This window comes from Epinephelus lanceolatus, chromosome 1, assembly GCF_041903045.1.
Source record: "Epinephelus lanceolatus isolate andai-2023 chromosome 1, ASM4190304v1, whole genome shotgun sequence".
NCBI lineage: Eukaryota > Metazoa > Chordata > Actinopteri > Perciformes > Serranidae > Epinephelus > Epinephelus lanceolatus.
Genome location: NC_135734.1, coordinates 21381858 through 21499141, shown reverse-complemented (window position 1 = coordinate 21499141; position 117284 = coordinate 21381858). Strand labels below are relative to the sequence as shown.

Here is a 117284-nt window from a genome sequence, read left to right as displayed (position 1 = left end):
AAAGGCCAAATCCCCCTAGAGGGACACACAGCACTCCAAGCCGTCTAAAGGGAGCTGAAACATGTGAAAATCAAGAGCTGTGGAAAGCATTTTGTGACAACCTACCAGAAGGCCTTTTTTTTCCGATGAGGAATAAGTAATGCTAGAAATAACTCGGCATGGCCCGTGTTACTCCTCGCCATTACCCGGCACGGCTGTGAAATTACCCCAATGTGTCTCATGAGCGGCGTGGCGATGAAAAGGCAAAATGTCAACACCTAGTTTTCCCCGCAAATATTTAAGAAAACTGTGACCGAAGGAGAAGTCCTCAGAGAGAGGCAAAAAAAACACAGAGAGGGGGGGGGAATTAGCCGAAACATTCATGTAACATTTTCCCTGATGCTTCATCTTAATTACCGCCGTGCAAGCCATGCAAATCCGATTGGCCGTTTATGCCAGGAAATTCATAACCACAGTGCGATATTAATTACTCCGGTAGGATTCGTGCTATATTTGATATGCACGAGGCATCGCGGCCATTACCAGCCTTGTGTTTCAGCCTCAGCCCTGCGTGTCAGCGGTAATCAAATCTAAACGTTGACAACAACACATTCACCAATCAATATAGGATGGGAGGGATCCTTTGATGCTGGAATTTTAATCTCTTTTCTCTCATGTGTGCGTCTTAATCTGTGTCAATATCCTGTTAGCATCTCTCACACGCAACTCTATTAATTTCTCTCCGACGTTGCTCATTGGATTTCCTCATTTAAAGCACGTCTTTTATGTTCCATTGTTCGTAAAGCCATTAGATTAAGTGGAGTCAAATGCAATTACAGCTCATGGTTGTTCAGTGGGAGCAAGTATCTGCTGTATTTGAGGGAGGAATGGAGACAGAAGATGTGTATGCTTCACTGGGATTACCACATACTTTTCCCAGTGCTCACAAAGCGAGATCCTGGGAGTGAGATGAATGGGAAGACTGTGAAAACAGAATGAGGCAGTAAAGAGAGAAAACAGACGGTGGAATGAAAGAGGGATGGCAGACAGAGAGAGGTAAGTGGCCTTTAACTTCATCAATGGAGCAACACTGACCTCTGCTGGCACCTTTCTTGTCAGTGTTTGTTTCACACTTAAACTCCCCACCGGTGGCTTTAAAATTGCTTTCTTAAATCATCCAGCCATGTGAGTGAGAGGGAACATAGATCAAACACGCTGAGGAGTAGAAATAATAAGAAAAAAACACAAAGCACTGTGCCAATTACTGGCTCAGGTTCTACATTGCTCTTATAAAAATGTAATCCATCACCCGCTCCAATGAGGGCCACCCACAATGAAGTCCACAGTTTAACGCCCCGCCGCCACAGCCACAGGAAAAGGTCACCGGGGGAGAGGTAACGGCGCGCTCCTGTTAATAATGTGGCTACAGTGCACACCTTTTAGTGAACTCGGAAACGAGAGAAACAGAGAGAGCAGCGCAGGAGATGACAGGCAGGGTTTCACTCTCATCCACGTCCATAAAAACCATTCATCTTTCCCTTCAGGACCCCCTGGCACGACTCCATTCTCCTCCAAAGGCTTCAGTTGATTTTCAGACGGGCACCGAAGATGCCACCTCACGCTGGTAGCAGTTGGAGCGTGTTGGGGAGGAGAGAGGGGTTGCCCCCAGGGGTCCTCGAGGCCCCAGACGCGCTCATTAACATGTCCAGCTATGTAGGGGTGCCAGGGACAACAAAGAGCAGGAACAAGAGGTGCCAAAAAAGTGAAGGAAGACACACTGATGTAAAAGCATGTGCAGGCCCCCTTTTACTTTCATGCTGAATATATGACTCACATGAATGCTTACATGTAACAAATCCACAAGAACATGATTATGCACACACACACACACACTCACACACACTTTCTGTCTGCCACTCTGTCTCATTTGACTATCCACATACTGTCTGTTTGTTTCACACACAAAAAAAGATCCAGCTCATGAGCAAACAGCTATCAGAGACCTTTACAAAACTACACACCTTCTGCGCGTCTGTGTGTGTGTGTGTGTGTGTGTTCCTGTCTCACAGTCATCCTCTGCCTCGGCTAATGATGTACTGGCATGCACGATGTAGCTGCGTAGCCATTCACAGGGCTGGCATGAGTTAATGGCCCTGGCACCCCACGCCCACGGTAAAGTGATACATCCAACTGGCTTAGTGGCGCGCGCACTGTCAGGACTGAACAGATGCCACTCATTTCCGTTGGCCAAAGTGACCCAGCAATCAGCTGGCTAAACACCTAAAAATCTCAGCAAGCCAGTAATGAGAAGAATGAATGCTCTACTGGGTGACAGCGCAGTGTGGAGCCTCGCCACGGTGGCCGCATTTCTCTCCCCTACTTTCTGTTCGTCCTTTTTCTGCTCTTGCCAGTTTTAGGGCTGATCCTTTCTTAGCTGATATTTCGCTGACCCTCACTCCGTCTCTGACCTCCTTCTCTTTTCTCATTTCCACTTTCTCATTCTGCCATTCTCTTTGTCTCGTTTTCTATCACACAAAACACTCAGTGGGTTTTTTCCTATTCTGCAATCCTCTCGCTGGGCAGCACTGGTGTGTGCGTGTACATGCCTGCCTCTGTGCATATGTGTGTGTTTGTGAGGCTGCTTGCTGATGCACTCTATGACATATTGAGGTAATAAAAAGCTCCTCTGCAGGGACGGCTGTGGCCCACTAATTAAACACCTCCTATGCGACCTTATTGCGGGCGCCGGTTGCCATAGAATCCGACAACATCTTCTGGGCCCTGCGTCAAACTGCATCTCCCATCTCTGAATCATAGGAAGGGGGGAAAAGGGAGAGGAAAGGAAGGATTGCAAGGTCATTACCTCAGAAAAACCAATTACTGTACATTGTACGTGAAATAATGTGCTCACAGAGGATGGAGGGACTGACTTACAAGGCTTGTTTGGACAGCTCTGAAAAAAACATTTCGTCTCACCATTTTAGGAACAATGTGCTCATCATGTGCCCACACACATGTCATAACATTCACATGGTCATGTTGCAGTTCTTTCCTTCATCTCATGAGCAGACAAAAAGACTACCTGCTTAACTTTTATGCTGCTTAAAGTACATTCTCTAACAGTGTGCTTCAATAATGAGAGTACATTTACCTTACACACAGTGTGTAGAAATATGCATCTCTAATATGGAAACAGGTTTGCCACAGACGAAAACTGTTTCCACAAGCCTTGGAGCAACCTTGTAATAAGCAGGAGAAGCACCATGTCACTGTCGTGCAAGTCCCAAGTCCTAAACTTTGAGTTACGAGTCCTAAACAAGTCATAATGTGCTCCTTTCCAAACATAATGCCATTTTAACAACAGAGTAATATATGAAATTAACAAAAGATCAGAATACTTTTTAAAAATTGAATTTAGTTGTTGTTCCTTTGTCTGCAATTTTCGACCTGCACGCGTTGCATTCTGCACTTATTTTTGTTTTACTGATAGTTTTTATACACAAACAAAATTATCTTGTGTATCATGGTTTCAAACTGGCGCTGTGTAACCTAACATTAACTTGTCATGGTTCTCTCCTGTAACTTGACAGGATGCTGACGGATCAGTTCAAACAAGGTGGATCTGGGGAATTAAGTGTCGACATGCTGCTGAACAAATAGCATTCATGTTAGTTGATTATGAACCGATTCATGACACACAGATAACACACTTTTTATCTTTGGGTGTGGGGTAAAGTCTCAAGTATTTTTTTTTTTTTTTTTTAAGATATTTTTTGGGGCATTTTGCTTTTGATGAGCAGGGCGGGTGGGCGTGGGGGTGGGCATGCAGCAGGGGGCCACAGGCTGGATTAACTAAGCCACTGATGCCCCAGGTCTCAAGTAATTTTAAGTCAAAAGGCTCAAGTCACGGATCACAAATTTGTGACTCGAGTTTCAAGTCCAAGTCATGTGACCGGAGTCCACACCTCTGGTAACAGGTGTCTTATGCTGGTGAAAGCAGCAGCTCACTGAGAGCTCTCTGCTAATCAGACTATTACATGATGACGAAAGAAAAAAAGTAAAGAAAAAAGCATCAGAAGAGAAATCAATCACGATTGGAGCGCTGACTTCACCCAGTAATAAACAACCCTACAAAGATTTACCAAGCCTTTTCTCATGTCGGGTTTTCCCCCTGAACGTACACAGAATCAAAGAAATCACAGCTCCAGGGGGGGAAATGTTACGTTGCAAATGTATACTGTTGCAAAATATATATGAGCAGCACAGCATGTTCTGGTTTGTACCCAACTGGGACCTTTCTGTGTCAAGGGCTTCCCATGTTTTTCTTTTCCACACGATCTAGACATGTGCCTGAGGTGAGCTTGAGATTTGAATGTGTTTTACTTATGTTAGCCATGCAGGGTGTTTCCCTTCTCTACATATAAAGTCAGAAGAGCTGCACTGAAGAACAAGTTGCTCAAAGTTGTTCAAGGACAAAACTCCGGATGATTTTGACCCCTATATAAAGGAACACAGTCAAAAATCTGAATATTATTTTCTCAAATGCTGGCTGGCATGCACAGGGTTAATCTGTACTGCTATACAAAAACCCAAGAAAACAAGAATGTGTGCAGCAAGGACTGAACGTTGTCCATATCGTTCTATAATTGCAAGCGTGGGTGTGAGCATTGTTCTCTATAAGCGTTAAGGTAGCAAATAAATGTAAAGGCAACACAGACTGAGGATCTGTATCTGTGTGTGTGTGTGTGTGTGTGTGTGTGTTAGGGGGTCAGGCCTGCTGAATGAAAGTGTCCTCTGATTTGGTCCGTTGTGGGGCGGGGGTCAGCGCGACAGACGACTCAGCACCTGTCACCGGCTGAGTCCCACTCATCAGTCACCGGCTCCATATGCTGCCCATTAAAATGAGACATGTGGGCACTCGGCTGGCAGAGTCCACACACCTAGTGACCCTCGCCACATCTGTTGACAAAGCCTTAAACACATGCAGCACAGAGAAGGGGGAAAGGACAGCCGACAGGGGAAGGAAAGCAAAATGAATGAGAATGACTTTTCTGGACACTAAAGTAAACTGGCCCTGAGTCGCTGGGTCTAAAGGCCTTTGCATAATGCATTTTTTTGTTTTTTTGTTTTTTTTTAAATCTGTCATCTGATGAAAATCGCTACATACAAAAACCTTGCACGCTGAGTCAGATGAGTTTTATTGTTCTATTCATTGCAAAAATTGCATGACGAGTCAAAATTCAAAGACAGATTCTCTCCTTTGCTTCTCTCCTCTGGAGGAGGTGAAATAATAGATCTACTGTTCAGCTGTTACGTAAGTTCCACTTTCCTGTAAGCATCATCATTGCTATTGTCCATTTCTGGGCAAACTGTCTTCACTTTGTCCAGAAGATTTCAAGGACGTTGTTTCCATATATATACACTTCTTTTTCTTGCTGCCCCTCCGTCCACATCTGCTCTGCTCCTCTCTTATTGCAGATGTATGTGTTCAGCACATACGCCACATTTACCTCACTGCTTCATGGTCAAAGTACTCTCTAGGAAAGAGTACTCAAAGAAAATCGAACCTGTTCCAAAAGAAAATTTGATGACATTTGAAAGTTTTGGAGTGTTTAAACATGATTGACACAATGTATTTATATTCAACATGTCATGTCAAAAAATATGGATTTGGTGTGCAAAGGCCATAATCCTCATCACTCAGTCACCACATGCTGCAATGCAAAACCTTAATAATCAGCAGAAATTTACACTAACACAATTATTGTAAGATTATTGTTCATCAGTTTGCTGTGAAGATAGAAAAGTATTATTTCATTTATGAAGTTGGGATTGGCATTTATTTGCCTTGCTAGCAGTACTTTACACTTGCATGGTCAGAAAAAATAGGCTTAGCATTTCCTAAAACAGCTGGGCATCGTAGTTTTTAGCCAACATCGTTAAACAGCAATAACTGTGTCATTTTTGAGGGACTCTTAATTAATGCCATAATTAATACACATTGGTATTTCTGGCAGCAAAATGATGTATGTGGTATCAACTTGACTGTTTTTAACGTTTTTGAAAACAGGGGAAGTCTATGGCACAGAGGCTTTAAAAAGACTTTGGCTACACAGACAGTACTTGTTAATACCAGTAACAAAACTTCAAAACAGAAAATCCACTTTATTCTTTCAAAGATACTTGTCTGAGATTTCTGCCACCACCCAATTAAATGCAGATGAGTGGAATATTGATCATGGTTCTCACAGCATTTAAACATATTTAAAGATGTCACAGACAGCTGTTTGTTTTCCCAGAAACTGTGTTCAACTCCTCGTAATTCACAGACCTGCATGTAAACAATCGGACTGCTTTATCGTTACCGTAACCGCTTATCCTGTTGGGAGTGGTGGGGGGCTGGAGCCTATCCCAGCTGACACTGGGTGAGAGGCAGGGTTCACCCTGGACAGGTCACCAGACTATCGCAGGGCTGACACATAGAGACAGACAACCATTCACACTCACATTCACACCTACGGACAATTTACAGTCACCAATTAACCTGCATGTCTTTGGACTGTGGGAGGAAGCTGGAGTACCTGGAGAAAACCCACGCTGACATGAGGAAAACATGCAAACTCCACACGAAAGGGTTCCCCAAATCTGGGTTCGAACCAGGAACTCTCTTGCTGTGAGGTGACAATGCTAACCACTGCACCAACGTACCTATACAGTTATCAACAATACTGTATTTTATTGGTCTGGTGTGTCAGATTTAGTGACATCTTGCTGTGAGGTTGCAATTTGCAACCAACTGAAAGTTTCCGGTGTGACACAAAAAGGTGAATGGCCCTATCTAGAGCCAGTGTTTGGTTTGTCCATTCTGGGCTACTGTAGAAACAACATGGCAAACTACATAAAAGAAGTCCCATTCTGTATGTAGGCCTAGATATTCACGTCTTAATCTAAGGCAACAAAAATACAATGATTCTTAGCATCAAGTGATTATAAAGGAATGAAAACCTGGTTATGAATGTTATATTATATATTCCATCTCTGGCAATATATCCCCCTAAATCCTACACACTGGACCTATAAGATGCTAACACTGCTGTATGCAACACAAGACACTTCATCCACCACACAATCCCAGTTCCTCAAGTGCAAATTTTTGCATACAGTATGATTTTTTTCTTCTTAAGTGCAACTTTTGTGTCTTTGCCCTTTATTTGTGACTACTTTCTGTCTCAGTACATTAACTATAATTACTATTTATATTGGTGCACAGTGTTAAATACCATGTATTTTAGTTTTTCATGCTTTATTTTTATGTAATAGATATAATGTATATTGTAATGTGTGTTTTTTAAGTGTCCTCATGCAACTGTTCCTGTACTGCTGCTGTGACACTTGAATTCCCCTGTGTGTCACTGATAATGTTTATCTTATCTTACTTTCCACAGAGGAAAAAGCCTGGTGATGACATGTTACAGAGTAATGGTGACATTGTCGCGAGAAATACAAGTCCCTGGGCAAAAACCCCCAAAACCGTCTGTGTGGCTTGATACTGCCAAGGGGAGTTAGGAAAGTATGTTATTGTAATTTGAGTGAGTCTACCCTTTAAATGCTCTGTTCAAGACAACAACATTAATTCTCAGTTGTAGGGTATAAAAGATGCATGTAAGCAGTTTAACCCAAATTAGACCTTTACTGGAGAATGGCCAGTAGCCGGAGTGAGGCCATGCATATAAGTGCAGCCTGAGAGAGAGAAAGAGAGACATGAAATGAGGGAGCGTGAGTTCAAAGGGGAGGAGAATTCAGTCTCTGTACCGAAGATGCTGTTAAAATTTGATGTAGGTGTGTGCGCATGCATGTGCATTTTGTTGCAAGTCGGTGTGCATGTGTGCATGTGTGATTGTAAGCTTAATATGCCTGTGTTTGTGTATGTGTGTAAATGCAGGGTAGTGTGCAAGCGCACTTGAGTGACTGTAAAAGAAATGCAGAGGGCATTCTCTTCAAACGGATGGTATTCAAAGAGCAGGGAGTTTCAAAAGGAGACAGCACTGAGGGCAGTCGGGTTTGAACTGTGTTTGTGCAAAGCAGTCTGAGTTTAAAAAAAGAAGAAGAAAAAAAGGAATTCCTGAAGTGCATTCGCCGAGTTTTCTTGGAGGAGGACAGAATATTAGGAGAAATAAAGAGAAAGTGGTGGAGCCAGACAGACAGGGAGAAAGGGAGTTTACTAACCGACCAGAGTCGTGGACTGGAAGGCAAGAGGAAGAAAGTCAGGCAGAGAAAGAAAAAGAGAAAGCGCAGGACACATAGAGGGAGAACATTGGCCCGGGGCGCTGCTACGTGCTGTGCCTCCTTTCTCCCCTTTCTTCAGGAGACTCAGAGAGGAGGAAAGAAAAAAGAGAGGAGACGAGAAAGAACAAAAACCCACTTTCCATCCGTACCTATGGGAGTGCTGGAGCCGGCGGTGCCCCATATAGCTGGACCGATCTGACCTCGGCACCGCTGGAGTGATGGCTAGTGAATTACCATGTCAGTGGCCCAGTGCCCCTTCATGCCGGCTCCCTCACACACACATAATAAACACACTCCATCACCCGTTCGGCCCAACCACACCGCCCAAAGAGAGCATATTAATTATAGATGTACGTTAAATTACTTTCATTACCTCCCCTGCTCAGTGGACGGGACAGAGACAGGGATGATGGATGGAAAGGGGTTTGCTATACCTCCCCAAGTAGTAAACGCCCCCTCTTTTATTTTCTCTAACCCTTTTCCCGCCCTTTTATTCTTTATTTTGCACCAACTCCTCCACATTTTAGGCTTCTCTTTCACTGTTTGCCTATCAGACAAGTGACTGTGTTTCTCGCTGTGACAAGGACTAGATAGTGGGGGGAGAGTGGGTAGTGGGTGGAGTTGTAGGGGTGCAAAGCTGTTCCCTAAAACAAACCCTTTATATCTGAGGCTGACGGAGGAATACTCCACTGATGACCTGTGAATCAGGCTTCAACTGCACATATGACTCTACAGCAGAGAAAAAAATTGCACCACAGATGTGCCAAAGTAGGTTTTAGGTTATTTAGAAATAGTGCCCCCATTATGTAGTTTGTCCACCAGAGAGCACTGAGAAGTTATTTTTTCAAATGTATACTGTCACACTTACATTTTTGGTCATTCACCAGTCCAACCTGACAACACTGCAGAGGAGGAATGTACCTAGACCCTAGCGTTTCCACCACTAACAGTACCCTTAAATGTGAGCAGGGTTGTTGTCACTCACTCCTCCGTCCAGCACTCACTGTATTTCCTCATCACTGGTGACAAAGATGGAAGTCTGCACCTTGGTTATCGTCCACAGAACGAGGCTGCACACCACATTTTCGTAACAAAACAGAACAGGCTGCAGTGGGAGTATCTCTCAATGGGGATATTTGAAATAGCAGGCTTTGTGCATTTAGTCCTTCTCAGGCAAGCTCAGGGGTTTAGTGTTGTGGGAGCCCACAGGAACAACGCTCTGCGATGCTTTTTTTTCCCTCCAAGTGCGGATTAGAATATATGCAGTTCACCTGATGATCCACTCATTACTGCAAGTGTATGTCATGCAAGACATACACTTGATGGAATGGTCACAGTTGTCAAAGTTAAAATTTAAGGTGTGCTGATGGATACATGTCGTCAACTCATTACAAGTTCACGTACCACCTTAAAATGTGCCGGCAGTCGGCCCAGTGAATTAAGTTATTTTTTTCTCCGTCTGCATGCAGCTGCTGCGAGAGGCAGCAAAATTATCTTTTCATTTTATATACTTTTCTAATATAACTCTCCACGGTATGAACAGTGGTTACATGAGCCTCAAAAGCAGCCACAGCTCAGCCCTGAGCAGAGTGACTGTCTGCTATTGACCAATCAACAGACTGCAGTGTTCACAGCTCCAAGTTTTAGTACCAGATCTGTGTGCTAGGTACCCCAACAGAGGGGAGACCAAAAATGGGGACAGTACGTAACGGTTCCATTGGTACCATCCACAACTTTTTGCAGTGGAAACAGAATAAAAGCGTACCAAACTGAACTGAACCGTACTGCTCAGTGGAAACAGGGCTTATTTGTCACATGATATATGAGCTTTACAGTAAGAGGATTTTGTAACCTTTGGACAAAGCCAAGGTAACTGTTTCTCTCTGTTTCCAGTCTTTCTGCTAAGCTATGGTCATAAACTGTTGCCTTAAAACAAACCATTTACAAAAGATGTTGTAAATGGTTTGTGTTAAGAGAACATTACCCTGAAAACCTGTGAGTGAGGCTACAACTAAGCATGCAAAGCAACATAAGCCATACACAGTTCAGAATGAATGAAGGCTGTGTGATGAGCAGCTGAATCACCTTTGTTGTTGAAGTCTAGACTCTGTCTTGTAAATTAAACGTATTATTTGTGGAAAACAAATATCATGTTGTGCGTTGGAACATGACATTTCACATGGCGCTTGATGAAACATACTAAGCCCCGTTTGATGAACTTTTGCTTGGATGTTAATACCGACACTCCGATGGGAATCGCACGACAGCGGACATGTACAAGTTCTAATGAAGACGTGGCAAATGTGGAAATAACACATCTCCGGTGTTATCTAGCATTATCCCTCAGTGTATTCCCTCAGCAAATAACAAGGCATCACATCTGTACTTCAAACCTAAAGGCCACTGTTGGATGCTCAGTGAGTGTGTGTGTGTGTGTGTGTGTGTTCTGTAAGTTTGATCTCACTCTGGCGAGGGAAGCATTACATCGGTAGCCTGTGCTTGCTCAACACCCTGGGCCTATCTAATCTCTGCTGCTCTGAAACATCCCATTCAATTTCTTGTGCTGATAGATGCCAGTGCTCTTTGAGCCCTCTGGGAGCACATTCTTTCCTTCCTGCTTGTCTCCGACTCTTCGCTTGTGTAAGACCACTCTAGATTCATCAGGTCAGCCACCTATTGTAAACAACTGAGATCTGATTCATACAGATCCAAAGGTCAGGAGAAGGGCTGATAATCAACATCCAGACGCCAGGCTCTTGTCCACACTCGCTGCACTTACGGAGGCAGATGCTGATGAACACGAGATGTTTGGTGCACACAGGCGGGATCTTTTCATGAAGAGTGATACCCAATTACAAGCACGCACTCCCAAGTTGGCTATTAGTTTAACAAGAGCTGACAGTTAGCTGAGAGCTGTCAATTAAGAGTTATCACACGGTGACACGTTCTAATTGTGATCCTCAGTAAACGAAGACTTCACTCCTAAAAACAATCATTTGTCTATCAATTACTCAGCCCGTGTGAAATCTGTGAAGAAAACTTTGATCCTCTCACATGCCTCCATGGTGAACAAAGAGTCATAAGTTAAGGGGTCTGTGTTCAACAGCAGCAAAACTATATCAAATATCTGTTTACGAACTCTCATACAACTCATGCAGTATAATCCAAGTCTCATTTACCCTGTCATCTTACTATTTAAAACACTTTAAAAAAACAAGTATCTCCCGCTCATGCATTACCTTGAAATCCTGCCTCCCAGCTCATTAATTGGCCAGTCCTGCTTTCACTCTATGCCTCTTGCTTCCATGGGGAAATGTGGTCCAGTTTGATGCCAATTGACCTTTCGCTGTCCTGCCCCAGGACGCAGACTGGCCAATCATAATGTAGCATCAGGCTGGTTCAGTTCAGTTCGACACCAACACAGCTGTGCTCCATTGACTCTAATGCAATCGTTTCAGATTTCCTTCATTTTCAGGCTGGTTTTGTGGATTTGGAGCTAAATGTTGTGCCTGGGGCACGTCGTGTATGAATGATACTCATTACCTGGGGAGGTTGGAAAAAGATATACGTTTCTTCCCTGTTCCAAAACCAAAATCAAATCCTGAAAAGTGTAGGATTAGCTAGCTAGCTACTGAAGATTTGGCCTACTGAATGTTTACACATGAAAGACCATCCCTGCTGTACAGGAACCAGTGAAGGGAAGCGGGGAAACTTTGCTGATATTAAACCAGCTGTGTGTCATCGCAGTGTGCGCAGATGAACGTTGTTTGACTTCCCTCGGAGATCCCTGCCTGTCCGGCAGCAGAGGTCTGGGTGCTGGCACACACTGCGATGCCACATAGCGGGTTCAATATCAGCAAAGTTTCCCTTTATATTCATTGTCTTCTGTGGCGATCAGCAGTGATGCGGTGATTCACCTTTATACTGTGATCTGTAGCCTGTAGTTCGGCTTTAGCTTCTAACTATCTTTGTCTTTTTAACCTGTTGTTGCTGCTGAGTCAGTTTGTTGGTCTGTGGACAGATTTTGTCAGTGCAACAGCATCAAAACAGTGCAAGATGCAGTCACTGAAGTTTACAGATGTGTAGCTAAGAGCACAATGAAAGCTGAGTTCAAAGATTGGTGTGGTCATGCAAGAGGGCCTAAGTTGGGGACGCCCCTGGCCCACATTCATTTTAAGTGGCTGATCACTGTATTGCAGTTGGAGTAATCCTATCACAAGATGATCTCTAGTTTGATATATTTTTGCTGCTGTTAAATGCGCCCCCCCTCCGCCTTCAGTTCATCAAGAACATTCTCAATTTTCGGATTCTTCATTTACAGTGGGGGCGTGCAAGAAAGATAAAGTTTCCCACATGAATTACACATAACACGGAGTGAGTAATTGATATACAAATGATCATTTTGAGGGAGGGGGAGTATGAGTAAGAAACTCGATTACGGCTTCTCTTCCCATTTATGAACTCACTTTTTTTAAATTTGCAGACATGGATGCCACTTAGTGTGTTCGAGCTATATTGCAATTAAATTTAATTTTGTTGCAATGCCAGCACTCGTCCCACTGAGGTGTCTTTAGGAAGGCACTGAAACTCAAACTGCAAGGGCTGTGAGCACCCAAAGGAAGGAGAATTTCTCTGCTGGGGATGCTCATATTAATCTCATGTGACTTGTTGACAGCATGAGCGTATAACCTTGCAGCAGCTATTAAATTACTACACAATAAGGCAGAATATCAAACTACCCTAAGGCATAGTATTCATAATTCTTGAATCTTTTTTTTGCTCCTCAGTATTTTTCAACCAGCATCACCTAGTCACCTGACCAACAACGGTCCCCTCTGGAGACCCAGAAGTCATTTTTTTACCATCAAGCATGGAGGACAACAGTCATGAAGTTCAGAGAGAACACGCACTGTAGGGGGGGCGGGCTGTAGAGGAGGGTCAGCAGGCCAGAGGGGAACAGGAGGTGAGAGGAAATATAATAATGATAAACAGATTTCCGGTCACAGCGCCCATCGCCTCGTCTCTGGGGTACCTTTCCACCTTGTCATGTCCAAAGACCTTGCCTAATACTCAGCAAAGGGACAGGAGATAGCACCGATGTGTGTGTATGTGTGTTTGCGCGTGCATTTCTAATTTATTGGCCCACTGATTTGCTGATGTGTGTGGGGCTGCATGCAGCTCGGAGCGCTAGCCTGGAACATCCGGGCCTTGCTTCATTAGGTGCTCACGCCCTTAAGCTGCTGACATTTCCAAACTTGTTCCCCAGTCTTCTAATTGTCGTGAAAAATTGGACACGGCCACCAACATTGAGAAGCTGCGTGGTAGATCTTGATTTGACGGCTTTTCTCTTGTGTCTGAGTGTCATTTACCTCTGTGCTTGGATCTGGAATGCAAAAACTCTACAATAAGTGATGAAGGAAAAAAGACTGGACTATTTGTTGTCCTCATTTGCTGAAAAGACAAGACATAACAAATAGTTGTGACTTTACTGGTGCAAACCAAATTTCTGATATATGATGAAACCCTACCAGAATAAAAACAAATGAAACACAGAGTCAAATGAATGAAGATTTTATGAAATGAATGCAGTGTATCGATGGTACATTGTACAACACAAGTGCAAACAAGATGTCAGAAGTTGAAATGCAGCTTTAATAATCAAACTAGTAAACTACATCTTTCATTGAATTCTCTGGAATACAGAATCCAAAAAGCTGCCATCACCTTAAAATATAACCCTACAATATGTACATGTGGGATTATTTTTCATTTTTGCCACTCAGTCCAATAAACACATCCACTCACATGCACAAATACACACAGCATCAAATCAATTAACAGTGCATGCAAATCCATTCTCACCAAAATTACAAATGTCACTGCTAGATGTCAACATAAAATTATTACATTACTGTGGAACACACATCACGGTTTATAATGTGTTTCAGCATAAAAGCTCAAATTAAATAAATACTACCAATTTAAAAAGACAGTATTTGCTTTAGAGAATAATAAAAGTCAATATCACACTTCAGTAAAAGGTTTTGTTTCAGTAAAAGCATCCAGTTACACTTTTAATACTTCCATGTCCTTTGCTGGCAGCTACTAGTCTGGGAACCAGGGGGCATTCAGCCCTGACGAAATGTAGCTTATCTAAACAGAAACACTGATGCGCTGAACACCCTGTTGTGTATACTGTGTTACACAAGCATCAATGCCTTTTAAATTGGACAGAGTTTATATACACATTGGGTAACACCTCTACACACCAAGCAAACGAGGGAAGACGTAACTCAAAGCCCATTACACACAGTTTCACACCATTATGACGAACATGTTGTTCAACCCAGAAACCGTGACGTTGCACACTTTTTTCCGATTGAACTGAGACACATCTGCAAACAGTTGTTTTATTTGCTCTGGCAGATGCATCTGGTCGATGGCAAAAGCATGACCCGCCCTACTCTGCCTTACACTGCGTCTGATTGGCTTACCCTTATATTCTAACCCTAACTATTACCAATCTACTTTGCATGCCTAAACCTAACCAACGCAACCAATGAAGGCAAAGAGTACTGGCCAATCAGGGAGAGCAGGAGGAGTCATGCCTTTCACATTCTAGAAAAAAAAAAACCAAACAGATTTCCAGCCGACCTGGCCCACTTCAGACCAATCACAGCCGTTTATACATGACTGACAGCTTGCAGGGCCTTTGGGCTTACAGCAAAATATGTGATTATCTCATTTTTGGCTCGCACACCCTTATGCCGGGGACACGACAGCAACCATAAACCTTGCTTGGACAAGAGGAGCACTGTTTTGTTTTTATTGGCACATTTGCAGCCGTATTGATGCTACACCACCATCGTGTGTTTACGTTAGCCCTACATCACATTCTGTTGCTGAATGGTTTGAGGTCTATCCAATTGCATCCAGAGGCATTTTGGTCTACAGCTGTTGCAAGTAAAAAAAACAAAAAAAAAAACAGGACTAAGTGGTTCCAGAATAATTATACAGTATTTGATGTGTAAAACAAATTGACAGTTTTATGATGTAAACACTGCAGGTGAAAAAATCTCCCGAGGTTACGCACATTACAATAAGAACAATGAAAATCTTCATATACAGATGACTGTGCGATGAGTAGTCACAGTGTTTGTTCATGATCACGTGAGAGAAAAAAGTTAAGTTACTGCAAATATTTGCTCTCATATATTGAGGCGGTATGAATTTCAGCACACAGTGACTTGTGAATTCTGTACATTCACAGTAAAATTTAACTTATCTTTACATCTACTAAAAGAATTGGTTCAAAATTTGGCTAAAACAGTCAGGGTGCCCCAATAATAAATCCCACTGTCTGGTGATTGTCTGACTTTTCCTCAGTAGTATCACCATGCAGTTGACATTTTTGGTTGGATTGGCAATCAATCCAATTACTGAATTGATCGCCATGAAATTTAGTACAGACATCAGGAGAAATTGTATAACTTTGGTGAACACCATAATCAGAAATTTAAAAATGTATTTGCTGAAAAAATACTTGTAAAACTAATGGCATAGCCATAAGTCTTGGCAGTACTTTGCATTTAGTCCTAATTAGCTAATGTTAGCATGAAAACACACTACACCAAAGACGGGAAGCATGGTAAACATTATACCTGCTGAGCATTAGCATGTTTATAGCATCTTCATTGTGTAAATGTTAGCATGCTGACATTTAGCTTAAAGCACTGCCAGGCCCAAATACAGCCGTATGGAGCCCCTAGCATGACTTTAAGCTGTTGGTTTTGTTGCTTGGTAAATTTGACTTAAACAGTTAATCATATATGATTTTTGTTCAACAGAATGAAGGTTTTTACATTTGGTTTAGGGGGAGAAAGTTGGTGTATCGAAACAAAATGCGACAAAGTGAAATGGAAACAGACTTTGTGATTAAGTCATGGCATGGCACACATAGAGCATGGGACTTATCTGTCATTTAAACTTAAGGAGGCTGTAACCTTCCTCAAATGAATCCATGAAACAAACAAATGCCCTATTTCCATCATACTTTCTACATTGTTTCCACCATTTGAGATGTGACTGGCGCTCCTTTCATTGTGTCACCCAGGTGCAGCTGCTTCTCCTGTAGTGATTTAACAGCACCTTACTGAAGTTTCATTTAATTCACATTCCTCAGGCATGGATCTTTCTAGACTCCGTTCGCTTTAACTTCTGGCTCAGTTCGTCCAATTGCTGCCTCAGGGATCTGTTTCATCTCTGAGACACTCACCTGGTTCTGGTCCTGGTTCTCTTTGGTTTTTTGGTTCGGCTCTCCGTCCTTTGCCACCTTCTCTTTTTCCATCAAGTGGGAGTTGAAGATGTTCATGAAAAAGAGAAAGAGTCCGCCAGTTGTGATCACTGCGCCACACATGAAGAAAAGGTACTTGTAGTCACCAAAGATGTCCACCAGTAAGCCTGTGTGGAGAAAGGCGAAAGGGTGCAAAGAAATTATATTTCAAACAAAGTGAGTGTCAGTTGTACCCATTTTATGCCACCCTATGTCTAAACAAAAACACACTTGGAAATGTTGTACACCATGACAAGCAAAACACAATCTATGTCACTGAATACTATCTTTATTCGACCACTTTACAAGTTTGAAGGTGAAGAGCAAGACCAAACTCAGATTTGGCTTCTGTGTGTGCGCGTGAGGGAGTGAGACTGAGAGCGGGCCAATTTGAGAAGAGCCATGTCGGAAATGACAGAGGGCCATTACACCCTTCCTGGCTCTCCCTGCATCTCTGGGAAGGCAATTTGGACGGCTGCTACCAAAACGAATCAGAAGAGAGGGCCATTCTCAGAGCCATAAATATCGAGCCCAAGTCTGCAGAAAAGTGACAAATGTAGTTTAGATCAGATTTAAGCCTCCAGGTTTTAGCCACACACCGACCCCCCCCCCCGCCTCCAGACACGGATCGATGGGCAAGAGTTGCTCTTTCTCTGTCTCAGCATGTATGACGGTCTGTCTATCTGTCCATCTCACTATATTACTATCCCTCCTTTATACCACTTTAGAGCCTTACTGATGCAGTGGAAGAGTGATTCAATAGGTACAACATTTTTGGAAGAAATACAATATCTGAATCACTGTCAGAAGGAATATGTTTTCTCAGTGGCCCTTACAGACACCAAACAAACCTTTAACAAACTGAGTAAAGGGAAGTCATTTGTTTGTTCTCTTTTCCTTAGCATCATCCAGTAACAAAAAATACATACTTTGTAAAAATGGTTTGACCATTAGCTCATTATCACATTATCACCAAGCTCAGGAGTGTTTCTGACGACCCAGTTTATATTTTACTCCAACCTTTAATGACTGGCAGATTCCAATATTTCACAGCAACATTGGGACCAAGTCACTGTTTGGCAAGTCACAAGTAAGTCTTTGAACTAAAGTCCCAGGTCAAGTCTCAAGTCCTAAACTTTGAGTTCAGGAGAGTCTTAAACAAGTCGTAATGCACTCTTTACCAAATGTAATGTCATTTTAACAACAGAGAAATAAAATGTTAAATTTACATTTAAAAAACAAAAACAAATGCTTTGTTGTTTTATTAAAACAAGTTTGATAAGACAAGTGCCCCTGAATTTAATTAAAAAAGTAATGCTGACAGTGCACTTTTAAAGCGTATAGCACTATTAACTAGTACCACGACATAATGAATTGTCCGTGTCTGTCCTCTCTTGTATTTATATCTTCTTCTACATTTTCGGTAATGACTAAGGGGGAAATCTGGACACTGTGGCTGGACAAGTTGGGGTCCACTGGTCTAAAGGAAATAAGAAGATTAACATAAATATTTGTTGATTATGGAAATGAATCAATTGTGGCACACTTTTTAAATGACATACTTTTAAGCCTGTGGGCTTAGGGGAAGGTATCAGGTACCCTCAAGTCAAAAGGCTCAAGTCAAAATGAAGTCAAGAGTCATTGGTGTTAAAGTCCAAGACAAGTTGCAAGTCTTTTTCAATTTTGTCAAGTCTAAAATGATCAAATTTGCGACTACAGCCTGACTCGAGTCCAACTTATTTGACTTGAGTCCACCACTTTGCTTAACAGAGAGGCGAATTCATTGCAAAGCAAATTACAGTATCTTATCAAAAGAGCATTGTCCTTGGCAGGTCCCTTTAAGTGCACCATTATCATCTTTACAACAGTGATGCTAACATTTGTGTGTGTGCATGTACTGCATGTACTTCCTTACTACACTAGGAGGGGTCACTTTGTATTTGGATCTCGATGCAGTTCTGTATCATCTGATTGATAGCACTCATCTGGTGCGCGTACGACAATGACCATCACCCTCATTACGACAGCCCTTGATTGGCTGAGCGGTAATTAAGTCCATCTGGCATAGTCACCTCTTTCTTTTTTAATGTATTCACAGCTTAATTATGGCCCAGGTACAGGACTTCAATGAGAGTTTGAACTGAGCGTCATTAAACACCCACAGCAAAAGGCTAATTACACCCACTTACCTCACTTCCTCCTAATTGGATTGACCCGGAGGTTTGGGGGAGCAGTAACAAGCGCACTAGTTAGGGGAGACATAACGATTGTGCCCTCTGGAGGAGAATGGTAGACGTGCAGGGAGGCACTTATTTACACTATTAAATGAGCGCCTCAGAACAGGGTCGCACCAGACAAACTGGGGGGCCTATAAATTTTCACCTCATTAAAACTCAGGTTGGAGGCAAAAGAAGCATTTGTCAGCTGGCCGATATGTACAGCTGATAGAGTCGTGTGCAGCTACAGTACTGTGCGTCCTCAGTGTGTTTATGTAGGACACTAAACAGGCCTCTTTCAGTGAACTTGAAAGCTGACCTATTGATCAGTGCACATGCTGAGCACTAAATAAAAGCTTTGGTCATTTTGATAGTTTGTTTATTCCATGTCTGGCAGTTTTAAAGGCACATCAGTTAACAATACCAGCATTATGACTGAGAAAGTATCTCTGTGTGCATGTAGTTCATGTAATGGTTGACAAAATGGGCTAAAACTCACATGGACCATAGTAACAGTTATACTAAAAGACAGCAAACAAGGACATCTTCCAGCATGTTGGAGTATAACTTAGAAGGTCAATTTCTTAATTAGTGTGACTGCAGCAAACTTTAAATCTTACTGCAGGACACATTTGACTGCTCGGCATTGTCAGATTTTTATAAGAATCCTTGATTAGTGCAATCAACTTTAAAGGTCCAGTGTGTACGATGTAGAGCCATCTAGCGGTGATGTTGCAGAAATGTTGCCAACACAAAAACACAAATGGCCCTATAGAGCCAGTGCATGGATTGTCTGTTTGGGGCTACTGTAGAACAACATGGTGGACTCCTTGGAAGTCCTTGGAGTGTACAGCTCACTCCATAATTTCTGCCAGTTGATGCTCCAAATCCCACACAATTTAACGCAATTTGGAAGTCATTTTTGTGTGTGTGATTTCCAAATAGAAGGTGTAAAGAGTATGTTGTTACAGTATGTTGTACAGAAGCCCACTGAGACATAGTTGTGAGTTTGGGCTACATGAATAACTTGAGTCAGGCTGGGATTAACAGTTATTTCAGGGTACATCAATCTGACAGGTTTTTTGAAGTCTATAAAATGAAACTGTCCATCACATTTTCCCCGAACGCAAGCTGATTCTTCAAATGTCTTGTTTTGTCCGACAAAATGTCCAATCGTATTCAGTTTACAATGACATAAAGCAGAGAAAGGCAGCAAATTCTCACAATTGAGGAGCTGGAACTCTGTGGAATATTTGGCAGTTTTACTTTAAAAATGATTTTTCTTAGGATGATTCACTAATCAACTAATCGTTACAGCTCTAAACTTGACCATCAACTTATTGTGCCAAACCTTTATTAACAAATCAAAGTGCTGTTGCTTGATGATTACATTTCACTTTGACATGTGAAAAATCATTTAGGCTGTAAAACAATAACTGCAGAGCCATCTGGCTCCTAACTTTAGAGAATGCGATGACTCTGTGGGTGTGGTACTTCTACTTTTTCTGCAGTTTGTTACACAATGTGTATCCAGTGCAGCAAACATTTTTATTATTTCACAACAAAGTCGCTACTTCAGCAGAAAGCATTAAAACATTTACATGCTAGAAGAAGTGATTTCCTACCTGCCACTCTGGCAGCTTAACAGACTCTGATAACCACAAATCAAAGTGCTTTTGTTCTGTTGATGACAAATTGTCGCCAAAAACAATTTTCTCCAATGGCTCCTTTTTCAGAGGCAGTCATTAGGTTCTATGCTTCTGTTTTTACTGAATCAAGTGAAGAATGTTTTACAGTGGGGTTTTTCAAAAGTGCACTAATCTAGAAAATGGCAGGGAAGCAGAGGGAGTAAACAATATCCTTCTGATTACACAGTTATTTAGACCATGAAGGCAGCCCCCCAACACTTCAATCTAAAGCCCTATCAGAGACAGAAGAATGCTGGAGATAAAAGTCATCAGCTGAAAAAGGATGTTTTTTTTGTATTTGATGGGCTGGTAAGTAAAAATAGCTCGTAGGTTGATGCTGAGCAATTCAAGTATGTACAGTAAGTCTGACCCATTATGTAAATCCACACTAACAACATGTATTAAATGGAGTGACTCAATGATGAATGAATGAAAGTCTTATTCATATAGATTAAGATTTAATGAGAGAAGTCTGTGACAGCCAATGATCTCATCAAAGTAGGGTGATCTGTAGTGCACACTCATTTTAAGATCCATGGTTCATGGTCAAAAACATGAAATACTCCCATAATAGGGTTTTTTTTTTCAGAGGGGCATAGGGCTAGAGCTTTGCCTCTTATGGTGTGTTCATGCTGAATGCAAAGTGAATTTTTTGCATGGCTGGGATCACATATACAAAGCCAATGCAAAGCCGCAAACAAAAGCATATTTGCAGCAGGTGACACAAATGACAGCCAAACATGGGACACTGGCTCGACGCGTCAGGTAAGCAGAGCAGGGCGGTGGTTCTTTACCGTGTGGTTGCTGTCAGCTTCACTGTGTTCGTACTGAGTTTTGCCAAGTTATAATGCCTTTGGTTATAGAGGGTTTGGAAGCAGATAGGCTATATTAACTGGTTCTGAATGAATTAACTGGATCGTTTTACCAACAGGATGCACTGATTTATTTAATGAAATGTAAAAACACTGACAAGGCTGCTCTGTTGCTTCGCATTTTCTCTGTGCAATGAGGTATTCATTTCATCTTTTTTTTTTTTTAACAGATTGTACTGTATTTGTATTTTTTACACAGTTGGTTTAATTTTTACCTGTTGGATGGATTGGAGTTGCGCGCAGAGAAAAAAACAAAACAAGCAGCCGCGTAAAAGAAGAGAACAGCCTTGCAATGCCCGATGTCCAGCTTCTGGAGTCAATGTTGCAGCTTGATTATAATGGACGTGCTCTGCTGGGGGCATGCTGCAGCAAATGTGTTGCGCTGCATTCATGTCCCATGTATTGCAGCCATGACCTCAAGATGCTAAATTCACCAATGTGTGTATCCATCATAGTTCAAAATTTTCAACTTCCATGAGAAATTTGCACCATGCTGTATCAGGAAAGTCTATCAGCTTTGAGTTCTAGTTGAGATTCTCCTCCCGATACGGAGAATCAGAAAAGGTTAGGACAAACGATGTCACCATCTGTAGGCACCCAAATCTCTACCACTCAACATCAGTACTGTGCAGAGACAGAAAAAAAGGGAGAGGGCTCAGAGATTAGTGAGCGAGGCCATAGAACTAGTTCCTCATTTGGAAACTGCTATAAGTAATTTAAGATGGTCTTTTACTGTGGAGAGTAAACAATAAAAGGAGTAAGAAGAAATGCACTAATGTGATAGTATAAAAGATAACAAAGAGTGTTGCCATCTTGGTTCATGTTGTTTCAGAGCCAAGAGCCTCCATGTTCCTGTGTTCACATCACTTGATTCCAGCTATCAAGTGTACTTTACTGCAAAATAACTTAGCAGTTAGTTAGCACAACCGTTAGCACAGTTGCTAAGTGCGAATATTCACCAGTGGAAAATAGTCCAAAAACACTCAAGTATTTGGCATGAAAATTCACTTCTCGTTCAGTGTGATCACACCATTAGTCTGCCCTCCCAACATAATTTGGCTTTGATTGGATCACATGCATGAACACACACACACACACACACACACACACACACACACACACAGAGGGAACATTTGAGACAGTATATGTAATTTTCAATATCCTATATCCAATATTGATCAGTAAATATAAAGGAAGCATGCAAACCTGAGCTGTTAAGCTTTGAGTTGCACATTTTCCAACATTTGTATGGAGGCCAAAGCTTACAGTAGACTTCATAAAAGCCTGAGCAATGACTACAGCTTCTTAACAGTGGTAAACAACCATGACCAATTGCTACTTTTTTGTGCATCCTGAAACAGCCCCACTTACTCAGTGATAATCCTGCTCTGTCTTACAGTAATGACACCGTAGCAGGCAGCTGAGCTCTACTGCAACACAATGCACAGCCCATGACTAAGACGGAGATAAACACTCAGAGGGATAAAGAAAGAATTCCTCTTTGCTGTAATTCACTGTGTTGCCATATTTACAAACGAGCTTGCACTAAACTGGCTATTTATTTCTGCTGTAGCAGTGAAGTTTTTTTTTCAAGTGTGTGTTTGTATATACAACATGTGTGCATTATTCACTTTCTCTTGGTCCTTCAGTTGCTCAAAGGATCAGTGTACGACAATCTAGAGTGAGCTGAAAGTAAACACTTGTGCCTGGCTGATCAGATTCAACAATCAAGACAAACACGGACAAGTGTTTTTCCGAGAGGCTTTGTTTTCTTTCAGTGAGTCAGACTGATCCTATCATGTGTGTAAATGGGATAGTTTGTGGAGAGTGTGTACAGTTACCTGCAGCAGGTGGTCCCAGTAGCATGGGGAAGCACTCAATGATGGTGACCAGTCCAACAGCACTGGGGAAGCGTTCATTTCCCATCAGGTCCATTAGACATTCAAATATCATGGCGAAGACCATGCCGAAACCAATGCCAAAAAATACTGCATAGACCACCAGGAAGGCGTAGCTCTTGATGAGTGGGCACAGTAAGTGCCATGTGCCGTTAAAAACCATGGCAAAGCCAAAGAAGTACTGGATTCTGGACCTGATCCATGTGGTGTTGGCTATTAGGCCGGTGCCAGGCCGAACAACCATGTCCACTAAGCCCATAATAGAGAGCAGATAGGCTGCGGAGTACTCCTCCACGCCTATGCTAACAGCATATGCTGGCAAAAACACAATGGGCGCATAGGCACCAAAGATGAACAGCACATTCCCAATGAGGTAAATGACGAAGCTTCTATCCCTGAAGAAGGTCAAATCCAAGAACTTCTTAGCATTGTTCATACAGCTTTCTTTTAGCTTGGTTTTGCGTTTGTTTGGCTGTTCCTCCACTTTCTTCTCTGGTGTACAAGGGGGTGTCTCAGGAGGTGCATTAACAGGCCTCATCAGGGCCCCAGCAACACAACAATTGAGCATCAAAGCCCCGAGGATAAGAAGACTTCCTCTCCAACCGTAATGTTGCTGTAAAAATTGGTTGACCGGGGCCATCAGACACAGAAACACTGGACTCCCAGCCATGGCTATTCCGTTCGCTATAGGGCGCCTGGCCAGAAAATACTTGCTGATGATGGTGAGAGATGCGTTGAGGTTTAAGGAGAGTCCACAGCCTGCATGCAGATAGATTGAAGAAGTCACATCTCAAAAATCCTCAGTAAGAAAACCCTCTTGAACCTAAACTCCAAAGGGTACATGCTAAATTAAATCAAGACTGATTCTGCTTGGTGCTCATTAAGGTTTCATCTCATTTCACTTCTGCTGGCTAAAATCTCATTACAGAATGCTGGAATTATTTCAGAAATAATTTCTCCATTTAAGTAGAAATAAATTGGAGAGCCTAGGTAATACATTCACTCCCTTGCTTTTCAAATCCCCCCACCCCCACCAAAAAAATTCAATTTAATAGCACCTTATTTTCCATGAAGATGAAGAGCTACAGGTGCCATGATGAAGCTCAAGAAAAAAGTTTTTTTGTGTGTGTGTGTGTGTGTGTGTGTGTCCCCAAACAGAGAATTTATAAAAATTAAGATTCATAGAAAAAGTGTATTTCGGCAATCTTGATTTTACAATATTTTTACATTTACATTTAACACAGAAACACATTGTTTTGTAATGTTAAAAAATAACAACACTTAACAAAGCATGTGTCATTAATTCATCATATCATCGTTACTGTAGTGGTTACATGACAAGTTACTAATCTTATTAGATTTCTGAGGGTCTCAATGATCACAATCTAAGAAAATATTTGGTCAATCAAACATCAGGCATCAAAAAAGGGCATCTTATTGTGTATTTGGTAGATGATTTCTTAATTAGGAGGACAGGGAGGTTTACTGAAAACAAATTAAATGTGTGAAATGGATGAAATGCTAGAAATAAAATGTGAAAACTAATTTACAGAATTAGCTTCTGACTGATTGTGTCATTTGGTTTAATTTACTCTTGTTTAGGAAAACTCAACTGTTTCTCAACATTATCACTATGTCTTTACTGGTAGGTGGATTATCAGTACAGTGTAAAGTCCATCAGCCAATCGGGGCCCCCAGAGTACACTCTATTTAACTGTCACCTGCCTGTTTTACTATTTTGTGCTGCTTCATCACAATCCTTTACTCCTCTGACATCTGTCCCAGTGAGGCATGACAAGACATGCAATCCACCCCCTCTAGACAGGTTCCCTATCCAAAAGATCATGATCTCCTACCAGTGGGGCTGGGTATTGTAAAAAAAAAAAAATTACACTACCAGTACCCTTCAAGTGATACTGATACCAGGAGAGATACCTAAAATGTAAATGGAGTGGCATGTTGTTAAGCCATACTTTCAAACATTTCGGTGCAATTTCGGCACACTGTACTGCCAACTCGCTCCTGGAGTGAGAGCTCCCTGCCAGGGACTGTTGTGAGAGTTTGACCAGCCGTGCACACAGTGACAGGGCTAACTGTTAGCATCACATGGCAAACAGGTGTAACTACAGTCGAGCTGGTTTGTTGGGACTGTTTTAACAGCTCAGGGTTGAATGTCAGCTGCTGCTACTGTGTTAGCTTGTGCTAACAAAGCAGATGATCAACCAACTGTTCGCCTAAAGTAAAGCGGCAGAGACAGCTGTAACAGAAAGTTTGCTGAGCCGATGGGGAGACAAGACGGTCCGGGATCAGACCCCCTGCGAGAAAAGGATCCAATGCAGGTATCTTTTGACTGAAGACATTTTGATACGACTTGGTACTGGGTTATTTTGGTCGATATCACCAGCACACTTTTCAGGCCAGACAAACCGCCACCTGGGATTTGAACCCAGACCTTCTATGGTAACAAACAACTCTCAGATAAACCGCATGGAAGGGCTTTACAGAGAGATGACCTATCCCTGCACTCACGCATCACTTTACACTGCTCATCTGAAAAGTTTTTTACAATCTTTAATTGCTACTGTCACGATTACAACTGTTTTGCTCTATGCAGCCTACAGCTTGACCAATTCATTATTTCAATGTCCTTTCTTGTCACACAATCAAAAAAAACATCAAATATGCTGACCTCTATGCCGTATATGAATCCACAACTGCTTTTCTGCAACCTTGTCCAATGACAATACAGCTGACCTGGATTGTTCATGCCTATTTCAAAATGACAGCCCCTCCTAAAAAAGTGCAGATGGATTGCAAACAAAGACAATCAATTAAATCTAAAATCTCTGCTAGGAGCGAGGATAAGTACTTACTAAAAGCCTCTCACTGAGTGTGGGGTGTTTTTCAACTTAATGGTTATGTTTTTTCCTATGTGTGTGTATTTGTGTATGCATGTGTGTAGCGTACGTCTGCATGTTAGGTGCGCCAGGGCACAGGGGAGCAGAGCAGGGCACACTCATGCCCCTGGGCACACACATGGCCCAGCCACTTGCTGGGCCTATTAATCCTTCACAGCAGTCCTTGGCAGGGTAATGAGCCTCGCAGGGTGGCAGGGAGCCCCCATGTGACGATCATGATCGGAGCCTACGGGAGAGTACAGAGGGCCACGGAAGACCACGCTCTCTGGGATCAGGGATGGTTCTATCTTAATTACCGTCCTGGTCCTGGTCCCGTTGGTGCTCTAACTGCACCCCAGGAGCTGGGGCAGAAGCCCTGGGCCCTGACAATCAGCACAGCAGCATAGTCAAGGGAAGCAGATCTGGCAACCCTGAGATTCTGAAAGGATATGAAAAGATGCACACTATCGCTACCACAGAGGGTCTGAACCAGGGCTGATAGGAATGGTAAGCAAAGTAGTAAACACGCCTGGGATCCATATCATGGAAGTAGTTGGCTCATCCTCTTGGTTGCAAACACAGGGGTACCTTGTCTTAGTTTTGGGCAGTGATTAACTAATTGTCAATGGATTCTCAAGGCTATTATGCAAGTCATAAAATCTACCAACCTGGCTAAAGCTTTTCAGGCTGCAGTTTAACAAGATATTGTAAAAAAAGAAATCCAAGCAGTGTACCTCCAATGACACCAATGAAAAGGTAGAGGTAAACGATGGAGTTCCCAAAAGAAGCAACTGACAAAGAGACCCCACACATCAGTCCACCCAGTATGACTACTGGCCGGCTTCCAAAGCGCTTGACCAACACACTGCTCACTGGTCCTGCAAAGACAAAGAGAGACAGAGAAAGCGGTTCAGAATGAGCTTGTTACATCTAACAATATACAGTTAGTAATTAACTCACCTAATGGTAGTATCAAGCGTTAACACAGCAGCACCAGTTCTGACTCTAGGTCTAAACCAAGGGCAAAAGGACATCACAGCAGATGATGGAACACCTCCACACTTTTGCATCCACTGCGACGCAACTTGGCGACTCATTATAGCCTCCCTATATGATGTAAAATGCTACACTCAGTAATCAATCAGCAATTAAACAGCCTTTTATATGCTGTCAGTCTTCGCTTCATTCATAACCTTGCCTAAAAGAGTGACATTGCACCAACAGTCCTTCTGCAGCAAATCATAATGAAAACTTCTTTCTTCTTCCTGCTATACAGACCAGTCGTTTGAATATAGATTTATTTTACTCAATTCATAAAGAAAAATGGGGAGGGCAACAATCAAACTAATATATGGGCTGTCATGATTATTGAAAACATTAACATGCAGCAGCTTTTCAAGGCAGTGGTGGGAAGTGTGTCTGTGTGGATGGGGATAATTGAAAACAGCCCAGCGAGCTGTAAGAGGATTACATGTTTGGCAAACACCTACTGTCTTCAAGAGCATGTTTTCCGTGGCTGATGATTAATTTCTCAGTGCATGAGGAAACAGATTTATACTAAGAGGGAGAGTATGTTGTCTCAAACCCAATCTGTGTGAACAAAAATATGTTCTGAATTTTCTTCAAAAGTGGATATGTTTGTATATATAAAATTGTTACAACCAACTGTGAAGGGTTTACATGACCATATTCTTTATATTATACGTGAATTTCTAGATGTAGATATAATTACTCATAAAAGCATAGTTCTGGTTTAAAATGTTTCAACACAGTGTTTACGCTTCCAAATCAATATAAATCAATGCATGGACTTTTAAGGATTTAGCATCAAGCCAGCAGGCTGCAGTTTGTCAGATAAAAAGCAGGACATATTCAGAGCTAAGAGAAACGTTTAAGACCACATTAAACACAGTTTTGACCACCAACAACAGAACATAACATCTTAAATGTATTTTGCATGCTTTGCTTTTTCCTCATGCCTTTTTATATGTTGATGCTACTGCAGAGCATTAATACACTAAAGTTTGTCAGCATGTCACACTGCCTATACACTGGTAATCGAATGTCATCAGGCTCCACTACAACCAAGCGGTATTAATTCACAAATACACTAGGGGTGGGAATCATCAGAGGATCCACAATATGATATCACAATACTTAAGTCATGATACAGTATTATTGTGATTTTTTTTGTGATTTGGAGTATTGCGATAAAATATTTATTACTTTATTTCAACTATAAATTATGTCCCCAAAGGAAAACTTTGTCAACATCTGTTTTATCTAATAAAATTAAGTTTTCAATCTGTTCATCTCACTTCAGCCTTTTTTTTCCCTCTTTGTTTTTTGCAGTAGCAAAGTGTATCTAGTGGACTGATAAAGCAATCGATTATATTTCTCTAGTAAGCTACCAAAACTTTAATTGAATTTGTAATATTAGTCATTTATATATTTTAAAAATTGATACTTGGCACTGTGTGCTGATACAATATTGCCATACTATGCTGTATTGATGTTTTACCCCACCCCTAAAATATGATGTAATTCCAAGTTACAGGGCTGCATTTATTAATTTTCATTATTAATTAATCTGCTCATTATTTTCTCAATTAATAATTTTGGTGTACAATTTTTTTTGTAATCAACAGTCCAAAACCCAAAGAAATGCAGTTTACTGTAACAGTTTAAAGAAACACAGTAAACCCTCCCAATTTAGAGGTTGTGACCAGGAAATGTCTGACACATTTGCTTAGAGAAAAAGTGGAGATGACACACTAAACATCTGACTGCAGTTTGTGTGTTTTTTACTTTAGGTAAGATGTGGAACTGCAAGCAAACTTGGAGTTGTTGCGGCCGGCTAGTCGTAGCTGTCGTTCAACTCCATGGGGACAAGTCTTACCACAATATTTGGTCTCATTGGCTCAAAAGCATTGGCAATTGAGTTTGAGGATCTTTATTTCTCAAGAAAACTCTCAGACTGTATCAGCACTTGACTAGTCTGAAGAACAGTGTTGTACTCAGCACTCGTAGTAAACAACCATTCTTGTTACCACACCAATAAGCTTGCTGAAAGATGGCTGCCTACTGGCACAAAAGTAAAATGAGATCTAGTTTTCTAGCTAATCTAGGTGATGTTCAAGTTTGATTGCAGTGTCATAGCTTGCCTAACGTAAAAACCAAACAAACCACAATCATATTGTTCAATGTATCATCTCCACTTTGAACTCAGCTAATCAATTCATCAGCTAATTCACATTAAAGAGAGGGTTGAGAGGAAGATAAAGACAAGTTGCCAAGCTGCTGGGAGATCCCTCACTGACAGAGCTAATGTCCCTTCACAACTAAGATCTGAAAATTCACTTAAAAATGTCTCTGTGTGTCCTTGTGTCATTAACTCTAAATACCAATCTTGCTTTCCTGCTTCACGGTGAGCTGGAGAGAACTGTCCTCCACTGTACCTGCTGTACTACTTTAACTACAGTACATGAAATAAAAATATCCCTCCCGCTGTTTATACAGTTAACCAGGTGCCTGCGGGGGTCAAAGATAGATCATCTCTCTCACTGTAGCTGTGTCACAATAGGGCATCTCCCGCACCACCACCATTTCTACTTCCATTACAACTTCATCATTCGGACTCCTTGAGTCAGAGGTTCTCTGAAAAGGCTGTCATGTCTCTCCCATGGGGCTCCGGTGTCAGACCCAAGTGTGCTGAACCATCCTCTGATATATTCCCCCTGTCTCTCTCCTCCACTGGGTGACATTGCTGAGGCCTTGCCAAGGACAATATGATAAAACCCTGTGCCTGAGCCACAGTGGAGGGGAATATTTCACCAGTTAGGCCTCTCTAAGTTGAATGCAGGTGAGTCACAAACCCGTTTGTCCTGTAACCTTGAAAGCTGCTGCTGATATATTCACACAAAGCCTCAACAAGACTTTTATTTTGTCATATTTAGTGTCATCTAATGAGTCCACTGTGGAGAAGTCATTGTAGATTTCTCAGATTGTTGCCAGTTGTGAAAGCTGTGATGTGGCATGTGTATCCTGTGTGACATGGGCCCAGGTGGAACTTTTCTGTTAGGCTACCGACACATCTCAAAAAGCTTGTATTGTCCTAACATTGCTATGGAAATTGTTGCAAAAATGTAGCCACTGAACCATCGATAGTATGTTCTATTTAGTATTTTGCATTTTGTTTTGTTAGATAATTAAAGGTCTACTGCTACTATTTATTTTACTAATCTACCAATTTTTCTCTGTGATTAAAACAATAAATGGGCTCAGACGTGACCCATGAGAGGCAGGCTGTACCATTGATCCAACAACTCAGACCTTCCCATGTTTTCATGCATATTTGGTATCTGTCAACCAGTCGTCATAGATCCAATACGAGCTGGAGGACAAACAAAAGCACAGAGGACACCAACATGAACAAATAAAGATGAGGTAGTGTGAGGTAAGCAGTAGAAACACTGCCAATCCCATTACAAAGTAATCTACCAGGAATGTTGTTTATACGTATTTGACTGGCCGACACAGCACCTTTCCGCCTGTCACTGCATTTATTCAGTTTCAGCAAAAGTTGAGCCAGGTACAGTTCTTTTGCCAAACCCTCTGGGTTGGCACCCCAGGCAGTTCTAATGCACTGTATGTACGTGTACCTATGAAATAGTGCTGCATGATTTGAGAAAAATGAGCGATTGCGATTTGAGAGGACAATATCACGATTTGCGATTGCGATTACAATATAATAAAAAAAATGGTATCATTAGTCTTGTTGCTTGATTCAGTGTTTCCCCTACATTATATTAGGGGGGCACTGACCTGACCCGACATAGTTATTGTTATGAACAGCGTGTAAATGACCATCAGCAGACTGAGCACAGTCAAACACGCTGCTCACACAGCAGCGCAGCACGGCACTCTATCTACAGCGCAACGACCCTGTGTTGCGTTCAGGCGCTGTCACGTAAATGACAAATTCCAGCACGCCATAGCACAACACAGCAGCATGTCAAGTGGGCTGAAACCGAGCAAAATTGCTCAATTTTTCATTTGTTATATAGTTTATTATGGAGTCCGTGATTTCCCAGTGACACTTACAAATGTTTGCATAACTGTGCTTGGATGTTGTTTTATGAGGCTCTGGTGTCTTTCAGTTGTCTCTTTGTCTTTAACGTTACACGGCTCGGCTTTCTCTCGCATACATTCTTCCTACTTTTCTCTGTGCTGTCCCAAGTGCTGATATAGATTGGTCGCGTTGCCGCGGGACATGGCGACTTTAACTTTTAAACTTTTATACAGCACGTCTTTCTGTTCAATGTCGCCGTACCTGAATCCAAAGTATCGCCATGTAATAGAAGTTGCATTTTTTTTTTTCGGCGCCAACTCAGCCTGTTCTTGGTCGTGCTCATGCTCTTCTTCAGCATCTATGTTGGTCACTGCTGCACACCGGGTGGTCACATGACCATACGTGCTGCACACACCAGGATAGCTTGTGGGCGTAATGTCAACAAACTCCACACACTACAGGAGAGGTAGTCACGTTCACAGGCGCACACGTTAACATTTACTTACATTAAATCGCAAATCGCAGCCTTTTATGTGGTTATGTAATCGCACAGCCTGACATTGTGATTGCGATTAGATTAATCGTGCAGCACTACTATGAAGATTGATGCAACATTATTCTTATACCCACGTAGTCATGAGCAAGAAATGTGAGTATATCCCATGAAATCGGAAGGCTGCAATGACTGATGGGAGTAAAGAAGGAGGTGGTAAATGAGCGAAAGTCTGTGTAAGGCGGCAGGTTGGGATGGTGAATGGGTCAAACAAGACAGGACTTTCCCCCAGGAGACTGCTGTTCAAAACTGTAGAAAGCCAAGTGATTCCTTCATCAACATGTTTCTTTTCGTAAACCTAATCTACATAACTTAACTTACCTAAACCTAACCTTCATAACTTAACATGAAGTACATAACTTCATTAATTGGGCGCTGATTTGTTAGATATCATATGAATCCTTGTAAGTGGGTTTTCGCAAGATATCATCAAACTGTGCATCAACAGAGGAGTCCCATCCAAATGAATGAAGAGACTGCATTTTTTTTGTATGTCATATGAGGTCACAATCCTTATCAGGTCACAAGGAGATCTTACCTTTAGTTAACACTCATTTGTTAGATATGATCAATATATCATTATTAACAGGCTATATACCACAGTCTTTTAAGGTAGCTGTGATTAAACCTCTACTAAAAAAGCCCACCCTGGATCCAGAGGTGTTAGCCAACTATAGACCAATATCTAATCTTCCCTTTCTGACAAAGATCCTTGAGAAAGTAGTTGCAGACCAGCTGTGTGATTTTCTCCATGATAATAATTTATTTGAGGAATTTCAGTCAGGATTTAGAGTGCATCATAGCACTGAGACAGCACTAGTTAAAATTACAAATGACCTTCTGATTGCTTCAGACAAAGGACTCGTCTCTGTACTTGTTTTATTAGATCTTAGTGCGGGGTTTGACACTATTGACCATCAAGTTCTACTGCAGAGATTGGATCACTTAATTGGCCTAAAAGGTTCTGGACTAAGCTGGTTTAAATCTTATTTATCTGATCATTTTCAGTTTGTTGACGTTCGTAATGAATCATCCTTACGTACTAAGTTTGTTTTGGAGTTCCGCAAGGTTCTGTGCTCGGACCAATCCTATTTACTCTATATATGCTTCCTTTAGGTAACATCATTAGAAATCACTCTATAAATTTCCATTGTTATGCGGATGATACACAGTTGTATTTATCTATGAAGCCAGAAGAAAGTAATCAATTAACTAAACTCCATAACTGCCTTAAAGACATAAAAACCTGGATGAGCACCAATTTCCTGATGTTAAATTCAGACAAAACTGAAGTTATTGTTCTTGGCCCCAAACAACTCAGAGACTCTTTATCTGATGACACAGTTTCTCTAGATGGCATTGCTCTGGCCTCTAGCACTACTGTAAGAAACCTCTGAGTAACATTTGATCAAGATTTGTCTTTTAATTCTCATTTAAAACAAACCTCATGGACTGCATTTTTTCATCTGCGTAATATTGCGAAAATTAGGCCTATCCTGACCCGAAAAGATGCAGAAAAATTGGTCCATGCTTTTGTTACCTCAAGGCTGGATTACTGTAACTCTCTATTATCAGGTAGCTCTAGTAAGTCCTTAAAAACTCTCCAGCTAATTCAGAATGCAGCAGCACGTGTACTAACAGGAACTAAGAAACAAGATCATATTTCTCCTGTTTTAGCTTCTCTGCACTGGCTCCCTGTAAAATCCAGAATTGAATTTAAAATCCTGCTGTTAACTTATAAAGCTCTAAATGGTCAAGCTCCGTCATATCTTAGAGAGCTCATAGTGCCTTATTATCCCACCAGAACACTGTGCTCTGAGAACACAGGGTTACTCGTGGTCCCTAAAGTCCAAGACTAGACTTAAGACTTTCCTCTTTGATAAAGCTTATAGTTAGGGCTGGCTCAGGCTTGTCCTGTACCAGCCCCTAGCTAGGCTGACCTAGGCCTAGTCTGCCGGAGGACCCCCCTATAATACACCAGGCACCCTCTCTCTCTCTCGTATCCTATTACTGTATCTTGCTAACTTGGCCACTCTGGATGTCACTAACTCGGCTTCTTCTCCGGAGCCTTTGTGCTCCACTGTCTCTCAGATTAACTCATATCGCAGCGGTGCCTGGATAGCGTGACTTGTGTGGTTGTGCTGCTGCCGTGGTCCTGCCAGATGCCTCCTGCTGCTGCTGCCATCAATAGTCATTAGTCATACTTCTACTGTTATTATACATATATGATTATTGTCACACATGTATACTGCCAGATATTAATATAAACTTTCAACATATTGTACCACAATAGCCAGAACTATAACTATAACAGTATTACTTTCATTAATATGGTTGTAAGCTACTGTTCTCTCTCTCTCTCTCTCTCTCTCTCTCTCTCTCTCTCTCTCTCTCTCTCTCTCTCTCTCTCTCTCTCTCTCTCTCTCTCTCTCTCTCTCTCTCTCTCTCTCTCTCTCTCTCTCTCTCTCTCTCTCTCTCTCTCTCTCTCTCTCTCTCTCTCTCTCTCTCTCTCTCTCTCACACATACGGATTACTGTTAATTTACTATGCTGATCTGTTCTGTACGACATCTATTGCATGTCTGTCCCTGGAAGAGGGATCCCTCCTCAGTTGCTCTTCCTGAGGTTTCTACCATTTTTTTTCCCCTGTTGAAGGGTTTTTTTTGGGGGGGGGGGTTTGTCCTTATCCGCTGTGAGGGTCCAAAGGACAGAGGGATGTTGTATGCTGTAAAGCCCTGTGAGGCAAATTGTGATTTGTGATATTGGGCTTTATAAATAAAATTTATTGATTGATTGATTGATTGACAAGATCATTCACAGGATTTGAAAGGAGACAAAGACAAAAGAAAACATGTCTACTACCCAATATTATGAATGACCTTTCTAAAACCTTACATTTTGTCTTATGAAGACAGTTAAGAGTTTCAGCTCTTGATAAGAAACTATCAAACAACTGTTTGGCTTAACTACTGACAGCTCATAGAAATTTTCAGACTGTGATGAAAGCCTATGAGTACTAACAGGCAGTGCTTGGCTAAGAAGGGTCAAAAGCCAAAAAACTTGAGAACCATTTTGCAATAAGTAGTTCCTGGATACTGACAACTGTGACAGTGCCACTACTGGCCTGAGTGTAGTTGCTCACAGTGAGCAGTCAGTAGTGGTGTAACTGTATGAAAGGGAGAGCTTCTTCTGGCATCAAGCCATGTCGGCAAATCTTAGACCCTTTCACATCAAAGTACTTACATACATTCTGCTTGAACCTACTGTATATGTTGAACCTGAATGTTGAAAAGGAAAAGGAGAACTACTCGTAAATGACTCAGTGTAAACGTTTTCAGTGTAAACAGTTAAATATAAGTCACATGAGTAACACATGCTAACATCATTCCTCTTATTAAGCTGCTTAACACTATTTCTGTGTGTGCAGTGACTCATGTGAAGTCAGTTTATCAATTATCTATCTGGCCCAAATGACCCTACAGCACAACAGTTGTGCTCTTTGTAAAGAAGAATGTCTGCGGTCAGCTGGCCATTAGCTTTAATCTTTGTGGTGTGTTCAAGTGCAACTTTCAAGAGAAGATGTGAGATGATTTCAGGGGTGTTTGATCAGCGGACCATTATCAGTGCTAGTTCTTGGAGGTGAACTCGTCGTATAAGAGCCCTAAGGGAACACAACACAATACTATACAAAAACACCAGAAGAAAAAAATATCTCAGCCCGGTCAACCTGCAGGTTATTATTTGCAGACCAATATAAAGGCTTTCTTTCGTTATGTAAAAGGTATTGATTCAGAGGTGTTGGCTACAGAACCTGTGATGGCTTGAAGGTTTATGACACACTCAAACTAAATTCCATACATCTGCACAGCTGCAACTCTGGATTTGAAATTATTACATTTATGGTACCCAGGTGGTTTACTGATATAGCATAAACTGTATCTGCTGATATTAGCAGATCACAGGTGCATATATAAGCATATATGTATGCCGACAAGTGACAAGAAATTGCAGTAAAGCAATGCCAAAGATATGTTTGGGGTAGCTTAAAAACACAGGCACAATTACATAGTTTGTCCACCAGAGATAACTGTGTTTTGTAATGTGCCCCTCAGTACACGTCTTGGTTGCAGTTTTTAAATAAATATAACTTGCACGTATATGTCGTCTACATTCATATTACTTTTTGGTAATGTTTTTCATCTTTTCTCTCACTGAACTAAAAGTCATCACATTTTCACAAACTGCATAAACTCTACTAAGAGAACAACTCTCCGTATAGATGTGCAGTATCAACCTTTAATATAATCACAAAAAAGACAACAGCATTATTTTCTATTACGTACCCTGACTGCATTGATCAACAATGGAAGACGCCATAGTACACATCCTCCACACCACCCTATCCCATCTGGATGAGAAAGGGAGTTATGTGAGATTGCTGATACTGCTTTCAGTTCAGCATTTATCGCCAGTTTCCTCCAGGCTCGTCTCCAAGCTCACGGAGCAGGGATTAAACACCTCACTGTGTTTATGTGGATCCGTGACTTCCTGACAGGCAGATCCCAGGTGGTGAGGCCAGACGAGCACACCTTCCACCTCCATCCTTAACACTGAAGCTCTATTCACACAGAGATCGCACTAAAGGGCCACAACATGGTACCTAATAATGCCTTTGCATGTTTATACAGAACCAAACAACTGTGGCATCATGCTGCCCCATTATGTGATGTTACACAACAGCATCGGCCTCTAGTGTGACAAATAACATTTGCACTGGCAGTGCTTTATAAACAATAACAATGGCATTAACATGACAATAACAATAATTTAGGACCCCTGTTATATGGTGGTTGATCTCGCCCTCTGCTTGGAGGGTAAGGACCTCACAGACCTCATTGTTTTCCCAATTTGCGTACATTTTTGGCCACTGTTCTTCTTTGAGTTGGCTGCTAACTGCTATCAGTTGCGTTTTAAATGTCCCAGCAGTGGAGCTAACACATAACACATCATCAAAATGTCATCTCCACGGTTCCATCCTACCGACTGTCCCTTTTATACAGATGTCATTTCAGCGCTAACTCCTGATACACAGAGCGATCTGACAGGGAACATCACTGCCTGATACAAAAACTGGACCAAACAGGACTGCAAAGAGAGGTTTGTTCAGCTTAACATATTATAGGTGCTGCTCTAATCTGCCTAAAGGATATTTACACCAGGTGCTACATGACGAAGGCAAAGACAGTCATTAAGGATCCCAAACAACAGCCTTTTCTCCTTGTTAAGGTCACGAAGAAGGCAGCAGACACACTGGGCCAGCACTGAGAGGCTCAGGAAGAGCTTCTATCCTCAGGCCAGTAGGATCCTAAATGAGGACACTGCCTAGGACTGAAAGATTTGGTGCTAATAAGGTCACAAGGAACCCTACAGATAATAGTGATTATTTTTCCATATGGGCGGCCCAATGTAACAAATACAGATCAATCAACTCACCGCCTGCATACATGACAGCTAGCATGATAGAGGATATCCATGCAATTTCACTGTAGCTGGCCCCTAAATCCTCCTGGATGTCATTGAAGAAAATGGAGAGGACTTTGGATGTGGAGTATGCAAATCCAATGGAAATGTGGGCCCCAAAGACCACCACCCAGCCCCAACCGCCGTCCAGTGGTTTGTAGCCCAACTCATCTGCTGGACGGGACATGTTCCTGTTGAGAGAGTGGAAAAACACACGACATTGTATCATCAAAACAACAAAATACATGTTCTAACTTAAAAACAGAGTTGACTTATTTTTGCATATTACAGCTGCAGCTGTAACTTTTACAAAAAATAACTGCTATATTTGCTTAAAGTGTCAACATACTCACACAGCACTAAATGACATAGATAATCTGTAGGAAAAAAATCCTCTGTCGACGCCTTATAGCTCTTCTAATGACATTACCACACATGAACAAAAACATCCAATCAGAGCCGAGACCTCTCTAACACAGCTGTCAGTCATGTCAATCACTTCTCGTGAACTATGGTCAAACTGTCAAACTAGGCGGCACTGATCAAATATGAATCAAGATTTTGTTAATGCATGGTCTATTTCTGGCCTCAAATGTTTTTCAGCAACATATTTTAGTGTACAGTTTAGCTGTAAAATGAGAAAGTTGGTCCAGCTGGGGGGTGATGCTCGGTACTTTCTTGTTTTGCTGCTAAACTGTACACTAATATATGTTTCTGAAAACACTTGAGGCAGTAAACATGCAATGTAGTGACTGAATTCTAATACATATTTGATCAGTGCTGCTTAGTTTGGAAGTTTGATGCACAGGAAGAGTGACTGACGTGACTGACAGCTGTGTAAGAGACTCCTCGGCTCTGACTGGTTGTTTTCCATGAGTATGAATGCCATTACAAGCAATGGGAACAGGAGCAGGAAATTTTTTCCCCCCACAAATTATCTGTCTCATGTACTTCTTTCAAAATACAGTGATATTAACAGTAAATAATTTCACAAAAGTTACCAACTGCATCTTTAAAAAAGCTAAATTATGTACCATAGACCAGTGGTTCTCAAATGGTGTGCCGTGATGCAAATCCAGGTGTGCTGTGGGATTTTGTGACAGCCACACATTATCATTTAACTGGGCCTATACAAAAAGTTATGAATGAATTTTTAATTGGCTGTATCAGTATGTTGTACGCACCCATTTCCAAATGAAGAGGCAAACTCTACCTAAAAAAATTTAATTTAATTTAACTAAATTTAAAAAAAACCTTCACAGGAACTTATTTGTCGCTGGTTGCGAGGGGAATTCTTCGTGTGTGACACATCACATTATCTTACACTATTTCCCTTATAAACGGATGAGTCATTGGTGCTTTAATGTAATTTTTAAAAGTTTAAAATGAATCCTTGAATAAATATTTCATGAGGAATACTTGGTTGTCAATTGTTATTTGATATTAGTATAGAAACCTTTAATTTTGGCGTGCCCTTTGGTGTGCCTTGGGCATATAAAAATGAAAACCACAGCCATAGACAGTCATATCTAAATCCAGAAGTGACTGTTCCAACTGTACTTTCTCTGAACTTGTGCCAATAAATGAGGTGCCAAATCTTCAAATAAAGGTCTGAATGTATCACTTCCAAATTAACTAGTAGGTATTTTAACACAATGACACAATAATGCTACCAAACAGGTAAATTAAAGTGAGGTTGAGAAAGGTTTGTTTAACGTTACAGAGAGTAGTTACGGTTGTAAACACAGGAGAAGACTGTAACTGACCCAGCAATAACTTCAATATGATGAGATGAAGATAACTACAGATAAATGTAGTTATGCGTAGATTCACAATGCTGATATAAGTGGAGCATATGTTTTATAAACGCGGTAAAAACAAGTGAAGTTTCGGTTACTGGTGAAGTAGTGAGCCAGGCGGGAAACTTTAGCATCACTTCCTAAATATGTCTCCATTCACAAGTTACACTGCCACAAATAACTCCAGCGACAGACGCGTAAAGTTACCTCTGTTTGACTGTATCCTCACCGGCTTTGTCCCAAACTAGTCCACAGCTGTTACATGCGTCCAAGTCAGACAGAAAAGTTAACGTTTTCAATCAAAGAACAACTCGTCGTTTATTCCTCCTCCTCCTCCCTCAGTGTGCCGGGAGGAGACACTCTACACGTGGGCAACCACGGAAATCAATGACGCAACATCACTGCTGTATAAACCTTTACGTTTCATTGCATTGAAGACAGATAAGCGTGGACACATCACATAAAGTCAGAGTATACTTTACCTCTCACCGAGCGCCTCCGCAGCCCGGTTGTCTCTCTCTACAGAGACTGATCAAAGTTTGAGCCAGCTGCTTTGTTTGACGTGTGATCACGTGTCACACTCACACAGATGGCCTTGGGGTTTCCTTGCAGTTTTGACTAGTTTCAGTAGCAACAGGGCCGCTCCCACTCTCTGTCCTTTACGGGCAAACTGAGCTCAGGCCTCTTAAAGTGCACCAAAAGGCGGACCAAAGGAAAAGGGACCCAGTTTTGTGTTCACAATGTTAGTTCATATGAAAGATGACTCAGTTCTCTTTCTGGTTACACTATAGCCTATATACAGTACAGGCCAAAAGTTTGGACACACCTTCTCATTCAATGCGTTTTCTTTATTTTCATTACTATTTACATTGTAGATCCTCACTGAAGGCATCAAAACTATGAATGAACACATGTGGAGTTATGTACTTAACAAAAAAAGGTGAAATAACTGAAAACATGTTTTATATTCTAGTTTCTTCAAAATAGCCACCCTTTGCTCTGATTACTGCTTTGCACACTCTTGGCATTCTCTCCATGAGCTTCAAGAGGTAGTCACCTGAAATGGTTTCCACTTCACAGGTGTGCCTTATCAGGGTTAATTAGTGGAATTTCTTGCTTTATCAATGGGGTTGGGACCATCAGTTGTGTTGTGCAGAAGTCAGGTTAATACACAGCCGACAGCCCTATTGGACAACTGTTAAAATTCATATTATGGCAAGAACCAATCAGCTAACTAAAGAAAAACGAGTGGCCATCATTACTTTAAGAAATGAAGGTCAGTCAGTCCGGAAAATTGCGACAACTTTAAATGTGTCCCCAAGTGGAGTCGCAAAAACCATCAAGCGCTACAACGAAACTGGCACACATGAGGACCGACCCAGGAAAGGAAGACCAAGAGTCACCTCTGCTTCTGAGGATAAGTTCATCCGAGTCACCAGCCTCAGAAATCGCAAGTTAACAGCAGCTCAGATCAGAGACCAGATGAATGCCACACAGAGTTCTAGCAGCAGACCCATCTCTAGAACAACTGTTAAGAGGAGACTGCGCCAATCAGGCCTTCATGGTCAAATAGCTGCTAGGAAACCACTGCTAAGGAGAGGCAACAAGCAGAAGAGATTTGTTTGGGCCAAGAAACACAAGGAATGGACATTAGACCAGTGGAAATCTGTGCTTTGGTCTGATGAGTCCAAATTTGAGATCTTTGGTTCCAACCGCCGTGTCTTTGTGAGACGCAGAAAAGGTGAACGGATGGATTCCACATGCCTGGTTCCCACTGTGAAGCATGGAGGAGGAGGTGTGATGGTGTGGGGGTGTTTTGCTGGTGACACTGTTGGGGATTTATTCAAAATTGAAGGCACACTGAACCAGCATGGCTACCACAGCATCCTGCAGCGACATGCCATCCCATCCGGTTTGCGTTTAGTTGGACGATCATTTATTTTTCAACAGGACAATGACCCCAAACACACCTCCAGGCTGTGTAAGGGCTATTTGACCAAGAAGGAGAGTGATGGAGTGCTGCGGCAGATGACCTGGCCTCCACAGTCACCGGACCTGAACCCAATCCAGATGGTTTGGGGTGAGCTGGACCGCAGAGTGAAGGCAAAGGGGCCAACAAGTGCTAAACACCTCTGGGAACTCCTTCAAGACTGTTGGAAAACCATTTCAGGTGACTACCTCTTGAAGCTCATGGAGAGAATGCCAAGAGTGTGCAAAGCAGTAATCAGAGCAAAGGGTGGCTATTTTGAAGAAACTAGAATATACAACATGTTTTCAGTTATTTCACCTTTTTTTGTTAAGTACATAACTCCACATGTGTTCATTCATAGTTTTGATGCCTTCAGTGAGAATCTACAATGTAAATAGTCATGAAAATAAAGAAAACGCATTGAATGAGAAGGTGTGTCCAAACTTTTGGCCTGTACTGTATATACTGATGTAGTTTTGTTTTTACTTTGCCGTGGCTCTGCGGAATGATTATGAAGCCCCACAGATGAACTTAAAATTGGAGGGAAACCATAGTGTTTCTGTGTGCTGTAGATTGTTTGATGTATTCTACATTCCACATTTGGAGACGTGCATCTTCCATGGACCAAACTACTCATCCTGCATCCTTGCAAGCATTACAGGCCTACATGGTTTCATTGTTTTTTTCTGGCGTCCCAGTGCAATAGCATGTGATCCAGACAGCTCAATACAACAGCCAAGAGCAAAGCGAACCAGGAGGCACAGGTTAAGTGTACCGCACCACATACTTGAAGCAAACCAAACTCAGTAAGAGATCTGACTTCTCTTGGAGTGTTCACATATGCGCAAACAATGCTGAGTCACCACTCTGAGTTTATTTAAGCCCCGTTTCCACCAAGCAGTATGGTACGGTTCAGTTCAGTTCGGTATGCTTTTTTTCTGTTTCCACTGTGAAAAGTTGTGGATGGTACCAATGGAACCATTCTGTACTGTTACCATTTTTGGACTCCCCTCTGTTGGGGTACCTAGCACACAGATCTGGTACTAAAAGGTGGAGCTGTGAACACTGCAGTCTGTTGATTGATCGATACAGACGGTCACTCTGCTCAGGGCTGAGCTGTGGCTGGTTTTGAGGCTCATGTAACCACTGTTTATACCCTGGAGAGTTTTACATATATCAGTAAACTATAACTATAAACTCAAAGGATGTTTTGCTGCCTCTTGCAGCAGCCGGAGTCGGAGGAAAAAAATTAATCCACTGGGCCGACCACCGGCGACTTTTAAGGTGGAACATTAATTTGTAATGTTACTCAATGCTGATGACATGATCAGTCAACACACCTTAAATATTCCATATGACAACTTTGACCATTACTTTAGTTTTTATAAGACATACACTTTTAGTAATGAATAGATCTTCAAGTGTTTATATTAATTTTGGCTCACTCCCATGGACTACGGCAACACTAAACCCCTGAGCTTGCCTGATAAGGACTAAATGCACAAACCCTCTGTTTTTCAATAGAGACTCACTACAGCCTGTTCTATTTTGTTCTGAAAATGTCAGCGTGCAGCCTCTTTCTGTGGACGATAAATGAGGTGCAGACTTCCATCTGTGTCACCAGTTTAGAGGGCTGAAAAGGACCAAGTGTGAAAACACCCTCTGTCACACCATCCCACACAGCTGTTGTCAGTTCACAGCTGGTTTGTTTTCACCGAATACATGTCTACCTGTGACTGTGTTAAAAAAAAAAAGCATACATGTTAACAGTGTAGAATAAATGAAGACATTTTACTTTTAATAGTTTTATTTTCAAATTATGTGCAATGTGAATTTCACAGTTGAGCTCAACCACCACTATAACCCAAAACCCAAAACAGACAACCCAGCGAAAGAAAAGCATGAACACGATGGAATAGCACCCATAGATGATGCATGTAAATAACCAGAATGAGCTTAGTCATCGCAGCCCAAGGCCACCAACTCTTGAACACAGAGAGCAGATTTTTTTTTTTTAGCTTGTTGTATTACATGACTGGTGTATGAAATGTGACGTAACAATGTAGTTACTTGATCTGTAATGCTTAGTTTCGGTGAGATGTTACAAAGAAATACCACTGTACTACTGAGGGGAAGAAAAAAGAAAATCAAAATGTAGCACTCGTGCGGGTAATCATTTTTTTTCTCAACAGAGCAGGATTACTCTACCATAACTAAATAGGTAATTACATAAAGAAAAAAAACAGCCACTGGAGACAACAAAAAGAAAATCACATCTATTTTTTTTCAAGTTATAAAAGAAACTGAAGATACGTTTAAAAAACTGTGCAAGTACAGCAAACCTATAGTACAGTATATTACACATAACAAAAACATTTAAATACAGTACTGTGTATCAGTAGAAATCCTGAGAGTTCTCCGTTCCTGGTTCTCAAATGGCCGTCTGTAGACATGTGGATGAAGCTCGAACCTCTCACACTCGATGAGGGCTGTTTTGAGGGCATTGTTCAAGCCAGGTCAATTACAAATCAGCTCCAAGTCAGTCAACAGTGGATCTTCTCTTAGAGAAGTTGCATCATATCCTCAAGTCCTTACTGAGCGTGACTCTTCTGGTATGAATTTCCATGTAAATCTCTTAGATGATTGCTATGTGGTTACTAAAACCTTTTTTTTAATAGAGGGGTATTCTTTGTTAAGATAAAATACAAGAGAAATGTGTAGTGCAAAGATGACACAGGAACCTGCATGAGGAAACTGACGGCACTGAAAATGTCACACTTTCACAGGGAACGCCACTCAGTGGTGGTATTAATTCTTCTATACAAGATTGTCAAAAAAAAAAGAAAGAAAGAAAAAAAAAAAGAAAAAGCAGCACCAACAATTTGTGTCCTCTGTGTGATGGCGTGTAAGACAGATTCATGGCTGTTTGATGAGTTAGCACACAACCCAAGCAACCCTCACATGTTCATAAAAGTCTGCTTGTTCGGCGAGGGTGCTTCGTAAAGTTTGCAGTTAAGGACTGCTGAAGTGGAGAGTGATTCAGTGCAACGCTGAGTAAGACTTTTTCAGATATTCTTCATCACGAGGAAGAGTTTTTGATTCCGATGCCCCTTTATCAAGCCACAGGCACATTGGCATCCCAAATGATCTGCACTAAATTACGCATCACTTCAAGCCTGCACCCATGCGACAGCCACACAATCATTGAAACTACTGCGATTTTCACGAGCAGAGACAAGCACAAAACAATTAATGCACTTTTACTAAGGTAATATAACGGAATATAGCCTAATCACAGTTCCATGACTTATTGCTACCACAAGATTCTTTTCAATGTCCAGATCAACTATAACAAGACCTCAAATGCTTTTTTTTTGGCATTTAAGAGGAAGGCTCTTCCAACCTTTTTTCCAAATGATTAGAATCCGATGTCGAAAAACAACCTCAACAGAGCTCAATGCTTTACTGAGCTTTTCACACAGTTGCTTAATCAACACTATGGCCTGAAATGTCCCTTTACTCCTAATCAAACACATCTGAAGTTTCTGAGGTAAGCCTGTTAGTTGGTCTGAACGTTCCACTTAGTGTTGCCACAAATTTGACTCCGTCCTTATTTCTCCAATGTGGAGAGTGAGTATTCTAACATTTCACTTAAGTTGTCTTCCGCATGTGACACAAAATGGATGCCAACTCAAAAAAAGTGGGAGGTATGAGCCCCCCATGCAACTGGAATCTCAAACAAAACTTAAAAATAGCTCGGAAGCCACACATAGTGTATTGTTTGACACACTGACGCACGTGAAGGAAGAGGGGGCCTTAAAAATATCATACAAGCTTCAAAAACACTAAAGTAATGTAAATCACAAGCACACTTCAAATTAAAACTCATCTATAAAACAAGAGACTTGAGAACAGAATAGAAAAAAAAACAAAACAACAACAACACACACACATAAACCTCAGAGCCAGCAACCTACTAATGAGCTATGGTACTCATCTTACCCGTATGAATATATAGTTTATATAGTTATTTATATATATATATAGATTCTAACTTTACGCTGACACGTAGCATCCATAACTCCAGAGGGCACTTTTATCTTGCCAATACCCCCATTCGCATGCTTATCATTTGTAAAAATCCTTACCTATATGTATCTAAAACAAAAATAGAACAACATGTCTCAACAACAAGCAAAAAATAGGATAATTGCACTTATGATTCATTGTACTGTTTTGTTAAACAAGCATCAGTGTGGGTAGTTGGTGCTGTCTGGAAAAAAAATACTGCAATCTTTAAAAGCACCCCCATTTTGATCATGTTAAACCAAAGTTTGAACGACTTAAGACTAAACCAAAGATGGTCCTTGTGGTGCAAACCCAAGGTAACACCAGGCACAAGGCAGGCAGGACCACACTACTCCCTCTGCCTCATTGATTGGGTTCACAAAACCAGCTACCTCAAAGCACTTTCTGTAGACATTGTGGGTAAAGTTTGGCCACCACACATTCAAAATGGCGACCCAAATCCCAGAGGCGGTCAGGTGTCTCATAGACTTTGGTCCATACGTCTGCCTCGTCGTCGTACTGGTAAAGGGAGTTCTTACGGCTGGTGCGAAACACGTGCTCCTCCACCATGACCTGTGTGGCTCGTACAAACAGGTGCAGCTTGCCTTGCAGCAGCATGGCCTTTATATACGGGCTTGTGGCTTGGTCGAAGGGCAGATCTCTCTTACGGCTCCACGTGTTCTTCTCGATGTCGTAGACCTCCACGGTGAAGGTGCGCTGGTGGTTCCTACAGATGCCTGCAATGTAGTAGATGCAGTTCTTATGCAAGGCAGCCAGACCCTGACTCCGAGGGACACTCATCGGGGCAAGATGACTCCAATAGTCCTTCCGAGGATCGAAGCAGAAGAAATATTCACCTGCAGAAAACAAAAGAAATGACATTTAGAGCTGCGGTCAACTGCTTAAACATATTGTGCAATATATTTGTTATAGAAATGTCAAATACCTTATGTAATTTCAGAATATTCTGAATTAATGAGAAATATGACATTATCACAATTATTTTTAGTCTACCGTATATTGTATACTATAGTTTCACATTAGCAGCATTAACCCACCTTGAAGGACATAGATGCGGTCCCTGTACTCCACTGCGCTGTGAAACTCCATGGCCACTGGCATAGGACTGACTGCTGTCCAACAGTTGTCCCTGGCATCATAGCACTCTACTGACTTTAATGCGTTACGCCCATCACCTTCATATACTCGGCCTCCCAGTGCATAAAGCTTCCCACAGCAGTGCACAAGCCTGCAGCCTATCCTCGCTCTTAGTAGAGGTGCACGCGGAAGCCACCGGTTACCTGCGTGTTCGTACTGCCAGAAGTCACTCTCTGCTCGATGGTCTATGGACACTTCACTGTTGCTTGGTCTGTAACCTCCAGCAATGTAGATGTCATTCTCGGAGGACACCAAGATACCGACCTCCCGGAGATCGTTGGGTGGTTTGCAGAGCTTGAACACCCTTCCTGTGGCCGTGTCCAGGCAAGGCACCGTCTGCTTCTTCCCTGAGTGTTTGTGAGCGGCGTCAAAGCAGATGACCATCTCAGAAGCAGTCATACCCAGGCGCTGTGGGCAACCATTGGTGCCAGTGAGCCGGGCTTTGGCCTCAGCAGGGTCCTTAGACAGGGATAGGGCACAAGCGAAGGGGGCAGGTATCCGACTGAGGAAGGCCTCATCCAGCAAGGGCAGACGGATGCATTGGGAAAAAACCTCAGCTAGGTGGGCCTCACGGCCAGACAGATCATGCTCCAGCCAGCGCACAATGCTCTCATACACATGCTCTTCTTTCTCTACGTTGAGGTCATCATTGTTCAAAATGCTCACCAACTGGTCCTTGGTCATCTGGAGGAACTCTTGCTCCCATGATACACATAAGAACTACCACAAAGACATAAAATGTTTCAGTTTTTAGCAGCCAAACACACTGGTCACAAAGAGAGCACCGAGACCAGAACAAAGTAAAGTCTTTGAAAGAAACTGAATGTTAAGTATTAAATCTTATCATCACATAATTAAATCACAACACAAATAACTATTAAACAAATCCTGTGCTCATGTTAAACTGACCTTCTTGCGGATGTAGTCCTGTGAGCGTTCCCTCAGCTCCTGATGTCCATAGGCATCAGCAAACATGAAGACCCCGATACAGTTCTGGGGGTCAAGTCTGCTGATCATGAACTGAGCACACTGGTCCTGCAGGGCAGGAATCTGAAAAATGCTGGCTGCAGTGAACAGGGCCTGGACATTTGACTCCGAGAGCGTGACCCTGGATGTGTAGGCATAGTCTAGGACGAGGTGCATGGACTCAGATTCCACCCCAACAATTCTGACCTCGCGCTGGCTGCTCTCTGTAAGGCCACTGGTGAACATGGACCTGCGGGTGACAGTGGAGAAAACACAATTCTAATCAATTCTCACATGACGACTGTATTATGATTCAAATATATTAAAACTTGACAAGAAAATTTGATCTTGGTGAAGCTGACTTGAGAGACAAGTAATGTTTTACAGGCACTTAACTTGGAACACACAATCAATTATACACATCCAACATATCCCACCTAAAATACGGGCTGATTGCTGCAAGGACATTTCTGTGACACGAGAAAGTCTTGCCGTGGTCCACTTCTACGACGATGTCTGTGAGCTGTGCTTCATCGTACAAGGCTTTGAGCTGCTGAAGGATGTTACAGGCATGAACAGCATCTACCCCGTTGTAGTTGTTGCTCGGCGGTGTCCCATTTTGTACTTGTAACAGCTTCCCTACCTCTGTGCAACACAGTACAAAGAGAGAGAAAAACATCACCATGACAGCAGCTTTAGAAAGGAGGGGGACGTCACACAAAACACTGAGAGACTTGATCAGATACCTATAAAAAAAGAGGTTATTAGAGAGGGTCCTAAAATTCTAACAGGTAAACAGTGATTCCTGTTAATATTTTCAGACCCTTGATTCAGTCACTTTTATATAGTTGTGCAGTCTAATGAAAAAAGAAAAATAAATATAGATTGATGCACTGCAACACCTGCACTGCTTTATAGATTTTAACAGAATACAAGATGAGACAAACAGCAGCGTCTAAGATGATGCACAGGTGACTATTTGAAATACTGAAAGCTACGCCATGCCAAAATAAAAACCAAAATGCTATATATGTTTGTCCGACAGTTTTTTTTGTAAATTAATACTGCAAGGGTTACCGAGATAGTGTGTTTTTTTAACAGAGAAAGGTACAATAAATATTCTGGTCTCAAAATCATTGCTCATTTAGGTATTATGATTAAGAGTGTGCATGTGCCAGGAGCATATTTGGCCCAACTATATTAATAACTATGGAACTACAAAAATGTATCCTCTCCTTTACTGTTTTTTCTACATCTGATTGGCTCTAACTCTGGCCCAAAGTTGATCATATTCTCACTGACCGACTCAACTCACAGATAACATATGGGCCTATGGACTCCTAGATTCAGTTCCCCTTTACTAGTGTCTGCAAAGTAAACATGTTCCTTATCAAACATATAATGGCAAGTTACACAAGTGTCAGCCCATCATCGTGCCTCCTGTGGTGTTTCACTATCGTCTTATATCCTCAACTGCTTAGAAACAAAAACTTTTTCAACAAATACCTCGTGTTTTACGACGCTAAGTACTTGACAGGACAAAGGCTCGCGATGAGTGAATAGAAAACTACACTCGCCAGGTGGTAGCTAGCTCGCTAACATATATCATTGCCCGGTCCCTGCAGTTAACTGTGTGGGTGGCTAACTGGACTTTAAGGCAGCTGGACGAACACAAATAATTTAATAGTTTACAATGGTTCGTCTGACTGTTTAGTAACCACGAAAAAGCAAAGCTCGCGGTTACGTTAGCTAGTTGACAAGCAAGCTTAACTTTTAGCAGGCAGCTAAGCACTAAGCTAATGTTAGCAAGCTTTCTTTGACACAACATTGCAAGATATAAAGGGCGATAAAAACTCAAACGCTCCCCACGTTTCAATATTAGAGAAACAAAACAGTATTTGTCGCAATATCCAGTACACTACTAGTGATAGCAGTTAATAAAACCACCACTTGCCTAGTCTTTATCTCGTGTCATAAACAAGTGTTTACACAATCAGCTGTAGCAAGCTAACCGGCCGAAAGTTAGCCCGACAGCTAACATTAGCCGCATAGCGAGGCTAACGATAACCAACACTTTTGAGGAGTCGTTTAGAGCCTGACCCCTTTTAACGACACTGCAACATGTCACGGCTCTTTCTACTACTCTGTAAGACTGCACTCCACGAACATTTAAACACACGAATAATAACTTTAAAAGGCGTTATTTAGGTCTGATTACCACACAAAACAATGAAGATTTTTGCTAACCTCCACTGGCAGCCATTCTCTCCAGTCTATCTCGGGGCAGACCGAGAAACGTCAGTGAGGGCACAGCGGGGCCCCGGAAACAAGGATCAACCAATCACAAGAGGATCACGGATCGCTCAGCCAATCACGTTGCTTTCATCTGAAAAAGGAAAAAAAAGTTGATAGCCCTATGAGCAAATTATACACAGCAACGGAATTACAGGCTACACTGAATATGATCAGGCAAAGAAAGTCAAAGCAGCCCATCTAAACAGGTGGATACAGAGTACAGCACAAAGCAGAGGAGCAGTCTGAGTGAAGCAGTGTCCAGCTGGTTGCTATCATAAACATGTAGCAGCTCTTACTATGCAAGACGAATCCATTTTCTTTGCATTGTCCTTATGTTACAGGAGAAAATGTAAATCAAAACATCAGAGTATGAGTTAAAAACGATAAAGTGAGCAACAAACTAAAATCACACAGTCTTTCTGTAAGAATTTTGTTATATAGTGAGGTCATTGACCTCTGGGACAGAAATAACCCATTTGCACTTTAAAAAAGAAGTATGCATTCAAGCAACAGATTCTTGTAATAGAAGGCTTATTGACAGTAATCTTTTTTGTGCAAAGAATAATATCTTATTAGTTAATTAGTTGTTTGAATGGAATAGAATAGAAGATGTTTATTGTCCACTTTTTTTGCATGCAAAAGGAAAATAAGAAAAGATAATTCCCTCACACTGTCCTGTAACTTGCTATAAACGTCCTATAAACTTTATTGTGCACACAACATTTTGTTTCTTAGACCTTCATCAGGTTAAGTAAAAGAACAAAGAACATTTCAAAACATATATTTACAAAATTTATATCACCTCCTCAACTGAGGCCAATCAGAATCAAAATCAGAAATACTTTATTGAGCTCTGAGGGCAAATTATGATTAGTTACAGTTGCTGTGATGTAAAGAATAGAGAATTATAAGTAGTAAGAATAAGAGTATGAAATAAGAGTAGTAAATATAAAGCAATAAAATAAAATACAAATTAAATGTGCATAAAAATAAAATGTGTATTATGCTACAGTGTTCAACACTAGTGCTTAAGATAAAACAATTAAAATATTAAAATAAAATATATATAATCACTGTGCTGAGGCTCTATGTGTGAAAATTGAACTACAATTTGTATATCAGTAGAATAAAACAACAATAGATAGAATTAGAGTTAACGTAAGAAATATGTAGCATTATGTGTATTGTATGTCAAATTTATATATACATTCAAGAGGTGAAAAATATTGCTCAGTTAAATAATTACACAGAATATTACGGCATTTGAATTATTGCCCCAATAGATAACTATGAATTATAAATGCAGTTGGTGAAAAAGTCCAAATGCCAGTCTACCATGAGCTGTCATCGTTATCAGTCCCACAGTCATGTGTATTTAGCCCATTAGAGCTTGTTGAGAATGTCTTTGTCTGCATAATGTTAACTTGTCCGTATTGTGAGATTCAGTGTTTTTTCTATATCAATATTTTTCCGATATCTATGTATAATTTTTTTCTAAGAAATATTTTACTATGGTATTTCCACTATATTCTTTTTTTTATTTTTTTATTATCTTTTTATTGTGTTTAAAGTCAACATATACAGAGTGTTATACTTTGTACACTTTTTTAACAATTGAAACAGTACAAATTGGACAAACAGAAAAAGAAAGTAAAAGAATTAAAAATAGAGGTAAAGTAAAATAAATAAATAAAAGGGGGGCGTGTAGCATAGAAAAAACATGGGGGTTACATTACAAATGATGTTCCATTATAACCTGAAGTCTGATCTATGTGGGCTAATGAAATCAATCCATCCTTTCCAGCATTTTTCAAATTGGTCCATCTTGAGTCTTGGAGCGAATGTTCGTTTTTCCATGACGTAAATTTCATGCATCACATTGAACCAGTCTACTAGTGTGGGTGCTCTTTGATTTAGCCATTTATTTGTGATCGCTTTTTTACTGGCGACCAGCATTATGTTGAACATATATAATTTTGAGAAACCTAAAAGTTGGTGTGACTTTTTACCCAAATACATAACTTGAAAACAAAAATCAATGTCACATCTTAATACATTTATCATACTGTCTCTAATTTCAATCCAATATTGATGAATCACAGTGCATTCCCAAAACACATGGAAGTGATTTGCTCTGTCTGTCCCACAGCCTCTCCAGCATGTTGTCTGCCTCCCCCAGGGTGCTTGAGTGCAGGTGTTAAAAAATATCTGACCCTGTTTTTCCAATTAAACTCTCTCCATGACAAAGAGTTAGTTGATTTCCATTGCATGTCATTTAAATTTTCCCACTCCTCTAGTGATAGTACAAAGTTTCCTTCGTTTTCCTATCTTTCTTTTATGTAAGATGTACTGGTCCCACCTAATTCCTGAAGGCCTTTATATAATTTGGAAACAGTCCCTGCACCTAGGTCTACTCTGTATGCAGCAATAAAGATTCTTTACAGCCCTGCTCCAGATGTAGATTTTCCCAGATCATCTTTGTTAATTATTCTTTCTGTATGGTATCTTAACTGCAAATATCTAAAGAGGTCCTGGTTGATTATTCCATATTGATCCTTCAAGTTTTTTTCAAAGAGGTCCAAATAAATGTTGATCCCTCGCTGCTGCCACAACTTAAAAGTTGCATCCAGTCTGCTCGGAGTGAACCACTATATTCTTAGTTATGGCTGTTTGGTCTTTGTGCTGTGACCGTCTGCCTCCCATTTGGACGTGTGCATGTAGGGTGGCCAATATTTACCATTAGCCTGACTTTAATGATGACATGTTAGACATGTTTCTGCATAGAATGTTTTTAGATGATATTATTCAATGTGTATATTGATGCAGTTGTTGCCCATTGTTATCACAACTGATGGTGGGTGGTGCCTCAGGCTAGATACACACAGACTGTGAGACTGATTATGATGACAGCTCATGGTCTCTGATTGGCCTCACCTGAGCAGGCATTACCTATATATGTTTAGAATGTATGCATGTATAGGTCCTGTTTGTGCATGTGTGTGTCTTTCAGACCTGTGTGTAATTGACAAGCAAGAGTGAAAACATTGAATTTCCCCTCAGGGGATTAATAAAGTGAATAAACTTAACTTAAACTTAAAAATGTGCTTTATTCTTTTATCTAACCTGATGAACGTCTAAGGACCCAAACACTGTGTACTTAATAAAGTTAATTGCAAGTGATAGGACAGGAGTACAGAATCATTTTTTTTTCCACCTATGGACAATTTCCTCATACTCACCTGTCTACAAGTTTTTGAAAGTGTCCAAATTCTAATTCTTGCATGCAAAAGGCAGCAATGTCTTTGGATCACATGGTTTGGGTTGGGTTTTTTTTAAAAAAAGATGCATTAAATCACACCCAGATAGGACACAGGAAAAGACATTTACAGAAAAGACAACACACAATAGAAGCCTCAGTAAAAGGAGCAATGAGGACTAATTAGATTACCACATCTTTAAATCACCTGTGATAAATAACATTATATAAGCAATACTTCTAATAAACATCTCTTTGTTTGCAAATGACATGCATCATAGAGGACTCCAATTCTATTCCCAAAGACCATAATCGAGTTGTGAATTGTGGCACCACTACCATGCAATGTATATGATCTTGCTTAGGTTTTAAAGGTCAACAAGAACCTTAAAGGGGAACTATTTCCATAGTCGTAGTCCTGCATGTTATTCCTATGGTCTAAGACAGTCCCAAAATATGAGTAAACATGAAAGACTCTCCCGTGTACAAAAACTAGAGTGCTTAATCTCAAATTTCTGATGTCACGTCTGGAGCTGCTCCACTGACAATGAATGGTGAAAGATGTTCCAGATGACACGTAATTTAGGTGGTGTCCCCCTTTAAATGGACATGTACAGCCTCTGTATTCATATAAGAAATACATCACATCTTCTCCTCAATTCTTGTTTTCAGCCCACATGTTGTAATTATTCATTCAAGCAATGTAGTTGTCAAAACCCATGCATGCATGCTTTCTGTTTTGGCCTGTGTGTTGTGAGTCCAAGACGTGGATCCCTTGTGAGTTGAGAGGCTCTGGATTAAGCTGGCATGATGGGACATAAATCTGTTTACCTATACGTATCTGAAAAGTAATCTCATACATTAAGTATCTGTGTACAAGTATGCCTGAAATAAAACCCAAAGACTAGTATCTATAGTTAGCTTGCCATTTTGTGTTATTTTCCACAGTGTGTTGGGATGTCAAATCAGAATCACACCTGGGTATATCGTCTTTGTAATGAAAAACAGGTTACATAACTCTGTTTATTCTAACCTTTCTTTGGCTTTCACGCTGCTTTATGGCTTCAGGGATTGCTACCGACAACTCTTTGTTAGCATAGTGTGTTTGTTTAGCACAGTTGGCAAAAGCACATTGTCGCCACTGTGGTTCAGAGTTCAATATCCACCCCAGAGGTCAATGAATTAAATTTCTTACAGAATGAATGGTGGTGTTTTTCAAGGATAGCTTTACAAGCATGTTTCCAAGGTGTCCACATTTTCAGAAGAGCTTAGCCTTGTTTATTTTGTAAACCAATATGAGAGTGGTAAACGCCCGATTAAGTAGCTTTTCATGGTGTACCCAAAGGCAATAAAACTAGAAACTGAAATGAAGTTTAAATTTTGGCAAACTTGTTATATCCCCTGCATGTTTTCATATTTTTGTTCAATTTATAAAACTTCTCTTATTACACCTCTCATCATATTGCTGGCCATGACTTTCAGATCACACAGGATTATGTTACCTTCAAAGGCTTAGTAAACATTACTGTATTTCATATTTTTAAAAATCGAATAAATTGTGTTTAGGTGGGTTTATTCAGCCTGGCATCCTTACGCTTACCTTGGTGAGGCAGGTGGATTTTCGAGTAGCAGGGACAGAGGATGGGAAATGCCCTCAGACTACTTCTTCTCTGAGTTTTTCTTTATCATTTATTTTACATCAATTTCTGTTGTGTCTGTATCAGAACTGACTGTTACATACATCATAGGTTACATTATAGGCTTATTTAACTGATTATTCCCACCTTTAAAATGGTGCCCACTGTGGCTGACGTATTTGCTTCACTCTCCCGACACTTACGCTATTTAGCATTTATATTAGAGTTAATCCGTATCTTACATGTACACTTCATGTATGCTATGTTGAGATACAGCAAGGAGGAGCTTCTTTAATCAGGACATCCAGGATTTCTGTTTTAAGATTTATGGAGTTTTAGTGGTGTCAAAAGAGGTCTTCTCCTCTCTAAAACAAACAGACCTGGGGTCTCATTTATAAGCCAGTGCGTAGGATTCATACTAAAAATGTACGTACAGATAAAAGCCAAAAATGGCATGCGCCAAAAAAATACTCATTCAATCATCCTTCCAGCTCACCATCTGCGTCACCAATTTCCCATCACAAGCATGGGTTGAAGTTTCTCCCATCAAGTCTGTTTTTATAGATGATAACTTTTGCATGGGAAATGGTGTACACCTCTTTCAGACCTCGTTTTGTTCATACGCAATGTTTATAAATGAGACCCCAGGTGGTTAAAACTGGTAATAACACTGAATAAAGCAGTTTTATGTTACAAATTAGTGTTTCTTTAACGCTGTTTCTGCCCAGCTCCTGCTATGTGTGCTCACCTTTTTTCTCTGATAACTTAATGTGTGCCCACCTCTTTTTTTTCCAGATGTTAAGGAGATTTTTACCAGAAGCCAAAATATCCAAGTTCTCCTCCAAAACAAATGGACCCGGTGATTTACATCTTTTTTCTCTGATAACTTGAGATCCAGACATTCAGGAGGATTTTACTGGGAGCCCATTTATCTGCAGAAGTCTCTCCCTCTCCAAAACAAACTTACCAAACCAGTAAAAACACTGAATAAAGCAGTTTCATGTAAAAAAAAAAAAAAAAAAAAAAATCACTGTTTTTCTGACACTGCTCATCGTGGAGGGGCTGCTAACTATGGTGGCCAACGTGAAAACGTGAATGGCCTTATGTAAAGCCAGTGTTTGGTTTGTCTGTTTTGGAGTACTGTAGAAACATGGTGGCACAAAGCGATGGACTCCATGGACGAGGACCTGCTGGACACTGGACCTTTAAATGCCATTTTCTTTTTCTTTGTTTGTGATTGAATACTAAGTCTTGATGTCGGCAGATAACAAAACAGTACTGACAAATATTCAGCCCACACAAATCACAGTTACGTACTTTCAGACCACCACCATGATACTTACAGTGGGCGTGTTTTGTGACTTTACAATGTGGTAATGAAATATCCAGATAGGAAGTGAGTCTTAGGCCAACTTTTAGTCATAATGTAAGTCAATTTCATGCCATACCATATTACATATTGTGATCAACAGGTCAACAATACACCATAGCATTACACACTTAAGTAGATGTACAGTATATGAATTACTCTTTTTAACAGAAATAATCAAGTGTTATTAAATCTCTCTATCCAAATGGGAAATTTGAGATTAATTATTAACAGTTGCTATGAGAAACATGCATTTTAATCCACCAATTAGGTCAAACTCGAATGTTTCATTTAATTTCTCTATTATTATGTTGATTGCATATTTCAGGCTATTCACACAAACTGTCAACAATAATGAGGCAATGCCCTTTGTGGCGATGGCAGCTGATAATTCATTGCAATTTGAGCTCTCTATCAAAGTCGAGTCAGGCGCTTGGCTCAAGTGGCTCTTCTGACATTTACAGCACGTGGAGGCACCTGCAGCCTCATGCTGTCAAGAGAAATACACTAATTGCTGTTTATTGAACTGATTAGCATGTAATTTTTACGTTTTAAAATGTGCTGTTATTTAATGTCTGTTGCTCTTAATTTGGATTCATTTATTCATGGATTTGTAAGAATAATTACACAAGCCTGTCTGATGACATTATTGTTTGGCATCACAAACATCCAAAACATTAACCTGCTGCCTTCGTTCTCTTTACCTGCTGGCAGCCCAGAGCTCCACTGCTATCAGTGCTTGTTCCTTAACTGAGAGTTTATTTGCTTACACTGATTACACTTCAGCTGATACCTCAATCCTTTTTAGTGCTTTAACTTCAAACAACACTTCAAATCCTTTCAGGTCTAATGCCTTCACTAAATTGCACAGAAACAACTTCTTCCGCTCTTGTGACTCCTGCAGCTGCCACTGTTTGCACACAATTTCCTCCAACTGTTCTGGTGATTACACGTCAGCCACCACTTCAGCTGACATCATCTTTCAGTTCATACACTTGAAATGGAAGGGATTTCTTTCAGGATTTCCACTCAGTGGTGTAGGCCCAGTGGTAGTTGATGAGGTGGGTGTACTACCAGGTAAATGGGTAGTTTACCAATGAGGAAGTGGGTGTACTCTCCCATATATTCCAATGACTTTTTGGCTGATAGGTGGGTATAGTGTAAGCGGCCAGAAAAAGAGGTTGACATACCTTGTATACCTGCATATATCCTACACTTAACCATTGCTTCCACTTCAACTGGCATTTCTAGCTGCATTTATCATTTACACATTGTCAACTTCAGCTCCTTTCAGTGCCCTCACTTCAACTTCACTCAGCACTTACACTTCAGCTTCATTCAGTGCTTAGACTTAAACCAGGAGTTGAACTTCTTTCATCACTTCCATTTTAACTGCCACTTCAATGTCTTTCAGTGACTGAATTTTAACTGCCACATCAGCTACTTTCAGACTATCGCCTAATTTAAAGGTGTTATCTGCAAATATTCTTTATAAAACAGCACAGTTCATAAGTGTTTAGGTATATTAAGTTGGATCTGTGCTCAGCACATACTGGATTTGAAATGAAACAGTGACAATAAGGTTAAAATACTGACTGACTTTTGATTTGAGGATGAAAAAAAAACTATTGGAAAGGGGTCCTTTTATGTTGTTGTACTTAGAGGTTCAGTGGAGGGTATACGCAGGTATACAGGGTATCCACACCTCTTTTTCTGGCTGTTTATGTGATACCCACCTATCAGCCAAAAAGCCACTGGAATATATAAGCGAGTATATCCACTTCCTCCTCAGTAACCTGCCCATACATAGTAGTGCACCACCTCATCAACTTCAACTACATCACTGGCTGTACTATCCAAAAATGTCCTATATACTGTTACACAATATGAACTTGAAACCTCAAAACACCCTTAAAGCAAAAAGTTGGCAGTTCACACACTGTTTTTTTTTTCCAAATTCATTTTAAATCCAGTCAGTTTCAGTTCACAGCCAATAATACAAAATGTGTCTCTGTTCAGCTACTGACTGTGCTCACTGCCCTGGAGGTTCTGGTAACTTTGTTACAGCTGTGGCACAGTAGAATACTGCCAGCAGCACCCAAGACACCATTATATCAGTGTTGGGGAGTAGTGAACTTTAAGTGAACAGTTTGCAGTAGCTTGTTGGTTGTTTAACTACATTCATATTTGCATAGTGAGTCAAGTAGTTTAATTACTTTTTTGACATTTTTTGTGTAGTTAAGGACTGAAACTATAAACAATGGTAATAAGAGAAAAGGAATGTTTTTTATTTTAATTTATTCACTGATTTTCTGTAACCACTTATTCCGTTTTCCGTCCGTATTCCTACCCCAGCTGACACTGGGTGAGAGGCAGGGTACACCCTGGACAGGTCGCCAGACTATCACAGGGCTGACACATAGAGACAGACAACCATTCACACTCACATTCACACCTACAGACAATTTAGAGTCACCAATTAACCTGCATTTCTTTGGACTGTGGGAGGAAGCCGGAGTACCCGGAGAAAACCCACACTGACACGGGGAGAACATGCAAACTCTGCACAGAAGGGCTCCACCATTCTGGGTTGTTGTGTTTAACTTTTTCCAGTTTGAAGCAATTGGTAGCTTGCAATGTTTTACTTTTCAGTATCTTTCCCAACACTGATTATCATAAGCATTATCCGTTAAAATTGTGTGACTTTGCTGATGTTTTTAAGATGTTTTTCATGTTTTCTATAAACTGAAGATGTTTAAATACGATAAATTCAGCAAAAATATGTATAAGCATGTAGTGAGAGCCAACACTAGCAGCCAACATGAGGCCTACATGCCTTCCTATTTGCTGCATGCAGAAAGAGATTGTTGCAAACCTGAAGGTACTGCCTTTGCTGCCATTGTCACTGTCATTATCGGTGTTGTGCTGGAAATGCACTCTGTAACACTGCATAACACTGTAAGATGACAGAAGGGGAGACAAATAAAAGTACAACCGCAATCCACGCAATCGATTTCACTTTTTTTTCCAATTTCTTCCCATTCAGCCACAGTGCGGCCTGTGAAATTGGGCCTACCTACTGTTGAATGAGAGAAAAAGGTTTCCTGGATTCACTGTTATTTGATGATAGCTCTGGTTTTCTGTTTACCCCTCCACAGATGTCCCTTTAGATACATTGAAACTGATCACCTGTTATCTGCACTTTTTACTCTATCCCCATCTTGCACAGAATTTTCTGGTCACAACACTCTGAACGAGGGATTTATTATTATGGTGTGCATTCGCAATACGATGCTGGTTAAGCCTGAAAAACTGCAAGAATGGCTGTAACCAATGAAATTAGAAGAGGTGTCTCCAGAGAATATGTAGGTCTTTTGCTGCTTACCTCAACTGCTGTTTTTTCGAGTATAGCCGTCCTTTTTAGGTTTTAAATAAAGTAAATGTGTATATTTGTAACTGTTGAAATATGTGATACATCTAAATGCTGGTATTTAATTATATTTATGAGTATTTGTGCTCTGTATAATATGTATATACACAAAGAAAGAGTCACATTTGTACTTAGTGTTCTCATTTTCTCCATAAGGCCCATCCTTTGTCGTGAGCCTGTCTCCTGTAATCTCTTGGGAAGATGAGAGAGAGAGACAGTGCAGGGGGTTAAATGGTGGAGTCCCAGGTTGGCAACGTTTGAATTGCAGAACAGACGAAGAAGAGGAGACAAGATGGGATGCATGAGGAAGAGGAGGCAGGGGGTGTAATTGTGGTTTAAATGTGTGTTTTTGTCAGAGATGGAGGTAATGGGTTATTATATGCTTCCGGAGGCCTGTATAAGAATGCCTGCCGATGATGTGAAGAGCCACGGGCTCCCCCACCCCGCCACGCAGGAGGAGACAAATAGGAGCACTATGGGAGGCTGCTGTAAATACAGACCTGGAGGTCCTTCTCCATGTTTAAAAAGTCAATTTCTTGTTCTTTTCCTCTGACTTTCTTTCTCGCTAACCCCACCTAAAGGGCCTGATGAGCAGATGGTCTGTGCCTCCCCAAAAGCCCCCTTTCACACAATCCCCCCCTTGGCAACTCAAACTGCTGACAAAGTTGTTTGCTAATGATATCTGTTTAGCTGCATACCTCCAGATTTGGAAGTGTTTTTTCTGGTTTTGTTGGTTTTGTTGAAGGCCTTTTGTTGCCAATCAATCATCTCACTGCTCCCTCCAGCACTCACTGTATTTCCTCATTATCGGTGACACAGAGGGAAGTCTGCTGTCAGTGAGAGTCTCTCTCCATTGGATATTTAATAATAGCGGTTTGTGCATTTAGTCCTTCTCAGGTAAGCTCAGCGGTTTAGTGTTGCCAACACCCACAGGAACGACGCTCCGCGATGCTTTTTCTTCAAGTGAGGATCAGAATATATGCAGTTCATATAACCTGCCAAAAATTAATATATGTAAACGCTTGAAGATCCACTCATTACTAAAAATGTATGTCATATAAAAAAACTTTAGATTATACTGCACGAGTTGTCTGAGAGTTTGTAAACAGATGTTTTGATATAGATTTGCTGTGGTCAAATGTGCTTGCCTCTGACTACGACTTCAATTCATCAAGAATTTTCTCAGTGTTTGGATTCGTTGTTCACTGGACACATGCAAGGAATGTATTTTTCTTCACAAACTTAATGTAACATAGGGTGAGTAACTGATACACAATAAACTTTTTTTCCCTAATTTAATTGGTACTAAAAAAACAACAATACACCATTTTAAATGCTGGACTTTTTCTTGGCCATGAACAGTTACTTTCTGAAGTCCCCCACATCCAGTTACCTCCTAGAAAAGCGAAATGTCATATTTCAGTCTGTGAAGTTAAAAGTTGCATCTAGGTATATTTTTAACTCTGGACAGGCCGCTGGCTAGCTGTAATTGTTTCTTTGTTTCCAATCATTGTTCTGACACTGAGCTAACTTAATGCTCTCTATAGCTTCATAAGCAAAGGATATGACACTGGTATCAATCTTTTCATTTTACTCTTGGCATGAAAATGAACAAGCTTATTTCCGAAAATGTCAAACTATTCCTTTAAATAGCCTGGCAAAATTTAGTTTAAATTGCATCAAACCTCATTTGCACCAAGCAGCCTAATAGAAAGGTCTGAGACAGACATTTATATTTACAATTTAATACTCCAGCCGAGACACTGCCAAGAATTCTTCTAGATTGAGTTCATTTTAGGAAAGATAAGATTGTACAAATATCAGTCTTTTGGAAGCTGCCTGAGTATTATCCGGTCTGTTGCAATCATAGTGGGAGGTCCTATTATGTGGTGATAATAACCATTCATGCTTCCAGAGCTATCAGATGGAAGGCAAACTCGTGGGTTAGCAGAGATGAGCCCATAAAGGAAATGTTCTCTTTTCTTGTGTTGAAACTGTGCTGGAAATGTAACAGCACTGATAACACTGGATCAAAGCTCATGTGTTTTGATCTGTCTGCCAAAAGACACAGTGACTAGTAGGAAGCGGGCTTCACACTGGCCCTAACTTTGGGGACAATTTCAGTGAGCTGCTGCTGGGTGACCGTGCATCGTCTGCCCTTCAAGTTGTAAAAGCAAACAAATAAGGCTGTGCTGCCTCCCACTGTGAGGTCGACTCATTTGTTCCACTTGTCCGGCTGATGGATTTGGTTTTATAAATTTTGGCTTTTTTTAGCCTCCCGCTAATTAGTTAAGGGAGAAAAAACACACGCACTCTACACATTTTGTCCAATTTGACAAGCCTCTTTTTTTTCCTCCTTCTAAATCGTCCTCCTGTGGTCTTCTTCACAGACCTTTGCGTCCACAGCATGGTTGAGCTCTCTCTGTGTCAGGGTGAGCCAGAGTGGCCGGGGGGCTCAAGACACCCAGCGGGGAGGTCTGGGGCTCTAATAGCAGAATCGGATTAGAGGACTCCCCTGGTGTGTGCTGCCATGCACCCGTGTGTGAATGCTCTGCCTGTCATCAATATAGAGGCGGTGGCGCGGGGAGATCTATCAGCAAATCCGATTGCACGCAGAGAATTCTGAGGTCCCTGCAGAAAAGGCTGGGACGGGCTTTTTTTCCTCTCTCCCACTTTCCTTTTACATTATTTCAGGCCCCAGGAGAGTATTCTCCATCATGTCAATGTAATGTAGCACACAGAGGCAATCATGCAGCCTCTCTGGCCTCAGGGCTGCCTGCTCAGAGGAGAAAATGCAACTTTAGCACTTAATCATCTCACCCATAGCTGCCGCACCAGTCTATGGGAAGGTTTTCCACACAATATGAAACCAGATCCCTCATGGTGGGCGTGCTGTTGTGTATCCCCCATGGTTGGGGGCTTTCAGCCCTCCGTATCTCCCCTTCCCATTTGAAGATCAGCGAATTCTCCGTCTCAGACCTGTGCTTATATGTCCATTCAGCCCATGCGGAAAAAGACCTCAGCTGGGTGCGATGTTACCTGCCGACACCTGCTGAAACATTTGGATTCATGAATCCCTTCTCCTCGCTGAGGAGTGTACAGCAATCAGAGTCATTCTAGTGTGATCAATGCCGCGCCACTGAGGAAGACCATGCATGCCAGAGCAGAGTGATGTGGGGCTTTATTGATATTGGCTTACATGCATTCCAGACACTACTGTTTCATGTTTCAAGGCCACAGAGTTCACATTTGATAGGAAACAGATACAGTAAAGCCTTAATGTGGTCGTCCAAGGAAAGCAAGAGACAGAAAAAAGTAGCGGTGTGTGTGCACATGTATAGAAATGAACAGGGAGGTGTGTGTATTATCAAGTGATTGATTGGCTGCACGTATGGCTCCAAGGGAAGACATAGGGAGAGGTCAAACAAGACTGTTCCAAATAGACCTGTCGGAATCAGCCTCAGGGAGGCCTAACTGGTTAGACAAGGGCGATACTTTTTTACTACAAGTGCCCTTGCTTTACTGTGCGTGGACTGGACAAGCCCATGTATTATTCACTGGTCTCACTGGGTGATAAATGGGAGCTCTCCATTCCAGAAGCAGTGGAATATTCACCAGTGCTTATCTCTTTTAATCCCATGACCGCAGGCCAAGTCACTGAATTAGTGGGCATGGCATAGCAGCGCAGCTTAAACTGCAGGGGCAAGGTTGTTTAACCAGGAGATTTATCCAAAAGCTATTTGTTTGATAAATAAGCCTGCTGATGTTAGCCGACAGTATTTTTAGGACGTATTTAAAAGGAACGCATGTAGGATTTATGCTAAAGATGAATCGCAGTAATGACCATAGACTGTATATTTTCTGGAAACACATTCATTAATTTCTCCTCCTGGCTGCATTTGATGTACAATATGAAAGCAATGCATTAGAGCTAATGGTTGTATTTTTAAACTGCGCCATCAAAACAAATGTTACGGCAAAATGTTAATGAATAAATCACATCAAGACACAGTCCTCTCAGTGATTTGTTTTCATTAGATTTCTTTTATTCAGGTTTATAAAAACTCCACACTGTCAAGTAATTGGAAGCAGGGTTTGTTTTTTTGGCATCTGTCATGACATGTCCCTAAAAACTGATCATTCTGTTTTGTGTCTGTGTTGTTTTTGATTCATTCATTTTGCCAAATGTCATTGAATTGACTTACTGCCTTTATTGTGCATGTGTGTATGTGTCTGTTTGTGCAGACTGGTCTTACTCCAAAGGCATCAAAACATGGGCGCTAAACATTGTCCCATGACTCTGCAGTAATTATGGGTATTTTATCAGCGTCGGCTCTGATCTGAGGTGATGGAAACATGACACCCAGGAAGACAAAGGTATTTCTTTGGTCAAGTTAGAAAAAAAAATCCTGTTTTGAGTTCAAATGAGTAGATTTCTGCCATAAATGATGTTCTAGCAGAAAGCCCTTTTAGGCAAACTTCTCCCATGTGTAGTTAGATATTTTAAAAAACAAGTAACCACCCTGTTACTTATTTTGTCTCTCTGGCAAAGTTGACTAATGAAGCTCTAGCGAAAGTTTGGTTGAGCCCAGTCTCACTCCAAAGATGTTGAAATCTGGCACTTGGGCAGTGACTTGCGGCGTCAGAAACCAACGAAAAAGGCATCCTTTAACGTCAGCATGACACGCAGCCAGTCGCCTTGGTAGCTGAACGACGTCCAGTGGCATCAGGGGGAAACACGGCGGGACAAGGATGAAAGTTGAGGCAGCGAAAATCTGAGTGGGCCAGGTGGGAGGGGTGTCGGACGGGTCCAACAAACACTGACTTTGTTCTTTTTTCCTAAACCTAACCACATGTTTGTTGTTGAAGGAAAAAACAACATAAATTCATGTTGTTGTACCGACGTAGTGCATTTAGAGACTGTATGTAAATGTTAAATTTCCTGTGAAAACAGAGGTGTATCTTGAAAGAAGAGAACATGACACATTGTCCCAGAACGTCAACAACCAACGCACCCAGGGTACTTTGCACGTCGTATGTGGACATGGAAAGTCCATAACCAAGCATGTCAAAATGTGATGAGGTCAGAGTGAAAATGTGTTGTTCAGTCAGGAAAACAACACTTATCATGCTTAGGCTGTAAGTTTTCTTTCTCACCCTGCCATTCACTCCTTGCATATATGCTCACTTATTATCTCAAGGTGACATTGTCTGTGGCTGTCAATTGAGTCATCACCTGATTCACAATCAGCCAATAGCACAGCAACACACCTTCTCTGTCAGTCTATCATTTTACTGCTCCTCATTTTAAATATGGTTCTTTCCCTGCTGTAGTTCTTTTTTGCTGCCATCGTGTGCACCCTCCATTTCCCCATCACCACCCAGTCTTTACGGATTCATCAGCCCCATCCGGCTCAGCAGTCAGCAGCCTCAGAGTCAGCCACCACCACCAGTGTCTGGATTCCATGGGGCATTTCTCTTGATGCCGCTCAGATGTCCTTCGATCACAGAATATCTCCCTCTGGTGTCCAAGCACCAAAGACTTCTGTTAAATCTTAATCTGTACACTCATATTCCTTATTAAATACTATCTTTACTTCATTCTTATGTCTCTCCTGATTGAAATTTGGAATGCTGTTTAAGCGCTGTTTGGATGGAGACAGATGGAATTTGTGGCTGAAATGACAGGGAGTGGCACAAGTTAGCGATGTGCCAGAAAGTGACGAAAATTAGCGTGTCCACCGCATGTGGAGAAGTTTGCCTGCCCTTTCAGGCAGAAATCTATTCATTTTGAGCTTTAACCACAACTTTTTTTTTTCCTAACCTTAACCAAGCATTACCTTTCTGGCAGAAAGCCCTTGAGGCAAACTTCTTCCAATAGCACTGTTTGCTAATAATGTTTTCCAATGTGATTGTGACCTCGAACGTGACATGACACACCACAAAAAAAAACAACTAAAAAACAAACAAACAGGAAGGCATCCTTGTCTACTGCCAAAGGAAAGTAGTCAATTGCCTAGTTTCTATTAGGTTTACTCGGATTTATTAAAACGTGCATATACATGCAAATTTTGGTGCAAAGCTCTTAAATAAACATGGAGACGTCAGTGTAACCTACAAGCTCTTCCAGTGTTTGAGTAAACTTTCTCAGTTGCATTCCACCCTCTGAGGCATAGGCCTAAACCATAACCTTTCAATGTAAACACAAACGTTGCAACATTTTGATGTACTTTTCTACAGGATTTTCCTGTAGAGACCAAAACTTGTATTTCAGAAACAATTCCCCATTCTCCTCAGCCCTCTCCCTCCATTCTCAGCTCCACCGCAGTCATATCACAGCAATTTGGAAGAAGCAGAAACCTACAGTACAACTACACCACCAGCCTTTGTTTTCCCCCACACAGAAACTGGATGGCTGCCACGGAGCTTTCTAGAATACTAATGAGGGTGGTTAGCGAGTCAAAGTTACTGACCTGAGGTGTCGGGATAGAGCACAGACCAAGGAGTGGTGGGGTTGAGTGCAGCCAGACACTGTCTGCCACAGTAAGACTGGAAATGTCAGAGTTTATTACCTCTGGCCTGGCTTGCCCTTGGTCGTTGGGGCTGATAGTGAGCTACACTCATGCCTCATTTGTCCTATTATGGGGATTTTTTGGGGGACGATGAAGGGAAGCAAAGATTTTCTTACAGTGCAATCACTGCAGCCGGAGTGAGATGTTTTCCATTAAATCTCACTTACTTCAGACAGCTTTAGTTTTTCAGCTGGTTGAGAAGCATACTATAGTTTCTAAGGGACATATTACCTGTCACGCTGACACAACTCCACCAGTGAGTGGATGTGTGTGTGTAAGAGCTCTATAATTAGATGTTCAACCCCAGAAGAAGCCCCCCCACCTCTCTCCCCTCCACATCAGGGATGAGCGTTGGTGGGGTTGTGGAGAAGGAGGATTTTGAACAGCCTCTGGAAGCGACGTCTCTCTTTCTCTCCGCTTCTCTCCGTCTTGGCTCATCTATCCCTTCACCTGCCCTCTTCTCGCTTGTTTTTTGTTTCATTTTGCCGCTGATTATGTTCCTGTCAGCCCGTATCTCCCATTTGCTCTGCCTATCGTTTCTCACTCTCCCAACTTTCCCAGCTTCATTTAAATTCTGTTCCACCTTCTTCTTTCTCCCTCTCTCCCTCTCTCCCTCATATCTCCACAGGTGGCAAGGCCAGAAAAAAAAGCCCAGAAAGAAATAAAAGAAAGGGAATAATCCCCCTTTTCTGCTCCCCATGCCTTTGCATGAACATGGTGAGGGTTAGGTTTGTCGGGCAATTAATGTAGCTCCTACTGGTTATGAGGATCCTCTCCATTATAAACAAAGCCTATTCATGAGCTGGGAGATAACCCCTGCGCCTTCATTTGTATCAGGGGGAGAGTAATTACCCCCCATGCAACTAATCTATCTCTGCAGCCACTGATTCATCTTCTATGTGGCAACCTTTTTAAGGAGGCACCCCCCCACACACACACTTTTGTCATTCCTTAATTTGTATTTCTATGGAGCATTATGGATTACACAGAGAAAATTCCATGAGTCTAAATTTGAGTCACTCTCCCAGGTGAGCAGAAGCTTGGCTTCTAGTCGACGCTGTATCACAACCACTTATTAGTGAGCTGAATAGGCAGGGATTCATGCATAGATGTGGTTAAATGTTGTATAAATATTTCATATTTAGTGCAGATTATGGGTAGAGGTGGTTGCGGGAAGAAAAATCACAAAAATCAAATGTTTCACAGACAGAAAAAGTTGCAAATTGTTAAGCAAACATACAAGAAAAAACATTTTGTGAAAGAGCCCTAAAGGCAACATCACATTTTATGCACATATAAAAAAAAATATGTTGTCTTTGTTTTATATGCGACTGCTCAAGTATCAAATTAAAACATATTTGGAGTTAAAGTGGCAACAGAGAGTTATTGGATCCCTTTTTTTAAACTAATCTTGAAGCCCTACATCCTCATAATACATGTTCCCTACCCTCATAACTTCAAGTGTTTCCTTCATTTGTGTTTCCCTGTGACACTATATTTGCCAAAAGTGCGTTCTGATGGGTTCAAATTGAACAATTACTGAACAAAAATGTTGCAAAGAAGCAGCTATTTGATAATGCCCAAACCGGGAAGGGTAGCCGAGTGGTTTTCTTTGGAAGAGCAACATTGCCATCTATCATTGAGAAACAGAAATGCAGGTGCAAACACTGACAGGAAGTTGCTGGAGTCAGATGTTTTTCATGTCGTCAGATAGTCATGAAACACATCATGATTCTAATGCTGCTTATAGCATGGGTGTGGTGTGTTGTTTGTCTGCACATTGCTGCAGTAGCATTAAAGATTAAATTTCAAATACAGTCAATGGGAACACATGTAGACTGTGAGAACCACACAAGTTAAAAAAGATAGATAATCCCCCCAAAAATGCTTTTCAAGGGGCAAAAAGAAGATAAAAACTAGATCCAATAGAAGCAGGCCAAACATGCTCCCTCCCTCCTATCACTCAGCCCTGACTGACATCCTGATGGTCTACTGACTGACATCTCTCATGCATATAATGCTGCCAGCATGGCCTTGGATGGGAATTCTCCACCGTCAACCTGAGATTTATTCCTCAAGCTTGCGCTCACGTAATGTATTTGCATGGGATGCGGTGATGCTGCCACATTGTCGAATGATAATTCCGCTTTGCTGCAGGTCCCAAAAGTCCCACCGGTGCCTGGCGTGGATGTGATTTAATTTCTCCCGGCTAATTTAGTGAGGAGTGTAGTTTATTGAGTGGCCCGTCTGTCTGTGTGAGAGATTACAAGTGAAGGCGGCGTGGGTGATTAAACATGTGGCTGATGTGGCAGTGTGTTTGCTCTGTTGCTGGGATGAGGGCGGTGACATCAGAGCTTGTGTGATGCATGACCTTTCTTTTTTATTAGCACATATGCAAACATATAAAGCGCATCCATCCACATGTACACACACACTCAGAGAATGCCACAGGAGTGTGTCGTTATGATTGAGAGAGATGGCTTCTTTCTTAACCATAATTTCATGCATAATGTCACAGATCTGGACGCCGCGCAGCCCCACTGTTCTCCCTTGAATCCTAATACCACATTCAGATTGGTTTATTTCTGAGACGCCTCGGCGAATCATGCCCCTAATTAATCGGAATGATGCATCGATTCCAACTTCCTTCTTCCCTTTCCTGCGCAATCTTCAAGGGCTTATGAGGAATGCATGAGGAAACAGAAACACAATCAAAGCAGAGAAACTCCCCAGAAAAAGAGTACAGACTATGGCTATTTCAGATGTAGCATTTGATTACACTGCTGCGCGCAACTCACCATCATTTCTGCTGCGCTATAAATCTGCAGAATAGATATTTTAATCAGACTGCCTCTCCTGCTCTCCTCTTCCTCCCTCCATCCTTTGCTCTTCAGCTCTAACAGCCCTTGACAGCTGGAGATGAAATAGAAATTTTGATATCAAACACCTACACAAAGGAGGGCTGACCTTTGATCAGCACACCGTTTGATGTTGTGACATGAAATTTGCATCATGGGAGCCCGGGCAGCGGACGCAACAGCAAAGGGCTAATGCCAGAGCCCTGTCAGGGAGCTGCGAAGGTCAAGGGCCTATTAGGAAGGAACAAGCCCTCTAATCCCACACAAGGGCCCTGCACAGCATTTGATGTTCAATACACAGAAATAGAATAGAAAATTGAGCCCTGAGAACAGAGCAGTGACAGTAAGAGTATTCATTAGGTATTAGCCCATGAGTGAACAGGGAAGGAAGGGCATTATGGAATTATTATTAGATATGATATTGCGTTTAGAGCAAGACATTCATAACCCCTGCTGGTTGAACATGATGATACTATAACAGGCCTCTTGCTGAAAGAAAAATCTCCTCATTTGATGCCCCCAATTTGTTAAACTGTCCGTAAAGTATTCTGTAACTGCCAAGCAGCTCCATGCCAGAAATCAAATGGACATCCTCTCTTCAGTTTATGATGGTGCGGGCCACTTTAGAGCATATGGCACGCTCCATCTGAACGGTGTCTATTGATCAGCGGACAGGTGGATCAGTGGAGCTCTGAAGCTGTTTAATTATTCAAACTGGCACGTCATTTTTCATGCTCGGTGCTGTTATAGGAGACCAAAAATAAACCTGTCACTCCCACTGTCCATCTCTCATCTGGCCATCAGCTTGCAGCCTCATTACCTGCACAGGACAGGTGAGGGGAGGGAAGGAAGGAAAGGAGAGGACGGCGAGAGGCGAGCACACACATTTACACGTACATACTTTCTGCCTGTCTTGCTCACTCTTACACACACACACGCACACTATTAAACAGGTCTGCACCACCATGTCAGACAATCATTTGATCTCATTTCAGGCAATATCATCATCTTTCCTCTGTCCTGTAATCAATATTTCAGTTACACTTTTGGTCCCACCAAAGTGCAGTCGTGATATATTGCAAAAGGTTTTGAAATACAGTGAAGACAGTGGTTTGTTTGGTTAATTTATGACAGTTACTCTCTGACAAATTGGACGTACACCCCTGAAGTGTGTGTCATTACTGTGTTACAGGCTCTCCCAGTCCTTCCTGTAAAATTCCAGCAGTCATTTACACATGTCTGTGTGATCATAAACCAATGAGATATCACAGCCCACTTAGTCCAATAAAAATCTCAAATAGGTCTTTTAAGTAAGCGTGCTGTGAGACAGCTTAACCTGCATTTAAAGCCTATGAAAGTACAGGCTATGAGCCAAACTACTTAGTATGCACACTTTCCTGATACATGAATATATTCTGGCAATTAACAGCATTCATATTTTCATATCTGAGGTTGCACATTTTAATTTATGGTAACTTACTGTAACAGGGTAGAGTTCAGCCCCGTTTACACCTAAAGAGTGATTTTTAGAGTGATGATCTGAGATTAATTAATAAATAATTTAGGAGAAGAGGTGAAATTTAAGGCTTGTAATTAACATTATATCTGCCAGGTCACATATCTTTAACGCCAAAACAAACGTGAGTGAGTACATTACATTTAGTGATATAAATTGATTAAGGTTGCTGAAAAGATATAGTACAATACTACAATTTAAAGCCCCTACAAGGAACTTTCATTTTGAGTTGATTTTGGCGACCCTGTGGACAAAAGCGGTAGTGTTTTGCCGGAATGAAGCCTACATTTCCCATGAGCTCTAGCGCATATTGTCATAAAGACGCTTACCTGGCTCACGCATGTGTTTGTTTTGGGGATGAATGAAACAACAAGACGGGAAAACTTTGCCCCCGCTCCTATCGGGGATCCCAGCTCACCTCTGCCACGCCCCAGCTCCACCTCTCCAGCGTAAGCGCCACCGCCGCAGGGGTAAATGCAGCGGTCGGCTGGTAAGACTGAAGGCCTGATTGGTGAGCACTTCCACGGCTTCTTGGACTGAGTATGGAGCAGTGCCTCGCCTCTTTATTTCTCGGCACTTGCTGGACCTCGTCGACGCCTGGCTGGTACCTGTCGTCGGCCCGGATGAGGTGTTCCAGCCCCGCCGCTGACTTCCCGAGGATTGGGTTTTCTCTGTGTGACTGAGACATGGCAGACTGTTGGTGAGTCCAGTGCTTTCACAGAACTTTTACCCGATGATTGCTGCTATTTTAACTCCCCGCGGATGTCGGGTTGAGGAGGAGGAATAGCGACTATTTATAAGAGTCACTATAAATGTAAGCAGCTAGGTAAAATGACGTGTGCCGTCTGAGTGCCATAAATCATTTCGTCCAGAAAGCGACCTGGGGTGGACCCAGAGACAGTTTCCTAAAGGTATGGATATACACTATATAGAAATAGCTTATCTTCACACCAATGGTCTCATTTGCTGTTGTAGGTCACGCACAGACATCAGCAGAAACGAGAGACTTTTGCATATCCAGTTAAAAGTTCCTTGTAGCGGCTTTAAAGAAAACACACTGAAATATTAATGTGCTTAAAACTGTTTTCATGACAACTTGTTGCCCTGTCAACAGTTTTACAGACGTCTCTTTTATAATGGTGGCCTATGGGGGAAATCCTTTCTGGGCCGCAGAGCATTTTTTTCGCTGCAATACCACGAGTGGCCACTGGGAAAAATTGGAAGCAAGGCTGAGCAGCGTTCCTGGGGGCCTGGTGGAGACCGTCATCCATCTTTATACAGTCAGTGAGCTTAACGCTAAACTCAGCATACTAACATGGCTACATGACAAAGCTAACATGATGATGTTTAGCATGTTCACCATCTTAGTTTAGTGTGTTAGCGTGCCAACATTCACAAATTGGGCTACTGAACACAGCTGGGGCTGAGCTGAGGTCATTCGTTTTGCATTTATTTGGTCAAAACCAAAATACTGGACAAATTAAGATAAACAAACAAAACAAAGACTGGCCAGCTCACTCAGTGTTTAACTCCATGGTACAGGAAAGGAAGTCCAGAAATGCATCTCAGGCACTCTGACTGTAGTTAAGATCCTCTATTGATACATGGATAAACCAACGGGTTTCGACTTAAGAGATGACTGATGAAGACTCTCTAGTTGAAACGCAGTGGTTTATCCATGTGTCAATAAAGGATTCTAACTACAGTCAGAGTGCCTTGGATGCATTTTTGGACTTCCTGCCTGTGCTGTGGACTCTTAACGTGCCTGTTTGCCCTATCCTTGAAAAGCACCTGACTTTTCACAATTAGCTACACAGTGCCTTAACCCAGTGCAGCACTCCTTATTTGTTCCTCACTGTCAACTTTGGACAGGATGGCACTTGATGAAAGCATTTACAATTCATCCTGAGGGGGAATTAATATCTGTACCAAATTTCAACCCATCCAGTTACTGTTGAGACATTTCACTCAAAACCATAAATGTCAACCCCATGGTGGCTTTAGAGGAAAAGTCAGGGGATCACCAAAATCAATAGGATGAATTGTCCTTTGAACAATGCCATTATGACCAAAAACTCTCTGATGTTATGCAAGCCAATTTTCTCATTAGTGTAGAGTTTAGAAGCAGCACCAGAATCACAGTACTTCACTCTACAATGGCCGAACACAAGAGTCTGGATGCAAATGAAATTACAGCAAACATACACCGTTTATACCAACTATAACTATCTGTTAGATGTAAGATGGCGGCATGGTGGTGTGGTGGTTAGCACTGTCACCTCACAGCAAGAGGGTTCCTGGTTTGATCCCGGGTGGGGGAGCCCTTCTGTGTGGAGTTTCCATGTTCTCCCTGTGTCAGTGTGAGTTTTCTCCGGGTACTCCGGCTTCCTCCCACAGTCCAAAGACATGCAGGTTAATTGGTGACTCTAAATTGTCCGTAGGCGTGAATGGTTGTCTGTCTCTGTGTGTCAGCCCTGCAATGGTCTGGCAACCTGTCCAGGGTGTACCCTGCCTCTCACCCAATGTCAGCTGGGATAGGCTCCAGCCCCCCTGAGACCCTCAAGGGGATAAGCAGTCAGATAATGGATGGAAGATGAGGCCCTCGGAGATTACACTATAGAAGAAATAGTTAACCCACAAAATGGCTGTGTGTTATGTTAAATTAATGAAGAAAACATTTTTCTTTCTTTGTCTAAACATCCATTTACAAACCCTCACACAGCTCATGCATTATAATCCAAGTTTCATCATCAAGTTTTATCTAGTTGCATGATCAGTACCACCCAAACACATGCATTTGTGCTAAAACATTACAATATTAAACACTGCCACCTACAAATAGTGCGCCATGAGCATGCCTGGGCTGATCAATCAATCAATCAATTTTATTCATAAAGGCCAGTATCACAATTTGCCTCACAGGGCTTTACAGCATACAACATCCCTCTGTCCTTTGGACCCTCACAGCGGATAAGGAAAAACTCCCACAAAAATCCCTTTAACAGGGGAAAAAACGGTAGAAACCTCAGGAAGAGCAACTGAGGAGGGATCCCTCTTCCAGGACGGACAGACGTGCAATAGATGTTGTACAGAACAGATCAGCATAATAAATTAACAGTAATCCGTATGACACAATGAGACAGAAAGAGAGACAGAGAGAGAGAGACAGAGAGAGAGAGAGAGAGAGAGAGAGAGAGATGCAGGACAGACGGTAATGACAGTAGCTTACAACAACATTAATGAAAGTAATAATATTATAGTTATAGTTCTGGCTACTGTGGTACAATATGTTGAAAGTATATATTAATATCTGGCAGTATACAGTATACATGTTTTAAATCTTAACGCTCTGACAAAAATGCATGTGTTTGGAACACCAACTGGACAAATGAGACTTTGATTATACTGCACCAAAATTAGGGTGCGTATTCAGGTTCATGTAAACCTGCTGATATTAGATAGGTTATAGACTCCTTTCCTATCGCCAGTAGATCAGAGCTGAGTATACGTCTCTGCAGCAGACAAGCTTTTCTGTGTGTATGAGTGTTTTTGGTGTGTCACGTTCGACGTCATGGACAGGCTGTAGAACAAGGAAACAGTAGAGAGGAGCACGGAGGCCTATGAAAACTTTACGGTCTCTCTTTCAAAGTCGGTGCAGATTAATGTGGATTGATGATTAAGCACGGCTTGGACAAAGACAGACAGTAATTTGGGCCAGCGTGTCATTGCATCTCACTGCTAAAGGAGCTAAAATTAGCACGTTCACCCAGCGTTGTGTTCCAAACAATGTTGACTGAGTCTGAGGCGATAAATACCTGTGCTGCAGAGTTATTTGACCTGGGTATGAATGCCGATTGAAACCTTTCCCATTGCATTAAACAGCCATATCTTCGTGGTGAGTAATTGATATACAAATGGTCACGTTGCAGTTGAAGTATTCCGTTAAATATGTCATACAGATATACTGTTTCATTCTTCTTCATTAGTAACACCCCGCAAGTATTTTAGACAAACTGCTTAATGATTTAATCCTACTGCACACTGTACTATTACACTCATGGCAAAATGTATCAAGCACTTATATTATGACTTATTACTGAGCTCCACAGGCACCACAAACACTTCCTATATAACCTTCGGCATTTTCTCGCTGCAATAACGTAATAATCCTTCAGTAAAAGCCAGCAATCATTCCACCAAAGACACACATCCACTCCTGATAAATCACATCAGGTCAGAGATCGAGAACCTTTCTCACTTGGAGACATTCTTCGTTATGAGTCCTAATAATCTCCCCGGAGTGATGGAAAAAGCCCAAATATGGCCCGTTGTATTGCATTACCTCACCCCCCATATTTCCTGACACCAGTATGAGGTAAGACTTTTCAGGTCAGATGTTTTCAAGACTCAGGAGTTTTGCTGGCCTGATCAATAATTTTGTTCTCTCTAATTATCTCACCATTGCACTCATTAATTACACTTTCAAGGCTCATTTCCAGTGTTGGCCACAGATGCCCATTCTGTGGGAGCATCCAGAGAGGTGAAGGCGAGAGGAGGGGCGGCGGCGGAGGAGAGAGCGAGGCCCTGATTAATACTCAGTCTCTCTGTCTAAGGTTGGCTGCCACTCGCAGGGGGTAAAATGCAAGCGCTCCGTCATCTGAGACCTCACCAACGGGAGACAAACGAGGTCTTTGGCGGCCAAATCGATAAGTTCCACTGATGAGCCAAATTTAGAGAGTGCTGCTTCTGCTTTGAAGTAATCCACTAACAGCATGGTGGAAGACTTTTCCAGAGAACTTCCTGTGCAGCCTCTTTTTGAGGCTACATGACATGCAGTATATACCGAAAAAAATGAGACAGATCTCATTTGAATCAGCGCCTGACTTAAAGTTATTCTCAACATCAGCTCGATGGATTGGCACGCAGTTTCATACAGACGTTCATAGTTCCCAGAGACAATAACCAATGACTCTGGTGATCCCTTGACTTTTCCTCTAGCACCACCTTGAGGGTGACATTTGTGGTTTCAAGAGGGTTATCTCAACAACCTTTGGATGGATTGTCAAGAAATGTGGAGCAGATATTAATGTCTGCCTCGGGATAAACTGTAATTACTATGGTGAGTCCCTGACTTTTCATTAAGCGCTATCATCAGGTGAAAACTAATTCGTCCAATATGTTGGTTTATGACCAAATACCTGCAAAATCGATGGCATTTTCATCAGCCTCAGATGTACTTTGCAGAGGTGGGAACGAGTCACTGTTTTGCAAGTCACAAGTAAGTCTCAAGTCTTTGCACTTAAGTCCCAAGTCAAGATCGACAAGTCCCAAGCTGGGAATGAATATCGTCAACATTAGTTGACTCAGGCAGTGAAGGCAAATGACTTGATTCGTGGTACACTTTTTTGAATATACATAGTTTAATTTTTGGGCTTGGGGGAAGGTATCAACTATTTTTATGTCTTCAAGTCAAGGCTCAAGTCCAAGTGATGTCATGAGTCATTGGTGTTAAAGTCCAAATCAAGTGGCAAGTCTTTTCAAGTTTTGTCAAGTCTAAAGTCATTAAATTTGTGACTCAAGTCCGACTCAAGTCCACACCTCTGGTATTTTGTCCATCCATCTATTCATCCATTTTCATCCGCTTATCCTATCCTATTATATATGTAAAGCACCCCAGACATCCCTCTCCCCAGCAACGTTTTCCACCCTCTGGTATTTTGTGCTTAGTGCTATTAGCAAAAGTTACCAAACTAAGAAAAGGTAATTGTTACACTACTTGAACATCAGCATGTCAGCATTACAGACTTTCCTCACTACCTTCCTAAACTATGTAGTGCTTTTGCCTTCTCAACACTACTACCTTGGCATCTCAATCTTCAGAACTGGAAACAACAGAATTCCTCCTTGTTTATTCAATGGATGAAAGACCTGATGAGTGTTTGTATCTCTAGAGAAAATAAGATACTCAAGAATGACAGTGAAAACATTTCTGAACCTTGTTCATTTCTTTGAGACCTGGTAAGTTCTCCTCTCTTACATAAAACTGTATTGTTTATATTGTGTCTTAAAAATATGTCAGCTATGAGATAACCTTCTGTTTTTCGTTCTTATTCATCTCAAGCTCATATTTATTGTATTTCCTGCTTGTTTCTGGATATTTATATTGAACTCTGTTGGTTGCCCTTTCCCTCCTTTTTTCCTCTTTTTTTGTATGTTTTTTTTTTCATCTACTTTATTAATCCCTGAGGGGAAATTCAATTTTTTCACTCTAGTTGTCAAACACACACAGGTCCAAACACACACATGCACAAACAGGACTTATACATGCACTAAGTGGAGAGATGTCAGAGTGAGGGAGCTGCCTTGGTCAGGCGCCCCGAGCGGTTGGGGGGGGTTCAGTGCCTTGCTCAAGGGCACCTCGGCAGTGCCCAGGAGGTGAACTGACACCTCTTCAGCTACCAGTCCACGCTCTATATTTGGTCCGGACGGGGACTTGAAAAGGCAACCCTCTACCCAACCCAAGTCCCTATGGACTGAGCTACTGCCGCCTGGGGGATGTCAGAGTGAGGGGGCTGCCTTGGTCGGGTGCCACTGGGGGTTTGGGGGGGCTCGTTGCCTTGCTCAAGGGAACCTCGGCAAGAGGTTGAGGTCCCACCGAGATTTGAACTCAGATTGCTGGATTCAAAGTCCAGAGTGCTAACCATTACACCATGGGACCATGGTGTTTGTCAGTCTGTTAACGCTTAACTTTTTTTAAGGTATAATGTGCAGGATTTTTATGAAAAAACACGCAAAAAAAACCCCCAATGTAGACTCGTACAAAAGTAATATCTCTCAATCATCACTTATGAAGTTTGTGGCGGTGTATTTACCTGCAGAGACTCTGCCCTCTGCCTGTATTTTCTTATTTTCTCCTCATTTTGCTGTGTTCAGGATGTTCCTGGGCGCAGTACACAGGTGAGGTCAGGACTTCATAAAAAGTTAGCGACCAGATGCCAGACAGTGAGCAGAAGACATTCAAGAGGAAGCTACAAAAGTTGCGGACACAGCACCAATAAAGCGCAAATATAGCGAGCTGAATAAAGTGGCTGGCTTTCACTTTGCTGGCAATACTGCTAACAAACAGTAATCAAAAAATACTGCAGAGATTACCTTTAAAGTTAAGAGCCAGAGGTTGAGAAGGGGCTTGGGGGTGGGCGTGATGGGGGGAAAAATTCTGGTGTTCATTGTATTTTTACTTTGTCATGGAAAGTGCAATGAAGACATTTAAACTGAATAAATAAATAAAAATATTACAGCCTCACAGAGCCAGTAGCATGGCTGTAGACTTTAGAATTCATGTATCTATGTTAAAATACATCTATGATAGCTACTTTTTGAACCCGAAGGAGGCAAAAACAGTTAACCTGTCCATCTGTGTTCTGTCATTGGCCTTCAACTAAATCCCTCCCTCATTCATTCATCACTTCTAAGCTCCCTGTTCTCTAGAAATTAATATGTACATATAAAAAAACCCTGTCATTCCTGCTTTTTTATAGAGGGGTGGGGGAATGATGGAATAAGTTTGGCTGCTAGCAAATCCAGATTGATGTATGACGTTGCTAAATGTGATCACTACCTTGCCAACCTCTCCATCTGTCCAGGAGGCGGGGGTTGCCAGATTGGCTGAATAATTCCACCAGACCCAAACAGCTGTCAGCTCCCACGTTCCCATGACAACACCTGGATACAGTGGGTGGAGAAGTGAAGAAGCTGACATCACCATGACAAGATTAGAAGAATGGGGTTACAGTGCTCGTATAGTGATGATTTTTGATTAGTGTTGTTAATGTGTGAGTTAGAATATGAATTGTGTGACTCCCTTCCCTTGACGACACCGTTTGCTTCTCTGCAGCGTGCACTGTGAGATACAGGTACCCTACTGCTTTGACGTGAGAGTGCAGTGTCAGCCGCAAAATATTATTTTCTCGCTGACACTGCTCTGACTCACTTGTCTCATGCTAATTATCATATTATTATGGTTAGCGATTAGGTGTGAATCCACCAGGGGGCAGACAGAGGTCAGTATTAGTTATACATTCAGCATCTAATGTCCTCCTCTGAATAATCTGAGCAAAGCATCAACTGGTCAGAGCTCATCTGAAAACACACGGAGAGGTCCGGCACACTGATGCCATCTGCTGTCTGTTCCCCCAAAACTGGATTTTAATTAGTTATGACCAGAAAGTGCTGTTAAGTTTCAGAGAGTTGTGAATATTCATACTGATTAACAGTGTTGCTTGTCCACACTCTGTATGGGCAGTTATATATGTAACATGCTCTCAGATCTCAAAATGGTGTTAAAGGGACAGTTCAACCCAAAATCAAAAATACATATTTTTCATCTTACCCATAGTGCAGTTTTTCAGTCTATACTGTTTTGGTGTGATTTGCCGAGTGTTGGAGATATCGATCGTAAAGATGTCTGCCTTCTCTTGAATATAATGGAACTAAATGGCACTCAGCTTGTGGTGCTCAGAGCGGCAAAAACTTATATTTGAAAAAAATCAACAGCAATGCCTCTTTCTAGAAGTCATGACAAGATAATTCACAGACCTTGTTGCGAGCATTTTCATGTAGGAACTATTTTCTTTCTACCAAACTACACCCACCAAATATATCACTGCACAGAAGGAAGTGTGCATCTACTCACGGATGAGAGGCTCGTGCTTCTGACAGAACGAGATGTAGACATTAATGGCGTCATTCTTAACTTAGCTGTAATGTTAGCTAGCTCAGTTGTGCTAGAGGAGCTAGCAGTATGCACACTTCTCTCTGCATGGTGCAACCCAGTCTCACTCCAAAGATGTCAAAATCCGTCACTTGGGCAGTGTCAGACACTGATGAAAAAACCCATCCTTTAATGCTCTCATAGTTTAATGGTGATGGTGGATGGGTCCAACAAACATCGACTTTCACCTGGGAGAGCGGTGTTTGTCTCCCGTAAGATTATAAAACCAAATCCTGTTTATTTCCCTAAACCTAGCCACATGCTTTTGTTGCGTAAACCTAATCACGCGCGTTAGATGTTGGAGGGGAAAAAAAACATCAATTTACATTATTTTAATGAGGTAGTGTGAAAACGGGAGTGTGTTTTTTAAAGAAGACAATCATGTAACAGGCAGAACTTGACACGGCATCCCAGAACGTCAACAACCAACGCATCAAGGGTACCGTTCATGTCGTATCTGGACATAGAGGGTACATGACCAAATGTGGATATGTGATGAGGTGAGAATGTGTTACATGGTGATATGTGTAGTTCATTAGAAAGACAGTAGTTCCTACATGAACCTGCTCACAACAAGGTCTGTGGATTATCTTGAGTAACCGGGTCATGATTTCTGGAAAGAGACATTGCTGCTGAGATTTTCCTATGTATTTTTTTGACGCTTTGAGCACCACAAGCCGAGTACCATCAAGTTCCACTATACTGGAGAGAAGGCAGACATCACTACAACACTGCAATGCCTCCAACACTGCACTCACAGCACTACAGGTAAGAGGCAAAAAAGTGATTTGTATCTGCTCCAAACTTTAATGGGTTCTTCCTTGGCCCGTGTTACACCCTTCCACCAAGTTTCATGAAAATCAGGCCAGTAGTTTTTCTGTAATCCTGCTGACAAACAAACAAACCAAACTGAAAACATAACCTCCTTGGCCGAGGTAATAAGCAATACTTTGCAATTCACTGCAAGTGTTGGTCAAACCTCTCTCAGTAAGCATGGCATACATATGGATACATTCTGAAAACCATATAATCGTTTGGCGGCAGAGAGGGCATGTGAGATAGAGGCTATTAAACTGGAATATAAGTGGTTTGGCATGTGGACGGAGGGAGGGGCGAAGACGAAATGGGGAGAAGAGGAAAAAGTGGAAGAGGAGGAAGAGGAGGAGGGTTAGGAGAGGAGAACCAGCTGGGGCTGTACCTTGAGTCAGGATACAGCTGCAAGCACAGTGGTGTGTATGGAGGCTTAGGCCAGGCCAGGCCTAAACATGGAGCAGTTTCACGCCTCAGCTGCAGAGAAGTCAACTGGGAAGCAGGGGGCTAATAAAGAGACTGGGAGCAGATGATTTTCTGCTTTTGCAGAGCCCCAACACAAGTCTGTTTTAAAGGTGTTGGACTCCATCTGTATGTACTGTACGAATCTGTGGATATGTCTGAGCTTATACTTTTCTTCTTTTTTTTTTTTAAAGCAACATATGGTAAAAGACAAGGGCCTGATCCTGACCATGACAACAGAAAACAGATGGCTCTCTGTCATCCAGCAGCACTGCACAAACAGGTACGACTCTCCCAACCTGAGATGTCCAATAAAACCAGACAGCCTTTGGCAAACATTGCTTGTTGTGACCGTTTTGAGATTATCTGAGGAAATGCAGGTCATATTAAATAGATTTTACATTGCACAAGTGATTATTATACTGTCTGATTTTGCAGACATTCTGGCTCAGTTCACTTGTCAGACTTTGAGGTGCTATCTTCCTCCACTAGGGGGCAAACTCTCTCCAATATTTGCATGTAGGCCCGTGGAGTCATGAATACAGTGAGCTGCAGTTATTCAAACCACAGATCTGTCTTGTAAGTATGACAGAAGTGGCATAATTGTTTGGCTCAAGTATTCAAGTTTGAGCCTGGCCTGCAGTTTGAGTCTGTTGTTCAAACAAGGCTTTAAAGCACAGCGACTCCTTTTTTTCTTCAAAGGCATGCATGCCTTTCCCTTCACCTCGGAAATTAATTTCCCACCCTGATATACAAACTTGGCCGTTTCATCCCCTTTTCAGTGATTTTTTTTTCTTGCCCGAGGCAGGAAACGAACACAGGAGGTTTTGTGCTGTGCTGTGGTGGGGGTTAAGACCCCCCACCCCTCCCAGCGACTCAACTTCATGTTGGGAGATGAGACGGGAAACAGGTGTCACCCATGACCTTCAGTGCTCAAACACTACAGGCCTCACAATCAGGGACGCTGCAAGGGGTGACGGAGCGCGGGGGGGGGGGGGGGGGGGGGGGGGGGGGCTGGGGGGTCTCCTCACAAGCTACTTTACCATTTCTCCTCTCACTGACAAACATTAGGTAACTCCACACTCCCACGTTTGTCATCGAAGATTATTCCCATCAGAGTCCACGTGCATACAGGATTGTGTGTTTAACATCAATACTGCATTGCACAGTTACACTGCGTTTCTCTTGTGTTCACCCCGATCTCACCTCAACTCAGAAAGATGACCCCTCAGACAAAGACAGGAACACAAAGTAATAACCTCTAAATCCCAAAGACTGGCTTATGTGAAGCCGGAGACGATTGGGAAGTCTGCTGTTGAGAGGGATAGATGTGGGAGCTGGCGGTTTCTGTGTCCTCAGCGTGTCTGTCAGCGCTGCTCCTATCGCCCACTCTGTTTTCCTCATAAGAAAAAGATTAATTCTGCAGATTATCAAGCTTCAATAAAGTACTTACTGTTAACCAGTATTTGGAAGAAGCTGATGCCTTGTCCAGGCGCGCACGATGGGCGGTCAAATAGAGGTAAAGGACACAGTAGACACATATACACCTTTCATAAATCTAAATAGTGTGCTTTACTCCACCTGTGGACACAACAACATGAAGTGTCTTAGATTTAGGAGGGTGAAAAGGCAGAAAAACTTTATGTGTAAAGCCATGAAACAAATAAACTGATCACCAGACCAAAGACGGTATATATCCGAATATCAAGGTGAGCAAGAAACAGCTGCAAGGGTCACCATGTGGGGTCATGGCACAATAAGACCTGTATATTTCACAGTGCAGTCATGAAATTTACAGTTTGTCAAGTTTTGCTGCATTTTCAGAATCTCTGAAGATAAGAAAACCATATGCAAAATACAGAATATATCACTAAGGAAAGGTAAATATACAAAGGAAAATTATTGCACCTCTATCTGGGCAGGTATTATTGCCCATGTTGATCGTAAAATTTCAAACCTATTTAAGTATCACACTGATGGAACAGCTATAGGGAGCAGTTTGGGGTTTAGTAGCTTACTCAAGGATACCAGAGGAGCCGGGGATTGAACCGCTGATGTTCTGATTAGTGGACAACCTGCTCTGAGTCACAGCCGCCCAGTGGATAAAGACAAATAACAGAAGAGCTAGAACAGTGTGGTAAGTTCAGAAAAGTAAACCTAGAAAGTCTCATAGTCTTATATTGATATAATATCGATGTATTGTCCAGCCCTACTAAATAGAAATGCAAAATTGAACGTTCCTTTAGGACAAGGGTGCCCAAACTTTTTCCCTTGGAGGGCAAAAACTGAAATGTAATGGTGGGCCAAATGGTGGATCCCAAGTTCCCTTGACTGAAATGCCTTTTGCACATGTGCCACTGTCTCTTTGTCTCCATTTTTTCCTTACCTCACTCATATCTGAGGAGCATTTTTACCTCACAGAAGCAAACAGTAATATATATTGAATTTTTATTTTATTTCATTTTATTTTTATTTATTGATTTATTTTTTCACAAGAAACATCTTAAACATCTGGTGGGTCAAATCAAAGCTCATGCCGGGCCAACTCTGGCCTGCAGGCCCCACTGTGGGAAACCCTGCTCAAGGGCTGTTGCAGGATTGTTAATAACATAGTACAAATTATGATAAGCAAGTAACAATCTGACAAACAGCCTTAAAAGGAATATTAGTGTCATTTCTGATGAGGGACAAGTCTCCACATGACTTGTCCTCGTGCTGAAAAAGTAAGCCACCTCACATTATCCTAGATGATCCTCAGTAAGTCACCCAGTTATTCTTTGACACATAAACAAACCCTCCTTAAAAGCATTTTTTTCTTGATTCCAGTTCCACTTAGCCTGTATTTCACGTGAACAGCTGTATGTCATGGCTTTATGGCCATTATCTCACCACAGACATGACCATAGAAATCCCTAACCATTTGTCTATAGAAGGGCGCCTGTTTATGGACTAATGGTTATCCTGGTTGTGTGTCTATGGCATGAGCCTGACAGCCAACTGTTTGACACTGAGGCCACAGAGACAGATGGCAACCAAATGCCTTTTATTGCCTGCCTTTACCACTTGTGTGTCCCGATCACATCAGTCATGAACACTGCAGGGACTACATGACAAGAAGCTCTCTCTCGCTTTCTCTCAATCTACAAAGCTCCCCGGGCCGTCAGCCTATCAGATCAAAACCAATGCTGTGATACAATCAGTGATTTATGCCTTTCATATTTAAACCTGCTGCATTTTGCGTGCACCATGTCTTCTGTATTCATGTGTGTGTGTATATCTGCGTGCACATATGCTGTGTGTGTACATATGGTAAATGTTTGTGTGAATGTGTGTGTTTGTGCTTTAGAGTGTCATATTGCCACGCTATGTGCTGACACAGCGCCTAGAGCTACAAGTCGCACCTGGTGTGTGAGAGCAGTTCACCAGCTGCTGATGCTTGAGTGTCAGATGCGCGCGCACACACACACACACACACACACACACACACACACACACACACACTCACACACACACACATTCATTCTGTATTGACACAACCGTGTGTTTGTTCGTTCCATTCCTTACACATGTGCGCATGCACACATACGCCCTCGCATTCACACATGCTCCTTCGTGTCACGTCACGCATGGCATATAATGCATGAATGCAAATTTCTACGTTCACAAGTGCAACAAAGAACGAGACACACTGCAATAACATATTGAATGCAGTTCTTCCTGAGACAAAATGAACCAATCAATCAATGCACTATGTGACATCCTTCTGCAGACTAAAACACATTTAATGCATTTTAAAAATGATCTATACATTTTTTTATTCAAGGAGAAATTCACTCATTGAAAAATGAGTGTATATAAATACAATACTTGTCTTACTTGCCTTAGTACCCACACTTTAAAATAAAACTGAAACACTTAAAATATAATCACCTTTAAATTAATAGTTTGACAATTTGGGAAATATAATGATATCATAATGACATTATTGTTATTGTATTTATTATTGACTTCCTTGCTTATACCATTACACCCTTCGCTCCCTCCACTTAGCCCTTATCCCTCCGTTTTGCACATTCACGTCAAGGAGTAAGGTGTCTCAATTCTTGTTGGGATGGAGGGTTAGGGCGAAGTGTTAGGGTTGCATGGCCCTCCAAACTTAAGTTTATAAGAGGCACCCTTAAAACAAAAGTGTTATGAGAATTCATCAGCAAGATGGCTGCACAAACACCAAAAGACACCCACAAATGTGTTTTCTTTGTGAATAAAGGATTAAACATTATGATATCCTAGATTAATGTAATTTCCATGTATTAAGGTCCTTTTCTTTACAGCAAATATGACCAAAAAAAATGCAGTATGTCAATGTTTCACCAGCTAGCTAGCTAATGTTAAACTGCTATTTTTGATTTGTGCATAACAGCCCCACATTTTCACATATTTTCATGTCGCATTCCCCCATTTGATGCCATATTACAGCTCGTTCTCATTCCGAAGGTGTCAAATAACACTGCTTGGTCATTGATTTCCATGTCAGACACAGACTAAAAAAAGGGATATTTCATGGCAGTATGATATGCTGTTGGGTGGCATCTTTTAATGACACCACCCTGACAGTATCAGTTTTAAAACACCATCAGACGTCCATGTTATACTGTAAGGGCCTGGAAAGTCACTAGGGTTGCTGGGAGGTGTGGTGGATGGGTCCAAGAATACCACGGACAAACCATGATGTTTTTTCTAAACTTAACCATGTGTGTTTGTTGCACAATGAAATAAATGTGAATACGAGGTGTTTTACAAACGCTGTATGTTGAGTTTGAAAAAAAAAACTGTATGCATCTAACGAGCAGAAACTGTACATTTTCTGTGAAAACTGAAGAGTATTTTAAAAAGTGAGACTGCATGTAACAGACATAAACTGACACAGCCTGCCAGAACGTCAACAATAGACACACTCAGGATACCTTGCGTGTAATATGTAGACGTAAAAGTCCAGACCAAGTGGTGATATGTGATGAGCTGGGAGTGAGAATGTATTGGAGCCTGAAATTTAAGCGAAGTCCAGTAGTGAAGTTGTTGCACTTGTTACAGCTCCTCTTTTATCAGTGCAGGCTGGCAGCGTAGGAGCACAGGTTGCTAACATTAGCCTACAGAGCACGGCTGGTTGGCTGGTAATGAAGCAGCTTTATTTTTTTTTTCAATTACTTGGTTTATCGCTTGATAACGTGAAACTTAAGTTGGGAACTAACTGTCACAGACAATCGCAAAAGGCTCCCAGTAGCCCATGTAAGACAAATCACAGTGAAGAAGATGCCATATTTGCAATGTCTGCAAACACTTATCATGTCTGCTTATGTAAACGCCAGCATACCTATGACATATCAGGGTCTTTAAAGGCTGTCCCTTGTCATAGGAAAAGTCTTCAACCGCTACACTTTGTAACTCTGTTCAGAGGGGCAAGGTGGTAATTAAAAACAAGGGGTAGGGGTAAACAGGATGAGAAGATTTATGCTGATCTTCTCATCTAACTCTTGGCAAGTAAGCAAGTAAGTGTATTTCCTAAAAAACTCTGTCTAACCAGTATAAAATGTGATTTTATGTTAAATTCCCTTGTAGCATCAATTTTATTAAAGTGATAATACACAAGGCAAAACGCCTTCCCATTTGGGAGGCATCCTAACCTGATCTTTATTTAAAAAGGTGTGTTTATTTGGTGTAATGTGCTCTGTGGACTAATCCCTTCTCAGAGAATTTACAGTACCTGTTGACTGCAAAAAATGTATTGAGGTTGTAAACGATTAATAGACCCAGTGTGGAATTATTTCATTCTCCGACTCAGTAAACAGAAGGTAGGTACACTTTAACAGTGCCTTTGACATTGTGAATTATCCACAGCTCAGCCCTCGTAATTCTTAACTTGGTCATGTTCCTCTGGCTGTTTACTTTGTCCCAGCCTAGAGCCAAGCCACAAGTGTTGAGGTTTGTACCCGTGCACACAGCTCTCCACTGATAGCACGTCAAGGGGACTTCACACATTGTCCTGACTGCTTCAAACAAGACACGTAAGATCAAAGACTGTCTAGACTCATAACCACCGCGGGGCCGTGTTGTGTGTCAGAGTACAGCGTGGAGTCGTCTGACATTTTGTCGAGATAAAACAGGCACGTCACGATCTTGAATCAAACAGCAATTTGCCAAAAGTGTGTGGCTGAGGCTGGAGATAAGGAATCAAAGTTGAGCTGGCACCAGTTGAGCCACCGTTGGGGCTCGAAAGGTGACGCTAGCAGAGCTACTATCACTTTCTTCCAATACAGGCTAATCTAATCAGTTATATTACAGTAAAGACAGACTGGAGGTGAAGCAGTATAGACGCCAGAGGCCCAACACTCCAGAGATTAAACTCACAACAGACGAGACTGGAGACAGTCTATGGTAAGGACTTAAGCGTGAAAGCACTTTCACTGCACATACATGAGAGATAACAGCTATTTGCGGAAGATCTACTTGTGTTTTCTGTATTTTACAGCTTAATGTAATTGCTTACACAGCCTTGTTTTCTAACTGAAAAGGTGCCTCTTTTCTAACAACTGCATAAAATGCTTAAACACCAGGCCTGTTTTTCTCCAAAGGAATTTCCTCCATGCTCGGCTCTTGTTGACACATATTTGTTTGTGGTGGGGCAGGGAGGAGAGAGGAGGGCGAGGTGAGAGGCAAGGAAACCATCATACCCCCTTCTGAGATGGACAAGCCCCTATTATCCCCTCATCTACCCCCCCTTCTCCTTCTCTGAGTGGGGGCTCATAATTGGACCTTTGTGCTGTGTGTGAATTCTTCGCCTGCACACACTTTCCCAGACTGTGTCCGGCCACCAAACAGATGGGGTCTGTATGCAGAGGACACACACACACTGCCCACAAACATCCACACACACACACACACACACAGTGCGTCGGTCCACGGGACATGTCACACACTCATGCCAGAGCCTTCTCATGCCCATTAATAAAAAAAAGCAGCACAATAACAAGAGAAGGAGCTTGAGGAGTCCTCGGCCCCTGCAAAGGAGGCCTTGCACCCCAGAATCCCCGGGTCTGAGCGCACAGAACATTCAATAATGTTTTTGTAACTGGGACGTTTGAAGTCATTGAGGGAGAATGCATCATTTTGGGGAAAAGGGGGCGAGAGAAAGGCAATGGCCAAAGGTCTATTGTTTGGCCTTTCCTTGCCTTTGTTCACATTATTGAACACTTTGTTAAGTAGCATGGCTTAGAAGAAAGCAACATATTGCCAAGGCAACCAGAGCCAGTAATTGTCTGTTAGTACTTTAGAGCTTGCAGCTGCACAGGCTCTTCTTTGCCTGTTTTGGCCATTGGTAATAATGGTAAGGAGAGGGAGTTAAGGGCAGGGGGTGGTGTGTGTGTGTGTGTGTGTGTGTGTGTGTGGTGATGAGGGCCTCCCACTTTTTCCATCTTTCACAACTATCAAGCTTTCCCCTCCTTTTTGCCCTCTTCTTTCTCCCTACTCTCTCATTTCTTCAGGTTGTTACTGCCACTCACTCACTTTCCCACCTCATGGCCGACTTTGTCAGCAGCTCTGTCACATGCCCTCTTTACTCTTTTCACTCATTCTGTCACTCACTCCCCTTGTGTTTCACTCGCCTCCCCTCTCCCTCTCTCTTTCTGTCAGGTACGTCCGCATGTGACGAGATAACCATGAGCTGTACAAACGATTTGCTCCATAAGTCAGCCGCTTGTTAGGCTGTCGGATCTGCTTCGTTTGGACACTCCTATCCATCAGCAAACAAGCTCCGCGATCCATATCTCCTGGGCTACGCTGTGCCTATTTTGTGTCAGGGCAGTGGCAGGAAAACACCACCTTTTCATAGTAAATGCCTGTATTGTGATCGTTAAAGACAAGAGAGTATGATTTATGTCCCAAGACAGATATCAGATGGCAGTAAATTGTTGATTTGTATGAAACAGACAGAGACAGATTATAGAGCAGAGCTAAGGAGAGGGTGTGTGTTTGAATGCACATCTTCATGGGTGTCTGTGTTAACCTGTCCGTCTGCCTCCTCACATCTTACAACAAAGAGGAACCAGCCTCCAACGCCTCGCAAAAAACATGCCCACTTCCCGCCATTTAAGAGCAGGACAAATTGGAACAGAGAACTTTCACAATTCAAAGCAAACAACGTGATGGATTCTGGCAGGGATTTCCTCCAAATCAATAGTCATGCTTTTTCAGATTGGAATGTAGCTGGAACATCTGCTGCCTGAGGTCCGACTAACAGGTGCTGCAGAGCGGCACAGTGTCGTGAGAACACAGGGCCCGCTGGGAGCGGGGCAAGGCCAGGTGCTCCAGAGCCGTGTTCATCTGCGGGGGGAATCCGCTTTATTAAACCAAGCAGAACTGTAAACTTGATCCAGGACAGAGCAGAGTTTAACACAGGGCCAGCTCGCCCACGCAGGCCAGCATTGCCTCACAAGGCTCTGCACGGATAGGAGACGAGTTACTTGCCAAGCCTCTTCCTTCCTTCATATCCCTGTCTGTCACAACAACCGCTGTTGATGCATAGCAAGCAAAAAGAAGATGTCTAATTTACAGTTTTTGTAGGAAACATGCAGAGGAAAAATACTGAAATATTTGCAGGGAAATAGTTTTGTCTGGCTACATCGTCTGCATACTAGGGGGAACTTTACAGAGGGAAAACTATTCAGGGAAAAAAAATAACTGAAACGATACTTCACCCAGAAATGTTTGTTTTACCCATTTTGGCGGTATTGACATAGCTGTTCCTTCGTTCCGGCCTGTCCTGTCCTTTCACAAACACACCCAGCCAACCTTGTCGCTGCAAGCCTTCACCACGGCAACAAGCCCAGAGGAATTGATGATTTTCAACACTTCACCCTCACTGAGTGTGTAGATAGCTGACAATGAGGATTGCAAGGTGTGTCAACGTCAAAGGAAAGACTGTTACACACAAAAAAAGATTAAAAACAGCCTTATCATGGAGTTTTCATGGATCAGATGAAATTTTCTCCAAAAGTAGTGATTTTCACGCAACCCTGACAACTGCTTGTTCCTCCAGAACTCAGTATTTAGACATGCTGTGCAAATCCTTTTTGTTAATTTGGATTTTGGTGCCAGAAATGTGGTGTGATATTTCACTGAGAGGGGAGAATTGTAAAGTCCAGCTGTTGGGTTTGACAGCTTTAGGGCACAGCTGGTCTTGGTCTGTTCATGTGTGTGTGGGTGTGTGGGTGGGTGTGTGACTGAAATGCACATGCAGTTGTGCATTACTTATCCAGTGGCTCATATTTGTTAAAACCATTCACTTTAATTTGTTAAACTGCTAACAGCTAGTGTAATGAAGTATGATATTCACCAATTAATTATGCCGTATGTGCAAGATTGAGACATGCCGGAAGGAGCCGTGACGAGGTGTGAAATATTAGTGAGATGAAGATATAGAATCACTGAACATGTAATTATGAATATTTGATTTACCCGGTAAGATTTGGAAGATTGATTCGATCTTTTCTAACCATGTTTGTCATCGACCCTTCCTCCCGTGGCTCCGACCTATGGGACTCCAGTGGATGGATGGAGGGAAGGAGGAAGGAAAAGTGAGGGAAGGACTCCTGTCCCCCGGGTGTGGTGGGGAGTTAGATGAGCCTCGGCTGTAACCCCACAGGGATCAAAGGCAGCACAGTCAGACCCAAACACCGTCCTCTCCTCTCTGCCCGTCTCCTCTTCTCTCCCCTCTCCTCTCCCCCATTGTTCTCGCCTCTCCTTCTTATCTGATCGGGCATCCACTCACTCCTATTTGCAATTCTAATGAAAATCAGACACCTGCCCTGCCAACCTTCGCCCCTCTCTGCAGATCCCTGCCACAACAACAAGGAGAAAAAGACACAGAAGAAAAGAGGCACACAGAAAAGCAAGTGAGGGGAAGAGAGTGGGAGAGAGCCCCTATCAGAAGAAGGATATTATGTTACTGCTGGCCTGGTAGATTGGATTGTCAGATGGCCCGACGAGGGGAGAAAAAAAAATGGTCTCTTTCATTCTGGGTTGCTACGACAGAAGTCTTCTCACACAATGAAAGAATCACGATATGATGTTGGCTGGACTAGTCGAGGGACCTAATCACCCCCATGGGAAGTCTAACATCAGGATGATCCTGGCCTCCGTCATCTCCTTGCATGATGGGTAAAGAGATGGGAGCTTCCACGATGGTGATGTTATGAAATCAATAAGGGTTGCAAAGCCATCAGCACTGATATGCATCGACAAATCAAAAAGGAGCTTGTTCTTCAGTTTGGCCCAGCCTTCAGATATCACCTCCAGAGTGTCATTTCAGTTGTGTCCCCTTAAAGCTTTATTTATGAGCTGGTATCAGTCAGGGTGAATGCATACCATATAATGTTACAGAACATGTAATAGTAGTTAAAGACAGTGTTCGCTCTGAACAAGAGTTTACTGTGTATTCTCCCTCATTCCCTTACCTCATCTATCACGGCACACAATCTGCACCTCTCACTGGCCCTCACTTGCTGATAGCCAAAGGTTGAGAGTATCAGCGGCCCTAAATGGGGCCTTTAACAGCCAGCAGACTAAAGAGAGGAAAAGAAGCAGGTGGGGAAGGAGGGAGGTCAGTACGATGCTATCAGTCCATTACAGACCCCCGAGGACAAAAGCAGCTTCTCTCCCTTTCAGTCTGGCCTAGTTGTGGCCAATGTAAGGGCCACTACACTCCACATATGGGTACCCACACAAAGAGGCCTTGATACAGGTGTCAAGAGGTGCCAGTCATTTTGACTGGTCTGTGTGCTGAGTTCAACCCTTGTTTTAGGTTACTTTTTACTAAGGGACAAAGCAACAGAGGCCCCCAAAGGCTAGGCCTTCTACTACCTTGGCCATTCAAAAGAAAGACCATTTTGAAGTAGACCACCCTACATGTGAGGTGGATGGTGTACTGGAATTTAGATATTGTTTGGATTCAGATCTTGTGACATTCAACATCATAGGTAAATGCCACAACCTTTAATTATATTCCAGCCTTGACTATAACTAGCCTCTTAGTTTTACATCCATACTGATATGTTTCCATTTTAAAATGATGTTGTGAAGTGCAAATGACCGCCATACACACAAGCATTTTAAGGTAAAGGTAAAGGTTAAGTTCCACTGATTGTCACACACCTGAATGTGTGAAATTTGTTCTCCGCATTTGACCCATCCCCTGAGGGAGCGGTGAGCAGCAGTGGTGCCGCGCTCGGGAATCATTTTGTACCATTGAGGAAATGATCTCCGACTATACTAAAATGGTGGAAAACACATATCACATGACTATTCATGTACACTGGGCATGCGTGTGCAGATTGTTCACTCTGCGGTTGGTTGTTTGGTTCCAGAACATATCACAAAGGAAGAACAGCAGTAGCGAAAAGACCAGACATTCCTTTGCCGGGACCGTCGATAAGGTGGAACCTGTCCTGAAAGTAATACAAGTATCAGGCAGTTAAGGCAACCTGGTCTCACTCCCAACTCATTAAATACTAGTGCTTCGTCAGTGGCCCTCAGTGTCAGATACTGATGCACAGAGGTACCCTGTAGCAGCAGGATGAGACGCATTGGGTGACCAATTTTTTTAATGGTCTGGGCAAGTATCCAAGTTCAGTCAGGACCACTTTAGTCAAAGAAAACTTAATTTCAATTTGCAGTATTATATTTGGTGGTACAGCTCTGTTCTGGGGCCTCTCTGCCTTTCCCCGGGCCTACGCAGAATGCCACTTCCATGCATCTATGTGGAAAGCCTCAAGCGGATAGAGCACACCTCTCTGCCCTTCCATGCGCCTACATGGAGAGCCTAATGCCTGATTTATGGTCCTGCGTTGAATCAACGACATCGCTACATCATAGGGTACGGGGCTACGCAGAAGGCTCACCGTAGCCCCCGGCGTAGCCTGACGTGCACCGCCCCAAAAATGTAACTACACGTTGAGGCGACGCAGACCCAGCGCTGTGATTGGTTTGCTTGGTAGCAACGCATTTCCGGTTTCATATTTCCAGATTGCGCCATCCCCGCCATCTTTAAACATCTTCTGCTGCGATGTAGATGTTGCAGTATTAAGGCTCATTATATATATGCCATTACGCTCAACGTTCAATACGGATACGGATACGGATACGGACGGAGCCGTCTGTCCATGCTCTGCGTTCATTTCTCTGTGACCGGAAAAGCTGGAAGCTAAACAAAGAATCAACTAGAGACGACAACAACCACTCAGGAAAGGAACGCAGCCTCCTACCGCTCTGGCGGTGAATTGCACCGCGATGAAACGGAGTGACGGAGACGTTCGAAGGGTTCACAACAGCGTCACGGAAACAACGTAGCGACGTCGTTGAGTCAACGCAGGACCATAAATCAGGCTTAAGGCAGGGAGAGCAGCAGCAAAGAGCCCACCTGGGAACAGAACAGAGCTAGCATCAATGCCAAACAGAACAAACTCTAGACTTAGACACAGGACACTCCTGTTCATTTGCCCTTGCCCTTAATGGCCTCTTCGTTTGCGAGGACAATGAGGGTGTGCAATTTCTTGTCTCCCCAGTTGCTCATCTTTACAGTGTCTTTCAGGTTTCAGGACTAGCTGCTCATTCCTGCTATCAGCTGTTTCCTGTTAGTCCACCGCCAGTGCACGTGTGGCGTCATCAACAGCTCCTCCCACAAGTCATCAACAGCCCCTCCCGTGGCGGAAGGGCCCTTGTTCCCTTTAAACCAAACAGGTTCCACTAATATGTTTACCCCTACGCGGCAGAAAATTGGGCACCTCGGATCAACTCGCCAATCCAGCTCTGTGTGTCCAAACGCTCGCAGCTTGCCTGCAAAACCACACATTTTTGTTGCCTGAACTTAAACCTAATGACAAAGTTTTTCACTACATTCTAAATTTGTTTTAAAAGGCTGTATGAATTTAAAGTGCAGAAACTGCACAAGGAGCAAAATTTCGTTTTGAAGACTTATCTCATATAAGAATTGACATGCCATCCCTGAAAGTCCAGAACTGATGCTGAAGGGTAGCTACAGCATCATAGTTTGACTACTGACCAAGCATTGATATTTGAAGAGTTGGGAGTAAGAATGTGTTGGTTTAGACAACAGAAAACATGGATTGGGAGTCGTTGCAAAAGAAAAAACAGCTACAGTGTGGATGTGTGCATCATTTGTTTTTATAACTCTCGCTTTCCACCAGTCTAGACTAAAACTTAATCCAAAGTATCAAAATAAAACAAGGTCAGCAGCAGTTTTAAAACATGGCATCTTAGGATTTGGAAAACACTGGAGTAGTGTGACATGAACGCAGCAAATGTTGTGTCTTAAAATGAAAATGCATTAGTGTGGATGTGGCCTGAATTTGTCCCCTTCCCAGTAATCCCAGTGCTACTTTGCTGGGACAGAGAGAAATGTTTTTGTGTGGGGGGGGCCTAGGGGGCAGCTAAGAAAAAACAACACACACCTGTTTCTCCCCTTTTAACGCCTTCCCAACTCCCTCCCCTTGGAGCAGCCACAGGGGCACGGAGAGTGGATTGTACCGGTGCTTAATCCAGACGGGCGAGGACAGTGGTATTGTCACCCATTTAGAGGGTGCTGGGGACACGTGGCTCACCCTTTAGCACGCTTGAGGGAGTATGGGTGAAGGCAGGCTGCGGGCCGCAGTGGCAGGTGCTGTGACGGATGTCCCATGGAGTGCCAAAGCAAATACAGGAAGGCGAGGTGGGGTCAGGGTGGGGCAGTCAGAAGGGTAAAGCGGGTATGGGGAGATTAGTGAGCCATGGCCCTGCCCTTTAGAGAGAGGAGAAGGGGAGGGAGTGCAGGGGAGGTGTGGGCAGTGAAAAAGAGAGGTGTCAGGACACAGGGTCACATTCTGCTGCATCATGGCTGTGTTCAAGCAAGGTGCCGAATGAATGACCTCAGAATGGAGTTCAGAATGAAATAATGCAGGACAGAAAATGAGAAATGTCCCAGTCAGCTTTCATTTCGCAGCCAAACAAGGAGGCAGCGTTTGAAGGGCAATCAACTCTTCATCCACTTGTAAGACAACTTTGAAGTCCAGCTCCAACTTGCAGCAGCGTCAGCAGCAGTGGGAGGAAGTATGAATCAGGTAGAGTTTCACTTGCCTCATGTCCTCTAATGGCCCACCCAATCACCAGGACATGAGCATTACACAGAACATGTGCACAGGAAGCCTGGAGGTATTGCTGTTACACAACAGAAACTGGATACGCCTTGTTCGCTAACCTTGGGTCCCTGTCCTGCCCTCAGCCCCCCCTTGTACCATTATGAGGGCGACGAAAGAAGGGCAGAGAGAATGTGTGAGCTTCAACCTATTCTGGACAGAACACTGGTGGGCAGCTCCACTGGCTGTGAGGATATATCTGTGGATGAAAGGAGGTGGTGGAGAGTTTGCATTGTTAGCCAAATGTCCCAGACACATCTGGAAAAGTCTTAAATGTAACCATGGCAATGTCATATAGTGGGGATAGGACGTTGGATTAAGGATGGGAGCACAAGCACTAGAGAAGCCAAAGGTTAGCCTGCAGGCTGTGGTTTTTATCAGGCTGATCGAGGGACATAAACAGCCTTTGTCTGTCTGATCTGGGCTTTTGAGAGTGAACTCAATGGGCCACAGCTGATCATAGAGCCTAAAATGGATGGAGGAAATAACCTAATCGCAAAGGTGCAAAATACAAAGCGTTCTCTACTGGTTGAGCACCATTGCAAAGGCAGTCATCACAGGGGGAATGAGAGTAGCAGTTGGCAATATAACTTCCTGTTGCCTTGACCTGACCATGAATCTCATGGAGCCTCCTAGTCCAGTAAAACTTTTTTTTTACATGCCTGCTGTCATTGAGAGGGGTGAGATTCCACAATCGCACATTTTCAATCTGTCTTCAAAAGCATTCATTGTGTTGTGCTCGTTTGTGCACAAAGTAACAGATATAACTGTTTAAAGAATGAAAAAGGAAAACTTGAGTGAGAAGTTTGGGGTTCTCCCACATTTTTACCAATTTTTAAAAAACATCTCCATAACTTTTCCATAACAATTTACTATGTTTCCATGATTTAGGATCAGTAGGACCTGATAAGTATAAAAAAACTGTCAACTTGTCAACGATAATTAGGTTCCAATGTCCTCAAACAAGACAATAATAAAGTCCCAATGTCTTCAAACTAGTATTTTCTCATTAACAATGTCTTAGCTTGTTACTGTTGCTTAAGTTGGCAAAGTTTGCATGGCATATCAAACTACAAATGCTTTTAATCATAAATAAACAAATTTCAACCATTAAATTTAATCAGGTTCTGGACCTTGTCCACTTTTGTTTCGGGGTCGGCTGCAGATTGGCTTGGCAGAGATGGCTACCATCTTGTTTTTACGCCAATTAGAGTATTGTGTAGTGTATTGTTTATTTACCACTAGATTGCACAAACAAAAGTGTCCACAAATGAGGACAACAGTTCTAAAGTAAGCAGAATGAAGTATAACATTGATTCATTCATTTTCCGTAACCACTTATCCTGTTGTGAGTCATGGGGGGCTGGAGCCTATCCCAGCTGACACTGGGCGAGAGGCAGGGTACACTCTGGAGAGGTTGCCAGACTATCACAGGGCTGACACATAGAGACAGACAACCATTCACACTCACATTCATACCTAAGGGCAATTTAGAATCACCAATTTAACCTAACCTGCATGTTTTGGACTGTGGGAGGAAGCAGGAGTACCCAGAGAAAACCCACACTGACTAGGGGGGGGACCTGCAAACTCCACACAGAAAGGTTCTTATACCCCCAGTATAAGGTCCAGTAAGCCCAGAATGTAACGTCCTCAAATGAGGACACAGGGTCTCAGGAAGATAAGGGTAGGCCTAGACATACAGCCATTATTAAACACACACTTCCCAAGCATTTGCGGCAAAGCAAACTGTTAGCACTTGCTAAATTTACTCACTTAGCGGGCACTTCTGCCACCAACTAGCTGAATATGCCAATAGACCAGACCAAACGTCACAAAACATCAAGGCCACGCCCCTTTTGCAGGAATAGAAAGTCGAAGATCATATAGATGTCAGTGCAATTCGATGTGTGTTTGGATTACACTTTTGACATGTCTGTATGCATCTATTTCTCGTTAAACAACAATTTGTTTTACAGACATGTCTAATAATTATTTTGCAACCTTGCCTGAACCTGAGCATTCATGATACCTCAACAGTTTATAGTAGATCGTTGATATGTCCTTTGTCTGTCCAAGTGGATTAGTGACCAAACACAATGGCCAGATATTACAGACATCCCAGTCATAACACCTGGGGATTCAATTCAAATATGAAAATACTAGGCTAAGTGTTGTCTGTGAATAACCAACATTTTATTAGCCAACAATTTGATCTACAGGGTGAGACTTATTTGAAGATGACAGCCTGATGCTCCTGCACAGTATGACTGTACTGCAGCAGCCTCCCACTCAAGCTAATGTTAGCGATCCATCAGCAGTAACTGTCACCACCATCGTTTAGTGACTTACCACACTGACATTGAATGTTCACGAATCTTATGAGCCTCAAATCTCAGTGTGAAAGTCTTGGTTAACCTGCTACAAAACAGCTTTTCGACAGTTTCTTGTGTATCTCTTAATGTGACAGCGCATTTCTTTCCCTGGGAAGGGGGCGTGGCCTTGACAATGATGTGATGATGGTCTGATTTATATGTCTCATGTGATAAGTTTCAACAGTCACGCAGTGCAGCAATAGATTTTACATTTTTAACACAAGGAACGTACTTCATGTAACACTGCACATTCTGTTAACATTCTGTTAATACCAAACAATTTCCAGGCCTGGGGCAACAGTTTTCCTAATTTCCTAATATTTCCAGTTTGTTTTTTTCATGACTGGGAACACTGGAAGTGTCTTGCTGCATGAAATGGTGGTGACTGTTTGATTGTGTAAGAACAGGGTTTCTGACACTGTTCGACAACCTGACAAGCATTTCGCTGAAGCAAACTGATGCCATTTCTAGCTTGTATAATTTTTCATTATGCATCCACAGCGTACTGTTCCAAAACCAGGGCAGAGATATCTGGTCAACCAAGCAGTACATGAGCGGTAAACATGAGCCGAGGAATGTCTGATAGAAGTTCAGAGGTCAGAGCGAAGCATGCCTTGGCAGGGACAGAGGGACATAGCCACCTGGTCATCTGGGTTAATTATAAATGTAGCAGGCCGCAAGGGGGGAAGATGAGCTGGACAGCTGTCTCTCCAGACACACATATAAACACACACACATTCAGGATCACAGCCCATATGCACGGTCCGCTCCGCTGAGCACCATATCCCAGGGGCCCGTCGTGGCTGAAAAGCCCTCCGCCGCAGCCAGGTGGAACTGGGGAAAAGTTCACCATCACAGCCGCCAAACTCTTTCGCTCTCTCTCTCTCTCTCTCTCTCTCTCTCTCTCTCACCGTCTCTGTTTCTCTCTTAGAGCCTCCCACGGAAATACAAGATGAAGTATGTTCCTTGGATTCGTCTACTGTAATTCTCTGGTATTCTCATGACTATCCTGATAGGAAATAGACCTTAGAGGGCCTTTGGAACAGAGAAATTACTGATTTATCAGGAGTTAGGCATTGTTGATTAGGTGATGAAATGAGCAGAATGGAGATCAATGCTAAAGGGAAGATATTTTTATTATTCATACCTTATGACTTTGAAAAATTCAATCTTTTGTCTCGAGGATAACTCCACGTGGCGTATGGAGAATTCGTTTGATGATATATTTGATGACAAGGCTGTACCTCCTTGTCCCCAGACCACAGTCACAGATAAACAAACACTGAAGATATTCATAAGAGGGCCTCCTCCATTCAAATAGCAATTTGTCACCGCCTCCCCTTAGCTGTGCCCATGGGGCTCTGCGCTAATAGGTTGTGCTGGGTTTAATTGTGAAATAAGTGTTTCTCCGTGCACAGGCAGGAATCCGAAACCCCATAGGTGCGACTGCGAGACACACAGCAGCACACACACAGCTTGATTGTGACACAATGAGAGTCGCACGGCAACCGAGAGAGGATGCAGAGGTTCTGCTCGAGACATCAGACACTGAAAAATTATCCTGTGGTCCCAGCTGATAGCAAGTTACATGAAATATGTCTTGGTTTCCTCTGCCAGATACAAGAGATCTAGAAAGCAGACAAACCAGTGTTGCGCTTTTGTGGAGGCATTGTCCAAAAAAGCGCTGACAGCACAGAAACAGGCCTCCCTATGAAAGAGCTTTACTGTATGCAAGTGTCCAGTCACTGGAAAAGCCATTGCAGTAAAGTGGAGGAGTAATCCTGGCAGAGCCTGTCTTTTCACTTAGGAAACCCATAAGAATCCAAGCCCTTAGCAGAATGCCTCCCCTGACGCCCATATCTGAGATAGCAAAGACGGCACTAGGGCCACTGTGTTTGAAATAAACACAAAGCCTGTGTCCGCTGGGCACAATAAGACTGATGCTGGCTTAATCACTCTCATGGCAACAAGGGAACGCTTTCTTTACAATGCAAACAAGTGTGTGTGAGTGCTACGTGTGTTTGAGGTTTCATGCAAATGGAGGTGGACATTTGAAGGATACACAAGAGCTTCCTCGTTCAAGGACATATCACATCAATATAATACCCTTCCTCTAACCTTGTTGTAGCATGAATGCCAAACCGTAAAAAGGGAAAACCCACCATTCATTTCCACCATTAATTTTGTGATTGTCATACCGATCCACTTCTTATGGAGTCCGATCCATAAGGCTCAGCACACTTCACTCTAATGTTGTTTGTCAGATCCGAGCAGAGGAACATCCTTAGCCTGTCATTTCCAAACCGCACAATGACAGCTGGAGGCAATCTGCCATGTATCAACCATGCCAACCGTCGTCTTCTCACAGGCATCTGCCTTTGAGAAACGACAATGTCACCTGTCACTCACGAGCGCCATTAAACCAATCAGGCCCACAGGAGATCTGATTAGGTAGAGCCTGCCAGCATTTAACTCACTAAGAAAATGAGATGCCCTGCTGTTGTTCCTGCTTATCACGGTTGAAACTCTGCAGTCAACAGCACACAGAAGTTGGCCAGAAAGACAAGATGGATAGGATGTCTCAGGTAGAGATGCGGCCTGATAAAAATGCTTCATGGATGCATGAATTGACTCTAAAATGTATGTGGTTTTGTTAAATTGTGCAGTAAGTATTCAGAAAGGATCAATAAAGCAATTTACTTGATGGTAAAATAATTTGCTCTGTGACTGTTGGGCTTCATCATTCTTGTTTCTCGTATGTTTGCCAATTTTAGCAATAGTAACAAAGTTATTAAAGTGCAGTAAGGCAGACCGAAGAGTCTGTCCTTCAGCTCAGCACAAATATACTGTAGTTTGTCCTGCTGAAGATGTTATTTAACAAGTCGTTGAATTGCACCCAGCTTCACATGTGCTCTGTAAATGAACCTGAACTTCCAAATGTGAAATGACACTTCACAAATCCTCAAAGTAGCTGTATACAGCATTCAAAATGTATCTATGATTCAGTCTAATTCAAGTTGTCTGCACACAGTTCTCAACATGGTGGCGGCTAGCGGCTTACAGTGCTAACAACACGAACTGTGCTAACAATGGCAACAGTGCTGACAGAGCTAACAGTGTTAACCTGAAGGGGCAGGGGTTGAAGCAGAACTGGACTGGGGGTTGGTCGCTACACTTCTGCAATGACATCTTATGCCAGGACGGCGGAGCAGCAGCAAAGAGCTGGCTGGATACACACATGGCGACTCACAGGGACTTACATGCACTAACATGCACTTATACATCTACAACAACAACGAACAATGAAACTTGGAGTACAGCACACACACACAGATGGCGCATGACTTCATTCTCTGCTCAGGACTGCTTTACTCAACTATGTCTTTACACAGCAGCCATATTAATGCTCCAAATATTGTGTACAGCCCCTTTAAAGGTCACAATGAAACACTTAAATCTTTCTGTTAACACAAAATCTTGAAAACGAGCCCTTTAGTTGTGTCACATCTCGATCTGAGACGCAACTTTCTCTGGTTGGAGAAGCTGGCCTCGCTCCCCTGTCACCAAGCTACAGCATCCAGCCAGAGCCAAACAAAGCAAAAGTGCCGATCAGCTGCAAGTTGAGCCCAGCTGTTGCTGGGGCTGGGAGACATGGAGCAGAGAGTAGGGTGGGGTGGCGACTAAATGTCCAGTGCAGGGAGAAGGGAAGGGGCGGCAGTAAGGTGGCGGCGGCAGTGGGAGTGCAGAAAGGGAATACAGGGGATGGAAGGTATCAGGCTGGAGTGTTGGATGAGGGATCGGGTGATGTTTGGCCAAGGCCTGAGGAAGTATCATATGCGACACCTTCATGCGAGAAGGTTACTCCGGGCTGAGGCAGCCTCCTGGACCACAGGCCTCAGGAAAAGCTGACGGATACACAAGTCCGCACAGATGGATACACACACATGCACTCTCTCACACACTCTGCTCACATTCACACACAAATATGCAAAGACGAAGGCAAGCACCGAATCACATTCTCAGCAGAAGTCCCGTTTGCCAGCACACACACTCATTGATTAATCCATATGGGCGAGCACAAACACAGCAGCTTCTAACAGCTGAGTGGTGAAATTGGAGGGCTCCACCCAAACAAAGCTTAGCAGGTCACAATCAGTTCAATAGTCTGCTGTCCCTCACAGGGCCTTGGGACCACAGAAACTCTGCACCATGTGCAAAATCCTAAGCAATCATTTATAATCTCATCAAACATCAGACATAACACTCATGTGATCGCAAATATTTAAGCAGGAAATAAGATAATATAAAGCAGAAGTCTCTCAGAAGATCATTGAAACATTTGGCATATCAAAAGATAAGCTTTCCATATGATGCAGGAAGCATTCCTAATGCTGTGAGGATAAAAGAATCCCATTTATCTTGAATGTCAGGCCACAGGCATCCATCATTATGCCAAGAGATGAAAAGGACACTTTCTATTTTATCTATACATCGATCATTCTTTCATCCATCATCATCTGTCCATATTGAATCCGCTTTAGCATTTAACTTGTGCATTTATTACAAAGATAATTCTGCTGAGCTACAGAAACTCTTTCTCCTCTCGGTCGAAGTGTCCAATCAGCAGGTGGTGGTCTGGCGATTGACATCTGAGCGAGATGTGATCACAGATAGCCCTCCCTCTCTATTCCACCTGGAGCTGGCGCGGCGCTCGTGACTGACAGCTCTGCTCTTAATAATTCATCTGGCCCTGGGTGTCTGAAGGTCAGGAGATCATCTGCTTGGGCTTGGGGCGCTGAGGAGAGGTGGCACTGTCATCAAATATTTATTGACCTGCTGTACTCCCAATACACTCTCAAAATACACAATCTCTCTCCGCTAAACACAGCACAGATTTCGCACCCAGCAGCTTCAGCAGCAGCAATGGCACTGATAGTGTTTGACTGTGTGTAAGGGTTGCAGGTTGTGGAAGTGGTGGTACAAAGGAGTGTGGTTATGAGTGTGTGTGTGTGTGTGTGCGTGTGTGTTGTTTTGCTTGGTGAGCATATGGATTATGAGTCAGTGAACAGACGTAAATGCTGATGAGCCAGTGTGTTATCCTGGTTTAATTGTAGAGCCAGATGGAAAATAGCTTTGAATGCACCAACACTCGACATTACAGTGCTGATAATCCAATCATAGAGTAATACCATGAGCTGAACTGCCCATACTGAAGGAGAAATTACAGTATTTTTTACTTTTCTCATGTTGTTGAAATTGGGAAACCTGGACTCCAACAAGAATGGCGTCACTTGTGGCAAGAGGAATGTTCCTCCTCCAGCATTTTAAGAAACTTGAATGTAACAGAGATCAGCTTCCATGAAAATCTCTGCAGATGTTGGTTGTAGCAAACTGTAGAGTGAATCAACTCTCTTTTCAACTTCATAGCTCATGCCAGCCCATTTACCAGAATAAATGCTGGCCTTGTACATATCTTCAAACCACGAATATGTTATATTGGTACATTTAATGAAATAGTTTAGATTACATGTATCTGAGCTGAGTTTTTTTATCAGGAGGAGATGATGGTGGATGGTGTGACACCTAGACAAGGCAGCTTCCAAGCAGCGGACAGGGTTGTGACACTTCCAGCCATGTTTGCGGCAACAAAAGTGGGTACTTTTAAACATGAGGTTGGGACATTTCCAGCCGTGTTTGCAGCAACAAAAGTGGGGGTTTCTTTATCATTAGGTTGTGAAATTTCCAGCCATGTTTGCAGCAACAAAAATGGGTATTTTTATTTTTTTGTACATAAGGTTGGGACATTTCCAGTTGTGTTTATAGCAACAAAAGCAGGTACTTTTGAACAATACTTTGGGGCATTTCCAGCTGTGTTTGTAGCAACAGAGTTGGGTATTTTTTATCATTAGGTTGTGAAATTTCCAGCCATGTTTGCAGCAACAAAAGTGTTTTGTTTTTTTTTTGTTTGTTTGTTTTTTTACTTCAGGTTGGGATATTTTCAGTTGTGTTTGTAGCAACAACAAAAGCAGTTACTTTTAAACAATGCTTTGGGACATTTCTGGGCAACAAAAGTGGGTATTTTTAACATGATGTTGGGAAATTTCCAGCCATGTTTGCAGCAACAAAAGTGGGTATTTTTTTTTTTACATAAAGTTGGGACATTTCCAGTTGTGTGTTGTAGCAACAAAAGCAGGTACTTTTAAACAATACTTTGGGGCATTTCCAGCTGTGTTTGTAGCAACAGAGGTGGGTACATTTCAACATTAGGTTGGGACATTTCCAGCCATGTTTGTTGCAACAAAAGTGGGTATTTTTTAACATGAGGTTGGGACATTTCCAGCTGTGTTTGCAGCAACAAATGTATTTTTTTTATCATTAGGTTGTGAAATTTCCAGCCATGTTTGCAGCAACAAAAGCGTTTTGTTTTTTTTTACTTCAGGTTGGGATATTTTCAGTTGTGTTTGTAGAAACAAAAGCAGGTACTTTCAAACAATGCTTTGGGACATTTCTGGCTGTGTTTGTAGCACCAGAAGTGGGTATTTTTCAACATTAGGTTGGGACATTTCCAGCCATGTTTGTAGCAGCAAAAGTGGGTATTTTTGATGCAAGGTTGGGGCATTTCTACCTGTGTTTGTAGCAACAAAAGTGGGTATTTGAGGTTGGGTCATTTCCAGCCATGTTTGTAGTAACAAAAGTGGATATTTTTTAACTGACATTGGGACATTTCCAGCTGTGTTTGTAGCTACAAAAATTGATATTTTTTAATGTAAGGTTGTGACATTTCCAGCTGTGCTTGTAGCAGCAAAAGTGGGTATTTGATGTTGGGTCACTTCCAGCTATGTTTGTAGTAACAAAAGTAGGTATTTTTTAACATGACATTGGGACATTTCCAGCTGTGTTTGTAGCTACAAAAATGGATATTTTTTAATGTAAGGTTGGGACATTTCCAGCTGTGCTTGTAGCAGCAAAAGTGGGTATTTGAGGTTGGGTCATTTCCAGCTATGTTTGTAGTAACAAAAGTGGGTATTTTTTAACATGACATTGGGACATTTCCAGCTGTGACAAAAGTGGGTATTTTTTAACATGAGGTTGGGACATTTCCAGCTGTGTTGTATGAAAATATCTCTTGCGTGCCTTCATACAGTGTACAACACTCAAACGTCAATATACCAGCAGCATCAGTTGTCAATTTAATATTTTTTACTGGAAGTAGAACAAATCTCCAAAAAGCTGTAGCCAATCATCTGACCCATTGCAACCCATAAAGTCACTTTTCTGGTTCCAATTCAGAGCAAAGTGCTGTTCATATGAAATATTTTGTGAGCAGCAAGAACCTCCATATGTGGACATGTCTCCACCAGTCAAGCCCAGCAGCTGCAGAGACGCCAGCAGAACTGATGACCTAATGCTAGTCCTGCTTCATCATGATCACTCCTGAAGGAACATACACACACACACACACGCACACTGAGATACACATCCCCTCTCCGAAGCCAAGGCATTACGCTCCACTCACTCCCAGATTTCAGGCAGGTGCTGCTGTTGTTTGTCGGAGCGCTTGGCAGTACAGCCTTGGATTGCAGCATTTCAGTGCATCTGTATCAGCTTGATACGAGCAATTACGTGTTCCTAGTGGTATGCTGCAGACCTAACTCACAGGGCCTAACTGTTCCAGTACAAGGTTTCTCAATCTGAATGGGGAGTCTATGAATGTTTTATGCCTCTTAGAGAATGACTGTTTGCACATGACGAAATGGTTTTCTAACTGCTTTCTATATCTCTGTGTTTGTGTGCTCTTGTGTAAGCATCTGCATTCTGTTATGTGAGTGTGTGGTCGTTCCTGCGGTTATACCACATCACCAAGGTGTGAGGGAAAATAGTATGTTTCCTCTAGGTTTCCGAGAATAAGCCATGCAGCAACATTTCGAGGCTCTGCTGCTGCCCATAAATTTGCATATCACACGTTAACAAACCAAACTGAGGGAGTCAGGTCATGGAGAGAATATTGATACATTCAGGTGTGTGACTGGAGTGAGAGTATGTGGTTGTGTGTCTCAAACAATTACAGCATGCACGTAAGAAGTTTCCATTGTAAATTACAAAGTTGATTATTTATTTTATTCATGAGGTAAGACAGGGACTGTTTATCATGCAGCAGGTGAGTGAATATCTGCCTCAGATTGAGTGTACTCATGCGTGAGTGTGAAGTAATTTTCTCCCGGTTAGAGGCTGATGAGGTGCGCATGTTTGACTAGAGGCGTGCACATTGGAGGTGGATGTGTCTACAATGACACAGTTGGTGTAGTGCCAGAGAAAGAAAGAAAGAAATGGACAGCAGAAGAAAGGAGAAAGTATACTCAGTCCAGATTTCTTGTGTTCACAAACACAACTTACCTCAATAAACCTCTGGGGGTGCACATCTGTACAGCTTTAATACCTTTGATCAGCCCTTTAAGTTGTGTATAGTTGTTTACCTATAAACATCAGCCAACACAGCCCTGCTCACACCTTATATTTAAATATTTTCAAGACACGGTTTAGATGTTACAAACTACTTCAAAATCAATGTGTTACATTGATGTTACTTTGCATGTGGCGCAGTGTGATTTAATGTGCTGTAATTTTATATCAAGGCTGTATAATTTACATCTCTGCAACTCTCTCACATTATTAAATCAGATTAATGAATCAGAAATGTTAAATTGCATAGCTGGTGATGTATTGTGCTTTATATGTGGCACCCTGCTGAAGATGTCACAGTTACATTAATTAGCTTGATGAATACACGAAAAAACAAACAAATGAGCAACCAAAAGAAAATGATTTGTAATGTACAGAAATAGCTGGCTGGTACATGCAATCTGCATAACTATGCACAATCATTTTGGAGTATACAAAAGCGCACAGCAGTGTTGTACTCGAGATCGGGCTTTGCCTCAAGATCACTTTTTTAAGGTCTTGTCTCGGAATCCAACGTTTTTTTTCTTTAACAGATGCTCAAATTACAGTGCAGGAGCAGTTCCAAAGCTGTGTCAGGTTTCCATTTGTGCATTTGAAAATATTAATTTAAAAAGAAAAAGTACAAGTGAAAGGACAAAGATACTTATCAAAAAACATAAGAAAAGAGATAAAAAAGCAAAAACCAAACCAAACAAATACATACAGTATGCACACACACATACAAAGAAAGAAATATTTAAATGTATAAATATCAAATATAAACAGAGAGGATGTACTAAAACTAAATCCTGGGACATTTTAGTGTACAAATATACATTTATAAATTCACGAATGGATCAGAAATTATCAAAGTTGGGAAAGAAAAACAAGATGTTTTTCAGCATCAAACCCCCACCCCTGTATGGTTCTCCATTTTGTGTCATTTACATTAATTTGACAGGCTATATAATGAAATCAACATAAAGGTTTAAGTTAAGGTTGGTCCAAGAAGAGTCGCATCCCTGTGGTTAAATCCAAAGAAGGCAGAATGTTAATAAAGGGACCCCAATTTTTTTTTTTTTTTTTGAAAGGTTGAAGATGTTTTCCTGACATGATATAATATTTTGTCAGGTGTGCAGTAAGAGGCAAGTTCATTAATCCAGTGTCTTGGGGATGGTGCGAGAATCCAATGCATTTTTAATTGCTTTTGTCTCAGTCTCAGACAAAAAGGACTGATTTGAAGACCGGTCATGACTACAACTGGTCGATTACAACACTAGTGCGCAGTAGTGTAAATCATGGTTTTCTTATCATGCAATCTGTTTGTATACATAGAGGTATACTATAGTAATATAATATAATTAATGTGTTTCATTTCTGTACTGTATTTTTCATTCTGAAATTCCTGAAAAGCCTCCAAGACAGACATCACTCATGCAGCTTTTGTCAGTCTCCCAAAAATCTTACAAATTGCCTCTGCATTCAGGTGTCCAAAGAGCAAGCATGACAAACGACTGCACATTGTGTGAGGATCTATGGAAGATATGAGCAGTTGTGTTGGAGCTCAACGGATGGAGCCACAGGTGTTAAACAGTTAAGCGCTTTAGCTGCTCTGGGGGAAAAGATGTTATTGAACCAGGAAGGCTTCTCAAATAGTCCCCTCTCTGCAGGGCAACTCAAAGCCCAGGGGTCAGAAGTCAGCGTGAGCAGCAATGGAAGCCATTTGTTTGGTTGTCATGGCTCAACAGGTGAGCCCCTGGGTGGGGGACCGGGCTTCTCAAAACATCTCACCCGGCAAGGAAAAAAAATAGCACCACAGGCTCAGTATCAGGAATGTCCACCACACACGGTCACTCACTCACCACACACGTCACAACAACCCGTGTTTACCCTTATTCCATCCCGTGTTCACACTGCTGTGTTTGCTTTGAGGGGAGGCTGCCCCGTAAAAATGCTGAAGCAGAGAGAAGGAGAAAAAATGGAAAGAATAACCGGGGCCACCATCGGTGCACAGCTCAGTGTTTGTTTTTGTTTAAATGTCACAGGGTCGAGGTTTTTTATTTTTTTATCAGCTGAGGGAGACACCAGAGCTGCACCTGTGCTACAAGTGCCTTCGGACTGGTAGCTACCCTCCAGCTGGGTTGTTTTGTATAGGATCCAGCCTAATCATCACACTGAACATGTTGCTGCACACATTCCTCCTCCCTTCAGTCTATTGTACAAACTGTGTGGCCAGTGAAGCATTTTCTATTGAAGCTGCACAGCTCATTTATACAGCTTTTGGGTGACTTCCATGTCTTCACAATGAGGCCTGATTGCTCATTGGCCACAATGATTTAAAGCTAATTTGAAACTGTGTCCCACATTTATGGGCAAATGATTTTGTGTGAATGGCTGCAGTGTCCAAGTTAATGTCCATAAAATGGAGCACACAAAATCTTACAAGTCTGACAAGTAGACCAGCAGTAATGGAAAATAGCTAAATACACTTACTCAAGCACTGTTCTTCAAATATTGAGTTTACTCACAAAATATTTAAGATGTTAATAAAATATGGTGCATCGTAATAGATTAAACAATTCAACAGTATACTTAGAAATTAGCTCAACTTCAGCCAACTACAATATTAAATTGCTGCTTGCATGTTAGTACACCAACAGCCTCAAAACCATCTGCTATCAGTCTGATGACAATAAGTATCTGGGGACAAGAGCCAATATTTCGGGCTAATCCAGTGTAGCCAGCGGATACCGAGCCAAGACTTCCTCTTCGAATAATGTCTATAAACAGATTTTTTTTTAAAAAGCTAATGTAAAGCTAACTCATTGTCAGACTTTGCGATGGGTTCCGAGATTGCATTTCATCCTACGTGTTTTCATTTCATTTCATTTATTTAAAAGGACATTGCACGTTAATCAACATCTTTGTAAATGTGCTAGTGTTAGCCATAAGCCTAAAGACTCCACACAGATGTTACAGTAATACAGTTTCATGGCCACTGGATGTGTAAATAGGCAACTGTTTAACTGTTTGCTAACATAAACACTTTACAAAGTGATAAAATGCTTTGTGAACACTCTTTTAAACACATTTTGCCACACATTACAAAACCAACTCCGCTCAAGGTCCACTCACTGACTTGTTCTGGATCACATGATCTTCAGTCCTAATATTGTTCAGAGTAATTATAACAATACATACACATTTCCATGCCACCTGAGCAAACATCATCTGCTGATGAAGATTGTGTGATACTTTCGAAAGCTCCAGAACAAGCAACAATTGGACCTTTGGTGATGCTCTTTGCAGATGACGTGGTTCTGTTTGCTTCATCACAGTGTGACCTCCAGCATGCACTGGGGCATTTCAAAGCTGAGTGTGAAGTGGTCGAGATGAGAGACATTGGCTCCTCTGGGTTGGGAGAGAGTCACTACCTCAAGTAAAGTAGTTTAAGTATGTTGAAGTCTTGGTCACGATTAAGGGTACAATAGATTATGTGATGGATGGGCAATTTTGCGCAGCATCTGCAGTGATGCTGATGTTGTGCCAGGCTGTTGTGGTGAAAACGTGGCTTAGCCAGAAGTTGAAGCTCTCGATTGTCTGGTCAATCTACGTTCCAACCCTCACCCATGGTCATGAGCTTTGGTTAGTGACTGAAAGACTGAGATCATGGATACAAGCAACCAAAGTGAGTTTCCTCCAGAAGGTGGTTGGGTTCAGCCTGGAGATAAGGTACAGAGCTCAGACATCTGGAGGGGAGCTCGGGGTAGAGCCACTTAGGATAGCGCCACTGCTGATTTGGATCTAAAGGGGCCAGTTCAGATGGTTTGGGCATCTCATCAGGATACCTCCTGGGCACCTCCCATTAGAGATTTTCCGGGCACGTTCTACTGGTAGGAGGCCCCGAAGTAGACCCAGAACATGCTGGAGGGGTAATATATCTCATCTGGCCTGGGAACCCCCGGGATCCCACAGGAGGAGCTGGAAAGTGTTGCTGGGGAGACGGATGTCTGGAGCACCTTGCTCAGCCTGCTACCTGTGTGACCCTGCTCCAGATAAGCTAAGGAAAATGGATGGATGGATGGATGGATGGATGGATGGATGGATGGATTCATCAAGTCATATACTCAGTACTTCCCAAACACATGCATTTTTGCACGACTCATTTGCATGTAAGACTGTTTACATGGAGTGTTTTAAATAGTAATGTTTTCGTGAAAATGCATGTTTTTAGGAAGTACTAAGCATATGACTGGATGAAATATACTGCACTTGTTGTCCAAGAGTTGGTTTTCAGATGTTCTGACATAGTTTTGCTTTTTTTAAATGCGGTCTCCTATGACTTCAATTAATTAAGAATTTTCTCTGTTTTTTAATTATTTATTCATCATGGATGCACTCAAGAAAAGTTTTCTTCATGAATTCAGCATAACACAGGGTGAGAAACTGTTACAAAAAAAACTCATTTGGAGAGTGAAGTATTCCTTTAAGTTAAATTCTAAATGCATGATTTTTTTTGTAATGGAGCATTTTTTTGTACAGTCTCTACTTAAATCAATGATCTGAACACTTGATCCACGACTGACTACCTGCTGAAAACGTGTATTTAAATACGCCATATAGGATGCCTAATGGTTAACTCAACATAGCCTGTTCTTTGAGACAGTGGATCAGTCTGGTAACAAGCATGAAGTTACGGTTCGAAGCCGAACACGACAGCGCATTAGATGAATTATCAGAAGGGGCCGTGACTATTTCAAAGCTGTAAAAACAAGCCGGTACACATGAAAACATCTGTTGTGTGTGTTAGTGAGAGGGAGAGTGAAAAATATCGCAATTTCAGACCAAGAAAAATACAAGGAACGTCGTCATCTCAATTTTCCAGCAGTCCCCAGGCTCAGCAGCACATATGCAAGTGAACACACACACACACACACACACACACACAAATGTCCTATGTCGTCCCGTCTTGATGGGCTCTGCAATAGAGATAATAATTATGTTTAAATGCAGCCATTTAAAGATAAATGAGCAATAGCAGGTAATGATGGCTTATTTCCCATCTGTCTGTGCATCGCTCGGCAGCCGAGTGTTGTGAATGAACATCAGTGTTCTGAATGCATAGAACTCCTTCACAGCCTCAATTTATCTCACTCGCTACAAGCATGTAATACCAAGCAGTTCAGAGGCTGTGCTGCACCCACAAAACCCTCTCCACTACAATTAAAAAATTCTCACCCTGAAACAAAAGGATATTTATTACACTAAATAACATAGTGCAAACAGGAATGAAAAACAGAATCTGGATCTGTGTTACCACAACAGTGTTCCTGGTTGTGACTCACAGGCCTGTAAACCAGATAGTGAGAGAAGAGTGTTTAAGGAGGACTTAATGCTTTACAGGTTGATTGAAACCAGGCCATTAACATGCAAGAGAGTGTTGTTGGGTGATTGAAAAAGCAACTGTGGCGAGGGAAAATAAAAGAAGGTCCCGGGCTGAGTGAGGGAGGCCCTGAAAAACATCCTGCACGCACTCTAACAGAAACTTTACAGCTTCTCCCAAGAAACAGCGTGGGAGAAAATGGCCGCCTGGAGCCTCAGCCGTCTGCGTCAAAGCCATATTCTGTTTTTGTTTGTCTTGGTTTCATCTCTTTTATTGTCCGCTCCCTCCATATCTTTTTTCCCTCCTTCTCTTTTTCTTTTGTTCTCATGCGCACAAACACACACACCAAACAAGTCTAGGGCATGCAGGTGTGAAGGTTGTGTAAGCAACTTATTCCAGGTGCGGATCAAATGTTTCTGCTATGACAGACGCCGCACTGCATTTCCACATTCTGATACATTATTAACCCTCTGTTTCATTCTACTGTTTGCAAAGTCAGCCACTGAAGGGCAGATTTGATTTGAACATTTGATACATCTGCTGTTTATGTCATATGATACAGAGACTTCAAAGATATTTGACAAGGTTAAGGTGACTGTAAAATCTGTTTGGACAAAGAATGAAAAGCACTTACTTTTTTGGGGTTGGTTAAGTTTGAGTGAAGCCTGTTCTCACCCACATCCAGTCAAACCCTGTTCTTGGCATGCAATTGGAAAGCAGACAAAATTATCGTTTGGTGAAATGAGGAGAAATATGTGCACAGAGCATGACGGGCAGCTTTTTGTCGGCTGAAGTCTGACCTGCATTTAGAGGAGCAGACCACATTTTGATTGATAATCTTCCAGAGGGGAAATAGATCGAAGAGGTAAGCTTGGCACAGACACATAGGCTCCCATCTGACAGTGTCTTCCGCATGAGCCCATATAACTGTCACCAGATGCACAGTTTTCATTATACCCTGTGGAGTTATGATGACAAATTGGCACTTTGAGGAATAACTCTGTCAGTTTAACAGGGAACAGTAAAAGGCAATATTTTTCATAAATTCACAGGTGAAGCAAACTTTTTTTTTTTGTGGCGTCTTGGATCAGTTTCCTGTCTGGTGTAGATGAAAATCAGCATTATCATTTTTAGCCAGCATCTATGGATGCTCTGTCATTCAGTCGGTTCACCACTTTGGGCCAGGCAAAAATTTCATAGATATTCATAGTCCCCAGAGGATGAATCATAATGACGTTTTTGATCTCCTGACCTTTCTTTTATTGCTACATCTACTGAATGAATTAACACAACATTTTGTACAGACATTTATGCCTCCCAGACATTGAATCCTATTGATTTTGGAGAATCCCCAGTGCCACCATGAGGTTGCCATTTGAAGTTCTGAGTGAAATTTTGCTGCCAAATACCTGCAGAATTAATTGAGTTCAGGCAGGATATGATGTCAAGCTCAGCTCATATCCCAGGTCAGCTGATCTCAAATAACCCCATCAACTGATTGAGCAGCTGATTGATCACATGATTCCTTTCTATGCAACCAATTGGCCCTGTTTAAACTGCTCTGGCCTGCCTACTGTTGCTGCTTCCTCTGCAAGCCGCTTTGCAACCCACCTCCACCCCAGCTCCTCCTTTTCATGCTGTGTCTGACTTATTAACTGTCTCTGATTGTAATTGATGCTGCTCTGTTCTGTTACCAGGGGGGTCTTTGTCTCTGCTCTCTCTGCTGAAGGCTTTCTGTGTAGGCACATGGAAGGGCAGGGAGGTGTGCTGTCTCTGCCTTAGGGCTTTCCACATAGGCGCATGGAAGGGCGGAGAGGTGTGCTCTCTCTGCCCTCAGGCTTGGAGGGGGCTTTCTGTGGAGGCCTAGAAAAGGCAGAGAGGCCCCAGAACAGAACCGTGCCACCAAATATAATACTGCAAATGGAAATAAAGTTTTCTATGATTAAAGTGTTACTGACTGAAACAAAGTTCATCATCTTCAGCTTTACTTTTTAGTGCTAATTAGCAAATGTTAGCATGCTAAAAGGCTAAACTAAGCAACATTTCTACTTTGTGATGTGGCATTGCTCTGCTCAACTCAGCTATTTATTGGTTTTCCATCAGCAAAAGTTGTGGATAGTACCTGCTGAAGCATCCTACGTAAACCAACCATTTTCAAAAGCTACATCAATAGGAACTGTAATTTTTAATGCACTTGACCCAGATTTTTTTTTTTTGATGGCAGCTTGCAAAACTATGCTGTACACCATACAACTAATGAAGTGCAAATGTTCCTCTGTTTGGTTGCTGATTAAAGGATCCAGCGAGTGACGCGTTGAAGATGAGGTCATGGCAGTTTCACAGGGCGTTACTATGGTGATCAGTTAAAAATTTCACCTACACCGAAGGGGTACAATCTGCAGTGGAAAACGAAATAGAGAAAAGGACCTGGTACCAAAAGCAAGTTGAGTCTAGTCCAGCTGAACCATGCAGTGGAAATGAGGCATAAGGTGGTGAACATGGTAAAATTATACTTGCCAAACATCAGCATGTTAGCATCGTCATTGTGCACATGTTGCCATGGTAGCATTAGCATCTAGCCCAAAGCACCCCATAGATCAAGCCTACTAGAATGGCTGTAGACTCTAAAAGACTTGTAAAAGTGTATCTGCTACCCTTCTCCACATGTTTCTTCAACAGCTGGTACAGGCTTCACTAATCTTTCCAATCAGGGAGGCATTTCCTGTCTGATCGACTGTTAAAAAGAGAGGGAATAGGAATAAAGCCATTGATGATGGAGGGGTGGAGAAAATCTAGAGGAAACGTTGGTGTCATTACTGCAGTGGACTGTCCGTGTCTGCAGGCACGCACACACATATTCACACCTGCAAATGGGTCACTAACCTGCAGACCAAATGTTCACTCACATGCCTGCATGTACAGTATGCATTCATGCATGTTGACATATACACACACATAACGGCCAGGGCATATGGAGAAACACAATATGGCAAGCATGCATGTCCATAGAAACCTGAAAGACAGCTAAACTAAACACACTGACGCTAACTTTGGAATCACACTTTTAAACAATATTACATAAGCCCCAAATAAATGTCTGTTTTAATTAATTTTCACTCCATCTAATTCAATCCAGCTAAATATGACATTTTAAGTGGGGGAGGCCCTATTCCAAACAGGTCCAAGATGAAATCCGAGATGAGTGTGTTTAATCCAAGACAATCAATCTTCTCCCCTCAATGACTGCCAGACTTCAGCGCTCCGCATCTCACCTCAGCCACGAGTTTGATTTCCACTGCAAATTTCCTGTTATGGTCATGTTTTAATCAGCCTTGGTGTGTTTGACTTGGAAGCTTCTCACAGGTGTCAAGAAATAGATTATTCTGAGGATGCAGTCTGACTGCTCCCTGCATGGGGTGAACTATCCAGCAGAGGCTGATGCACTCGAAATGTTTGATTATTTCACAGTTTTAAAAAGACCAAAATACAGGTGCACTGGGCATTGCTCTGCTGTGTTGCTGTTTACATTTTTACTATTTATTAAATCATCATTCTAACATTTTTATTGTTTGAATTAAAGTGCATTTGAGACTGTTTTTTTTGGACCTTTGCTATCCATCTAAACATGAGTTAAAGAAGGAGAGCAGGATATAAACAAGTCACTGGGAGAGAGACAGAGAGACAAATTGTGAGTGTCTGGTTGGAGTTAGACATGCGGAACTGTGGTGCATCTGCCTTGTCACGCTCCTGGCCTCAAACTGCCTGAGGTGCCCACGCTAAATAAGCACAACAAATTTTGCACAGGATGGGGCAGGTGTGTGTGTGTGTGTGTGTGTGTGTGTGTGTGTGCGTGCTTGGAATGGGGAACATCAGGCAAGTTTGACACGTAGCAGCACCTTACTGGCAAAGAAACTAATCACCTCTTCATGTCTGGAGTGCAAAAGGTTAAACTGATCTGCAGGAGTTAAGTCAAGATGGAAAAGATCCAGGCTAGTGTGAACGACAATCTGTTGCTGTCAGCGGCTGTAATGAGCTAATGAGGAATAAATGCAACCTGTTGAATGACTTCAGCGGTAAAATAAAGTGATGTTTATAACACCGGTCTCAGATGTCCATATCTCATAATTAACTTGATTTCTATGTCTCTCCTTCACACATCCAGACATCTGCTGTGTGTTCATAGTTACAGTACATGTTGAGCAACCCAGAACCACAGAGGAACTTCGAATTCATGGGTGCTTTTTGGCTTTTTTTTTTGCATCCCGCCAAATGCTACCAGCCAGTAGAGGATTCAGTTTTGGGGTCTGGCATATGGAAGACATTGTCAAGATGTTGTGTAATGCTAGATGCTAAATTATCATATTTGATGGCATGGCAAATTGGATTTTGCAAACTGGTTTTGTGGAGCATTTCAAATTTGTCAAGGTGCTGAGGAATGTTAATTTGCACCGCATGGCTGATTCTTATTTTTGGTTTTTGGATGATGGTTTTATGATTCAATCTAATGAGTTTTCCTGTCTTTGAATTTGACATGTCCAATGACTTATCTATGTGTGTGTGTGTGTGTGTGTGTGTGTTTGTAAGAGAGAGAGTATCTTCATCTGTGCACATGCTCATAGGCTGTGTGTCTATGCATCTATGAGTGCGTGCATTTGTATATACTTTGGCTCTACATGTAAAGCCCTGTGAGTTCAGTACACTGTGTTTGATTTCTTGAACTCCAGCATTCCTCCAGCTCCAGCTCCAAAGAATAAAGTAGAGGTGCACGCTAAAATGTTATGAGCGTCCATCGGGAGCTTTCCAGCTGGATGCAACGACCTTGACAGCTTCAAGCTCTGCGTTCGCTCCACTTTATCTCCAGTGTTTGCTCATTTACGGGAAAACATTAGCAGAGGGAAATCTCACTTTTCCTTTCACTCATTCTTTGAATCTCCCTCATACATGTGCCTTGTTGTTGTTTAACTCTGACTGTTGTTTCAGGAAGGAAGATGTGGGGCTTGCAGGCCTCAGAGCTTAGCTGTGCGGCAAGAGGTCCCCCGCGCTGTAAAGGAACTGGACGTACATCAGAAGCAGCAAACATCTGCTAGGTAGTTTAAATCTGGCTGAAACTCAGGAGAGCTCAAAAGACCTTTTGTTATTGTCTTCTCGTTTTCCAATAAACAGATGCAGATAAATGGATATTTTCAATACGCTATAAATCATTCTCACCTACCTCACCATTTAATACGTAGAGAAACCAGTCTGTGAAAGTGCAATTTGTCATCAAACTTCTTCCCAGCCTTTAAAAATTCCTGGAAGTTGTTTTTTTTTTTTTTTAAATAGAGGCTAAAAAACTAAGAAATACAATAAAGTGTTTTGATAGAATCCTGTTTATTACACTCCTTATTTGAAATGGTTTAAAGAAGCTCTATTCAGTCAGTTTATACAGGCAAGAGATTAGGAACTTCCCAATTAAGCAGTATGAGTTATAGCCCACAGCCCCAGGGCTGAGTCACCACTGTGAATGGTGAGCTTCTAATGAAGCCTAAGTAGAAAATGGCGAAGACTTTGTCTCTGCGGTTTTTAAATGTTTAATGCCCCGTGGAATCCTGAATGTAAAAGCCAAGTGTGTGTGTAATTTTCTTAATTTTTACTTTGGAGGTGATGTAGAAACTCACGCCCTCTGCAATCCCTGCAAAGAATTTCACACATATCCTGCATTCCCGCACAGCCCGGTGTAAAAGACAGGCACACACACACACATTCAAACACACACATGCACACAGCCCACAGCACTGCTCTGTGGGTCTTAAGTGTGCATAACATGGCAGCCATTATCCTATTAGCAGCAGCAGAGGCCTGGGGGCAGGCGGGGGGAAGAAAGGAGCGAAGAAACTGGCATCAAAAAGAGGTACAGTCAACAGAAGGACAGCAGCCCGTGGGTAAGAGGAGGGAGGCAGATACTGGTGAGGAAGGAAAAAGAAGAGCGCAAGGGAGGAAAACAAGCTGACATAAGCTTAGCAGCTGTGGCTACAGCAGTGCGGCATTAATGTTGGGACTGTGGAAAAGAGAGGGGCCAAGACGTTGAATAATAAGAGATGGAGGTGTGTAAGAGCAGAGACACAAAGAGATGGCTTGAAGATGACTGAATTTTAAAGTCCCAGACACACCAAACCACATCGAAGAACCAGTGGTGACGGAGGCTGACTGTTGCGCCACATTGACAGTGTCTTGGCCAAAAAGTTGCACATAAATACACCACAAAGACTGCAGCTGACTGCCAGCTAGCACGTACATTCTGCACCTGTGTGAGAGGAAATAACTCCAAAACAGCAGGCGGCAGTAGTCTCAAGAGACTCAAGAGACTGCATTAGCAAACAATAACACAAACAAACACAAACCATTTCTGCTGAAAAGCTCCGTGGCTAAAACAATAATCTTACCTAGAATAACAAGTTTGTTTCAGTCTCATGCCCTCTTGACTTTAGTCGTTTGTTTGCTTTCCTCACTTCTGTTTCTCCACTGGTGCACAGTGCTGACCTACCAATCAGAGTGATTTCATTCACAGACGGGCTCCGCCAATTCAACATGCTAAACTGGCTAAAAAAAAAAAGCTGACAAGG

The 117284-nt window shown here is 42.1% G+C and overlaps 2 protein-coding genes and 1 non-coding gene across 5 annotated transcripts; all 3 read right to left on the bottom strand.

The window, feature by feature from the left end:
* Window positions 1-13820: 13820 nt before the first annotated feature.
* Window positions 13821-39713, bottom strand: LOC117257556 (monocarboxylate transporter 2-like). 2 transcript variants are annotated; one of them, XM_033627830.2, is made up of 5 exons: window positions 39592-39713; window positions 37284-37501; window positions 26903-27046; window positions 23215-24030; window positions 13821-16725 (listed from the first exon to the last, which is right to left on the bottom strand). In XM_033627830.2, the coding sequence occupies exons 2-5, from the start codon at window positions 37495-37497 to the stop codon at window positions 16460-16462; spliced, it is 1440 nt and encodes a 479-aa protein (XP_033483721.1). In that variant the 5' UTR covers window positions 37498-37501; window positions 39592-39713; the 3' UTR covers window positions 13821-16459. The 2 variants fall into 2 exon arrangements, with proteins under 2 accessions (XP_033483721.1, XP_033483722.1); XM_033627831.2 differs by lacking the exon at window positions 39592-39713 and adding an exon at window positions 39317-39455.
* Window positions 39714-45393: 5680 nt separating this feature from the next.
* On the bottom strand, window positions 45394-49580 carry kbtbd8 (kelch repeat and BTB (POZ) domain containing 8). 2 transcript variants are annotated; one of them, XM_033627772.2, is made up of 5 exons: window positions 49518-49580; window positions 47708-47915; window positions 47214-47520; window positions 46205-47024; window positions 45394-46003 (listed from the first exon to the last, which is right to left on the bottom strand). In XM_033627772.2, exons 1-5 carry the CDS (start codon window positions 49531-49533, stop codon window positions 45540-45542), a joined length of 1815 nt encoding a protein of 604 aa, XP_033483663.1. In that variant the 5' UTR covers window positions 49534-49580; the 3' UTR covers window positions 45394-45539. The 2 variants fall into 2 exon arrangements, with proteins under 2 accessions (XP_033483663.1, XP_033483661.1); XM_033627770.2 differs by lacking the exon at window positions 49518-49580 and having other exon boundaries at window positions 47708-47949.
* Window positions 49581-76849: 27269 nt separating this feature from the next.
* Window positions 76850-76921, bottom strand: trnaq-uug (transfer RNA glutamine (anticodon UUG)). The gene has a single exon. It is a non-coding gene; the product is annotated as a tRNA-Gln (tRNA).
* Between the last annotated feature and the right edge of the window lie 40363 nt (window positions 76922-117284).

Bases quoted from the DNA above. Each gene is read 5' to 3' on its own strand.
- kbtbd8 (XM_033627770.2), bottom strand. From the start codon at position 47,949: ATGTTTTTCTCTCTCTTTGTACTGTGTTGCACAGAGGTAGGGAAGCTG. The intron at 47,521-47,707 runs GTGGGATATGTT...TGTCACCCGCAG, and splicing joins GCAATCAGCCCGTATTTTAG to GTCCATGTTCACCAGTGGCC. The intron at 46,004-46,204 runs GTGGGTTAATGC...TGTTTTCTGCAG, and splicing joins CCGCATCTATGTCCTTCAAG to GTGAATATTTCTTCTGCTTC.
- LOC117257556 (XM_033627830.2), bottom strand. From the start codon at position 37,497: ATGTCCCGTCCAGCAGATGAGTTGGGCTACAAACCACTGGACGGCGGT. The intron at 27,047-37,283 runs GTGAGTTGATTG...TTGTCTTTGCAG, and splicing joins AGCTGTCATGTATGCAGGCG to GACCAGTGAGCAGTGTGTTG. The intron at 24,031-26,902 runs GTACACTGCTTG...ATCTGCATGCAG, and splicing joins TTTCATTGGTGTCATTGGAG to GCTGTGGACTCTCCTTAAAC.